The sequence below is a fragment of the Rutilus rutilus genome (assembly GCF_951802725.1).
Source record: "Rutilus rutilus genome assembly, chromosome: 22".
NCBI lineage: Eukaryota > Metazoa > Chordata > Actinopteri > Cypriniformes > Leuciscidae > Rutilus > Rutilus rutilus.
In genome coordinates, this window is record NC_140227.1 from 24900721 (window position 1) to 25044899 (window position 144179).

At 38.3% G+C, this 144179-nt stretch overlaps 1 protein-coding gene across 1 annotated transcript; it reads right to left on the reverse strand.

The window, feature by feature from the left end:
* Positions 1–2717: 2717 nt before the first annotated feature.
* Positions 2718–76232, reverse strand: pcdh17 (protocadherin 17). The gene is made up of 5 exons (XM_084394440.1): positions 75695–76232; positions 71834–74636; positions 44148–44206; positions 43847–44019; positions 2718–3564 (listed from the first exon to the last, which is right to left on the reverse strand). The coding sequence occupies exons 2-5, from the start codon at positions 74312–74314 to the stop codon at positions 2864–2866; spliced, it is 3414 nt and encodes a 1137-aa protein (XP_084250566.1). The 5' UTR covers positions 74315–74636; positions 75695–76232; the 3' UTR covers positions 2718–2863.
* Between the last annotated feature and the right edge of the window lie 67947 nt (positions 76233–144179).

The window sequence follows — 144179 nt, forward strand, 5'->3', positions numbered from 1 at the left end:
TTTTTTCCTGCTTCTTTTGTGATTGTGGCAGCTCATTTTAGTTACAATGCGGCAAAACTTTGAAAACATAACATATAACTGCAGTTTGTTTAAAAGGAGTGTTTTTTTTATTTTTTTTATTTAATTGCTGTGCCTGGGAATAGTTCAAATCCCAAAGGACACTGTGTGGGCAGGGCACCGTTCTAATAACATATAGACATATATGTATATATTCATATATTCATTGTTTATATTCTATGATATGAGGAGTGCACAAGGTCATTATGAGCATTATAAGCTAAATTGGAATGATAGCTTGAGCTACCAATACTGCTACAACTGAGATCCATTTTATGCGAGAAAGATGAAAACGACAGTTCTGTTCCCAAGAACCTAGTGAGCAAAGGTTGTTTCAAAAGTTAGGTTTATTTATGCTGTCTTTTAAGTTCCCTTCACTTTTGGCCATATATTCAAAGGCAGCAAATAAGAAAACTTTGCGGGATACATTGCAAAAAGCTCAGTGGATGACCAAGATGGTGGATGATATGATTTAAACTAAATTGATTCAATATTAAAATGTATGGACGTATGCTTTCAAAATAGCATGTTGTTTTCCCTATTGTGAGGTATATCCGAGTGAAACGGCTTCTCAAACAAGAAAAAAATAAAAAAATAACGTTGGGTGGTACTTGATTTTGGCAGGTATTGGTTGGATGGTTGGATCATTGTGGTTTGCTATTGGTTGATCTTGTGTGAGTGACAGGTTGTCCCGCCCTCAAGCCAAAAAAGTCATTGCAAGAGGAAGGGAAAGTTATTTTGGTTAAAGATTATGAGCGCACATGATGAGCATGGATAAATCATTTATAATAAATACTGTAATGGTCAATTTTCATTTCATGGTGACTTTAAAATCAACATAGAATTGAGGCAGTAAGCAAAAAAGGCAGCTTATTGGGTTGTGGAACAGCACAAAAGTCACAACAAATGTATTTTTTTTTTTTCAAAAGTGGCAGGCTTTATGCGTTGAGAGAAAGAATTCTGATTTGTTTCACTAGTTCCTCAGAGGGAACCACTTTTTGGTCCTTATTTTAAAACGAACAGCATGTTCTTCTGAATCCTTCCAAACCTCTGCAGTACAAATGACCTTAAAAAGACTAGACAGCATCACTAAACATTCACCAAGGACTTGTTTCTGCTCATCAAATCAAAATAGAGCAATAAGCTAAACAACACTTGCAAAGAACTTCTGACAATGGACATTTTTGTCAAATAGCTGCCCATAAAACAGTGCTGGTATTGTAAAAAAACTAGGCAAACTGTAGTTGTGTGTGGCTGTTTTTTAGTTTTGTTTCTTGTAGACAAAAACAAGTTACTCAGCAAGTAGTGAACATGTCATTTAAGCAGTCTTTTCCAACACGTGTTTAAAACAACATAACCTGTCCAAACGCACAGCAGCGAGGCGAAGCAGAAAGCGAGAGCGAAAAAGTGAACCAAGAATGAAACCGAATGGAAATTAAACTCATAGAGTTTGACGACTACTAAGGCATCAGTTGCCAAGTACAATATAAGCCCATGTATATTACAACACAACCATATATTAATTTAATAAAATACACAATATAGCTCTTGTACACGTAACAATTTGGCTCAAATGCACAGAAACTGCAGAAAAATCAATAAAAATATGTCGTTTTGATGTAAACACATTAAATTGGATACATTTTACACATTAAAATGATATTGTGTATAAGTGACAATGTGAAGGGACATTTCCTTTTTTAAAATCTTTTTTGTTGTTGTTGTTAATGTAGTTTTTCTGGAATCGAAAACAGTGTCCTTTGCAGTTTAATAAATATCTTCAACCGCATTTTCATCCTGTGCGCACCCTCAATTTTTTTTTTCTGAGATTAATGGTTTTTCCACCTTTTTTTTTTTTTTTTTTACAAAATGTATAAATATTTTCAGTGTTATCTGGACACTATACATAAGTTCATATATTTATATATATATTTATCTATATGCATATATAGATATATCTTTTCACAGTTGAGGAAAAATGTCCCTAATATACAAGAGAGTGACTGTTATAACTTAACATCGGACACGTGGAGAGTCACTTTAAAAGTAGTGAAAAGCTGAAGACAGATGATCACAGAGGACCAATAAAGTGAGAGTAACAGGTTCACCGTTCTGGAATGTTCCATATGTACGTATACATGGGAGGAGGACACAGTTTACACGTGACTAGAAATGACAGGTGAAGAATGGTTACATTTCATAATCAACCACCACCCCCCACCCCCCACCCCCTTAAAGATTTGAGGCCCCACACACAGAGTTTGCTGATATCATTTGCACTTCTTATGCTGATATTACAAAGCCAATAAAAGTTAAAGAGAGAGTCTCTGTCTTGGTGTGGCCCATCTGTTCTGGGGCGTCCGATGCACCCCGAACCCTTTTGATTTGCGATTGTCATAACAAACCACTTTCGTCTACCCGCTTCCCCTCCAAAAGTCCCTGGAGGAGAAGGGGAGGACGCTCCATCTTGCGGGTAAGTGACAGAAAGACGTCACTGTAAGAAAGAGTTTGAAGCTGGTGGGCACTTGAAGAAGAAGAAAAAGCTCACAAGAAGCCAGAAGCAGCAACTTCTGCAACTCCAAAGGAATTCCCTTGCCCCCCAAAACACAACACGGCGTCCAGACGAACAAAAGCGAACAGTTTTTTTTTGCTCCTTATGTTTTTTTTGTTTTGTTTTTTCAAGATCTTCAAGTACGCATATTTTTTGTTCTCAAAAAGCATCCCCATCTGCGCCGCACTCTCTCGGAGAGTGTCTCGACTCATGTAGTCTCCGATGTAGTTTCTTATGCTCGCTCAAAGTCCATTTTTACTTTCTGATGGGGGTCTTTTCGTTTCCCCGACAATCCTGCAGGAGTTTGTCGATGTCTCTGACCACCTGGTCTGCGTCCATGGTGCCACGGCCCATCTCTCCTCCGCCCTGCTCCAAGACGCAGTCCATTTCCACTGCCGTCTCCTGGCTGATCCGCGAACGCGCTTCAGCCAGGACTTTGGCCACGGGGTCAGAGGGAGGCAGCGTGGAGTAGCCCTGCTCTTTGTTCTGCTTGTTCGGGGAGATATACTGTCCGTCTGGGGGTCCGTAGTGGCTGGTGCTGGGCTTGGCCTCTGCTCCGTCACCCATGCCTTTGGCCGAAGAGCACGGGGAACCTGTACTACAGCCTTTGGTGGGACTACATGAGGCAGATGGGACTTCCTGCAAGAGAGGGCTGAGGGCACGTTTGGTCTTTAGGTAGGGTTTAACATTCGCCACCAGGATGGTGTGGTCCCGACGCTCCTTTCCAAATGTGCAGAAAGTTTTTTTGCCATTGGGGTTGCAAACTGTCTCGTAAGTCTCGGTCTCCACTGCGACCGCTTCCATGCCGGCAGGGACGAAGAGATTGGTGCGGTAGTCAGAGCCCTCGGCTTGGGGAGTTCCAGCTCCTCCGGCCCCGACGGGAAACTGGGGCATCCAACAACGGTCAGAGTGACCCAGCACTCGACACTCCTCTGTGCAGTTCACACAATCCTCCTCTAAAAAAAAAAAAAGAGAGAAAGAGAAAAAGATTGATTTTTCTGGAAAATCAACAACACGTTAAATAGCCATGCGGAAATTCCAACCCGATCTCACGGCAATTCATACAAATTTTACAAGGTGGCTAATTCGTACGAATTCATACGACCTCACTCATTCAAATTAATACGATTTTTGCTAAATCGTACATATTTTACGAGTTTCCCAATTCGTATGAATTCATACAAATTACCTAACCCTGACCCCGCCCCCGCCCATCACTGGGGTTTAGACAAATCATACGAATTCGTCACCTTTTACTCACTCGTACAAATTCGTATGAATTGGTCGTGAGATAGCATTGGAAATTCAGACTAATTTTGGACAATTAAGTGAAGTAAAAACATCACAAATGAAAGGAATTTCAAGTGAGAGATTATTTGTCACAAATGAACAAATCTGTCATCAGTGCAAAAACATCTTGAGATAACGTAACACTTGAGTCAATGTTTCCTGCACCACGTTTCAGCAGAGCTAAATCATCAGAGATATTTTACCTGAGTTGTGAATCTGAGTTTGCAGTCTAAATTGAATTTGGTGAGATAAAAAGCACAATCAACATTCATACAGAAAGCTAGTGTAATCTGATTCATGAACAAACGTCTCTTATGAGCTGGTGCTTTTATTGAATCATTCTAAAAGCCCTTTCTTCTGAATTATTATTAGTAATAATAATAATAATAATTATTATTATTATTAATATATACACTACATTGGGGTCAGTATAAGTAATTAGTACTTTTATCCAGCAAGGATGCATCAAATTGATCAAAAGTGATGGTAAAGACTTTTACATTGTTACAAAATATTTGTATTTAAAAATAAACTGCTGTTCTTTTAAAATTTGTATTCATCAAATAATCCTGAAATAAAATGGAATTCCATGGAAGCACCAAATCAGCATATTAGAATGATTTCTGAAGGATCATGTGACACTGAAGACTGAAGTAATGATGCTGAAAATACAGCTTTTCTATCATAGGAATAAATTGCATTTTAAACTATTTAAAAATAGAAGATAGATATTTAAATTGAAATAATATTTCACAATATCCCTATTTGTACCGTTTTTTTTTTGTTTGTTTTTTTAAATGCAGCCTCGGTGAGCATGATAGTAATACAAAATTACAGACCCCAAACTTCTGCATAGTATACCAAAGTCATGGATTATATAAAAGAAGGTTTTCAGAGGAAGAATGGAAACTATCTGGCTAAATAAGTGAGTTTTCCATAAACGTGATCAAAAAGATGGCAAATAATCTGCACGTTCCTCCTCACCATCATGCTTATGTTTTCTACAGTACACCCTCCCTCTCTCCTCAACCCTCCACTCAGTAGAACAACAACAGCTCAGTTTTGGCAAAAAGTGTGGTGCTGCTATCATAAATTTATGTCACTGGGCTTTGAAGCTATCCCAAGGCAGCCCTGCCATATCACAGAGCCAAGTGTCTAGCGCAGTACAAGCGTGTGTGTGTGTGTGTGTGTGTGTGTGTGCCTGCGCGTCTTCCCCCCTTTCATCTCAGCTCAGAAGAAACCACATTTTGGATTATTGTGGGCTGTTCTGATGGTGTGTCAAATGGGTCCAGGACTGTGAAGAGGATTAAAAAATAATGTATTTTAAAATGGGAAATGAAAGAAAGGGGGAAAAAAATAAGGGAACAAAAGGGAAAACATGAAAAATGAAAATTAAAAAGAGCGAAAAGGAAAGCACAGCTGTTGCCCTGAGAATATAAATGCTCAAAGAGCTCAGGTAAAGCTGAGACCCGGGTCGTGAACACACGCAGACCCGGGACCCGTGCCATCGGTTCTATGTGAGTTTGACAAGTCAAGTGCAGTGATTTGAGCAGAACAAACAAAAGTATTCCATTCATATTTAATAGTTTGATGATGTCTGTCTTTTGGGAGACAAAAACACGGAAACACAAACAACCTCATGAATTTACGAGACGAAATGTTTTCAATAATCTAGCAGTCATCACTCACCCATTTAAGTGTCTTGGAATAACAGATGAGATCGGAAAATGCCTAGTGCAAATGCTGGAGTAATCTTCATTCGTGTTATTGATTTCCCCAAAATATTAATCTCTTCTTCACCTCAAACAGTGCATGATCAGATTAGAAACTTTTATTTTTTTATGGAAATGCCATATTCATCTCACTTTACTCCTTTGTTTCGTGCTCTATTTCACGTCGCTTCTGTTTTCTTTCATGAAATGAATAATGGGACACAGGAATTCATAAAGCAAGTTAAAGTTTGAGAGCAGTGCGATTTGGAAACGGAGCCAGCTAGATTTACTCTTTCTCTGTGAAAAGAAATCACTGTCTCTTCACCTCATTCAGTGAAAGTGCACCAATTGTCACTGCTAAAGTGTTCATAGTTGAATTGATATCTGTGTTTACTTTCACAGAAGTGTAGTCAATTGGTTTTCTTTCTTCAAATGATGAGCGAGGCTCGGCGTGTATAAATGATGACCACTTGACCTTATTATCGTCATTAATCATATTTTAAATTGCTCTTTCAGATGTTTCTCTGCTAAAGGCCAAGCCATGTCATGAAAAATGATCCTCTGCAACTCGGCTCCTGAGTCCCTATTGTTCCCGATTTCACCGTGCGTGTGTCTGGCCAACAAAAGCCCATCCCTGGGGTTCCGTTCAGTTTGTTTTTGGTCTGTGGGGTTTCTGCTAACCTTGAAAAAGTTTTCAAACTCCCCAACGCATTCTCAATGGTAACGGTACACTGCACCTGCCTCTCCTGAGGTCAAAATATGTCTTTCCAACAGACACACAAACGGACATCTGCGGTGCATCTGTGGACCGAGCAGAGAGAAAGCCACCCGAGAAAGTTGAGTTCTGTAGCGGGCCAAAGACCGATACTAGGGGGACACCTAGGGTTTTGTGCCATGTATAAAATTTGTTTGTGCATTTGGAGGGGTCAGCAGGCTGGTACGTCCTCAGGGACGCTTTCTGCAAGAGTGTGAGAGGACAGGGTAAGTACCACATAAGAGGGGAGAAAGAGCTTGACATTTAGAATGTGGTGCTCTTCTGCTGTGCAAGAGGAAGACAAGGGCTAGTCCTGAGTGGCACAAACTAGCATGCATGACAAGGTGAGGAAGAACATGCTGTCCACTTTAAATAATGAGATCTCCCACGCACACGCACACACACAGAGAGAGACTTCAGATCCACATAGGCTTTGAATCTGAGCTGTTTTGCTAGATTTTGCAGCTATTTATCTTCCCTAAACATAAATTAACCTGGGTATGAATGCTAAACAGTGTATGTGCGTGTGCATATCTTTCTGCCTCACACTTTCATATTACCTTTAGATGCAAGACTACCAAAACAAACATTTACAGTCAGTTTGTTTTTCTTTTATTCAGCTATGATGCGTTAAATTGATCAGATTTAGATTTATTTATAATGTTACAATAGATTATTTCAAATAAATCCTGTTCTTTTAAATGTTTTATTCATCAGATAATCCTTATACACAAATATTAAACAACAAAAATCTTGATGATTTCTAAAGGATCATATGACACTATGGCTGCTGAAAATTATCACAGGAATATATAACATTTTAAATTTTAAATAATCAGTTTTTATATTGTAATAACGTTTCACAATATTACTCTTTTTACTGATTTTTAAAATTTTTTTTCAATTAAATAGTCTTTGTGAGCAGAAGAGACTATAAACAAATATTGCCCCCCAATATTTTGAATGGTATTTCAAGCTGAAAAGATAACAACGAAAATACGTTGCTAGTAACCAGCTACGCTAAGAAAGCAAATCAGACTTGCTTTTTCCAGGACCGACTGCTCGTTCAATGAGTGGAGGCACAATAAAGCATAAATAATCCATGCTGACACATCTCCATGCAGCCAGTCAGGAGGAACCAATCCTTCAATAGATTATTCATGCCTGGGCGGAACAAGTGACCTTGAGTCTTGGCAGGGTCGCCATGACTAACAATAAGACATGTGACACCGGCTGAGGCCACTAATTCGTCGCCAGATACAGAGCAGGAGGCATGGTGTGAATTATTGCCACCTCCAATCCCCATCACGTACAGTCAGCACACAAGGTTACAAGCTGTTTTGGGGACACTTCATTATAACTGTATTGTGTGACATGCCTGTGTTTTCTTGACAGTTCACGCTCAGATCTATATATTGAATGGCTCTTCGTGAGCTATGGGCGGCTCATCGGCCACTCTGCAGGAATGTCACATCAACTGCCCAATTATTATCACAAGCGGCACTCGCTCGGCTCTGTGCACCATTTACAGCGAATCACAGACTTCAGCTTCAGAGCACGAGACTTCTGCAAGCACAGCGCTTGTCCCACTCATCAAGCTAATGATGTGTGTATGACAAATCTCATTTTACTTTGCACACAAAGTCCCAAAGGCGAAGCAGCAACTCAAGAAAACGGCATATTTATATGACACTCCTAACAGAAGGTCACATCATAACACATTCAGTACTTTCTGGTTTGTTCCCTGCTGCATCTGAGTTGAGTTGTCTTATATTATGAACATAGTCACGTCTAAAAGGGTTGTAGGTAGTGCATGGCTTGCTTAACAATGGCCTTAAGGTCTGACTGTATTCACAATATTAGCACAACCTCTCACATCTTAATTATGTTTTAATTATAATCCTAATAAAAAAAATTAATTGTCTGAAATTAATGTTATGCTATTAGCAACAGTGATTAGAGGTGACTTTGTAAAATAAAATAACATTATATTTAAACAATATATTCCCAAAAATTATAAACAAATTACACATTATGTATGACATCATTTTAACGAAAACACATAACAAACTGAATTATGATGTCATACAATTATTTAAAAATATATCATTATTTATATTTTCGTAATATATTGTATGATGTCATAATAATTTGCCAGAGGTAGACCTTCCCTCTGAGCCTGGTGGGTGAAAGAAAGAGTAAAAATCTGGGCCACTTAAGAGTTTGAAGCCATTCAACAAACACCTCGCACTCTCAGTGAAGGAGGAAGCTTTCAAATGCCAGCGTTTCTCAGAAGAATTTGGGTGACTAGGTGCTTTATTTTATTCTCCAGCTGGGAAACAGAATGAAGGAGACTAACTCAGTGCATTAAGGCCTCCTGCCAAATCTTTTATTAGCAATTCGTTTTTCAGTCCCGTCGTTCCGTTTCTCTGTGCTCGTTCACCAGTGACCCCTCCCGATCTCAGCGCCGCACTACCAGCTTCCTGCTTTTCTTGGTCCACAGTGTGTCTCGCAGCCAACATCAATTTCAACTTCTCCCTCTGTCTCTCTCTCTCTCTCTCTCAATCTGCTGTATGCCACCAGTGGGCACAAACAGAGGTTGATAGTCTCAGACAACAGTTATAAATCTGCTCTGATGTCATTATAAGAACTATCATTAGGCCATGAGGTAAAAGGAAACAATCAATTAAAATCATAGAAAATAAACTACTAATAAATAAGAAGCACTAACTGCAGGCCGAGCTGTTTATGATATTTAATTGGTGATAAAAAGGCGATATTCTGTTGAATGTTACATCAAACATTAAATATGATGTTAGCAGCTAGTTCTGCATGTTAGCATTCAGGTGGACCGCCTTACATCTCAAAAGGTGTTACATTGGGAATGAAGTCGAGTGAGGGTACATGAGAGGGCACAGTCGCAGTGGGGTAGGGATCGTGAACACAGGCTTTGTGTAGAAAGTGTGATACGCCCGCTCAGCGTGAGCAGGGTAGCATCAGAGCGCTCGCACCTGTGCCCTGGCAGACTGGGGCGCAGTTGGTAGGGGGATGTATGTGTGTGTGTGTGTGTGTGTAGTCGGCCTTGTACCTTAAAGGCTCAGCGGACATCTGGAACCGGCCTAAAGGCCTTCATGAGAGGCTGGCGCCTCTCCTGTGTGCATGTTTGTGTGTTTGAACATTTCACCGTAGATCTCTCACTTCCTTTCGGGTCTAAATCGCCGCTACATATGTAAATATACAGTTAAAAATAAAGGTTCTTTACAGGCATCTATGCCATGTCTATGAAGAACCTTTAACATCCATGGAGCCTTTCAATCCCCCCTCCCAAAACATCCCCCACTTTAGGTATTTTAAAATGTTCTTCACACTAAAGGTGTGTTCATACTGGGCAGGTTTGGTTTGATTAAAACAAATGCTAGTGGTGCGGTTCATTTGAATAACTAAACAATTGGACTGCTTCTGCTTTAAAGCGAACTCTGGTGATATGAACACAACACATACCAAATAATTCTAAACGAACCAAAAAACAGGATGTGGTGTCACAATATGTGACCCTAAAAAGGACAGAATGTTCAAAGATACCTGAATCTTTTCATCATAGGAGCTGTGTTGCCCATTACAGTTCGGTGGTCACAACATCCCTGTCCAAAAATGTAGTCCTAACTCTATCCCTTCCCCAAAACCTAACCCTATCCCTTCCCCAAAACCTAACCCTACCCATAACTTGTCCCTAAAATCAGAGGAAAATAGTAGGTAAATAACACCGATGTTTTAAGCCTAAACTTGACATCAACTCTAAAGTTGTCCCTCAAATCTGATTGTTTGAATGGAAAGTTGTTCCAGGATCAACAAAGATGTTGATCCAGGATCATGTTGTACTTGGTGAAATCACATCAGTTCGGTACAGGCGTTGAAACTGCCATCTCCTTGCAGCAGATCTTTGTTTGTGTGCGCAACGGAAGAATTCCTAGTGCTGTTTTGACTCACACAGCTCTTTTTGAGTTCTCAACTGGTAAAAATACAACCATACACTGTCAGAATTATCCACAATGTGGATTTTAATACCTTAGAGTAGTAATATGCACACTTAAGGTCCTACAATGTACTTTTATGAGTAAATAAGGTACAAAATGGTCCCTTTAAAGGGTACTGCCCCAGTGCCAATCTATTGTACCCCAAAGGGTAGAAGTACAGTGCATTTAGCACACAACATTGTTTTGGATGTTCGGTGATTTTCGTCACAAAATATACCTCCTATAAAATTTGTACAATCAGGTTGAGACCTTATCCTTATGCCTTTTGGTTTGGTGTTAAAAATGACAGAGTGAACTCTATAAGCCAGGGTTACATGTATCATTTTCTTTTTCGGTCCAGACCGAAAGAACCAAGAGAACAGAAATACAAGTGTGAACACACCCTATGAAAAAAAAAAAAAGGTTATTTTATGAACTGTTCACTGAAAGGATTTTGGGGAAACAACAGTGGTTCTTCAATGGAACCATTCTTTTTTAAATGTGTACCTATATGCTGTTTTACCAAAGTCCTTTGTAGAGACCACTTTGATCCAGGATAAGTTGACAGGGGTGATAAGGAGGCAAATACCGATGGACTCTTGGGAGGCTCATTGACAAGCCACCCGAAAACAGCAAGGGAACGCAAAGATGCTTTAACTAAGCCAAGGACAAATGTCTTTCGATCAAACACTCCTTTTCATTATGCATTCTCAGCCGAGCAGCAGGCAGCTAATGCCTGGTTAAGTTGCTCTAAGCCGAGGCCTCAGGGTAGCCCGCCTCCGGAGTAGAAGGCGAAGGAGAGGACTCCAAACAAACAGAGAAAGACGAAATCAATGGCCATTCACACGCAGGACCTCCTTGAAGATGGAAGTTGGTGGAACGAGACACTAGTGGAAGGGAGAGAATGGGTGCGGTGTGGAGGAGAGAGGTTAGCGAGAGATGTTTTTCTCTTGGCGCAGCAGGGGCTCGAAAGCGGGGTTTACGGTCCTTAGCGCTCACCTGCGGGGAAGAGATCTGTTGGCCTTTCAAAGAGAATGTGCTAACCTTCACAACACACACATGAAAGGTACTATGGGGGTGGAGGGCCAGGGCTACCTTTATGGATCACTGGATGTCGCATTTCAACTGAGCGTACTCGTTTGTGCGAGTGTTCCTGTGTGGATTCGAATAGGGCGAAATTAGCTCATTCTGTGCTGTATAGGTTTGTGTGGTTTTGTGCCTCCCCTTGAGTGTGTTTACATGTTTGTCTGGCCAGCGACTAGTTTCTGAAAGCATCATTGGACACTTCAGCAGTGAAAGAGGACTTAGCATCTCAGCATCTTTGATCTCAGTGATCACAGTCCTCTAAATGTGTTTATACAAAGATTGAACTCACATTACAAATTACAAACCACTTCCTATATACAGGGCTTGACATTAACTTTTTTGCTCAACAGCCACTGTGGCTAGAAGCCACTCAGCATTTTCACTGGCCACAATTTTGACATTGATACCATGGGGAAAAACTCTCATATATATTTTTTTTACCTAATCTCATAATTTGGCAGCAGGTATATTAGGCTGCTGTCACTTTAAGACCTCACTCATGGATCCATTATACTGTTACACATGCGTTTTCTTTCTCAACAGTTTACGTTCACTTAAACCATTAAACCATTTTGACTTTATTTTGTGTGCATTTGACTGTTTAAGAGCTTTAAGAAGCAGAAAATAACTACATTTAGTACTGAGAGGTGGCTTTATGTTTCATATTTCTTTTCTTTTTTTAAAGCACACCAAAGTGGCTTGTAGGAGTGACTGCGTTAGACGCCACTGCTGAAATCCACCCGCATTTGGTGGGTTGGTGGATGTTAATGTCAAGTCCCATATATACAAATTTTACAATCCACAAAAAAAAAACTTTATCAGTAATGCAACAAAAACCTGTCTTTAAAATTATACATTGCACACCATTAATTTTGTACCACTGCACAAAGATGCTCAATCATCAAAAAGTACACTGTTCAATGTCCCGTCTCTCTCATTACAGTACTTCAGCTCCTCATTAACTGATCACATCATCTCTCTCTTTGTTATCTGATAGAAAGAAAACACATCCTGTCCTTTTAGCTATTTATCTGTATTGACATCCCATATACACCAGCTCATCAGGTGAAGCCTGTGCCTAATATGGCGAGTTCATAAAAATAATGCCTGCCTTTTAAAAATGCTTTAAAAGTTTTAAAGAGACCCTGTGTATTCAATATTTCTGTATAGGACTGAGGTTCAATGGCTGAAAGGAAACTAGAGAGGAAGAAAGGTGAACACAAAAGAACCATTGCACCACAGAGGTGAAACATGATTTCTAATGATGTGTACCTAAAAAGACCCCTGGAATAAAAAAAAAAAGGGAAGCAGGTAGAACAGGATGAGATTTCTATTCATTCACACACACACTCTGTTGTATGCCTTTTATGTGTGCTGTAAATATGCAAGAGCTGCTGTGACTGGTGGGACAAACAGGTGCAGATCTTCACCTGTGTGTGCATTCAGAAAAATTCAGCCCATTTCGAGGCCACGGGAAAGATGAGAAAAAGGTGGACAAGTCAAAATGAAGTCCTCTGTGTCGTTTACGCCTTTGTAATTAGGAAAAGGGGAAGTCGCGTTCATGCTGGGTGAAGTTTTTGTAATATCCTTCTAGTGAGCGTGCCAGTTCAAATTCAAGCTATCCTTAGTCTTTGTGCTGTGATCGCCTGCCGCGTCAGCCAAAGTTCATTCTTGGAAAAGCTTGAAAAACCACTGCGGGATTCCACAGGTGGGAAAGAAATGGATAGCAGGTGCACACAAACACACACACACATACTATGACTCAAGTCCCACTTGCTTCTATAATAACTACGACTAATTACGCCAACAAACACACAAAACGCCCTTTTCATTAATTGTATTTATCTGTTTTAATTTCCCCAAATGGCATTTGTGCAGTTTTTTTTCTTTTTACCTTTGCATTCTATTTTCTACAATAATAAACTGTTAATGTTAAGCCCGGAAAGCTATGACTCATCTAGTATTACAAAAGCATCCCACCAGTTTTTCAGTGACAAAAAAATCCCAGCGGGTGGAAAAAGAGGACTGCTCCTCATGACAACAACTAAATCATCTGGAAACATCATGTTAGTGTTGACGAAGGATGTCTATAATACCTGAATTTATAATATAAAGGTATCCATTAGCATAACATAGCTAACCGGGTAATGCTAACCAGGCAAGTATTTACATCTCTCAAAAACACACGTTGCCCTACATGGGTCTAAATAAAGGTGATTCGACTGGAATGGTGACTGGCATTAAGCAACTCTCTTTCTAAATCACTTCATGTAATGTAAATGTCACTCTCAGTCTGCGCTCCTTCCTTCTCCTGCTGTTTTCCCACAATTGAATTTAACACTTTTTCTACGTGTCATCACTTTGTCACTGCGACGGTTCCCCGGAGTCCCATGCGGAGGAAGAGGATTATACGTCCGTCAATTATCTCCTTTTCTCCGAGATGCAGGCGGATCGCGAGCTAACTAAACAGGCACACTCGATGATGTCCAGTCACTCATTACTAGACACAGCGGGTGTTATCTGTACTCGTGTGTATACAACTTCACAGTAATGGAGATGGCTTTCACCCCATTAAGTGGCGGAATAGGAGGGAAGGATGCAGGGAGGGGAAAAAAAAGAATCAGAAATCAACTTGAAGAGATAAGGTGTGACCTTTAAATGAAGACGAGTGAACAATAGACAGGAAGATGGAGGGGGGAGATAGAGAAAGGGAATAAGTGAAAAGACGAAATACAGACAAAAGGACCAATGGATTGACAGACCGAAAGCATCTTTAATCCATCTCTCTTATCTGAAAGAGAGAAACATTTAATTCTGTGAGGGGATTTGAGTTTCAATCAAGTATTTGATGAACGTAATCATTGGGGTAATTGATCCATTGAAGCCGGCCCTCTCAGTGTGAACATTGAGGGTTCATGGGGAGAAAGCTGTTGAATCTCATGAGTGGCTTTCAGTGGGACAGGAAGAGAGCGCAGCCAGATCCCTCTCTATTCACACAGCTTGACACACAGCTGTTCCAGTCCTTTAATTTTGCGTTGGCTTCCTTGCATCTCTCCTAATCCCTCTCCATTGCACCGTCCACTCGTTCCGTCCTCATTCTAATTCACAAATTGCTGAGATGATGCATTTAAACTGCGCCTGTCAATTCAGTTTAGTGTGATTAGTAAAAAAAAAAAAAAATACAATAAAAATGTTATGCTATTAATTATGCCTCCTGACCCTGTAAATGCTGTAATAAGGGATTTCCTACCATTTAAGCAATTTAAGCTTGAAGTGACACTTCATGTTTTTGCCAGTCCACAGTAAGCGATGAGCTGAAGAGTTGAATTACTTACGGCTTCTTAAAAAGTGAAAGATTAAGGAAATGAAGCACATACACTGACTTCTAAAGCCGCTATTTGTGATGTCAATTCAATGTTTTTCTAATGCAATGTGGGCTTTTCCCAGGAAATATTAATATGTAAAACAAATTGCTGCTATTTTGATGAATTACTGTTTGCCATATAATTAATTTAGATAACAATTTATTTAGCAAATCCATTAACAGCCCTAATTTACACATTACTGAAAAGAATAAATCAATAAATCAATGATCAAAGCAGTTGTGGACAGTGTTGCAATGCCCACCATCTCTTTAGCAACAGGGCGTTCCATTGACGGAAGTGCCAATCTCTGCAGCTGACACCAGGGGTCCACACACACACACACACACACACACACACGCACGCATGCGGATACACACACGAATATGTAGCTTGCGGGGACTCTCCATGGGCGTAAAGAATAATAATAATAATAATAATAATAATAATAATAATATTTTTAGAATGTTTTTAAGCCAATTGGTTTATGAGTACATAGGAAGTGTCCTAATGGGAAGTAATATCCATGTCATTATTCACATTTGTGTCCCCATAAATACAAGAACACACACATTTCTATTTATTGGGACAGTATATATAGATTATATATATATATATATATATATATATACACACACACACAATTGTATTGTTTTTTAAAGTATTCTGCTCACTGTTTATTTGATCTATTATTTAAATATTATTACAACTTTATCTATTTTCATTTATATTACATGCCATTTATTCCTGTGATGCAATGCTGAATTTTCAGCAGCCACTACTTCAGTCTTTGCTTCAGAAATAATTCCAATTTGTTGATTTGGACAATTCTCCTTATTATCAATGTTGAAATCATTGTGCAGCTTAATATATATTTCTTCTGGAAATGTGAAACTTTTTTCCAGGATTCTTTGACGAATAGAAAGTTCAAGAGAACAGCATTTATTTGAAATTGAAATCCTATGTAATATAATAAAAGTCCTTACAGTTGTTTTTGATCAGTTCAATTTAATGTAGAACTTAGTGCAACAATTTATGCTAGAATGGTTTACACGCACACACACACACACACACACACACACACTGAATGACAACAACCATAAAATGGAACAAACAAGAAAAGCGTGACTAAAGTGAGAGTGTTCTCTCGGTTTAAAGTATCATATGTCTGAATCCTGGTCCTAACTTGGTTAAAAAGCAAAGGAACACACTCCGACCACACGTCTGTCCTGCTCTTATCCTGCTTCCATATCCTGCCGCGCTACCAGGCTTAGCATGCTAGCAGATTTCCGTTTCACTTTATTACATTAGCATTGACCTTTCCTTCTCCGACAGGCACAGCACTGCGCCGTCTACAGCCCCAATGCTTCTGTAACTTTCGTATAAATACATATTTACTCTCTGCTTCATAAATTTGATCAAATTACAAAGAGATGCTTGACTGAAATGCAATAAGAGATGCTTAGCCTTTATGTTGTTAAGGGACACCCATTTGGAGGTCTCACTTCAATATCAGATTTCAGCTGTTTTTAGCTGCTAATTTATTTATTTTTCCACATTTGCAGGTTGGTAATTTATAATGCCGTTTATGAAGAATACAATTTTAAGCATTATAAACTCAAATGACTTTTTATTGACTCCTCTCCATGAAAATAAAAGGATATCAACGGATGATTTTCCTTTGTCCTTTTCCTCAGTGTTAAAGGGGTGGAAGAGACCAAAAAAAATAAATAATCTGTGTCATTTTAAGATTAAGGTCAAAGATTAGCGGGTTCACACAGGATAAGAAAGGGATTATATACGCTCAACAATGTTAAAACACAGATCTGAGATTTCATCAAAACACCTGGCTTGTAAACAACCTCATAATACATGTACATCTAACACTGACAACCAAACAACACATTACTGGAGCCACTAATTCGTATCTAAAAACACAGTTGCTGTAGTAACAGGAGAGGAAGTGACATGCTCTTGAAAGCACGTTCACAGCTGATGACAGACTGTGGTCATAGTAAAACCGGTTCACTGGGATTAGATATGCTCCACGGGCTTCTCTGTTCTGAATTACAGATTAGATTTATGAATGTCCTCGTGTTTTCTCTGGAATCAGAGTATAGCAGATCTGAGTTTCCTTGTAAAAAAAACAACATCACTTTTTAGCCATAAAAAATTGTGCATTCTCATCTGAAACTGAAAAAAAAAAAGTACTTTCTATTTCTATGTAAAGTCACCTGTGGGTGGTTGTCAGGTGATTAATTTCAGGTCCATGTCCAGAAATTATAATGTCTAATAAATACTATTAACTCTTTCACTGCCATTGATGGCAATTTTTGTCATTTATGAGACGCTTCCCCGTCTGATTAATAGAAATTTCCGGCTTTCAATGTTTTTACTGTTATACTGTAGGGGGCGCTATGACACATCTTCTGAAAGAGTACTGAATCTCCTGATCAAAACACATGCAAAAAAGAAGCAGAAACAAGTGATAGCATATATGTAAGCAGATGCATATGTAAAATAACGCGATCATCAACATTAAACAGCATATAAATCAAAGCTGCCTCCTGTCGACCCAGGACGAGCTATAAAACTGTGAAGCTTTAGGGGTGTTGATGGACTCAATCTATTCCATCTATGATTTGATCATCGTTCTGAATCCGATCAGGATGTAGTCTTTGACACAAATGCGATTTTCTCAGCTTTTGCTTTTTTAATGAAACTTACCCACATTCAAGTGTTGATAAAAAAGGGCAAATGTATGAAGCTAGAATAGAACAGTTTTTTTTTTTTATATATATTGCATATTCAGATATTTATACAACAAAATATTCTGGTGGCTGGCAGCTATTTTCAAAAAACGCTGGCAGGGAAAGAGTTAAAGAGATAGTTCACCCAAAAATGAAAATTCTGTCATCATTTACTCACCCTCATTTCGTTCCAAACCTAAACACAAAAGAAGATTTATTTTGAAGAAAGTTCAAATAGTTTGTGCCCATAAAATGAAAGTCAGTGGGGTCCAGAACAACACCAGAGCCCAATGACTTTCAGTGTATGGACAAGAAAGAAAGAAAATCTTCATAGAAGAAAATCATTCCAGTTTGGAGCAACATAAGGGTGAGTAAATGATGACAAAAGATACTAATGTTAGGAATTGATGAATACTGAGTGTTTTAAGGCGAGACACGGCAGGCAAAAACATCTGGGGTTTTTTACTGGTCAATTTTGAGATTTTGGGATATTTGTCTTCAATAGCATGTCTTCTTTTAGGCTTGTGGTGAAAAAAAGTCTGAAATACACATTTAGGTCTTTATTTTATTACACTTTGTCTGTTTGCGTCTGTAGATTTCTCATAAATTCAACAAAAGTTGGCGTTCTTAATCAACGTGCTGCTCCGCGATCGCTGCCGGCAGCCTGTCATCAGAAGCACCGTTAGGAAGCTCTCTCTCTCTCTCCTGTACAATCCTGTCGGATCCAAATATGGTCATTTCCTTTTTATCAGCAACCAATCGTGAAAGTAAAAGGGCTGAATGCGCAATCTCATTGGCTGAAGATAAATCTTTAAAGCTCGTTTTCTCAAAATGACTTTTCTCTGATCTCCACTTCAGTAGCACCTATATACACCAAACTTTCCAGTCTTGTACCTAGTTATATTATGAAGACATTTACAGAGGGATTTGTAAATATATTATTCCTAGCCTGATTTATATAACATTTTATTCCAAAAAACATGGCAGTATTTTCTGATTTACAGGATAACAAAAGTAGATATCCATAAATCCCTCTGTAATTTTTTCCCATCTAATATGTGAACACAATGAAACCTTTTTTTTTTAACCTGGCTTTATCCAATACTCAGATTTTGTTTTTTAAAATATATGCAAATTAGCGCATATTTAATTAGATATAGCCTAATTTGCATATTTTAACATTAAATTACAGAAAACTTGTAATACATTTTTTTCTCATCTTAATGTAGGTAATCAACTGGGAAAGTTTCATGGTGATATCTGCTAGCTAAAATTTTTACCCTATTCACCTGTAGTGTCTCGCCTTAAGACTGGGCTAGAATACAACCAAAAGAAAAAACAGTTAGTAATTGGTCTCACTTTCTCCTTTAAGCAATAAAACTAATCTTGGTCACAGTTTGAGAGAGGTCATAAATGTATTTGCACTTACTGAGCAGAAGCTAATTTAAAAGAATGTGTCCCTCTCCACCACTGGAGTGTGAGGTTTACAGTGAATTCAAATGAACGAGCAAAACGCAACTGATTTGAAGCTGGCCACAAGTTCTTTCAGAGTGACGAAGCCTGAGGTGAAATCACAATGAGGCGGTGTGTTTGAGCATGACTATCTCTCTTCTCTCAGTGCAGGCCCAGGTGTTCGCTCTTCAGAGCCCAACAGCAGAAAATATCCCCCGACGGCGGCCATTGCACTTCGATTACTGGTCAGTGAACAATGAAGAATGTTCTAGAAACACTTGTCATGTTGATGTAGCAGCTGCACGCAGATGTGCCTACGAGAGGCGATGGGGTGAGGCCATTGTGAACGGCTGGTGGGAAACCAAAGCTCGGAGGCAAATACTCAGATAGGCAGCTCACGATCTGTGCAAAAACGATTTTCCGAGACAGGGCCGTAATTGGTAGCGGTGATAACGAAGCATGAACTGAATGTTTGTTTCATTCTGATTTAACTGGTGGAAACCAGGTTACGGAACACGTGATTTCATAAACACAGTTGGTCAATAAAGCGGAACGCCACAAGTGGCCCATGTTACTGGGATTTTACCACCTATTTGGTTACACTTGATTTTGTATTTACCCAAGAAGGTACTGGTAAAACACGGTAACTGGCATCAGCAATATGGTAATAGATGATCAGTATATAAAACACAAATTTGAAGTAAACACATCTTATCTTACAGTTGTTCTTATCTAATAATGTGTAAGATTTCCACCTTGATTAAGAAGTGTACGTCTGAACTTTTTTTTTAACAGTAAGCAAATTATTTGGTAACACTTTACAATAAGGTTAATTAATTAACATCATTTGTTAATTCATTAACTAACATGAACTAGCAATGAGCAATACATGTGTTACAGTAATCTTTGTTAAATGTTGAAATTAATATTTACTAACTAATAAATGCTGAAGAAGGATTGTTCATTCTTAATTCATGTTAACTAATGAACCTTATTGTAAAGTGTTACCAATTATTTTTTGCACTGTTTGAAACAACAACAACAACAAAAAACAACAAAACACATAATGGCTTTCAAATGTGGTTAATCCAATCAGAGTTTAAATTTGGAACTTTCCATTTTACAAGTCCAAATATAATATGTGTTGCCTAGCTACAACAGCAGTGTTTTCTCCGTGTCTCGTCCCCACCCTCTTTAAAAACACCCTCATCTAAAGAAGCATCATCATAATCTCCAGATGAGATTATTGAAGGGGTCTTCTGTGGGCTCGGGAAGGAGAAGATCAGCGGGCCTGTGATCTCCAGATTTGCACTTTTTAATCAAGGCGGATTTTGAACACCTTCAGCCCAGATGGCCGGACAAATTTGTCACACTAGAGGAACAAGCCTTTCATGTGACTGTGGATCTATAGCTCCAAAACAACCGCATTACAAAACACATTCATAACCACAACCCAATATAGCCACAAATATAATGAGCACCAGGGGATGTAAATTTCAGAGATAGAGAATCTCAATAATTGATCCTCCATGCAGGACTCTGATGCTAAATTGCTCTCTTTCTCTCTCTCTCTCTCTCTTTCTCTTCCTGATCAGTGTTAATTGCTGATGGTATTTACAGTTTAAGCCCTGGCCAAGGAAGTTCATCACCTAACAGCATTGATCCCCTGAGCACACTCCTCAGATGCAAATAAAAAAAGAATAAAAAAGAAAAGCGAGAGGTACATTTTATGAAAAAATGAAAGGTGCTTATTGGTGCAAAATTCACTACCACATGAGCCCACCCCAACATCTATGTAATACTCTGGGTGCTGAAATATGATAACTAATGGCCTCTAGGACTCTACATGACTGGGGCGATTCACCATGTGGTTGCTAGGGTGTTCTCAGTGGTTGCTAGGGGTTCAAGGTGGTTTATCAGTGGATGCTTACTGCCGGAAGTGTACAAGAGTCTCTTTACTGAAATAAAATTGAAACTAGAAACTGGTAGAACATTTCAAATAATTACAACGAAACAGCAAGTAACACAATGTAATAAACAATATTTTAAAGGAAAAAGAAAGTTCTTGTAAAACATCCTCCATTTGCAACTTCTAGATATATATAAATATATATTTGCAGTGTATGATATGTTTCTAATTTGATACCTTTTTCTCCTTTCAAATGTACAACTATGGGATTTTTTCACAATCTTTTTGTTTATCCACTATAAAAAACACAATTGTGTCATTTTTATAAGTAAAAAAAAAAATGTTTCACTCAGAAATTCAAAAAATTAAGTTTTATGTAACAAAGTTTGGGAGGAGCACGTTCTCACGTTCGGGAGAAAACACTGCTGTTGTAGCTAGGCAACACATATTACATTTGGACTTGTAAAATGGAAAGTTCCAAATTTAAACTCTGATTGGATTAACCAAATTTGAAAGCCATTATGTTTTTTTTTCAAACAGTGCAAAAAATAATTGGTAACACTTTCAGGTAATCAACCAATCAGCACAACAATACAGCCTTCCCTCACCCATGACAGTTTCACAGCATCCCTCCACCACCCCATCACCTCATTCTTGGCTGGTTTTCTATCTCAGTCAAAAGTACTCTGGGTTCGGGCCAAATTCCGCGCTCGCAGCCCTCTCCCGGACAGCACGCCAAATACGCATAAATTACTACATCTGATTTCATGTACATGTGAACTCGTGAATAATTACAAAGAAAGTGAATTAAATGTGAATTTTTAAGACTAGTATTTTCTTGTAAAACTTTCCAATTATCTTTGTTTTATTGACAAAAGTACACGACGAGTTTCGTTTAGGTATAAGCAATAGTAACAGGAACACACACAAAAAAAAAAACATGTTGACAAGGTAACATAATTGAACACAGCATATATCAGGAACAGCATCCCTTCGCTCCTTGACTTCGTGTTGTATTATGTGATACTTCCCCCCTGTTCTCGGTTATGATAGTCACTGGATAAGATGAGTGTCTGTATTGAGACAATAGCTTCCCAATTAAAGCGGCTCTTTCACTGCGATTCCTCAAGGTGTTGCCATGTGACAGTTTAATTAACAAACCACTCTTATCTTAATTCAGCAGGAGAAAAGAAAAAAAGAAAAAATGCAACAAGCTGAGGTTATCGAGGGAAAACACACCCAACATTCACACAAATGATCACACACAGATTCAAATACTAGACTCTATACATCTTGTATAATCAGAAAGGCCTGTGCTGCAGCTTGCGTGTTTGAGTAACTGTCGCTCTCGTTAAAGACAAAAAATAATGAGAATAATGGAGAAATGTCAAATAGTAATTATGATCATGGGTGAGAAAAGAAGTCAATAATGCTTAATTAAAAAACTGGAAACCCATTTTAAGTCCGTATTGTGACATTTTCAAGTGAAACTGATATTCAGCGGCGAGTAAAATTATTATATAAAAATAATTTTGAATGATTATACAGTATATTATTATATTAAATAAGCATATTTTTAAATGTATACATTTATTTAGTTATTAAATGAATTTTTGTACCAATATAAATTTCATAAAAAAATATATCACAATATAAATATACAATTTTATAATAAATATATAATTAAATATAAACAGCAAAAGTGTATAGAAAGTAAGTGACCCCATTTTAATGTCATATGGACTTTAGGTCTTTAGACGCGTTCCTGGGTCAAGATATTTTGTTGATCCTGGAACAACATTAAAATGTAGTCCTATCCTTATACCTAACCAATCCATAACTTTACCCTACAATCAGAGGGAAATGATAGGTGAATAACACTGATGTAGAAGCATCAAACCCTGCTTGTAAGCCAAATCTTCACATACGTAATCTGTAATAAACTGAAATGATCCATCGAATTACCATAAAGCACACAGACTCAGTGACTCAACAGCTTGTCTTTTGATTATTATTTGAACTGTAGGTGGCTTATAGCCCTCAGGAAACAAGAGAACTGTATTTAAGCTCACCTCCTGAGGGGAGACAGCACGACTCCCCTTCCTCACTCAGCCTGTTCATCTCTGTCTATCCTCTAGGAAACAGGAAACGATACAGACGGACGGAGTGGGATGGGGATATGACCCTGAGTCAGACTCGAACCCTGGTCGCCCACACATAAAAGTCCATCTATGCAATACACTAGAGCATGTGCACAATTTTTAGTATCATCTGGTCTTTTTATGATTTTTATTTATATACAGTAGGAAATGATGGTGAGAAGTAGGGGAACTGGATCAAGCTGGATTCAAACTCACATCAGTGTTATTTTAGTATTGTAGTATTTATTCATTAGCTTCATTTTAATTTTAGTAATGTTGTTATGTGCTTTTGTCATTTTTATTAGGTTTTGATTTTTTATATTTCTTTAAATTGCTTTAAATTGTATATTTTTTTCAGTTGAAGTAATTTTTGTACTTTGTACAGATGTAATATTATTTTATTGCCCTTTTCACAGACAAGGCACATGTTTTGTCGCACGTTTATAAAAGCTACATGTCTTAATTTAACAAAGACCTAGTCCTGGCTTAGCCTAAGCCCTGTCTGTGAAACCAGGCCTATACATATTTATATTGTATTTCAGTTAACAGAATTATTTGTAATGGTCTTAGTTTTAGTTGACAATAACAACAGTGACTCACAGCACTGTGGAGCATTGTGACAAAATCCTAAGTGCCAGCCATGGCTCTGACCTGCTTTTTATTTTACGCTATTCTTGCTTTTTCCTTTTCTTATCTCAACAAACCCATGTTGTTTTTCTGAAAGCAGCCGGAGAGCCTCAATATGCACCATCAAAATAAAATGTTACCCAAAAAAAAAATAAAAAAAAAATGAAAAAGAGCAGGTAAAGGCAGAAATAAATATGGTTTTGAGCATTTTATACCCACTAAACTGAGACAAAATATTTCCCATTGGGGAAAAAAAAAACCTATACATACAAGCGCACTGCGATAAGCCCAACGAGTACAAACTGTTTTCATGTACGTCTCTCTCAAATCCCTAGGCTCGCTTAAACACAGCTTGAAGATGAAGGATAGGAGATGTCACTTAAAGAGCAGAACCTCTAGAATCTTCCAAAGCTGTCAGAACAGGAAGTCATCATTTATAGAACAGAATAGGCAGACAAGAGCAAGAGTGTTGAGCACCGCACTTTATATAACAATAAATATGCAAGATGACTGTGCATTAATTATGCAAATCTACTTGGTTTTGGTCTAGTTCCTTGTAGAATAGTTCACCCACAAATAAAAATTCTGTCAGCATTTGCTCATCCTCATGTCGTTCCTGTTGTCTCTGAACTATTCCATTAATACTAATATGTTGACTAATAAAATGATTTTTTTTTTTTTTTTTTTTTCTGGAACGCAACACATTATGTTTTCTTTTGCACTTCCTTCTAAAAATGGCACTACTACACGAGCGCACCCGAAACGCTCGCTGAAGACAGAGCACAGATGGGAAGGAGAGGCAGAGAGCCAGAAAGTGCGGATGCATCATCATAATCTCCTCCTGGGGCATCATTGCTATCGCGATGCTGGACAACATGTTTCCCCCGCAGAGTTTGAGAGGCGGACACACGCAAGTTTAAACTAACGCAGAGGTGCAGATTCATTCAAGCATGTACACATAATATACATGCTAAAGTAGATTAATGTGCCAAAGACGGGTCAGGAGGCCATCTGTAGGCCCGAAGGCTGCCTCGCTCCTCTGCCCTGGTCTGTCTTACCCACACAACACACTCCATCGCAGCACGATTCATCAAACTAATCGCTCACTACATGCCTCCTATATGAGACCAGGGTCACGTTAAACTTCCAGTAATGGCAAAACAATGGCCAACAAAAAGCTTATTGGCAACGGTTTCCTCTTTAAATGGCACAGAGCAGGAAATCTTAAAGGATTAGTTCACAAAAAAAAAAAAAAAAAGGTAAACCAATAGCCGCTTTCCGACCAAGTAGTTACAGGAACTTAGTTCTAGGAACTGTCAATCTTCTAAACAGTTCTAAGACCTACTCACCCCCAAACTCGGTTTTGCTGTTTGCGTTCGCACTGGCCAAGTGGCCATAGGAACTGGTAGGAGGGGTAAGGGAGTGACGCAAGCACGGTGACTTTTATTTTGACGGCGCGACGGACCTTTATTTTGGCGGCGCTGAGAACGCCAGAGCAAACAATGCTCGCATTCTCTGTGTTTATTAGTTAGCGATCTGTCTAACAGTACTGTTTAATATGTTATTAGATAGAACTGTTATAGAAAGTAGACAGTATATGAAATAAAGGTTATTAGCCTATGCCGTGTGGTTGATGTCCAGTGTTGCTAGCTGAGCAGAAATACATAATCATGACTCGGTCCTCTCAAAGTTGCGTTGGATTTTCTCTTCAGCATAAAGGTTTAGAGACCCATCTATCACTGTTTTCCATGTTTGCATAGTTAGTTTATGAAGTAAATATATAGGCTATAATCTGTGTGTTTACATTCTAGCTGTTTTAAAAATGGCGGGTGCTGGTGCTCCGCGTGCGTTCGGTCAATCAGCGTACACTAAAGTCACGGGTAGTTCCTATAGTGCTGGTTTAGACCCTACTCTGAAGTAGGACCTAAATTAGTTCCTCCAAATGGAGTTCCTAGAACTAAAATCGTTCCTAGTTCCTGCGGTGCGAACACGCCGACATCCGGGTACTTTAGCCAATAGTTCTAGGAACTGTGAAAAGGTTCATCCGGTCGGAAAGCGGCTAATGATGTTGGACGATTTTGAAGTTGGAGGAGAAAACGAGATGGAGTTTTTCGCCCTACCCTACCTTTTTGAACCGGAACATGCGCAACCTTTCAACGTAATGCGTGCCGCATCGCAGAGCTTGTGCAAGACGAGTTAAAAAGTATATATATTTGTATTTGTTTTAGAAAATGACCGATCGTTTCTCTTGATAAGACCATTATTCCTCGGCTGGGATCATGTAGAGCCCTTTGAAGTTGCATTGAAACTGCAGTTTGGACCTTCAAATCGTTGTACCCCATTGAAGTCTGAAGAAAAATCCTGGAATGTTTTCCTCAAAAACCTTCATTTCTTTTCGACTGAAGAAAGAAAGAAATGATCATCTTGGATGCGTGGGGGTGAGTGAATTATCAGGAAATTAATTCTGAAGTGAACTAATCCTGTCAGATTTTTACGCACAAACAGTATGTGTAACTAAGCTGTTTTGGGACTCTACTTTGGGAGTCTCATAGTTGAGCCAAACATGAACATTCTGTCACCATTCTGTCATCACTCACCTGTACTTACCTATGTGGATCCAAGCCACTACGCATTTCTTTAACACAAAAGAAAAACAATCAAGCTTTTAAGCTTAAAAAGGACACAAAAGCAACATGAGAATATCATAGTCAATGTGATTCCAAGTCATACAGCTCTGTGTAAAATCTGAAGTCATTATTCACTAAAAACCTTGATATGCACCTCTTTCCGAGCGTGTTCATGAGAGTTGCCTGCTTCATGAACAAATGATTCAGTGAATCAGTTTCCAATGAATCAGTTGATCAGATTCACAAAACCTGTCTGTATTATTTGCTCATGAGTAAATCAGTGAATCTTTCCTCCCACAAAACTATTGAGACTTTTATGGTATTTATTTTCTTTAGCTTAAAAATCTTCAATTCATTGAAACTGCATGGAAAAAAAGTGGCCAGAAATGTTTCCTCCTATGTTCGTAGGAATAACGCCAGTCATACAGGTCATGAGAGTGAGTAAATGATGTCATTTTCTTTTACAGTTGAACTATTACTAAATATCTGATGTTCAGCTTTACTCCTAACAGACCTTAAAGTGGTTAAGATTGCCTTGAGGAGATAGTTAAAATTAGTTCAAAGTGATTAGCATAAATGTTCTACAGTTCTTAATGATTCATAAAACATTCCCTGGTTCGCCGGTAAGACATTGCAATCTGAAATGGAGCCGTGCCTGAGGAAAGTGGACATGACCATGAATTATTTCTAACCTGCTCCCAATCTGACAAAGACATGGAACGGATTATATATATATATATGGGTAAGACTGGTTCCAGATGGAGGATGTCGCAGAGAACAAGGTTCTTGCGAATCACTGCGAGCATGCGGTCACATTTGGCACAAGCTGTTTATCGCAGAAGAAGCCAGCGTGGATAAAAGGGAAATAATGGATAATTCATTACAGCAGAGAGACGGATGGAGAGAGAGAGAGAAAGGACAGAAAAATTGAGATTGTGATTTTGATAGACTTGATGAGGAAGGGTGGCTGTATAGATGATTGGACACTTGAACCAAGGTCTCCAATTTGTGTCTTTGCAAAAGCCCATAAAAACCTCAGGAAACAAACAATAAGGCCCGATTATTTTTTGATAGGTCCAATCAATTTCTCCTCCTCAAATGGGGAGTTTTCCCAAGCGTTGAGAGTATGCTTAAGCTCTGTCTGTGAAAACAGATGGCACAGTCCAAGCTACTAGCTACTAGCGTGTTGCCATTTAATACCATTTAAGAGGCAATTTCAACTTAATCAAGTTGTTTGTACGAACTGCACTGCAGTTCAATAAGTTTCAACGCAACCTTTATAATCTTCCTTTCAGACAGTTTTTTTCTTAAGCCCATTAGATCCTGTCATATCTCATCACAGGTCTTAATAACTCACTAATTAAGCCAAGCGTAATTATACACCCAACAATGCCTTAAAGTAAAAGGTTAGAACTAAAACGTGTGCCGAATCGCCCAGGGACTAGACTCATTAATTAATCCAACATATGTGTGCTTATCAAAGTTAATAATCAGTTTAAGAAACATTAATGGAAGAGGGATGGAGAAAATGTGAAGAAAATGATCTACAGCTACTCTGAATCCCCAAAATAGATCAGGCTAATAGGCTAAACTGCGTATATATAACATTTACTTCCCTACAGTGACATTCTGAAATGGATGTTGCACGTTGAGATTTTTTCCATCTGCAATTGATTGGATTGTGAACAGGAATAATGTGCACTGATAAACACCACTGAATATGTGTATTAAAGAGATCATCCTATAACATATTATTTTTAGGAGACGTAGTTACACGTTAATACATAATAACAGTAAATGATGCATAATTACAAGTAATTAACCCTAAACCAAACCCTAACCCTGTAACTCTATAATAAGTACATGTAGTTATTTAATATGTACCAGTAACAATGTTATTAAAGTGTAACGGATCATTAATTTGGAAATTAAAAATCCAAAACATGTTGTTCCAAACCTGTATGACACACAAGGAGATATTCTGAAAGTCATCGGGGTTCGAACAACATTGGACCCCCTTGATTTTCATTGCGTGACATTTTATAAAACACATTATTTTGTCTTCCAAAGAAGAATGGGGAACAAATGACAACAGCATCTTTTAAATGTGAACTATCCCTTTAAGAAAGTAAATGGGGACAATTGAAACTGAAAGTGATGTACTTGACACTTGGCTGCTGACACCTATTATGTCTAATCTTTCTCTTAATTCTGTTTGCAACAGGAAATTACATTTGTTTTTGACCTACACACACAAAAGGCCACATGAAAAAGCAATAAATGTAAACCAGTCAGTGACCCTGAGCAAATGTTTGTCAGAAATGGCAGTGACATAAACAGAAAACGCCAGACACTACATAATGTACAACCTGACTGTTTAGTGAGAAAGACCACAAACCCCCCCCCCAAAAAACAATGGGGCATATAACATACATCATCAGACACGGTTTGGGCATTTCCATCTGTCCGTAACTGTGTAAACTACAAAAAATTACCACGGGTCACGTATGACAGAAAACAAAGAGGCTGATGTTTGCATTAATACTGCAGCCTACATCTGGAGCTGTCAGGCTTGTTTTATGAACTCATATGTGAAGATCTCTCAAGCACTGTTAAAGTATATTAATCTACTGCTGATTCTTGGGATATTGGATGTAATGGTTTACAGCCATTGAGCCCAGTTTAAATGCTGTCTGTACTCAAATTTGATTGCTTTCATAAAGCATTTTTCCATAGACAGTAATATAAGATTGTGGTCTAAGAAAATTAAAGAAGCAGCATTGTTGCCCAGGCTTATACCTTTTATCAATTTTCTAAAGGCTGCCTATGTTTGCCGAAAAACATTTTTTCCAACCTTTATGTCAAAGCGTTTGAACAAATGATAAGGTCAGATGCAAAAGATCATAAAGGACAAGCGTGCGAGTCGCACTGCGACTAGCCTCCAATTACCACCACTAAAGTTCCTCTTTGAAACGAGTCATTGTCCACTTCGCTTGTGAGGTATAAATTAGCCTTTTATGGATTAATATCTCCTAATTTCTTCATTGCAGTATGGGCTAGTGGGAGAAACACTCCGTATAGCATTTAGCACACGTCAAATAATGAGTTTTCATTTAAGGGGAGAGGGAGATGATGAGCGAGCGGCCAATGAGAGCAAAGGAAAATGAGTCTACGGCTCCGGCGGGTCCCTTCTTAATCATGATCACCCTGTACCGTGAAGAATAAGCCATTACTTATACAAACAGAGCATAATTAGTCACCACGGCGACAGGGGCGGCGGGCTAATGTCACAGATTTATGGTTTGCTCCCTTAGAAGGCAGAGGACACAGTGTCGTTATGACTCTCAAATATCATAACCGCGATACCCGGGGCTAATGAGGTTCCAGCTTAATTACATGAAACAGAGGTATGTGGGTATATGCACACACAGACACAAGGGCTGGGCATAGAAATAGAAAAAAAAGAATTATATCTAGTTAAATTAATCAATGTTTTCTACCAATCAGTTTTTTTTTACTAAATGAACAAGGCAATGTATTAATAGTAATTATTAATAGATTTTTCCCTTTTTTTGCATAATGCATAAATAAAGAGTTATTGTTTATCTATATATATTTTTACTAAAACTTCAAAAAAATAATAAAAAATAATATATATATATATATATATGGCTTGTGATATGTGATGGCTTCCAGGAAAATTTTGAGAGCTGCCACAAATGAAGCTTTTTCGAGTTTAAAAATATAGTTTCACAGAATTCTAGAATTCATATATAATTCACAGAAACTAGTCAAACTTTAGCAATACTAAAATCATTTTTGCTACAAAATTTTAAACTGCTATTAACCCTTTAAAGAATTATATAATATAATATAATTATAACATTATTTAAAAAAAAATATTATATATATATATAAGAAATAGAACCGTTTATTGATCCTTTACAAAACTTAAATCAATAAGTAAAAATCAAAAAAAAAAAAAGTTTGGCTGTATTTATTTAGTTATTAATTTTTTGAGTAGCATACTTGATAGATTTTACCGCTCATATGATAAAGTGAGAATAAGGAACTCTTATTGAACTCAAACTGAGCAAAAAATAGGCATTATTTTCCAATTCAGCGCAGTTGCTGATATTTATATGGCCAAAAAGTAAGATGAAATTCTGATTGCTTGTAATGTAAATCAATGAAATATTTTTATAACATACATATGAGTATCTGAATGTAGACAGAAGACATGTAGTAGACATGTCAGGTTTTTCAGAAAAGTTTTGTTCATGTTAATAATTTGCTTTACAAATTTGCATAGTAAATATCATATTAAATATTGTCGCTGTCAGGCGGAAACCTCGTATGTCCAAAACCACTACTTTTCAAAAAAATGTATTTCTAACTGTAAAATAATTAAACAAACTTCGGACATCCGTGTTTTGTCTGTCATTAGAACGACAGCATCTGAGGCAGTAAGCGCAACGCATTACGTTTTCATCAACTTACAGATTATAAAGTTCCTTGCAGCTATGTGAGCGCTCAGTTTTTTTCTGTCATTTGGCTGCAAAATCTAAAAGATGAACTGTGCTATTTAAGACAGTTTGAATACGACTCAACGACAAATGCTAGACTAAGACACTCTTCTCCGCTCCTCAAATGCATAAAACCTTAATATATATAGCCTTAATAGAGAGTTTCTTGAGTAAAAAAAAACTCGAAGACCAGTTCTTTATTTACCCTTGCATTGCAAACAAGCAGAGACGGTCCAAACTGCGGCACTTCATTCACATGGAATTATGAGGTTTTGCTGGGTTAAAGGATCTTGACGCTCTCATGCTCGTGAGTCATGAGACAAAAGTAGTCATCAGTCAACATAGGATGGTGGACACAAGATATATTTTCTTAACCTCATGTCTGCAATGCTTCTGTTACCACACAGATACACTCACAATGGAACAAAATGAAACGTTGTGTATTAAGAGTGAAAGCTAATCCCTTAAATCTCCTATAATAAAGGAAACAAAATCCTAAGCTCCTGATATTGCCCTTAAAAAAGATTTGCAGCCTTTCCGTAGGATTGCGCTAGCTTAGTGGACTAAATTGCTTTAAGTGTGTGCGTTTGAGCCCGGGGAGTGTGAACGAGTGAGGTGAGGACACAAAACAACAACAACAAGAGTGATACATGAATGATAAGACTCACGCTACTCCAGATTGCTCAGGCTTCTAATTTCCCTCTCCAAATGTTTCTTCTGACATGCACATGCATCAATTGGGTCGTGCTTATTCAGTTAGAGAACAAAGGCTGTTGCAGGAGAGGGACTATTAATGAGGACGGAAAAAAAACACATCGATTTCGGGGTGATGAAATAATTATCTGAAACATCAACAAAAGGCTGCCATCTGACACAAGAGTTTTACACTTCCAGTGCAAAAGAGCAGAGTTTTACAGAAATTAAGCTCCTTTCACTTCCTCACTCGATTCTATTGACACCACCGCTGAATTGAAACATTCCTGAGACATCATTTTTGATCAACAGAATTGAGATGCAAGCCATTAAACATCAATTAATCACATTTACCAGACAGATGTGATATAGAAATATGAACCAACAATCTCCCATATGGTACCTGTTTAGATCCTATGCGTACAAACACGTTAATTAGAGTTCTCCGCCGAGGCTAGCCGTACCAGCTGTTGTTCTTAACGACGATACAACGTTAATGTGAGTATTTCAAAGCGCGGGGCATTTTGTAATGTAATATAAGAAAAGTCTTTAAAAATAAGGCCTAATAAGAAAACTTAATATTTGTCACGTTTAAAGTCCAAAGATGATGAAGATGATGGCAGGTTAAGAGCTTCAAAATATTAACATCGTTTATTAACAAAAAGCAAACAACTCGAGTGCATATAGCAAATATCAAACAAAACTTAAATACTCAATGATAATTAACTCAATAATGATCAGCTGCAATATCCAAGGCAACAGATGACTGACGGGAAGAACATAGGAAACAGGCGATAAAACTAAAAGTCCATGAAAGTGAAATATATTCAGTAATATTATCGATTTTACTACTAACACTATCATATGACAACAAAACGTGAACATAACTGAGCTGGATGATAACACTATTGTCTTCTGAAGAGCTGCTTTCAAGCTTAATCAAATTTGTTTCGTAACTGACAAATTTTGCAGAACTGAATTGAATCAACTTTGAATAGACTTGAGCTGAATAATGACACCATTGTCTTGTTAGAGACACAGGCAAAAACATTGATTTTTCATGCAGTGGTCAGTTTTGAGATTTTGGGCTAGTTTACGCCTTCAATATGTGTTCTTTCAAGCTGCTATAAAGAAAATGTTGAAAATATACATTAATATGTTTATTTTATTACATTTTGTTTACTTGCGGCAGTAAGTTTCTCCCGAATTTACCAAGAAGTTACGCGACAATCCGAGTTCCGAGTGACCGGTATCGTTGTAAAGCTCTGAGTCTCCTGCACAACGCTATGTAACCCAAATATGGGCATTTCCTTTCTATCAGTAACCAATCGTGAATGTCCAAAGGGGGATTTAAAGCTAAGGACGAAATCTCATTTAGAGCTATTTAAATCTTTAACTGCCGTTTTCTCAAAATTAGTTTTTTTGTCATTCTCCAGTACAAACATCTCAGCCTATGTAGCACCTATGTACACAAAACTTTCCAGTTATACACTTGAAGATATTTTCAGAGGGATTTGTTAATAAATCATTCCTGGCCTGATTTATGTGACATTTTAATTAAAAAAAAAATGGCGAAAATCAATTTTTTAAGGCTATGGACAGTATATTTTGCTTTCCTAGATAATGAAAGAATATATCCTGAAATCCCTCTGATTTTTTTTTTTTTTTTCATCTTGTGTGTAAACAAAATGAAAAAAAGAATTTTGCACCTGGCTTTATCATATGTTCAGATCTATCTACCGAAAATATATGCAAAATCGTGCATATTTATTGAGATAATGCCTATTTTGCATAATTAAACATACAAATTTCTAAAACTTTTTTTTTATATATATATATATATATATATATATATATATATATATATATATATATATATATATACTTGTGTAAGTAATCAACTGAAGAAGTTTCATGGTGATACCTATTATGTTTAAATTTTACCCTATTCACCTGTAGTGTCTCGCCTTAAGTCAATTTAAGAGAATTTCTTATATTTGATGAAGTTTGCATCATTGATTCTGTTAATTTTCTGTGTATGAAGCTGCTTTGAAACAATCTGTATTGTATATTGAATTACTCATTGCATTGTTTTGTGTTTTAGAGTTAAAGGAAAATTATTCGTAAACATAACGAAAAACGTCCTGGCATAAAATTACCACTTACCAGATTTTTTGGGATAAGTCTCTTAATAGCATGAATATTACTTTGATGGCCCCTGAAAACAGCATTCAGTGGCCCCAGAAGCTCTGCAGAAGTGAATGAATATGGTGTCTTATTGCGTTTGAGAGAGCAGCAAATCTCCAGCTTTATCCTGCCATTGAACAATGCTGTCCGAGACCTGCTACCATTGTTTAAGTCGCCAGAGTCATTGCTTAGCCCCTGGTAATTGCATTGCTGGCGATTTGTAATCGTTATGAGGGAAAAGCCGTTGTTCCCCACGGGACCCGGCAGGTCAACTGCTTTCATGCTCACGCAGTCACAGGCCATATATCTGCTATACGGCCGACCTGGTGCTCGCGTGCCTGCGAGACGTTTTTTAACCCATATCTCTCACCCACACATATCTTTTGGAAACATGACTCATGAAAACAGATGATCTGTTTTGATGTATGTTCTGATCAAAATCCCATTTGCACAAAGTTCATTTACAAGTTTTAAAAAATACAGCAAAGAAAGTGATTAACTATTCAGCGATTTTGACTGATGAATCGCCGCACCACTGCTGAGAGGTATCAAAAAAATGACCAAAATAAATCAGAAGAGATTTGCTGACCCTTTAATTTGTCTACGTTTTTCTCTCGACTACAAATCAATTACATTATTGCGACACGTCTGTTGTTGTCGGAATTGATAGAGAACAAATTCGAGAGCTTATATGGCTAAATCAGATGTGTGGTGACAGCTCTACCTTAAAAAAAAAAGAAAAAAAGATACGAAACTTGTCAAACATGAAAAATAAACTGACGTCTAAAACTGTAAGATTTATGTGATATTAATGCATATTTGAGTCCCTTTAAAGCGAGACAATGACAGTGATTACTCTTACTGACAGTCGACTCACGAAAGCATTGATGACAGAGCTGAGTCTATTCCTGTGAAACTCAAATATAGCCCTGCTTCCAGAGTTTCTGCAATATAAACTTCAGTGAGATCAATTTTGGAGATTATGGAGTTGTGCAAGAGTGAAATTCATACAGAACTGCTTTACAGAAAGGAAAGGATCCATGAACATTCACAGTGATTTCACAAAGTAGGATGTGGATCAATTTTAAGGTTAGGGTTGAAGCTTGAGCAACATTATCAACCAAAATATTATCTGATATCAATATATTAGTTCCCTCTGATTTTAAGGGCACTTATGGTCAATGTTGTTTTTGCTAACTGAAACTAAAAGTGTTGAAAAACTAATTGAAATAAATCTAATATACAGTAGAGGACAAAAATAATGTTTTTTAATGACCCTACAAGATCGATTGAACCATCAAAATATGAGGAAAATATGTTTTATTTTTAACTCTGTCCATGATCATGATCACGTTATTGTACATATGCATATGATTATACACAAGATCGCTTGTTTCTGCTTCTTCTTCGTGTGTTTTGATCAGGCGATTCAGTACTCTTTCAGAAGATGTGTCATAGCGCCCCCTACCATATAACAGTGAAAACACGGAATGCCGAATCTTTCCACCAATGGCGTGGAAGCGTTTTCTCACAAAATTACAAAATTATTTGACAAAAAAAAAAAAAGGCAGACTACAGGTTTTATTTTACAATGTAAACAAACACATTGAACATTGACTAAAACATAATCAGTTATTAATATGTTGTTGGTTCTCTCTTGTTTTTGCATGTGTTTATAATTTTTTTTTTTTTTTTGTATGACAGCCTTTTTCAATCTGCTTTCTTATTTTATTTTAATTTTAGAATTAAAAGTAGTGAGTGAAGGTTAGCAACTGTAGTATTAATACAACCTTTAAAAGTTGCACATTTTCTCCACAAGCCAATGCTTTCGTGAGTAGACATATGAATCACCACAAACAGTGTGTGTGTGTGTGTGTGTGTGCGTGTGCGCGTGTGTGCACTGCAGCTCTACCGTCTTAAAAAAACAGCCTGATGTCTTGTGGCAGTCATTTACACACACCATTCTTTATCTGTATTACGCAGACCCGCTTTTCTTGGCAGAAAAGAAAGAATAAAACAGATGTGGAACTTAAGGAAAAGAGGTGAATGAAGAGTCCTGAAAAGAATTGACAAGAAGAAAGCCAAGAGTGCTTACATATTCCATTGAGAGTGTGTATGAATAGCCCTGGAGAAGTGTGGAGCCATTTCAAACACGGCATCGTCGTCTAAAAACATCTACATAATATGGGCATAAAAAAATGAATGACAGGAAATGACCTTTTTTTTTGGTGGAAAAAGGAGCAAAAAACATTCGAATCTGTCAATATAAATTCAAATAATGCCTGAGTGCCAGGATGTGGAGGTTACCTAGGCAACAAGTGGGAAAAGGGCATCTGTTAGAATGTCATTAATTAACTGATTTTGCTCTTTTGAAGTGGATGTGTTTAAGGATCACAAAGAGGGATATGCACACAGAAAAATATCTATCCCTTTAGGTACGTTTTCACAGTGCTACTCGTTTCTTGATTTATTTCCTAACTGAAGAAAATATCATCTCAGCTCCTTTATCGCACACCACACGAACTTGGCGTACCCATTTTTCTGTGCTTTCCGTTGAAGCGTTTGATGCTACGTAGTGCGAGAAACGAATGCACTGGTCTTATAGACAACATGACATTATATTCTAAATAAACGTCCTTGATCTTAATGTGCACGAATCATCAGTGCATATTCTGGAGGAAAATGTAATAACCTTCTCTGCTTTTGAAAAACTCTTTTCTGCTAATGCACACACAACCTGCGTAGGCAGGGAAAAATAATGTAAATTAATAATATCATAGCTTAATGAGTCTGATTCAACCAGATCCCAATGGATAACATTATGTCCACTGATTTTTTTCACTCATATTAAAACATTAGGCACACCAGGTTTGATGTCAATGAAGTTTTCAGTTAATAACATATTTTACAATGAACTATTCCAAGTTACATGCTTTATGAATGCCGATTGACGTTGTCTTTAAACACATGCGTTTTCGAGCACCTGTTTCATTAACGAAGGCCCTGCTGAATGAATCATGTATTGATGAATGAATCTTGTTTCTGGCAGGGAAGTTAAACAAGGCTTGTAGAATCAGGATCTCAATCAATATGTCTGATCAGACCTTTCGCCTGTGTGGTTTTCTGACGCATTTTGGATTCTTGTTGGAGCGTCTGTTGTTTCCCAGAGCTCTGCCTCCACCTGACTATTCAATTCAAAGCACTGCGGTGGCCACAGAGAATCAATCAGCCGTCACTCTCAGGTAGTCTCAAAACTATAATGTGTGTGTGACCAAGCATCACAGCGCTTTGTTCCAATAGATAAAGTGGGTAAAAGAGATCTTGATTACAACGAAAAAAAAAAAAAAAAAAAATAGAGTGGGAAATGGATGACTGGGTTTGTGTCTGGAGAAATCTATGCGTTAGCATTCTCATTCATCTTAATGGCAGGTGCTTGGCTTGCTAACGTTTTTATTTTGAACCAATGCCATGTGACTAATCACTCTGAAGCCTTACAAAAATAGGTGTGTTTGACTTGAAGCGCCGCTGCTCAGATCGATCGGTGTATGACATCAAAGTATCACAAGAGCGATTAAAAAGCCGCCTACTCTCTAATCGCTCTCTCGGGACTTTGATGTTATACACCGATCAATCTGCGCAGCACCGCTTCAACTCGAACACAACTAGTGATGTCACGAAGATGCTGATTGGCTAAAAGAAAACACTTCTAATCCTTCATTATCATGATGATTCTGTGCTGTGACGTCAAATGCAGAAGAAAAGGGAAAACAGAAACGCATTTCACGCTTTTAAGAGTACGCTCAAATCGATTAATCGCGATTAATCACATCTGACATAACAATCTGTGTTTATATAATATATGTGCATGTATGAATAAAATACTTGCAATATATGTTCCTTTTGCCACCCTAACGTTGTAGTTATAGCAGGGGTTAACTGGGTTATTATCGTTAACTAAAACTAAAAACATAAAAAGCATTACTTGTATAAAATAAAACTTTTTATACAAGTAAAAAAATACTAGCTAGTTGGAACATTTTTAATTTCTGTTTAGTTTTTACTTGAAGTACTAAAATAATAGAACATTTTATAGAAAAGTATATGCACATATCTTAAAAAAATAAATAAATAGAAATGACAAAAAAATACTTAAACTTTAACTAAAAGGAAAATGGAATATATATATATATATATAGTAACGGTGGTGAACCGATAATCAAAAATAAATAAATAAAAAATGTAAATGATTTAGTGTAAATTAAAGTTAATAAATTTGGGCACCAGACAGGAGTAACCCTGTCAATATTTGATGAAAAATAACCCAGATAGCATAAATACCACCAGTTAAATACATCAACTCAAATCCAAAATAAATAATCACAAAGGACATAGGATTCAGTTTAGAAATATTTTTTTGTATTTCGTACAAGAAAGAAACAAAAACCGCAACAATATGACAAATCTTGTCATAAAAAAGTACGGTCAAAGCTGCATAAATTTACATTTAAAAGACCACAGATTCGGGAGTTCCATAGTCCCATGAACAAGACCAGATTTTTGAAAAGGAAAAAAAAACAGAAATGTCCATTTTTGTTTTGGGGCATGGAAAAACAACTAACCGCTGATGACTACGTCACCGCCGCCCAGGTAAGTGAAAATATGTTCACCTTCCTTCTCCTGCAAACTACCAGCAGTTCTTTTTATTTGGGTGCTGAGTTGGCGTTCGGCTTGCATTGAGGCTTTTCGGTTCTCACCTCGTCGATGCCCAGTTATAACCACAATCTAAACGACTTTTCCAGCACTTTCTCTTTAAACCTTTAGTTTAAATTCCTCCTTTTATATGATTACCTCATTTCCGTTTTCCCCATTTGGCAACGGAAATGGGCGGAGATGACATTGATTTAATTTGTTCTTTGTCGTTTCAGATAAACTAATTAAAAATATTTCTAGAAACTAATACTAAAACAACCCTAACCCAAGCTAACCAGCTAGCAGACTGGAAGACACTGGTTCAATTATTTAAATAATTTCTTTTTCTATTTCAGTTTCTCCATCCTTCTCTCCCGTTTTGTTCCTTCAGATGGATAATCTGAAGCATTACAGTGGAAAAGAGGTGAGACAATTTGATTATCGCGCTCCAATCAAACACAATTAAGAGAGGTCATCTAGAACACTTGCACAGCAATCTAATGGGACCTTTTCACACACGCACACATTATCGCAAGGTACACATCTCGGCACTTGCGTATAATGGTCTGGTGTTCGTTACTCGTATACGTGCGTATCGGACCGTGTGATGGCCGCTGATGAACACATTCCAGGATTAGCCCATGCTGCAGGCAAAACTTTACATCAATTAATCACCAATTAATACGAAAAATACTTTTCTGCTAAATTAATACACAGCTCCCAATTTAGAGAGGCTAATTAATCAATTTCACGACTGCACACGTGCCGGGCGACAAAAAATATTGGAGGAAGGAAAAGAGGGGAGTGAAAGAAAACATACAGAAACAGAAAGAAAAATAGAGTGCGTATTAAATAAATAAAAAATAAAAATTATAGCACACGCCAATATTGAGGATAAGAGTTTATAAATCACATCAAAAATTAATTACCATCATGCATTCTGGGATTGCCTTATCCGCAAAGGATACTTAAATTTGGGCCAAAACAACATCTCAAATTGCAACCCATGTTTTTAGAACAGCATTCCCATTGGGAACATGATGCCTTAAAACACTGTCTATAGGCAGCTCACTAGGTTTTGGAACAGAGCTTGTGTTTGTTCTAAGAACAACTTGGTTCTGATCCAATTAAGAGCAGAGAGAACGAGAGAGCGAGAGGAACATGGCATATAAAACTAACTCTTCTCTACAGGGATCAAAACATGACACTAGATCCATGCGGGACTGCAGTTCTATTCACAATGCGTATGTCTTCCCTGTTATGATTTCTATGAATGTGTTTGCGCTAGAGGGTGAACATAATTAGAGTAGATGGCGAAAGAGAGAGAGATAGAGAGAGAGAGAGAGAGGAAAATGAGTATTGTCTTCTACTACCCTCTGTTGTTTGTGTCTGTGTGAACAGACTGGGTCTCTCTCTGCTCGACTGAAATATTACCTATGAAAAATCGCAAACACACACATACGGGCATTACATTCTCACAACCCTGAAAAGTAGCTAGGGTGCATGTCTGAAAGGAAGTAAAAAAACACGTATGTGTATGCATAATAAGAAAGACTCCGTCCAGCGATTAAGATCTCGTTCTGTTTCTTTTTTCATTCGCATCTATATTTAATTTTGCCCTTATGAATACACAATTTGCCATCAGCAATAACAGTTGTTGGTACAGCAGCTAGTTAATATTCCAAGCATGTATGCTTATCTAGAAACGCATCTAGAAATGGAATTCACAACATACCTGAGGGGGTACTTAAAGTCAACATCAAATAGCATTTTACTTCCGTAATGTGACGTATTTCACATTTAATGAGAAAAATAAAACATGCAGGATGGGACTTTTTTTAATCAGGAATTGACTGAAAGTGGGCATTCAATACTAGGATTGCACAGAACAAAAAAGCAATGATGATTTTGATTAAAGACTATGAAGCCAAATAATGGATGGATGGATCCTTTTAAAGAAAGAGTATATAATATTCATTAGCTCTTAAAGGGATAGTTCACCCAAAAATGGAAATTTTGTCATCAATTACTCACCCTCAAGTTGTTCCAAACCTGTATACATTTCTTTGTTCTGCTGAACACAAAGGAAGATATTTTGAAGAATGTTTGCAACCAAACAGTTATTGACATCATATTATAATTATTTATTTTTTTACATACTATGGAAGTCAATGGTTTGGTTATTCAATGGTTTGTAAACAAACAGTTAAACTGTATGGTTAAAAACATTCTTCATAAATATTTCTTTGTGTTCGGCAGAACAAAGAAATGTGTACAGGTTTGGAACAACTTGAGGGTGAGTAAATGAAAGCAAAAAGGCATTGCACAGAGGTTGATTTGTGCAGAAGATAGTTTGCTGCTCGTCTCACCCATACTTCTATCTATTCTTCACAACGTCAATTAGAATTGCACAATGAACTGTCAAAACCTGTGAAAGACAAACAAGCTCAAGTGTCTCATTAAAGGAATAGGAAGCTATACTTGGTAAGTCTTTTTCACCCACAGTATTGATTGTTTTGAAGTTTTAAAACAAAGAACTGTAATAATGGACACTTTAATAATTGAATGATAATTATAAATATTATATATAGTGTAATGTGAGTCAAAACCAATGATTGAGAGATTAGAGAGGGTGATAAAGTAGGGAAAAGCAGGCAGAAAAAGAGAAGTTCCCATTTCCTAAATAATGCATCAAACCCAAGCGGCTCCTCGTGTGCGCACACACATATTGATATCCACTGACCATAACCTGCTGCCATAAACAGCTATAATACTCCACTGTTAAAGACACCACTATAATACGCTGCATATGTAGTGAGACATAACGTTTACTACACAGCAATGTTGTTATAGCATACAGCAACTGTAAAATATCCATTTCAGAGGCTTTTAACACAGATTTAGAAGCTGGTGGTAGTGGAGGCGGTCTAATGTTGGATGTGATAATGCTTACAAGAGGACACAGGGGATCTCTAGGCTAGCCTGGGCTTTCTCTAGACTGTCATGTGTCATTTCTGTGAGAGAGAGAGTTTAAAGTGTGCCTGTCTGAGAGAAGATACACCCAGCCCTCTGGACATATCTGAAGATATATTGACAAAACAGACAGCCGTTCCCAATTAACTGTCTTGTGGCTTAATTATTGATTTCAATACTCAATAAAACAGAACAGAGGGAGGAAAGGAAGTAAAGTGAGTTTGGTCATCAAACGTGACCTGTTTGAGAGGATAACTAAATACACTATAAAACTAATCCGAGTAGACAACATATTTAACTTAACGCGAACACAAAGCAGTGAGTTTGATTGCGATTTCGTACTAACGCTGCTCAGTGTCTATGTTTCATTGACTACAGCCTACTGTACATCTTTCCACGCAGAAAAACACCACTTGACACCACTTTTATATAAGAGTTCAATAAACACAACGAAAATATTGAGGAACATGTTTTTCTTTCCAGGTTTTTCTCTGTCAGTGGAAATAATCCTAATCAGACAAAACGGAAACTGGTTGGCATCTCTGAATGAATCATAATTTTTTAATGAATCGATTTGGTTTGAGAAAATGAGCCGCTTCGTTCCTGAATGAATCAGTGTTTGTGAGCGAAATGATTCGGTTTGAGTAAATGATTCACTAGACAGTCAGTCGTTTAATTCCTGAATGAATCATAGTTTTTAAGCAAATTGTTTTTAGTTGAGTGAATAATTCAACGATTTACTTATAGAAGATAGTCAGTTGTCTTGTGTCTGAATAAACCAACGTTTTTTACCAAATTGGTTAAGTGAATGATTGACTCACTCAGACTTTCACTTGTCATCAGTTATTGCCGTAACATTGTAACATGCAGAAAGAGTCGACAACAACTACAAATAAGGATAAAACACATGCAGACTGTCACTTTTGACTGTCAGGTTTTCATTGTTCTTGGCTTAGGTAACTATAAAGCTTGTTGGACATGTGACTATTGTGGCTGCGGCTTTTGTCTTTTTGTATGTGTAAGTGAGTCACACTGTTAAACTAGCTAATTTCAGCCATTCTCCAACCCTTTCCCATGCACCATTAAATAACAACATTCTCAAAATATGAAACATATGGGCCCCTTTAATTGGCCAATTTCTCTTGCCAGTGCATTCAGTCTATTCCTGAATCCAAATGAAAACACACATACACACACAAGCCAAATCAAGGCAGACAGGCTTGGCGTACTCGTCCGCTGCCTCGGCTCAGATAGCGGCAGATTCCCCTCTGTTCTATTGATTAATTGTGCCATTATATTTGATGTATTGCTTTCTGTGGCCCATTTATTCTCTTTCTTTCTCTCATGTTTTTTTTTTTTTCAGGTTGTCTTTTGTGGAATACGGCCCCAGTGTAATAGTCTTCAACATGGCCCAACAGACCTGGGCATAGATGAATAAAACCATCTTTACATGCTTCTTTCGCAAACGAGTGCAATGGAAAGGGAGTATGGGACTGCTTTCTTATCTGAAGTTATTGTTCTAACATGTCACAAGTAATTTGTCCTACCAAGAGAGAGCCGGAATAATTATTCATATTTAATCAGGTTGAGAATGTGACATGGCCTGCTGGATGATAAGTCATTTTCCATGTTCCATTATCAAAATTTTAAGGAAGCGCCTACCAGCGCCTAACCAGCACTCACTAAATGGAACGGCTAGAGTGGTTTGGCTTATAAAATCATAATGGGCCTGCCTGCTTTGATAAACTGAGAACGTGGCTGGAATACAAGAGAGAGAGCAAGAAAGAGAGACAGAGAGAGAGAGGGGGGAGAGGGAGAAATTGAAAGATGGAGGAAAGAGGACAAGGAAAATAGGGAGTCTAAAGGATGGAAGATAGTTTGAAAAGCAAAAGAGAGCGAAAGAGTGGGAGCGAGAGATGAGCTGTTACGAAAATGAGAGCGTGACAGCATGAAGATTCAACTACGGTGAGGTCAGAAAACGAATAACCGTTTGAGACCTCTGACTGAAAGCTTTCGTTTCGATTGAGAAAGGGACATGCAGAGGAAAACAGCAAACAGAAAGATGACACTTTCCACAAATAAGAAAAATGAATGAATGAATTAACGAATTAAAGAATGAATTAATCGTTATGGCTAATATCAATTCAAGAGATTGTTAAAATTAGGATTTACTGTATATGTTATATATGATATTAATTGTTAGAAACAATCAAGAAGGCCTCCAAGGTGGAACATTCACCGTTGTATCTAAAATCGAATAGTTCCTATAAAACCATGGGACAAAAGTGTACTGCATCTGTGGAACGTGCCAGGAATATAAGGAACGTCCAATAACAATGAGTGAATTTCAAGAAGAAACACTATAAGAATGAGCACAAGAAGAGAGACAGACTCTAAACAACTCAATCTTTGGTTCTAAATTAAGTTCCTGATGTTGAAGGACTCACCCTGCTCAAGTGGTTGAGGCTTGAGGCCAGTGGCCTTCATCTTGAGCGCTTCCTTAGCGGACATGTCACAGCAGGAGCCTTTATTAGTGTCCTGATCACTGTCCGCTTGGTCGCTGTCCCCATGCCCGCTGTCTCTGAGACTGGCTCGCTCTGGATCTTTGAACGTGGAGCTGCTACAAGTCGAAAAAACAAGACGGGAATGATCAAACGGGCATGGGTTTTTAGTTCTAAACTAAAGAACATTCATGTGCAGAGGAGTTCAAGACAAATAAAGCTGAGAAAACTGTTAAATAGGCCTTACCTTTGAACAAACTGCTGCCTGTTACCCATGTAATTGGGCTCAGCAGGAAAATTGTCTGTCTGTGAAGGAAAAAGGAAAAGAGTTTACGTCTTGCACGACACTGAAATGTGTCCTGGTGTGCAACTGAATCTCCTGGTGAAAGAGATTGATTAATTATTCATAAAATGGGGTGGGAGAGAAGCAGAAAAAGAGGGGGGCTTTAATCCTTAGATTTGTGCATTTTAATTAGTCAAGGAAACATGCTAATTAAACATCCAAAACACTCAATTGCACATTTGTGAACTTAATGACCTGTTAGATACAAATAAGAGTGGAGGAGCAAGGCAGAAAATGGAATGAAGAGGAGGGAGTTTGTTGGGATGAGAAAATGAGAGGATGGGTTGTTAAAGGCTCTGCGCACTCACCCACACATGCTAAGCCTTCTTTATTCATCTGAGAACTTCCATTCACAACTACTGTTCTTAATAGAAGCTAATTGTATTTACTTTTTAGAGTGACTAAGTATAAAATAAAGAAGTAAACAGGATTGCAGTGATGTGATTTGATCTGCCAGCATCTTAATGCTCATTAATGTCTTGCTGAGAGTTTATTTTATTGCATCATGTTTTATTTTTGATCTTCTGTGTGTATTAATGCTTTGCTAATACATCATGGAAAACAATCGTGTATTTTTTTTTATAATTTTTTTTCTGTGTGAATGTCAATAAACGTGTGGGTCATATTTAATCCAAATATCCAAATCCCAAAAATAATATATATATATATATATATATATATATATATATATATATATATATATATATATATATATATATATATATATATATATCATTTATTATACATTTTTGTGTACAGCTTTCTGGAGATTCATACTTACTCATGCTTACTCTTACTTCAGCTGAGAAGATTTTGCATATCTATCATCATTATGTGAAAAAGGAGAACGTCTCAAAGTCTACCAATCAGTTCTGCCACACAAAGACAAAGCTGAGTAATAATAAGAGGTGCTTTATGGAGTAAACTTCACCAGTTTGTCATTCTTTACAGAGTTATATATAAAAAAACAATCCCTCTCTGATCTCTCTTCTATAGGTTTCAATTACTCAACTCAATGTTACATCAATGTTGCCACAACATGTTTGAGCAGTAACTCAGAGTCAATACGGAGTGGAACGGAAGAGAATCTGGACTCAGCTGTGGTCCAGACAATATTGACATGGCTAAACACGAGACTGAGAGAGACTAATGCACTGCCTTATTTCTCCTCTCCTCCCCCCCTCCCTCTCTCTCTTCACCATCATAAAACCTCTCAGACATCTTGATGGTACAGTAATGCAGTGCTGGAACATTCTTTATTACTAATATACGCTTTTATGCCTGACATTACCACATGTACTTGGTGTATAAAACTGTAATCGCACCTGTTGATTTCAAAGACATTTGAAAGATGCGACCAGGAAAAGATCCAAGCAAACAGATCTTAGACTTTTACATAAAAAAGACCTGCTATGTAATCAAAGTGCGATAGCAATGTTTATCTTTTCAATTTTCTTTTTTCGCTTCTGAAACCTTACGCCATAATACAATTTCTATTTGCTGGAGAGAGATATAATATTTTTCTTCAACGCACTGTTGGACTTCAAAAGGAGATATTTGAATGGTACGCGATGTCACTGACGGCTGAAACGATGAAACGAGACGGTAAAGCCACAGCAGGAGGGGATTATGGGATTGTGTGAAAGGTCACGTAGGCCTCTCTGTACCCTCGTGACCTTTATGGAGCTTTGTTGAGACTCTCTATCGCAGAACGGAGCGCGTCTTTCAACTCCAGCCATAGATAAAAAGCGCAGATGCACAAGCCGAACCAAAGGCTAAATCAGCGATCGGAATGCTTTACAGCTAAAGTTGTAATTGCCTTTTGAAAATTCAAAGCGAACTTTGGTTCATTGCGACTTTTTTTACTTTATTTCCCGAGGAAAAAAAGCACCTTTTTAGGGGTCAGGGGAAAAACCAACCTTTTGCACAGCGTTGATGCATAGCTGTGCTATTTCAAGGTAAAAGAAGAGTGAATTCAGTGCATTCAAATAGCTCTACAGCCATTTTCCCAGAATGCAAAAACCAGCAATTACAAAAGATAAGTTAAAAAGGCACTATCTATTAATTAAATATTCGCAGGGGTGCCAGAACGGAGGATGATGGCTCATTTTGATAGCAGCGCCAGTGTGCCCTTGGCAGCGACAGGAATCACAGCAATACGACCTACACACGTCTGCGTTTTAAAAGGTTGATAAGAGCACTTTCAGAGGAAGTGTTTTACAACATCCTGCCTGTGTGCAAACTGCCCCTGGAGAAAATCTCTGAGCGAGAGAACGAAGCGGATAGTGCCGGTCTCAGTCGAGATTCATGAGGCTTTTCCTGAGATTGCGCAAGCTGTGTCCGTTGGCCATGGCAGCTCTGGGTCATGCACGGCTCCATTGCGTCCTGCTTATTTAAATTTTCTTCCATTACCATGTGTCTTTCGCAAAAACTTCATCAGAAAATATACACAATCATGAAAAAAACTAAACACGATCTTGCAGGCTGGCAGCCAACGTCGCCTGTTCGTTCCAACAGTGTTGCTGTGAGCAGCTATAAATAAACGCTTCGTATCAACAACTAAAAGCTAATATAACGTACATTACAGTAGTACAGATCACACATTCTCCTGCCAATTAGCACATACTGATTTTTACAACTTCAGGTCCTGGCTTTAATGAGACACGGAGGTGTGTGGCATCAGGTAACTGCGTTTCTGCTATTTTCATATCCAGTCCAGCTGTTACATGCAACAGGCTAGCAGACAGCTAATGACTAACACTATGTATCACTGTTACTAAACTTACGCTTGTTTTAATTGAGTGTTTAACTCCCAAATGAGGGCACTAGACCATCATTTGCAGTAATGCAGTATTAACAACAGGATTAGCTTCCATCTGCATGTTTTCGACTGGAGCCATTAGCAAAATACTCTACACTTTCAATGACTGATTTCTAGATTTTTCTTTGTTTTGTAAGTGATTCAGCAGTTTTCTAACTTCTACCATTCTTTTATTTTTATCAGACTTTTCAAAGTTGCCAGATGCTTCTTTATTAAAAGACAAGCGCTAACGGCTAACTCCTAACGTCAAAATAAAATTTTCAAAGAAAACATCACTGCTTGTACATTAACTGAATATTTATACAAACTATCACCAATATTTGCACATTGGTGCTTGTGTACAGGAAAACCTAATACCTTAGTTATTTAATAAAACAATGATGTTAACACACACACACCTGATCGCTGATCATTCATGGCCTATAGAGGGCACAACAGGATAAGAAATCTTTGAAGTCCATTTTTTCGCTCCGTTTCAGTTAAAATGACAAACAAATGCACACTCAGAGAGCGCTCCACAATATGATTATACTATCTGGATGCTCAAAATTGATCGAGTGAATGCACATTTTACACAGCTTATTGTACAGATAAGTTAATCGTTGTTCTAAACTGCTGCTGCATGCGCGCACACACACACACACACACACATACTCAGGCAGCAGCGCGCATTTTACGTGAAGATCGCGCGCACACAGAATCATTCAGTAGCACAGAAATGTATTGTAAACTCTGCTCTTTGACTGATCAATAAAATAGCTTAGAAACTGAAAAGTTCTAGCATATATTTCTTAATAGTAACTAAAACCCACAGCTTCACTATTAGTAGAGAGACGCTGCCACGTGCACTTCACATGCAATCGCTCTCTCACGCATTCATATATATGTAATCTTTACTGTGCTACTTTATATCTGATTTAGAATGAGCAGAAATCTGTGAGAAATATAACTACCCAAAGTAAAAAAAAAACTGTTATGTAGAAGCGCTGTCATATGCCATAGCTGTGCACAAGGCAACTCGCGTTCGAGTCTCTGCTCAAGGTTCAGGCTTATTTGTTCATCAATGACGTCATCAGCGACTGGTCGACATCGACTTTCATCACATAAATGTCGACTTTAAAAAAGTCGCTCAACCCCTAGTGTATATATTAAATAATAATTTATAAATACTAATAAAAATGTATATGAATTGAATTGTGTGATCCCCAAATCTCCCCAAAGGAGGTTTTGTAAGACTTTTAAACATAAACTCCCCAATCAACAGGTAAGCAAACTTGTGCGAAGCAACAAAACGAGAGGAACTTTGTCTAAGGGAGTGTGTGGGAGAAAAACAGACTCTCTCAAGAGAGAGGCAGAAAATGGCTCATCTATTTCAAGGAATCCTCACTATACTCTCTTGAGTGTTTTCACGGTGACCAGCCAGATGCCTCCTTTCAATAGAGACAAATGAACAAAAGACAGGCAAATCTCTCTCTCTCTGTGTGTGTGTGTGTGTGTGTGTGTGCATAAGCGTGTTTACAAGACAAACAGAGAATGAAATATAGAGGCATTGTAAGCGATAGGTATGGAGGTGAGGGGGAAGATGTCATGAGGGAAAGGAAGGGATGCTTATGCAGCATATATGCCCATCTGCCTTTCAAACGTCATTGGAGCTCTCTGGCTTGTGAAATGCATCTGGGTATTTCGCCGTGCCAGATATGTGCCCTCTGCTGTCTGACAATACAAACACAACTCGGAGAAGAGCATGTGTGCATTACGTTTAATTCAGCCTTGTAAGTCTGCCAAGTGGACAAATATATTTTTTGGGATGGTGCCTATATTTAGCATACAGACAAACATTCAGTAGTGTACAATTACAATTTAATGTATACGTAAAAGTTTACACTGGACCATAGCAAATTAAAATTAAGGCTGTTTGCACTGTTTAAAACAGACTTTTTAGTTGTTTCTGTTTTTTCATCATCAATGTCACTGCCACAATAAGGATTAGTGACCATCATAGCGTTTTTTTTTTTTTTGTGCAACGTTGAAATAATTAATATATAAAATTATTAAATACGATAAAATGAAATAAAAAAGCTTTATTCTCAAAATAGTATTACTTTTATTTCGTAATGTTATGATTATTCGGTAACACTTTAGAATACTGTATCTTACTTACTGCATAACTAATAAGGAATTATTGAGGAACTAATAGATAATTATTTATTAACACTTAAGTCACTACTGTTAACTACTAAGGAAGATGTGTTAACTAATTAGTATGTAATAGAATTGTATGATTGTGTTAAATTTCAGTTAGTTAATCAATAACTAATGAATTATGTCATAACACTTGAAGAACTATTATTAATTATCTATTAATTAATGTGCAAGAAAAATAACTAAGAAGTAACTACTAATGAACAGTCTACAATAAACCGTTTTATTTTAGCAGTGGAGTGGTGGATGAAGTACACAAATCAAGTACTTGAGTAAAAGTACAGATAACCCAATAAAATATTACTCCAGTAAAATGATAAACTATTGGCCTATTCATTTTCAAAATTACCTTAGTAAATGTACAAAGGTAATTACTTGAAAAGTAAAAAGCACTGATCAATGTTTTTTAGTTTATTTTCTAGCCAGTTTTAGTCATTCTTCAGCACTAATAAGAAAGATAAGTGCAGACATTTACTAGGCTATATATTGATCTGCAAATAAGCAAACTTTTTATTTAATTAGCAAAATGTATCATAATGTATGATAACTTATCTATTTTACAAAGGTTTAGATAATACCGTTAATAATGTGTTTTTTACAGTAAGTTTGATTTGAGTCAGAAGTATGTGGTAATTCTGTATTAATTACTAATGAGTTCCCTATATTCTCACTTTAGAATACTGTTCAAGGTTCCAAGTAATTCCTGAAAAATTATCTAATAATTATTTGTTAATTACCAATTAATTTCCTTATATGTTCACTTTAGAATACTGTTTCAGGTTATAAGTAGCCTAATTCCTGGATAATTATTTGATAATTATTTATTAATTACTAATGAGTTCCCTATATTCTCACTTTAGAATACTGTTCCAGGTTCCAAGTAATTCCTGAAGAATTATCTAATAATTATTTGTTAATTACCAATTAATTTCCTTATATGTTCACTTTAGAATACTGTTTCAGGTTATAAGTAGCCTAATTCCTGGATAATTATTTGATAATTATTTATTAATTACTAATGAGTTCCCTATATTCTCACTTTAGAATACTGTTCCAGGTTCTAAGTAATTCCTGCAGAATTATTTGATAATTATTTATGAATTACAAATAAGTTCCCTATATTTTCAGTTTCCCTCAGTCATTGCCTCAAACATGAATTTACTCAATGGCATTCTATGCTGAGGAAAACAGACACACACAGTACTGTATATAAAATATAAAAAACTAATCTGAGGTTAGTTTTGTATGACTGTTCATTAGTAGTTACTTCTTAGTTATTTTTCTTGAACCTTAATTAGTAGATAATTAGTAGTAGTTCTTTAAGAGTTATGACAGAATTCATTATTTATTGATTAACTAACTGTTACTTAACACAATCATAAAAATATATTACATACTGATTAGTTAACACATCTTCCTTAGTAGTTAACAGTAGTGAAGAAGTAGTTAATGAATAATTACCTATTAGTTCTTCAATAATTACTTATTAGTTATGCAGTAAGTAAGATACAGTATTCTAAAGTGTTACCGATTATTCTTATTAGATTATTTTCTAAATATTATGGCTTTATTATCAATATATTAAATGTTTTATTTTAATTTGGCACTAAAATGCTCTCATACGTATTAAACAGGTGTCAGCGTCACTGATTTATTCATATTTTGTTGCACTGGATTTACCACCAAAACTTTGTGACAAGCAGCTATGTGAGATGCATTATACTATGGGAAATGTGACCAAAAATGAACGTCAAATATATGTAGCTCACATCCATAATTTAGATTTATTTATATCTCCACATTAACCGTACCCCAGAAGAAAACTTTCACAGCAACTAAACAAACCAAACTCTGACTGCAAACAGATTGGGGTCCAATAGCTCCCTAATTGAGTGTAAAACAGCCATCTGACATGATGGGCTATCGAGAATCAAAGGTTTCAAGGGCAAACAAGCCGTTTTTTGCGTCTGTTTGTTTGGCTGTTTGAACACCAAGCCCCTGGGTGGAATCGCATTTGCGAAATGTACACAATAAAGCTTCATAAACAAAGAGCGATCGATGTTTACAACTACATAACAAACAAGAGCAGGACAAGTTACCCCAGTGCGTGCCGAGCCGACTCAAATGAATAACAGAATAATCGGACTCTCAAGCGATGCATTCATTATAGGGGGCAGAGACAAAGAATGGCCTACTCAATGGCACGGGCATTGATTAGGTCATTTCTCTGGTGCATTACCAAGTGATCAAATTCAATTAGCCGGTCATGTTTTCCTGTGGTTACTGAGCCTATCTATCGTCTAGCCTTAACGAACCAAATGCCATTTCCTGCTTCTGGTCTCCCCAGTTAAAAGTTTTGAAAAATTAATTGCTTCCTTTGAAATTAACGCCACATGACTCTAGACGTTTGTGGTCAGAGTTATATTCATCGAGATTAATAACGGGGAGCTCAACAGACACCGCAGGTCATCCGTTTTTATCTAAGCTTGGATTTGACAGGAACCTTTTAAATATAATAGCCACGACACTCCGCTTTCTGTTGTTTAAGGGTTTAAATCGCCATTAATGCTAAGTCTAATCTGTGTCCCAAATGTCCACTTATGAGTGGATATCATTGTCCTAAAACGGTCCCAGACAGGTGCATAACAACCATTGTGACTATCCACTTTACTTTTTAAAATCTCTAAACTTTTTTTTTTTTCTCATGATTGGTTTGGTCACAATACAAAGACAAAAAATGCAGCCGGACACATAAAACAAAAATCTGTCATCAATTACTGACTCTCATTTCATTTTTAAACCTGTATGACTTTCATTCTTCTGTGGACCACAAAAGAAGATATTTTTATCCACATTATCTTCAAAAAATCCATACAATAAAAAACAATGGGTTCGAAAACAACACTGGACCCTACTTCCGTTAATTGTATGGATATCATCTTTTGGTTTCCACAAAAGACAGTAAGTCACACAGGTTTGAAACAACATAAGGGTGGGAGGGTTGTGTTGGGCAATTGTCATGTGACTTACTTGATATTCATAAGAAAAGCTAATAATTATTATATTATGTCTCCCCTCACACGGTTTTCTGATCCTACAGCCTTTTGGAATAAAACCTATTTTAATGCATGAACAAGAACACTGGGCAAATTAGGCTAAAATCTGCATTACATTTTTACATGTCTGTTCTTTTGTGTTTTTAATACATGAAATACTTTCTGAGAGCAATTACAGCGATTTTCAATTCCAGCGCTCGTCATAACTACAGAACAAGCGATCTGAGCCACAAAAGAAGTCCTTATACATATGTAAGCCAGAAAGTGTATCTCAGTGGCAATAACCACATCTAGTCACCATTTCTTTTCACAAATCCCGATTTCAAAAATGAAGAGAGGGAGATTACAGTAATCCCGGGTGGGATTATAAATGCTTCAGGGCAGACCTGCTTCTATCTCCCAACCGCCTGTGTCCGGCTGACATGGATGCAGCCAGTGGCAACTGTCATACAGACCAGATAAGACCCAATTTTCTCTCGGGAAATGCAGAACATAATCCCATAACTATGTTAACAGAAAAGATGGCAGCTGTCCTTTTCTAGTACGAGTATGAGTACACTGAAAAAAATAAATAATAATAATAAATTCACATTTCAAACCTTTCATTTTGCTTTATTGAAGCCTCTCAGGTTTGTTGAGTGAGAAACAAAAGGCTTTCTGACATTCAGCTCGTCCTTACAGCTCTGGTCGTTGTTCTTAAAAACAAGCGAAGTGGAAAATACATTTCTTAAGCTCATTATGAGATATAAAAAGGCTCTTGCAGTGTCATTTTTCATGCTCAGACTCTCTAGGAAATTTAGGATACAACGGTGAGACCTGAGGCAGACGTCAAGGATAGAGGGACAGAGTGAGAACGAGTGCTTGAGATAGAGAGAGAGGTGGCTTGGCTTTCTAGTTAAGCACATTAGAGGTGTGATACAAGGGATAACCTCTCTGAGTCGAAACATGGTGGATGGTTTAACGATTCTTAGGCTTTAGGGAGCAAGAGTGTTGGGGGTTATTGTAGGAAACAGGTGGCTTTTCCAATTAATAAAAATATCTATATGAACTATAACATTCCAATATACAGGGTGGGCCATTTATATGGATACACCGTAATAACATGTGAATGGTTGGTGATATTAAAGTCCTGTTTGTGGCACATTAGTATATGTGAGGGGGCAAACTCCTCAAGATGGGTGGTGACCATCACATATACTAATGTGCCACAAACAGGACTTTAATATCACCAACCATTCCCATGTTATTACGGTGTATCCATATAAATGGCCCACCCTGTATAATGTGTTTATAAACGGTTTTGTGACATCCCATTCTAAACAATATGAAAAAATAATATACAATACACATTTTAAAATAATAATTTTTTTTACTATATTTTCTTCTTTTTCATATTTATATTTGTACCATAAAATGTGTATATATAATATATATAATCCTGCTCAAAACTAATTTTTTACATTTTCTTCTAGTTCATATTCATATTTTTATAAAAAATAATGTGCATATATACTGGAGGATTAAAGGAAACTGAGGGAAAGAAGGCAATAGATGGAGAATCTAAATCTGATTCATTCTTTTCAAAGATATGAAATTGTGTGAGGGGGAGGGAGGGAAGGAGAGAGAGGGGGGGGGGGGGGATCCTGCTCAAAACGAATTTGTTCAAAGATGTGCACCTCTTGTTCCTGTATTATTCCCTTTCAAGTAGCGAGCCCTGCGGTTCGGCCGAAATGTGCCCAGCTTAACAACCTCACTTCCCACGTTGCACTGCATGTATTACTTGTGCAGAAATCTCCCACATAATTTTATTTCATTTGGATGAAGTGTGTGGGACTAATTAGAATTTCAAAAAGGTGTTACAGAAGAGAACCCCGGATGAGACGGTTAACATCAAACAGCGTGACAGTTAATCCTTATTTGAACCCTGTAGTTCAGAAGAAAAGCTGGTTTCTACAAACGCAAACATGATACTTGAGATAATGTAGGTTTATTCGAAATAGAGATGTCCACAAATGGACCGTGCACTAATTAAGAGTGGTTATGGGTTTATGACACCATTTCTTGATCGTGTTTCTTAAGCGGTAGGGTGTTAAAAGTTTCCGCTGGGGGCTTTGAGAGTCGAGGTACTGCTTTGGAAATGTCAAGCACACTTCTGCTTCAGTGAATGTGAAGACAAACAAACATGTGCAATCTACTCTCTCTATTATTGGATAAGGTCACCCGTTGGGTTCACGGCTGGAGCAGTGCCGTCAGGGGTTGGTCAGAGTGCAGGGTGTCTCGAATCGGCACGGCTTCATGCTGAGGTTACAGAGCTATGGCACATGTTCCTCTGTAACGAAATGCAGCGGCGTGTAATTGATTTGTTAATCGTCCGAGGTCGCTCCTGAAAGCTCAGAGCCTCACACAGCAGATTGTGGATTCCTCCTGATTCTCCACCACTGGTGGTCCAGACCTCCCCGAGGACACCTCGCAGAAGAGCAAAGAGCTTTTAGAGCACTTCAAAAACAAACATTCTCAGACACACGCTAAAGATCTGGTCCACTGCGGCCTCTCACATTCATAAACATAAACACTTGTTTTTTGGTTTTTTTTTTTTCAGTTATGAGCTGTATGTGAAGACAAATGATCCAACTGAACCTCACAGCTTTTTGTTGCTTTTTGCCATCAGAATAACATTTTGTATAAATGAGGAGAAGTTACTGCAAGCAATATTTTAAAATGAGGATCTCTGCAGAATCAGAAGACATCTTGGGGCATGCATCTTAAAATGAATCAAGATAGCAGTCCTAACATTTCACACGCAAAACCCAAAGATAATCATTAACATTACAAAACAATCATAACAAAACAAGTGTTACGTTCATGCATTCAAATTCAAATCATCCTTAAATGAATGCCCTGAATGCAATTTATCACTTGATGCATTTCCAGGGAATCAAACTCATGACTTTTGAACATGCTCTACTGTTTGAACAACTAGCTTGCTGAAGAGATGGACTCCATATGACATTTAACAAAAAAAAAAAAAAATCTAGTGTAGAAGAATTTAAACGATAAAGGTGCAGTAAGCGATATTTTGAAAAAAAGTTGTTGAAAAGTGGATCGGACCAAGCACCAAAACACACCTGTAGCCAATCAGCAGTAAGGGGCGTGTCCACTCACGATGGCGGAGGAGAGAGAACTCAGTGCACAAGACGGACATTAGCAGAACGACTATAGAAAGAGGGAGATGGCAGAGAAAATACAAAAGAGGAAAATGTCAGGGGAATATAACTTTAAAAAGAACGGTTATAATCAGGCAGGAGGTCCCGCCTTAATATCGGAATGAATTAGACATTCAACCTAAATTATCCAACCCGATCTCACTGCAATTTGTACGTATTTTCCGAGGTGGCTAATTCGTACAAATTCCTACGACCTCATTCAGAAAGCGTCATCACCACTAACCCCACCCCTAAACCTACCCATCACTGGGGTCAAAACATACGAGTGAGGTCGCCACCTTGTAAAATACGAACGAATTACTGAGAGATTGCGTTGGAATTATCATAGCTTTCACTTATTGAAGACATCATACGCTTGGGCGGCAGGCACAGCAGATTCCACAACAGTCGTTGCCTGTGTTACATAGCATGTACTGTACGTGAATGTGGGGGCAGAGGCATCGAGATATGGGTGTGATGCTTTTGGGTATAGGCGTGTTTGTTTTGGTGATCTCAAATATCAACAGCGTTTACCAGAAATCTCTTACTTTTAAGGAGCGTAAGATGGAGACAACAGATTTAGAACAGGAAAAATCAATACACTCAAATCTGCCCAAGCTTCTTAGCAGCTAGCTATATCAACCTGCTTCTTCCCAAATATATCTCCTCATTAAAGACAATGAGGCATGACACGAAAATGAGATTGAGAGACAAACTGTAACCTAAGCCCTATAAATGCTCAACTTGTGCATCAAACTTTTACAGCTTATGTTTGTGAGAAGTGCACGAAGCAATTCTCTGTGTTGCTGGAGCCTCCATTATTAGTTTTTCCATTTTACGTAACGGAGGCCTTTTGAAAACTTCAAGCCAAACCACAAAACACATCCAACTAGACGTCGGCCCTCGATGTCGACCCTATCTGCTCGCTGTTAAAAGGCTGGAGCTGGGAACTTAAATGGAGCTGTGGTCGGGTTCTCCGGCCTCGACGCAGAAGATCAAATTATCACTGGATAAGTATCTGAGAGGTTGAATGTGGGAGCGTGTTGGAAGTTGGATCCGGAGTTGAACTGAGGTAACAACACTTGGTCGTCTTTCAAACGCAAAACAGATAACGGGCACGCCAAGCTAAACCTATTTAAGCACGATAACCCCTCTGCCAATAGCCTTACAGCTCTCACCAATGGGGTTAACTCTGCTAAAGAAGGTGTTAAAACTAGTGTGCACCAGGTCAAAGACCTCTTAATCTTTCCTTAGAAAAGACATCCACTGAAAAACACCCCATGCAGTTTGCAGACGGTGAGCACAGCCCAGTCTTTGACCACCTGTTAGTGATTTGGGAGCTGAGGCTATCAACAGCTTTGCCTAAGCCACCCCCTGGTGTCATGCTGCGTTTGGCCTTTGCAACGTGGGTGTGTGTGCGTATGGAAGAAACTAGCAAAATTAGCGGTTCTCATCAGACATGCGATTATTTCACATTATTTCTGAAACACAACGATTCGCCTGGGTCTATTAATCCTTTGACAAAATCACACCGGATTATTTTGCTATCCTAGTAAATATGCATGATTATCTGAACAAATCAGAATGTGAAGGACCTGTTTAGAACCACTGACCTTAAAAGTGTTGTGTGTATTAAGAAACCTTATGCACGTATCGGGAAGTCTTATGTGAATGAATGAACGAACCTGATCTCTGCAGGAGAAATGATGGATTATTTATGTGCAACCCTCTCAGAGGTCCGAATGCTGAAAATACTAATGCATCAACCTGCAGTGATGAGTATATGAGCTGGCCTCTCATCTCTCATATAAGCATGCTTTTATGAGCACAGCTATTGTTAATGGAAGCTTTTTTTTTTTCTTTTTTTTCAAAGAAGAGGAGAAGTGTAAAATGGGATGCTGGCTATGTCACTGGACCGTTTGTGTTGGTATCACCAAACCTCATCAGTGACATGTTCAGCCTCGGGGAATGAAATATCGCTTTTCTTCTCCTCTTCTCCCTGAAATTCCTAACACAGCAGTTCACACGCTCTCTCAAAATAGAGGCTGTTTCACGCCAAACTGCTTCCCGCCGTCACGCAGGAACAATCTCCACAGACCCGTCAGGCCACTGTGTGAAATCAGTTAAAAAAATTATTAAATAACTAGGTGGCTTGAAAACAAAGTAATGGAGGATAAAACTAATTTCAGAGTATGTTATGTCCAACACAATTAATCTCTGATTGGCTCTTAAAGGCTCCAGACCTCAACCCTGTAATCCAAGTAACAGCAAAAGATTAATTAGTAGCAGTTTAGGAGATAGGAAAGAGAGACTGTGTGTAGCTGTTGACCTCGAAAACATTCATGTTTCACCCACTTTTTGTTTTACTTACGCTTTGTGATACGCTTACTCTTACGCTCTGCCACAAAGACTATATAGAACCTGTTTTTTTTTTGTTTTTTTTTACAAATTTGCAAAAGCTGCTGTCATGTTTCAAGTTGGTTGCTTGTGTGCTTTTGGGTGATTTTGAGGGGGTTGCTAGGGGTTGTAGTGTTTTAGTTGGCTGCTGAGGTGTTCTAGTTGGTTGCTATTGTGTTTTGGGGGGTTGATTGATAGTAGAGCTGCACGATTTTGGATAAATTGCTAATCATATTATTGAGTTTGAATGGATGATTCAATGACTCACTCATAAAAATGTACTCGCTTCATTACTGGATGAATCAGCGTTTTTGAACGAATCTCTTGAATGAATGATTCAATGACAAATAAATGTTTTAAGTCACTTGTTGCCACCTAGTGGCGTAACAATGTAACCGATATCATTATTTGAAGCACCAAGTTACTTTACAAAGATGAATTGCTCTATTTTGATCACTTCCATAGTGTTTATATCCGAAATATAAACTTTTATTCCAGTACTTCTGTGATCATTTTAATATTTGTAACACAGAAATAGCGAGTCTGTGTGGTTGACAAGACCTACTGCTTTCTCTAGGTTAACGGAAGCGCAAACGCGGATTTTAATATTCCTGTGTGATTTTGTCAAAGGTTTAATCAGCCTTGGCTCATTCGAAAAAGTACCTATGGCAATATTTTGCATTGTTGCAAATACGTTGCATTGTGCACATTTCGCGACAGTTTCAAAGTGAAATGTCCAGTGAGTGGTGCTAAAAGCGTGTTTAGTTTTTTTCCGGAACAGATGAACGTTTTATTACACCTGCGTTTGTAGGTATCACTGCAGTTCTGAAGTGAAATGTCCAGTGAGTGGCGCTAAAAGATTAATGCTCAATTACGTTTTAAAATAACGTACACCTACCCGATAGTGTTAACAAAAGCAAATGCATCATAAAAACGTAATCGTAACCATGGCATTTTAGCTTGATTTTGAACTTTGAGCTCTTTTAATGTGACTTGTCCTGCACAGGATTCGTACCCGAGCTCTTCACGTCACAAGTACATTTTTGTACCAACTGAGATACTGAGCAAGCTTAAGTCAGTAAAACTGAAGATATGGAGCTGCTTAAGTGATGCAAATTCAAAAATATACTCGTTTACAAATCATGCACTATGGTTAAAAGTGTTTTAAGGTCGTAACATAATTGTGCAAGGAGCCGCGTGAAAACAAGTATTTATTAATCCATAATTGTGTGTGAAAACGATTAAAAGTGCTTGTTGTTTTACTGCCTCTAGTGTTCATTTATTTTAGAATCTGCAGTGATATGTACATATTGGTACGTATTTCGCAAAAATTTTGCCACAGGAATTTTTTTTTTCCAATGAGCCTGTGACACAGGAATGAGATCGTGTAGGTGTTTGAATCGAGATCACGATTTTTTTAATGTGCAGCTCTAGTTGATAGGGTGTTCTAGTTAGTTGGTATGGGATTTTGAGGTGCTTCAAGGGTGTTCTAGGTGGCTGCTAAGCTGTTTTAGGGGGTCATGTCTATGCCGAGATGTAGTTCTCATGGTCTGTTCACATCCCTAAGCATGAATGATAGCATGAACCTTAGAGCAAGCACCACTAATTACTAAACAACAAACTAGCTACAGCTTTTTGCGATGCATAATGAAAGGAGGGTGGTTAAACATCTCCACTCTCAGAGCTTTCTGGAAGACGTGCTGAGCAAATGAGTTTCAGATCTCTTCCCAAATTCATTTACAGCATACCACTTTTTTTTTTTTTTTTTTTTTTTATCTATAGCAGACCACATAAAGTGGTTCCCATGAGCCAGGCACAGAATACAGAAACTGTGGGACCAGACTCCATTAGACTCCATTCATTAGTGCAGCAGCCTTCCTCTGCAATCCAACATGCTTTGATAAAGATTAAAATGTTGCCAAATGACTCAACAGAACAACAGAGCCTCCAATTTAGGTCATGGGGAGATGATAAACAATTCATAAGCAAAGAAGAAAATTAAATATATAATATGGTTCAATATAGTAATGAAAGAAAGCATTGTTAAGCCGCTAGACTGCTCTCCAAACAACTCCTCACACAAAAACGCACACGTTCGCACATAAAAGCCTGCACGCATTACTGTTATGGCAGCGCTCAGAACAATTGTCTTTCACTCCAAGGTGACTCTCTCTCTTTCCATTTCCATTTCTCTCAGGGTCAGCTACGTGCATCTCTCTTTATGTGTGTGTATAAATTGAGAAAAGCATGGTTTGCTTAATGCAATGCTGTCAGAACGTCCCGATGCAGCCCTGTCTGCTGTGCATTAGGAACCTGTCAGCCAGAGTATGGAATTAATCAGCAAACCCCTGAAGAAACAATTGCATAATCTAAAGCTATAAACTCGGCCGACCTTGCCTTCAAACGCGCTTAAATTTCCACCTTCAAACGGGAGATTGAGAGAGCTAAAGGAACTGAGTCAATAGATTTCTCTCTCCTTTCTGCCCTCCAATCTTTTCTTCCTATAAAGAGGAATGACTTCTCCACTCGCCTTTCCAACAGTTCTGAATAAAATTCCATATATGTTTTTTTTTCTTTTTCTTTTTGAATGTGACCTCCGCTTTGGCTTTGCTATACCTTTTGTTTGTTGTGAAAACACTGACTCCTTTGTTAGACTCATCATCATGACGGTTTCTCATCAGGATTCCAGCCTGAACAAATCTTTTTTTCTTCTTCTCAACTTGTCTTTACTGGTTTTCATGTCTGATCATTTTTGTCACTATTAAATCCGTTTAGGGCTGTAATTATGTTCTATAATTAAGACAAGATAGACTTTTGACTATCGGCATAAATTACAATATCATTATTGAAGCTTGTATAAATTATCGTTTAGCGTTATGTTCTACAGTCAACACCAGAGATATTAAACCTGTTCGCTTTTTTACGGTCTAATTTTCTATCTATCCAGACATAAAAATATAGAAATATAGATAAAAAGCCAGGACATTTGCAGTACTTGCAAACCTCTTTTATTGAGATATGAACTTTACAAACTTAAAATCCAACAATTATAGTTTATCCTTTTATCTTTAAATGATCTCATATACTCGCCCTCGTGTTGTTCCAAAAGAAGATATTTTGATGAATGTATCAACAGTACCAATACAATGAAAATCAAAGGGGTTGACTTTTATTGTATGGACGAAAACACACAAAGTATCTTCATTTGTGTTCAATAGAAGAAAGAAATGCGTACAGGTTTGGACTGACATGAGTAAAGGACAGAATTTTCATTTTTGGGAGAGCTATCCCTTTAAAAACAACCAGTCAGAAAGGCAGCTCTAAGCCCTGAATATTCACTGACCTTAGATCCGGCTCAGAATGGAGGCAACAGATTTTGAGAGCACCACTTCATTTATTAACAAAATCAATTGATGAAAAGGTGTGAAGTTTGCTGTGGTGACAAGATAATCTAATTGTCCGAAATTTGGATTTAGTTGTCAGTGACATGAGCCATTGCACTTCTGATGTGAAATGACAAAAGCATAGAGAGAGCATGTAAGAGAAAGCGAGGCTGTAATTATCAGCTCCGAGTGTGTTAGTGGTCTCTTAGAAAACAACTCTCCGACTGGATCGGCCCTTTATGAACCTCTCACTCTTTGGATCAATCAATCGTGCAGAGACTGTGGATTGATCTAACTTTAAAAGGGCGCCGATGATGCCTCTCTTAAAGACGGAAGATGGGGCGGCCTTCAAGACATTAATTTCGATATTTGCTTGTAACTTGAGCATGTTTTGATATACTGTTTTTGTAAATATAAGTGGATGGCTATACGGTTATCTTTGGTCTGGTGTTTAAGTGCTGTGATACAATACAGATACTTGAGTGCGGCATTGATTTACAGTCAACTTTCAGAAACTTTGCATTTGTCTACTATACTAAACTGATGAACAGTCATTAAAAGTTCAACATTATCTGCCTGAGTTCTATGTAAAAGTAAATGTTTCATAATATACCAGCATTTTGTACACTGATTCAAATAAAAGATGAATGCAAGAATCTACTGTTAAAATTATTTTGGGATGAATACAGTTGGGCGTATTCCTATTTTTGAGAAAGCAAAGCAAAAAGAAATGAAGCAAAGAAAATGCATGAGAGTACCTTAAAGGTACATACTGGTACCTAAATGGTACATTGGAACCTTTTTTTAAAAAGGGAACCATCCCAGTTCTGAGAGTGTACTTGAATGAGGAAAGACTAGAATCTCCAAAACTGTTTTTATATTATGTTATATTTTCAATAACATATTTTCGAATTAGCAAATCAAATCTGACAAATCACACTCTGGCTAAAAGTAAACTGGTGTTCTACAGCAAATAAAATAAAATAATAAAAAGGCAGAACTTCCATTCCTACAGCCTCCATAATGAGCGTTGACATCTCGCCCATTCATTTTCCTATTAGAATTCTGTCACCTGTCAACTTATAAATATTTCTTACTGTATGTCTCTGCTTGAAGGCTGCATTATTGAGCCCAAGCACACAGGTAAGGACATCACCCTCACAGACAGAGAAATAGAAAGAGAAAAAAACAGACCATAAACAGATAGAAGGTTTTTGTCAGTCAAGCATTTTCACATTGTATTTACTAGGATTAAGAAAAACAAACAGAAATAAGAGCCCCATATAAACCGCCAGCCATTTTCTTTAGATGCTGACAGCCCTCAGCCCATCAGTGCAGAGCTGCAGGTGAAAAGATGTAACTGTAGACAGATAAGACTGTGTACAAAACATGAGTGCTGACAAGCTCACTCATTAAACTTGACCGGGCCACAGATGCAGGGTTTATGTTTCCAGCCGGTCCTGTCACATGGCAATCCGATATCTCGAAAGAGAGCCATCATCTCTGTGCCCAACACCTCACTGGAAAGACAGGCCTAGAGCCAGGAGCTATCTTTAGGTATTTCACTAAAGCTAGTGGATAGCATGAGGAATAAGATATGAGAGGAGTACGAAGAACTTGTTCGAACATCACCCTGAGGCGGACGAGAGCTGCGCAAAATGATTGTTTATGCTACCGGGAATTCTTTAATTACCTATTTTCTCTGACAACATTTATGACATCAGGACAAGTGCGTTGGCAACCTGCAACATGTCCGTTGGAAATTTGCAAAGAGTTCCTCAAACTGTAAAACGACATGATGCGAGAAAAAGATGGAATGGATCAGAAAAAAAGGCCACAATTCCCACTGTGATAATGTACCTGAGAAAACATCTGTTGAAAGAAAAAAAGATCTGTTGATTGGACAACTGCCAACACTTAATAAAACATGTTCCCCATCGTTTGACTTTGAAACAGGATGCCGTTTTTATCGTTACCTTCTACAACATCTACATGTAAATTCCCAGATGTGTGCTCTGTGAAATATAATGCTAATGTAGGAACTTCGTCTTTTGATAAATAAACCAGGGGTAAAGAAGAAAATGAAAGAAGTAAATAAAAGAGAAGCAAACAAACATCCTTAAGTGGATACTGCCATTTAAACAGTTTAGCAGAAGTAGCCCCGTGGGAAGTATTCCAAGAACCCTTCGGGGTCTAGAGTGGCCCTGCAGGGGAACTGACGCAATCTGCACATAATAAAAGGAGAGATGGTGCTTGAAAGCACAGCTTGTGATTGAACAATGCTCCATGATTTCTGACACACAGAGAAAGGACGCAGCAGAGAGCTGTGAGGACTCGCTTCCCTGTGGCCAAACGCGCTGCAACAGACAGCTGTGTGTGTTTTTGCCGTGAAGACGAAGAGAAAACGATCTGTTTGCATTGATTGAGAGTAGAATTTAGAAGCAAGTTGCTGCTGTTTTCTTTGGCTACAAAGTCTGGATTTGACAACCACATTTACTAACAGGTGTGACTCGCGGTTTGCCTGTTCATTCAATTATCTTGCAGTAGTGGTTCGAATATTGGGTCTCAATCACTTTCGTAATTAAATTTCTTTTAAAATAAAGGAACAACTGAACTGAAACCAAATGGACGCAATAATCGCATGTCTTTAGAGAGTGTCATATGTTTGCTGAGAGTGAAGAAACTCTAAAAGATTTTATATGGGAACGGTTTGGATGTGATTTATGTAAATTACTAACCTTACATAGTTGCTCATTTAGAATTCATTAACACCAGAACTTAGGGAATTCAGGGAAACAATCATGTGTGTACGCATGTGTTGTGAATTAGGAGGAAATTTGGTAGCACTTTATTTTACAGTGCTTTCCCGCATGTACATACTATGTACTTATTATAGCAATTACAATAACTGGCTTATAGTTAGCCCTGAACCTACCCCTAAACCTTAACTTAACCCATGTTACATATAGTATATGTAACATATATAGATATATACATTTATATAGTTACATTATATTACCAGTACATTCTTGGGGAAGTACACTGTAAGTAAACTAAATACGGTAAAATAAAGTGTAACCTCAAATGGTTCTGTGCATATAGATACGAATAATCCACGCAAGTATTTGTGAATGAAACCTATTTTCTGTCTATATGTGAAGACCTGTAACCACAGCAATTGAAGTAAATATCAAATATGGCAACTTTTAATAATAATAATAATATAATAATAAACTTTATTTTATATAGCGCCTTTAAAAGTTGCATCTCAAAGCGCTTTACAAAGACATACAGAAAAGATACATCGAGGTAAAAAAATAAAAAAAAATAAAAAAATTAAAAAATAAATAGAATCAGACAATCAAAATCAATTTAAAAGACATTGGGGGAAAAAAATGTAACACCTGAATGTCTTTTCACTTCTTTCACACTTTCAGGTTTTTTTTTTTTTTTTTTTTTTTTTAAGTTAAATCATCTCTCTACTGCATGTTTATGTAGAAAAAGAAAAAGAGCACAACTCAAAGCAAAAGCACTAAAACAGATCTAATCTATTCTGTTACAATTTGAATGTAGTCTTTCACTTTCCACTCGTGTGAAGGATTTCATTTAATTCATTACATCCAGCACAAACTTAGGCCATGTGTTCAATTATTTGGTCCCCTGTCAGTGTTGGATTCTTTTATTAAGGACTTGTAATTTGATTTGACTTTGTGTTTAGCCGCCACATTGTTGCATCAACTATTTACAAGTTGCTCCAGCATTCAGAGTGAAGGAACAATGGCAAAGGTCAGCCATTTGACACATGTAACCTAGCAGACTGCTAGCTTAGCATCCGCATCATTTAAACATGCAGATGATGTTTTCGTTTCTAATTAAAGAGCACTTGTCTGATTGAGTGTCTCATCTCAAAATCTAAGCGCCACATGGCTAAAAAGGCTAGCTGGAAAATGGTGCCAGAAAAAGAGAGAGAGAGAGAGAGAGTGTACACACAACCATAAGCCATCTGAAATGTGGGCGTCACTCTGCCCGACATCACTGACACAGTCTAAACCATGTACATCAGGGTTAGATTATCCTACCATCCAAAACAAACAAGCACATAAGCAACCAAACCTTTGACAGCAACTCCAACGCCAATGCCTTGAAGCGTTAGCAAGGCTAGCTTTAGCCATTACTGCTACAAATATTGACAGTGAGTAACTAGGACTTGTTTCCCAAACACCCCATCGTGCAACATCCTTGTGGGCAAGGAAAGAGGAACATGGTGTTTACTGTGAAATCAATAGAGAGAAAGAACATTTTAATGCAGGTATAGTTCAAACAAACTCCAAAAAGTACACTGACTACATAATGCTCTATATATGATTTAAAAACTCGAACATAAAACAGTTTAGGATGTTCCACACCAATACAGTATGTACTTCAATGAGTTCCTTTCCATTGACCAAGCAAATTAGTTTAAGTGCCTCAATGTTTTCTGCCTCAAGGGTCAAATAACCCTTGGTCTTATAACATTTGCTGGATTATTTATCTTTTTCACATTTAACACTTTAGGTTTTGGCGCTTGCTTAAGTAATTAAATAACCTCTGCACTATGGGAGCATTACTTGCAACCCTTTGCAAAAATGACAAAACTAACATCTCAAACTACACTACTCTCCTAGATCAACACAGCTCTTGCCCCAGACTCAGACTTTCAATCTTAAAATATGAAATCCATCATTAAAAAATTAATTATTAAAAGCATAACATTATCTAAACAAAGTCTGAAATAATCATAAACCACTTCAATATTTATGAGAAAATTATTTATAAATGTTTCAAAAACTGTCCCACACTTGTGGCATCGTTTTCACACCAACAAATAAATCCTAACAAATGTTCTCAAAAGAAAATGTACTTGTTTAGGAGACAAAAGTGACAAAAAGTCACTTTCAATCAAGCTTCCATATTTATTTTTCAAATTATGCGAAAAAGTTTGATAACAATTTCATTTTATGTAGGATATATACAATTCTAGCTTTTAAGCATCCTAAAAATAAAGTGTTTAAGATATTTAAGTTTCTTTTCTGAATGTTCACAGGGCCTACAGTTTGACAAAATATGAAATATCAGCACACTTGGAACACTGTAAACTATAGCAGTGTCTCTAGCTCCAAATTCACTTAGATAAGATGTATTTGGTCACGAAAAAGAATAGGAAGAAATCCGACAACCTCTCATATCCGTTCATTTCTCAAAACCATATGTATCAGTCATTCATCCATTCATTCATTCGTCTGTGCATTTGAAGCCACGTCGTCAATCTAGCCCAACGACTCCGGCACAATGACTTTCTCATGATTAATTCCATCGTTCAAGCGGAACTGTACAAAGGCGGGGTGAAATTACGAATGCGTTTATGAGTTATTAATGGCCTCGGCCCGCTGGTTCCCAAACGGGTCTGGGATTCCAAATCCACACAGGGTGGACGGAGCTGGGTTATTAAGTATACAACTCAATAAATAATTCAACGGCATTACTTGGATTTCCAGAATTGCCATACATTATATATGCAGTTCAACAAATGTCTCTGCTATTATACACATATCTATACACTTCAGCTTTGCAGTAATTAATCACATAAATGAGTGCCAAAAAACTACAGAGATCTTTTCACCCTCCCTGCTACATTTTTCATGCCGAGGTTTTGACACACTCCAGCGCACCCAAAGAAACTCAGCGACCACGTGAAGGAGGAAGGGAGGGGAGGACAGACGGATGGATTTTTTTGTTGTTTCTGGCTTTGCAGGATTGATTTTCATCTCCCGAAGAACTGGGCTAATCTCAATCCTTCTTCTAATCTGTATATAAACCACTTGAAACCCAAGGCTTCTTCACAGATGAATACAAAAAAAAAAAACTTGTCAAATATGGTGTCTACTTGTGCAACATAGATGGTTGTGCGTCAGTCTATTTCAGAAGAAGTATTCTTATGAACAACATTTATCCAAAATATGAACACATTCTCTGAAATATGATTTTAAAAAGTGAGGTTTTGTGGCGACGCTCTCTGCTGTTAACATGAAGTAGTGAGGGAAATTTCAGACGTTTATCGTGGCATTCTGGTCTTGTCTTGTTCTGTTAAATCTGATGATTTATTAATGAGCCGGTAAATATAGCAGAGGATCGGATGAGTGTGGAATACACACGCGCGCAATAAACAGCCACACAAATCACGAAGTAAAGAAATAAAACCCCTGCAACTCTAGAAGGACTAAAGCTGGAGAAATCAAACAAACAAAGGCAGGATTTACTGTATAGGGTCTCATGTGCACCGTTTAAGCCTAGCAGACAAGTACTGTTTAGATTTCCCTCATATACTGCAGAACACATCGATCACGCGCGTATATCAAAACCGGCTATCAATAATTCAGCGCAAACATGCCATCTGAAAATATGAACAAGACACCAAGGGCAGAAGAAAGAACAAATTTAATACGCAAGAGCTAAAGAAGGACAAGCTGGGGCAGAAAAAGGAAGAAAAAACACCTCTTAAAACTGTTATGATTATCTTTCCTCTCTCTCTCTCCCTCTCTCTCTCAGTCTTTTGTCTTTAACTCAGAACCATAAACAAATGATCTATTTCTCAGGCTTAAAGGGGAGAAAATGCATCTTTACAATTACTTTTTTTCTATAGACTCGTTCCACTGAAGTATAGCAGAAATTGCAATTTAATGTTGTCAGTTGAAAATGTCTAAGCCTCAGTCCAAACTACAAGTGAGAAGAGAAGAGAAGAGAAGAGAAGAGAAGAGAAGAGAAGAGAAGAGAAGAGAAGAGAAGAGAAGAGAAGAGAAGAGAAGAGAAGAGAAGAGAAGAGAAGAGAAGAGAAGAGAAGAGAAGAGAACTTGAAGGACAAACAATGGGCTGTTACACTCATCAAGGGGAATTGTTATGACTCAATTTGCCAGCACACATACACACACACACTAATCCCCCCTCCCACACTGCACACACACACACACACAATGTATCGTATAATGCAGCATGGAAGGACAGAACCATTAGCATGCATGACTGTGCTCACACTCCTGCTGTCCCATTGCAAAACACACACACAGTGAGAGAGAGAGAGAGGGAGAGAGAGAGAGAGAGAGAGAGAGAGAGAGAGAGAGAGAGAGAGAGAGAGAGAAAGAGGGCACTAAACAGATTGTCAGACATTGACTCTCAGTCTCATGCCTTGCCATTTGACAGTATTTCGCTTCAGTTCCCAAAGCAATACATTTAGAGCTCGTGCAGCAATCTGATTACCTGACAGCTGCTTTTATCGCACAATTTTGCAAAAACAAGTTGACAGAAACCCAATCTCCATGAAACACTGCGACTTCACTGCACGACACAACAACATTATGCCACAAGCACAACTACAGCCCTCATATCAAGGCAGTTACTCAACAGCGTGATCTGTTGTCATCTATTTTCCACTCCTCTCTTTCTGCATTAAGTGCATTTAATGGAAAGAAACAACTCAGACGGACAATCCCTGGAGAGGCATCACTATTGTCCAGCTGCAAACTCCCTCCAACCACTGACCTTTACAACCGGAGTGTGTGCCCTCCCCCAGCGCTACATGAATTGCTACTCCTGCCTTACCGGTTTGACCTTAAGTGACTCATTTGACCTCTCTATTTAGGATAAACAAACGATTTTAAATTGCATGCAATTTTCACTTCATAAGCATCATTGCATTGACACGCATAGAGAAAAAATACATAAATTGGAAAGCGAACACTGCATGTGCATTCAAATCAAGCCTCATTCACTTTGCTATGTGCTCACAGTACTCTGAACTGAAGGCAGACTGTCGCCACCTTGGGGACACTTTTATAGCCTGGATCACCAATGCTGATGCTCACAGCAGCCTCTGGCTCATCCTCACACACATTTCCACTCTCTCAAACTAAGGTAAGTAACAGTAAAAACATTATCTTTACCTTAACAGCAAATTAAGCCCAAATAAAGCAAGGGAATTCATTTTCCCTTTCCCTGAGTGTGTTAAAAAAAAAAAAAAAAAGGATTTAACAAAAAGTCTGCAAATAAATCTTAGCTTTTTTTTTTTTCTGGCCTCAGATCTGAGGTTAAGTATATTTAAAACATGAGGACGAATATTAAATGCTCTCTAGGTGAAAAAAAAAAAAGGGAAAATCCCCTGATCTCGACCACTGAAGATTTTCTTAAACCTCTCTTCGCCATTAAGTAATAGATTTGGACGCCTGTGGTGCAATTAAACGTTATTACATCCGTTTATCCAGGAAACTTTTCTCGGCCAATCGAATTATACCCCTCATTCTGTTGTGCTTTCTGAGAGCAGACAGCCCTGGCGCTGTAATTGACCCTAAACCTCTTTTCATTTCAGACGTATTACTTCAACGGCCAGCTGTTCGCAACCTCTGGATCAGTTATTATAAAACACCATTACGGAGCCCCGGGTCTTACCCTCTTGTTGTCGCCGGGACTGATGGAAAGCATTTACAATTCCCTTGTGCAGCTGGGTGGCAAGCAGTGGGGACTGTGTGAGTTTGTATTTATATATTTGTTTATATATCCATTTATTTTCACCTTTCAGTCTATCTCTAGCTCTGATGACAGATGCAGATGACAGCCCCCGGACACATCGATCGACAGGGACTGGAAAGGGAGAGATTTCTAACATTTTTTATAACCTCTCAACTGGGATTCACATTTCTATGGCTCTCTTTTAATCCCACTCTCTCTCTCTCTTTCTCTGTTCCAGGCCAGAGGAGAGGAGAGCCAGATTGTTTTACGGGCTCAGTAACAGGATAGCAGATCTGCCTCCTGCCACACTTCTGCTGTAAATAATGGAGAGTATATCCTGTACTGTATGGATCTGTGTAAACACAGCATGCACTCTATGTATGTGTTTTGGGACTTGTTTGTTTTCAGTCACAGAGTGATGGTCGTGAGAGAGAAGAGCATGTATCTATGCTGTAGTGCCTGAGTCTGTGATTTGATGAAGCCTCTGCAGTTATTCTGCTTATTAATAAAGGGCCCAGAATAATGGGCCTCACTCTGACCTCTGACCTGCAGCTGGGACGCAATGAATAGCAATGAATAGCAACACACTCACTCACACAATCATGAACAGACACACGCAGAAGCAAACACACAGATCTAGAGAATGTTAATCACACAAGATACCCATTCAAAACATGCGTAATATAATTCAAGATGCTCTGTTGAGAATAACATGCTCTTTACTATCAATACTTGCTCTCACAAATTCATGCTTATCCACAAAAACACAATGCTTCAATTAGTCACAATGCTAATGTGCTCTGGGTGGTTGTTTACTTCATTTCTATAGCAACACTGTGGGATGAGTTTTGCGCCAAAGTTAAATACTTAATGTTGGAGGTTTGTTCAAATCACTAACCCTAAATATGAGCAAAAGCAACATGTGATAATATACACATTCAGCAGAGAGTTAACTACAAAAGACAATCCTAAGTAGAAATACTACAAAGAAATATGTATATAAAATAAAGCAAGAGAGAGAGAGCTAAATTAATTTTTTGCCAGCTGTAATCTCAGATGCTGCACACACACGCACACCTGATGTACAGAGTTTAAAGAGGTGACTTTAGCCTCATCTGACACGACAGATTTCAAATGACTTTAAACTGGCTTAGCAGCACAGACACACATAAGTTGTCACTGGCTTAACCAAATCGCTCCACACAAAGACGCATTAGCAAGGAATGAGGAAAATCTGGGAAAGCTCTTTCTTTCTTGTGGTGAAATGCGGTCTGAACGTCTTTAATAGAGAGAGGATTGTCACAACGTTCTTGAGTATGAAGGTGACAAACCTGCTGAATAAGTAAAATGTTAAGAGTGTTAGGTTTAGGCTGAAAATTGAAATGTTTGAGGTCAAGAAAAATGACATTACATTGTATGAAAACACATTTTCATGTATTGGAAAAAAATGAAAACATCAATTCTGTCATTGTAAGAGGCAAAGTGTAGGAACCTTACATTCAAAGCGCCACAGGAAACTACATATTGATTGAAGCTCTATTCATTCGCAATATAGTAGCTGGAAAGATATTCTAGGCAAGAGCAGCAAATCATCACAGTATGGCCGTTATGAAATAAACCTTCAGGGCTGAACCTGTCAGTGCATCAAATCTCTCCAGACCAGAGGTAACATCAAAACAATATCTCCAGAACAGAGTTATGTTCCATACTCAATTTCCTCTTAACGCATTACCTGAAACAATATGAGCAAAGCTAGATTTCAAAAAACGATAGCGAGGTGCTCTTTGGCATCTGGCAAGGAGTGGAGAGCGACTCGTGTTTCATATTATCACTGGTTGTGATCCCCTTCCTCCCCCCCCCCCGCATGATTCCCTCGCTGCTTCGTATGCACACACATCTACTCATCCATTCATGTATTGACCTAGTGAGACAGAGCAGGATGAGAGGGGGATGGAGGGTAATAAGAAAGAAGAATATAAGTTGTCCTTCCTACCTGTATTATTGACATCCTGTTCACTGGCGTCTCTGTGGTGTTCGTAACAGGTCCGGTGAAGCTGGTGTGACAGCCAACATGTCCTTGAGGAACGCTGAGGTTGTTGGCAGTGGGTTTGAGGTACATGACCTCTGACCTTGGAGAGCTGAGGGGCAGACGCGTTTGGTAGTCAAAGTACATGGGCGAGGTGGCCAGAGAGGGACTGCTGACAACGTTCATCACGTTCATGGTGTCCCGTTCCTCCACTTCGCTCTGCACCAGCATGATGTCATTCTTGTTGAGCTTCTTCTTCTTGCCTTTGCCGAGTTGTGGGTGAGTGTACTCAGCGATGCGACAGTTGTATGTGCGGATCTCCTTGTTCTCCCGTTTGCACTTGACTGCGATGGTGATCATAGCTGCAAGGAGCATGATCGAGATGATACTCAGGGTTACTATTAGCGGGAGCGACATGTCCCAGTTGTGGTGTTCCGCGTTGATGCGCGGTTCACCCTCCGGTAAGGGCCCTGAGTAGGCTTTGACGATAAGTTTGGCCATGGCGGAAAGTGACGGCTTGCCATGGTCAGTGACCTTAATGATGAGCTCCACAACAGGTGCCACCTCCTCCCAAAGTGGCTGGGCTGTCCGTACCTCGCCTGTCACTGAATCAATCTCGAACAGGTGTTCCTCATTCCCATCCGAGATCTCATAGGTGAGCCGACCGCTCTCACCAAAGTCGTTGTCCACCGCTCTCACGGTGGTGATAATATGTCCGACTCCCACATTCCGAGGTACATGGATCTCAGCAGTGTCATTCTGAAGTAATGGAAGGACAATTACAGGAATGTTATCATTAACATCCAGCACGCTCACACGGACAGTGGTGTTGCTTTCCAGGTGAGGGTTTCCAGAATCCTTCGCCTGGACTTTAAAGTCGAAATACTTGGTTTGTTCATAGTTAAAACTCCTCAGGGCATAAATTGCACCATCAGTCGGTTTGATGTTAACATATGTAGTGATAGATTCCTCGCTTACATTAGAGGGAAGGAGGGAATAGGACACAGTACCGTTTTGGCCTAAATCTGGGTCATGTGCCAGAACAGAACCCAGGTATTCCCCTGGGATGTTGTTTTCCGGCACCTGGAGAAGGTAGACCATTTTTGTGAAGCGGGGTGCATTGTCATTTTCATCTAAAATCTTAACAGTGAAAGACTTTGTTGAGTTCAGGGGAGGGTTGCCATTGTCTTTGGCCACAATAGAAATGTTATACTCATCTTTTACCTCCCGGTCCAGAGGTCTGTCAGTCACTACTGTGTAGAAGTTATCATAGTTCTCCTCCAGCTTGAAGGGAACATTTCCCAAAATCCTACACTGGAGCTGCCCGTTGCGGCCTGAGTCTTTGTCTGTGACTCTGACAAGCGCAATAACTGTCCCTGGAGTTGCTGCTTCACTAACCGCCCCCTGACGCACCGCAACGAAACCTATTGACGGCCAGTTGTCATTCCTGTCAAGCACTTTAACAGTGACTTTACAATGGCCAGGAATTGGGTTGGGGCCTTGATCCTTTGCCTGAATATCAATCTCTATAATTGGGTTCTCCTCAAAGTCGATTTTACCCTGAATCTTTATGACACCCGTTCGGGGGTCTATTGAAAACAACTCTTTGATCCTGTCTGGGACGTAACAGCTAAAAGAATAAGTAACCTGCCCATTAATGCCTTCATCGGTATCTGTAGCATTTAAATCTATCAATACTGTGCCTAGGGGTGCATTCTCAGGGATCTCTACTACATATGAGGGCTGATCAAACACAGGGCTGTTGTCATTGGAATCAGTGACTTTAACATTGATTTGCATTGTGCCTGATTTGGGATATTCCCCTCCATCTGTGGCAGTTATAATTAAAGTGTGATGGCTACGTTCCTCTCGATCTAAGGACCTCTGAACGACCAATTCAGGGAATTTAGTTCCGTCCCCTCTGGATTTGACATCCAAAGAGAATATACTGTAATCATCCCGCGTGATCTGATATGTTTTCAGGCCATTTTCCCTAGTGTCAGCGTCGTAGGCAGCAGCCAAGGGGAAACGTGTGCCTGGGGCTGCATTCTCAGATATGTCAATATCGATCTGATCAGAAGGAAAGCTTGGTGCATTGTCATTTATGTCCTGTATCTCAACTTTAATCATGCAGATCTCCTTATCATTGGCAAACACTTCCATAGAGAGCTGGCACTTGGAGTTTTGTCTGCACAGTGATTCCCTGTCGATCCGCTGTTTAGTGTATAATAGCCCACTTTCGGGATCCACATCAATAAGGTGTGGGGCGGAGTTCTCCAACACCCTGAAGTTGGATTTTTTCCCCTGCTCTCCCAGTTCCAGCTCCGCATCCTTGGCAATGTTTCCAATGACGCCCTGAATTTTCTCCTCAGGTATTGAGTAGTTCAAGTTTTTCAACGTCAGGGCTTGCGCCCATAAAAGTAGGAAAAGGAAAACAGAAAGATGCATCCCTTTCAGTGAGAGTGCCTTAGGTTTGTGATGCGTTTTACGCCTCCGACCTGTTGATCTTCCCAGAAATATCACAATTTATACTTTCAATTACTGAGCACACATGCTGCTGATTCATGATAAAAAATGTATAAAGTCATTATGTGGGCTTTTTTTAAAAGCTTAAATGCTCTTTTCTGAGCAGAGCTCCCTTTATCCTGAGTTTTTACAACAAACGGTGAGGCTGTACAGCTAATTTATATTCTGCTGAACGCCCAGGCGCATTGGAGGCATAATCACAATCCAGTTTCCACAAAGAAATAGCCTTTCCCAGCCTCTTCGCCTGTAATGAAAAAAGAAAAGAAAAAACATTTCTATTTCACATTATTGCATGTAATAGTACACTTAATCATGTAAATCCTGACATAATGATTTAAACAAACACCTCGTGTCTCAACATATGCGCTTTTTTTCTCTGTACTGTGACCGCGTAATTCTAATGCGTAATTCCTCATTCCCTGGCGAACGACGTGGATGGCATGTCAATCTAACCTTGAGATGCGTCGAGCTCTTTAACCACTAAACACAGGTGGATGTTTGTGTTATTCTGCTCTCAACATGTAGGCTAAGCAATGCGTCGAGGATGCGCCATGTGGCACGAAGAGCGTTAAGCCTGTTTTATACTTCTGCGTCGAACTGCCGCCGTAGCTACGTCGTAGGCTGTGTGTAGCGCGCGTACCCTACGGCGTACCCTGACGTGCACCTCTCCAAAAATGTAACAACGCGTCAATTCTACGCGGACACAAGCGCTGTGATTGGTCTGCCAGAACCCCTCCCTCGGGGTTTCACACGCTCCCTAGGTGCGCGTCAACGCGGACAACAACACAGAAGTATAAATTAAAACCAACACGTTGCCTACGGCGTATAGGCTCCGGCGTAGGTCCGACGCAGAAGTATAATGAGGCCTTTACGCGCATCAAACGCGCAATTATGGATAAAGGTGGTGAGCAAATAAAAACGGACAAATCTCTTTCAGTGTCCCTGCGTCCTGAAACAGCTGCTTAACTGATGCCATATCTATAGCCTACCTTGCTGTCTTAAGGCAATCCCTTGAATGCAAAAGCGTTGAAATAAGCCTCTTAACCGGCATAATCCTGCTGTTAAATACAATTTTTACATAGTCGCATAAAGCAGGGAAAATGAAACACAATCCTAGATGGTTATTTACACTGCGCTTATTGAATAAATACGAGTATAAGCTGTTGCATCCTCACTGACACTGTGCGCATCCAGCAGCTCAGGGAGCATATATGACATGTCGTCTCATATTTTCTTTCTTTTTTTCCTTCCAGGATGACACTTTGAAACAGAATGATGATGAGAAACATCACACAGACTTACCTGTAGCCTGCTATCCAGTCTAAGCACAACCATCACCAAAGACGAGTTACATCCTTAATGCACCTTTCCGATGAGTGGAAAAAACTCCAACTAGACTGTATGGAAAAATAAAGTGCTCCCCAAAAGTGCGCTTGTAATGTCAATGAGGCTGATTAGGATGCAGTGACTCTCCTGCGCTCGTGGACTCAGGCTGTAGACGCTTCAGGACAGATATCTTGTCCCAGGCGTAAAATGTACATCCACAACCGTTGATATCACCAGCGCGAACAGCCTCTTATACTGCAATGATGCGGGGTGAGACATCCCCGTGATAAATGCGTCCTGGCCCCTCGGGAGGCTATCCGTCTAGTCCCCAGTAGAAAATAACCGAAAAGAGGAAACACAAGAGAGTCCAAAGTTTAAATGTAGAAATCAACCGAAAGTGTTCAGTCCAATCCGACTGTCACTAAAAACCAGCTGTCAATAACGGTACGGGAATAAATGCACTGTGGCGTGCCGGTGTCCCTTCAGCCTCCTCTGTGCGTTTCTCTCTCTGACTGTCTCTCTCTGTCTCATAGTGCATTAAACATTGTTACTGATCCGCCGCCAACCAATGGATGAAGGAGGAGGGGGTAACGTAGCCAATCAGATTCTCGGAATTCAAATTATAGGCGGGGCTTTCAAAGAGGTCCTTTATGTGAGTGATGTGGACGCGATTCTGAGCGCAGACGGGAGTTTATAAAAGACTCTTGTACTTTGAGAGCTACAAGCGGGGTTGGAAATTGTTACGTTAAAGAAACTGTGCGACTCTCATGGCAGAATAGGCTATATTAGCAAATTGGTCAGTCTGTTTCCCACCCACACCATGGGGTGGGTTTTGTTTTGTTTTACTAGAATATAGTAGTGACTATTACTACTAGTGACTGTTATTAATACCAACAATAGGCTATTCATATTATTTATAACAATACTGAATGATATCCAGTATAATACAAGTTTAAAAGAAACATATTTCTGGTTTGGAGTTGATGAAGAGGTGTAGGTACTAAAAATGTTCAAAAAGACACACAGCTAGATGAATGAACAAGCAGAAACGTTAAATTTGTTTGCCTGTAGGCTACACAAGATCATAATTTGGTATTATTCACTGAGCTTTCTCGAACTAACTTGGCAGTTGCATGCCTGTCTTGTTTCTCCTTTATCTCAGAATGTTGGTGCTCTTTTGACTTTACATTTGACCTTTGGCTCTAAAGAAGGAGAGAAAAACAACAGAAATGGGTGTTTTTAGAACTGACAAAAAAAAAAAAAGAGTCACTATTAAGAGTTGTCCATTAGCTGAAGTAAATCTCAATTTCTGTAATGATTATATGGGAGAAAAAGTATGGCATGAGAGGTAGCATCTATGTGTTTCTATATGTTTATCAATTATGTCCGGTAGAAAGAGAGATTATAAAACAGTTTATAGAATGTCTCTTAAGACAGACAGCCACGTTTAAAATTATCTAGAATATTTTACATAGGATTGTATACTACAAAAACATGAAAATATTTAAGGTTTTCAGACTAGTCTACACTCAGGAACTAAGAAAATTTAGCTTTAAAATGTTATATAAATGCTTTATGAGTTGTGCCAAGCAGCTGAAGGATGAAAATGGAATAGAAAAACACAAGCTGCTTCCATCAGCTCATTAGGCCCTCTAGTGGACATCTTTGAACCTTCAACTAGAGTTCCCCTCGTTTTTCACTATGTGAAGTTCATGACGGCACATTACGTGCGTTGTGTGTGTGTACAAATTTATCGTACATAGCATACTTATAGTATATTTAATGTTGTATATTATATTGTTATTATTGCGTATATACTGTATTATATATTGTATTTTTATTGAATATTAAATATTTATTTGTGTACATATGAAATATCTTTATAAAATATTTATTTGTGTATTTCATTGAGATAATGACCTTATCCATATAAGAAAAAAACAAATAAATATTGATGCAGTGTGTGTGTGTGTGTGTGTGTGTGTGTGTGTGTGTGTATATATATATATATATATTAATAGCAAAATATTAATTATAACTTTTTTAAATTTATATAATTATAGTTTAATAGTATTTAATAATAATTCTATATTTAATACATTCATAATGTAGTGCAATTCTCTGAAACAAAAATAAAGATCTAGGTAGCAATCACCCCTTTCCACTGATCAAGCGTCAGTCATGTGCTGTAATCCTTTTTGATATGACACGTAACAAAAAACGGTTCTAGATCCGCTGCCTTTGTCTGACGCAAGTTTTCATTTGCTGATCGCATGGGCCTAGCTCATCATCAGCCGACATGGGGATTGGAGCCGCTGTCTGAATTCATTGTGAATACCAGCGCACGGCCCCTTAATATTCTAGAGATGCTTCTCCATTGTCATATCATTACAGGGCTGCCTCTGTAATGCAGGCTGTTTGAAGCCTCTCTGTCTCTAATGCCCTTTGATTATGCGCTGATAGAGCAGCGTTTGATAGTGCTTCAGCTGTAAATCTTCCCGTTCAGGCTCAATGTGGGCTGCCGTATCCTTGACCTTGAGCGTGACCTTTTCTCTTGACTTCGATGATGAGGTTTTTTCTGTTCTCTGGGAAGTGGCGCACATATGTCCTACTCATGAGATGTTAAAGGATGGGGGTATTTATCAATCTTTTTTGCATCGTCCCTCTTATGCCTCTTCTTGACATAGAAGATGCATATGGCGTTACTGGCAAACTGAAGCTCACATGTGAATTAATTCAGTGGATTTTGAGGGACTTTATAAGAGAAGCCATACGGCACATGTGTTTGCGTGTGTGCTGAGTCAAATCTCTTGTTGCTTGCAGAAGCCGAAAGCTCCCTTCTGGATTCCAACTGAATCTACTTCAAACTCTAGTGTGTCCTGAGGGTCCAGCCTTGATGGAAAACCACCAATGCCACACAATAGAAGCCATGTTATTAACAGCTGTCTCTATTAGTCCAATTAAATTGCCTAAAGACACGCGAAAGAAGACACATTTGGACGGATGGAAGCAAATAGCTATATTAAAACACAATTTGGCAGATTAAATTTCTATTTAATGGCACAGTTTTTCTTCAGGTATTAAGACTGTGCTAGGGCCTGGTCTGTTTGGACTGGCTGCCTGAAAAGCAGAGTCTCTGTCTCCTTCTCTCTTCCTTCTATGGAGATGAGGCTTTTATGTGCTACAAAATGAAATTTTTTTTTTAATGTCTGCCGAGGACAATTCTCAGAGGAGGCGGTTTGTTCAGTGTAGCTGCCCTTTCCAGTAACATTTTCATCTGCGTTTGCTCTCTTCTCCTCTTGTTCTGTTTTGCAATGGTAAGGGAATGGAGGGGTGTGTTAGATCAGAGCTTTTCTGTCCCTGCACTCGCAAAATGACAACAGAGAAAATTTCACACATCTATGGATGGATGGATGGACGGACGGACGGACGGACGGACGGACGGACGGACGGACGGACGGACGGACGGACGGACAGATAGATAGATAGATAGATAGATAGATAGATAGATAGATAGATAGATAATCTGTCTGTCTGTCTATCTACTGTATCTGTGTCTGTCTGTCTGTCTGTTTATCTATCATCTATCTGTCTAATTATCAGACCGTCTGTCTGTCCGTCCGTCCGTCCGTCCGTCCGTCCGTCCGTCTGTCTAGATAGATAGACAGACAGACACAGATAGATAGATAGATCCATCTATCTATCTATCTATCTATCTATCTATCTATCTATCTATCTATCTATCTATCTATCTATCTATCTATCTATCTATCTATCTATCTATCTATCATGACTTGTTTCACAGGCCATCCATCTATCTATCTATCTATCTATCTATCTATCTATCTATCTATCTATCTATCTATCTATCTATCTATCTATCTATCTATCTATCTATCTATCTATCTATCTATCTATCTATCTATCTATCTATCTATCTATCTATCATGACTTGTTTCACAGGCCACCCACACACCGAAAGGTCAATAAACTAGTGATAGAAGTACACAGCTGGTCTCACCCACCCACCCCTACTGGGCATTCAGTGTTGTGAACAGTTAAGCAGGCTTTCAGATCAGACACCACAACACCTCAAGAAAAAAAGCCCCAGTGTGAGGCTCCATCTCACCACGAGCCAAGCAATAAATGTCTGGGTCAGACCTGGAGCAGTTTGAGAGAAGAAGGTTTCCACTTTACCCTGCTAGCCACCCTCAATCCGCCTAACAGCAGGAGGGCCTTGGCTGAGCGGAGGAGGAGAGAGCGACAGGTCTGCTGGCTTCATTCGCTCTGTCTGTGTGGAGTCCCTGCCATGCTGCATTCAGAGGACTGGTAATGATGCTGAGGTGATGTCTGTCTGTGAGAACCTTGCCAAGCTGGATTCAGAGACATGACGCTGAGGTGTTTGTGTGCCATTCTGGATTCTAAGTAAAAGTGCAAGAAAGTGGATGTATGTTGTTTTGTAGAAGACCATGAACCTTTGTTACCTGAGTTGCTGGATGTATAGAGAGAGCTCACTAATTTACACTGAACAAACAGAATAAACTGAAAACAGATTTGGTTGGATCTATCAGTCAGGCCAGGCATAATGTTTGAATGAGTTAGAAAATGTTTGTATGTGCGCGCTTATTGTGATGAGGACAGATGTGGGTTAGAACTCAGAATTGGATATCACATGCCATTATCAACATCTTACATCCTTATATGTTCTTGCTTATGTAACAAAATGGCTAGCATCCAATTAGACTTTAGAGTTAAGTTTACATTTATTAATTTAGCAGGTGATGTTATACTAAGACACATTATCTGTCTGGGCATTAGTGGTGGGGTTTCTTCAGAGACTCTTTGTGCTAGATGCTGACTCATTCACTCAACCGATTCGTTGAATACACTGATTCATTCATGTATACAATTCATGTCCTTATGAATCAGTCACTGAATCATTCACTTAACCCATTCATTTAAAACAGCTGATGTCTGTTTTATGAGAGTCACTCAAGCATTCAGTAAAAATATTGACTTAAACTATCTATCCATCCATCCATCCATCCATCCATCCATGCTTGTAGAAGTAGTTCAGTTTAGGGTTGGGTTGGGTTGAACGCACCTTTGCATTCGACTGGTCTGCTTTTCACTAGAGTAGACAGACGTGTTTGACTGTTGTGCACACATCTTAAAAACACAGCGCTCAGGTAAAAAGGATTTCAATTTAAGCGCATCTATAAACCTTGCGATTTTTTTCTGCGTAAATGGCACCATATACTTGGTCAAATCAAAATCGCAATTTACCTTTATTTCTGATTTTGCATGCATTGATTCAATCTTAGTTAAACTCGCCCTGCCACTATAGAAATTGGGAGCACTTTGATGAACTTGAGGGTTCTCTCTCTCTTTTCTTCTTCCACCTGCTCCCACTGGAGCCAAACTTCTCTTTCTTTTTCTCTCTTTCACTTCTGTCCTGCAGGTGTGAGATAAGCTGACAAAGGCGAAATTCTAATTAATGTTTCGTCAGTCTGAAACACCCTGAGAACGTGAGATCAGTGGATGACAGTGATTTAAACTGCATGCACATACAAATATACCACTTTAATTGATGTTTAGAAGATTCAATTCAGAAATAAACAGCTGAACGTTTCTTGAGCTAATATTAAAAGCAGCCATTTTGGCCATATAAAAACACATTAAATTCCTTGCTTTCTTCCACATATATAATTGAATCGTTTTTTTCTTGAATTCGTTCTGCCTTATAGACATCACACAGACAAACCATTTAACTGTAATCACATGCAGGAGATGACAGGAAGTTACATATGACATCAATCATTAGTGACATCATTCCACTATAACTAAACCCAAGCTCAAGCAAATTTCCAGTATGCATCGTTTCTAATGAGTATGTATAAATGATACATTTATAGAAAATCTAAGATAAATAAATAAAAAAGCATGGCATGCAACATTTGCATAAATCAAGCTTTAAAAAATAAATACAAGAAGAGATAAGTGCATCACTGCGACAGATGCTGTCGATAGTTGATATACCATTAATCAATATTTTATTTGGGTTTGTTTATGGGTAGGATTCATCTGTTGATGGATACTACCACACTGTTAAAGCACCTTTAACACAACTCATGGTTGACCTAAAGTGCTGTACAATACACATAAAGTCAGACAAAATAGAAATACAATACAAACAATACAGTAAATAAGTTATACCTGGTTAAAAGCTATTGGAAATAAATGTTCTTAAAACTAGGTAACCGTTCTAACAGAAATTGGTAAGTTATTCCAGAGACTTTTATTTTTGTTAAAAGATTTGGTATACCCAATATGAATTATTTGGTACAAATGAATTATCTGGTGCTGTAAAATTGTCCAATTCATCCCAAATCATGCTCTTAAAAGTGTGTTCAGGTGAAATGCCTTGCCCCATAAACTTTTTATTTCACGTTCATTACTGTACATGATTTTTGCTTGATTTTATTAACTGAGACACAAGTTTTATGCCTCAGTTGCTGTATTTTACCTGGAACATTCCTTTAAAAGCTCTTTTCAGCCTAACTCAAATCACATCCCACACATAGACTGTACATCTACCCATCAGAATATTGTTTTTGCTTCTTTAAACTAAAACCCACTTGAACACAAACACCCACATTTTCCGCTCACTGTAATTGGTGTGTAATGCTGTTGTTCCGCATTCATCATATTGAGTTGCCCATTGTTTTAAGCCTCAACAGGGTTGGTGTATATATCTAAACAGGACACAGACTTGGCAGGAGAAACTAATGCTCTACATGTGATTATTGATCAGCCCTGAAGCAAAGCCAACTTTGAAGTGTCAACACTGCAAGCAAGCCACACGGAGAAACACTCCACTCCATACACGCTTCCTGGTTTTGTTGTGTCTTGCGCTCGAGGTGTTGACGGGCCGTTACGGTACGAGCCCATTGAGTGTGTTCATTGTAGATGTGGGATAGTTAACCAGTCTCCACAGCCCAACATCTCAGCACTTTTACATCCCTTTTCACTGCCTTCCTCTCTGTGTTTCTCTCATTTTCCAGCCCTATGGGCATGATCATTGTCTATATGAAAACAGCGCACAATCACTATACTCAAATCTATTTCTGTCCTAGTGGGAATTGCAATAAATTGGTTTGTGTGAGACAATGCTCTTTATAGAAGGCGGGGATGGCCTCCGCGCTCTCATTTGTTCATCTCAGCCGTAAGGACGGAATAGAAACTTGCACTACTTCACACTAAAATGGGTCAGAGGGATTTTTTTTTCTTTGTTCTGGGGAGTTGGGTCAGCACATGATTTCAGGCGAGGCACATGAGCCCTAAAGATGTAAAGAAATTGTTTTAAATCGTTAAAGTTTTTAATGAAGGCACCCTAATAGTTCACTGGGAAAAGTCTGAGATTGATCGATTTGCATGTAACAAAAAGCCACGATGCCGCCATCCTCGGAAACTATGAATGAAACTACACAAAGTAAAAGAAAATACATCGCAGACTGGAGTAAATATAGGTTGGCTTGCCAGGAGGTTAAACATGATTTGAGAATTTACTCTACTGAGAATATTCAGCAAAATTTAAAAACCTCAAACTGTAAAGATAAAGTAAAACTAGTCAATTTTCCTTTTTAGCTCATGCCACGTTAATATTTTTGCATACCGCAAAATACAACAGACCTATGCAATTCATGGTAATTATTCAATATATTATAACATTTAAATGTCTGATACCATTTGTATACTGAGCAAGAAAGAGATATCACATCAGAGCTATAGAAGAGTATGGGGAAAATCAGGACGAGAAGACATTCAGACCCATTTACACCTGAAATTTACATCTATTTCACAAACGGGCCGTGTGAAATGTTTGGCGAGCCGATAAGTCAAAACAGCATACATGCGACCACATCACACGTGCAGTGTGAACTGTAATCTATCCTGATGCATCCCTATAGCAATGGACCACCTACTCAGCTGTCAGTCAAACACTGTGATAAAACAAGAGCCTTAAATTGCAGGGTGGGACTTGATTTTGTCAATCAATTGGATTGTTGTGATGTCAAGTGAGTGACAGGTGGTCCTGAAACCGTGACAGTAAAAGAGATATTGCTGCAAGATGGAGGGAAAGTTATTTGTATTAAAGATTACAAGAGCACATGGATAAAGAATAATAATAATGTGTACTGTTAAATCATACATAAATAATATGTTAATATAACATACATTTATATATTATAATAAATAATAGTATATTTATATCATGGACAACAGCCACAAAATTGTAATATTGCCTTCATAATAAATTACTTGACTAAAATAACTAGCATTCAGCGGGACACACTGAGCAACAGTGGACAAACTTTGTGTCTTATCAACATGCAGATAAATACTGACAGATTAAGTGATGAAAGCAATCATGAGCCATTAAATAAACGAGGCTTTACCTGCACGTATAGATTTGATCAGTTTGTGTTTTCCCTGCAGGGAATCAAACCTTGGTGTTGCTATACTCTATCAGTTGAGCTACAAAAAGAATACCATGGAGAATGTTTAAAAAAGTCACTTTTATGCTCTTGGTTGCATATTTGTTGGTGAAGCATCCTATTCACAGTAAATAAATCCCCCACTCTCACATCTACAGTACTGTATGACAAGTGTGTATGTGTGTGTGTGTGTCTGCTGAGAGCTCACAGAAGTGTTTTCACATGATTGACAGCCTGACTCATGAATTAATAATGTGAATCAACACGAAATCTTCAATAAATCCATCGTCACGTTAATCAGAAACCAAAAATCTCTCTCAATATCGCTCCCAGAAAACACCATGATTCATCAATGTAACGTAGCAATTATTGGTGTCAAAAATCGGTTTGAATGAGGTTAAAATTATTCCGTTCCATATTCCGTCAGGTTACTCTACAGAACCAAACATTCACTCCTTTCTTCATTCCAACCAACAAAGTAATTATAACAAGGTCAAAGACTCTATCAAGGATGAAATTCTTTTCTTAGCTCTTAATTTAGTTTGTCCTTGACTAATTCACACAAGCTAGTTCACTTTTTGTCCTCTCAATTACACTTTATTTGAGTTTTTTTTGCTTGGAGTCTTTACAGTATATATATATCAAATGAGAGAACCATTTAAGGGTGACAGAGTCATGCATTTACAAAAATGTAATGTAATAATGCACTAAACAATGAAAGGTATATGCGTATACATGTTTTAGATGGATATTTGGAGACCGTGTCACAGAGCCAGGATGAGGCTGAATCGTGCCTGAGGAAGCTACTGTCAGGCGACTCTGTTCTCAAGCTGCAATTTAGCCCACAATTATTGTTATTATTCACCCGAAGAGAGAAACGAGGACAAGGGGTCATTTTGGAGGAAAGAGACCGAGCAGGAAGTGAAGAGGAGAACAATTCATTGGGTTTCTCCACTTATTTATCTTCGGTTACTTTGGAAGATTGGAAATCATATACAGTACATCATCTTTGTTTAAATTGTTTTTTTGTTTATAGCCCATTACAGACCTTTTTCATATAAAAGCTTTTAGGATCAATTTGGGACAATAGTCACAGTTCATCCCAATATGTCCAGATAACATTTTTCTTTTTCTTTTTTTAAAGACAATTAAGCAAATTTTTGGCCAAAATTATAATTACTAGACATTTTTTTTGTTTTATTCCAATTATTCTCAATGGTGACCTCATAGGTTCTCATTATAATAATCCTCATTTTGTTTACTATAGTACATGTTTTTCTTTTTTATTGAAATACCTTTTTATTTTAACACTACACTTATGTATACATAATCAGTGTTGGGGAGTAATGCATTACAAGTAGCGTGAGTAATCAGATTACTTTTTTCAAGTAACTAGTAAAGTACCTCAGGATACAGTGGTCAAATACTGAAACTTGAGTCATATCTTTTTAATGATGTATAGTTTGTCAAGGTAATAACATTAAATCTGATAGTAACTTTGAACTATTTAAACAAAAAAACGCTTCAGTGCGCCGGCGCTCTGGCAAAGGTTAACAGGTTAATTTACAACAAAATAATACAGTTGCCTTTTCATATACTGTAAGTGACAAAATTTACTTTTGTTTTCCCATTTATTGACTGACACCTCTCCTGTCCCCATGTTGAGAGAAATCGGGAGTAAATGCAGAGGCGTTGTGTGCGCTGTGTAAACATGATGATTATTGTAGTTCTACACTAACTGTGAGCATGCATTTACTCTTCTCACTTGGACAAAAATAGATTCAGTATTCCTCAAAATGAATAAAAACAGTTAAATGCAAACTCAGAATATTACGCAAACCTACAGTAAAATAATTAATACTATTTAATATCACTTTATTAACTAATGTCTTTGCTGCTGACCTTCGATGATTTCCAATTCAACCATACCAATAAGCAATTTTTTTGTTTGTATTGCTGAAGTAAGAGTGTTGAACTTTCTTCTTATTCTTCTGCAATCCAGAATGGCAGCACATCTGAAAGGTTTGTTTGAGCTGCGCCCTATACTGTACAGGCTTAAATTAGCATGTCCTTTGCCAAAAATTGAACTTTTTTTGTTATTAAAATACAAACAAGCAAGCCCAGCCCTGCACCGGGTCAGAAAAAGCCACTGTCTTTCAGATGAGACATTAAACCAAGGTCCTGACTCTATGACCTATATAATTCCTAAAAATTCTATATAAATGTTACCCTGGTAATCCAGAGTTCTCGCAAGAGCACAAGTTGAATTTGCTCAGCGAGTTACTCTGGTGTCGAATAATTATGCTCATTAAATATGTCCCTCGATCTGAGCTGCACCAATCACATCGGGTTATCTGATATAGGCGGGCCAGAGGCGAGATGACGACAGCGCTGCGACGTCGAAGTCATTAGTAAACATTGCAAGATGGCTATGGACGAACACCATTTGTTTGAAACGGCTTTGGCCGCCACAATGAAAGATTTAGACTTTTTCTCTAAAAGAGGAACAGAAGACGCCGCTCGAATCGTTCCTTTGCAAGAAGGGCGTTTTTGCTGTTTTGCCGACCGGATACGGTAAGAGTCTAATCTACCAGTTTGCTCCGATGGTAGCTAAGCGATAACTTGTTGTGATTGGTCGTAGTGTTATCCAATTGCGTGCAGTGAGATTTTCAAATGCATGCCCTTCGAGCTTGCCGATTTTCATTAGTCGACGCCAGACCATTAATCTTTTAGATTTAGGTCTGGATTTCCAGGCCATATAAATGTAACAAATTATTATAATTAATATTATTCAAAAAGTAACGCAAAAGTAACAATGCATTACTTTCCATGAAAAGTAACTAAGTAACCCAATTAGTTACTTTTTAGGGAGTAACGAAATATTGTAATGCATTACAGTAATATGAATTTGAAGAGAAACATAAAAAAAATACAGTAAATAAAATACAATGGAAAAATCTGTATTGTCCTAAATTAGGCTTAATTTCCTTTAAGCAAATTAAAATGTATTATTTACATATTTTGATTTTGGGAAGAAACCTGACCTTTTTGTCCCTTTTAATTATTTTTTTTAAAAACATTTTACTTAAAGCCTTTATGTACAGTGCATTATAAAGGTATTCATATATGTTTTAATGCATTATATATATATTTTTAAGGTGTTTTAAAGCACTATACTTTCTAAAGGTGTAACAATGAATAGATAATATAATGTATTACAACTGTTATATTAATACATTAAAATATCATAACTATTATAACATACAATGAATTATAAGGTGCATTTGAAGGGATAATTAACATATTAAAATACTTTTATAATGCATTAAAGGTCTTAAGTAAAGTGTTACCTTTTTTTGTGTGAATTTAGACCAATTTTTTTTTTTATTGAAAAGCTTGGATTCATATTATGCAGGGACAAATTGAGCATCAGCAAATTGCACACTGCTTTTCTGACTGAAGTGGCAGAAACCTACGAAAACCAGGCCATAATTCCATTGAGGCACTGCTGGATCACGTTACAAACCTGTCCAAAATACTTCTGAGGAAAAAGGGAGCTCTGAGAATAAGACAGTCAGTCACATCGAACTCGTCTTGACTCGTATTTTCGCCAGTGCGCTTCCGTTAAGAGCAGCCTCTTATGATCTCACAATGCCTTCTCGCACACTTTGATGTGGAAATAAGGGTTGACAGTGTTAGTTAACAGGGTGGGGTTAACCACTCAGCCCAGCGCACTCCGTGGCTTTCAACGGGAAGATACGACAGGATTCCCTGCAGAAATGTCATATTTGATAAATAAACCATTTTGCCACGCCTCATGTCATTCCAAACCTGTATGACTTTATTTTTATTTTTCTGTGGAACATAATAGAAGATATTTTAAACAGTCTCATTGTATTTTTGTCCATACAATGAAAGTCAATGGAGTCTAGTGTGGTTTCAACCCCATTGAGTTTCAATATGTATATCAATGCTACCAACAGATTTTGGAACTGACAGAAGAAGGATCGAAATCAGTCAACCGCTAACTATAAAACAGATAATTCCGGTTCTAGATGTTGATTGGACAAAATAGTATACCACACATGAAACATTTGGTTGAATCCAGCTGTTCGGAGGATTTCAAAGGCAAATTTGCCTGCGCCCAAACATATTGATCCATCTTTCTTGATGTATTTCCGCCCCCTAAAATAGCACCTATTTAAATAGCTGTCAGACGGATCTATGTCCCACTGATGCACCTGTGAAGAGACAATGATTAGAGATTGATGCTTCTCACCACTGAGATAAAACAAATCACTCTTACTCTCTCTGACTTTCTCTGCCTCCTCCTTCCTCTCTCCTCTTCTCATCCTCTCCCTAAATAGCTGTTAAGTGTTTGTTCTTTCTCGCTCTCCTTCTGCCTCTCTCTCTCTCCCTCGTTCTACGCGCCGGCTTGTGTTTCCGCGGTGTATAAATGGAAGCGTGCTTGTGCAGGTATCGAACCAGCAATTCACAGCTGGTTCCTGCTATTATCTTCAGCTACAAAGCCAAGTCAGGCATGTAACCCACTTCAAGTGTCGTGTCCCCTCATGCATGAGCTGTGTTCACTCTTTCTGCCTGCTCACATGTGCTCTCACTCTCCCCCTATCGCTCTGCACTCTTTAATGCCAGGCGGAATCAAGGAGGAGTGAAATAAACAGTATTCCTTACTTTCTTCCTGACACACCATTCCTCCATACCCAATCTGCTGTCTATAAAGAGCAAAACACTACCATCTCTATTATTTATGACTGTTGAGTGTCAGCTGTGTTATGTGGTTAAGGATGTTTAGCAGTGATTTTATTCTCTCGGGAAATACAGGGACGACCTAAATTCACCCATTACCTCACAGCGTGTTGTATCTCACTAAAGTAGCAACATGTCAGATTACTTGGGGTGAGTACATATGTATTTATGAGCGGTATGAACTAGCATAGATTTGAATAATACAGAGACAATTAGGCACAGGTTTAGTATTAAAGAGGACGCTTTTGTACATTTTCAACTTTCGTTAGTGTGTAATGTTGCTGTTTGTGCAGGAAAAAGGTCTGCAAAGTTACAAAGCACAAAGTCCACTACAAAGGGAGTTCTTTATATTAGTAAGCACTGTTTCTAAACTGAAATGCCTCCATTTTAGTCTTAAGTTTTTTCCGGTAAGGTACGTCACAATATTTCTCACTTAAAGGCAATAATTGATCTCCTCTTTGATCACAAAAATGACATATTTAAAAGTTTTTTTTTCTTCCTTAAAATAGCTTGAATGTAACTCTACACCCTTACCTCATTTAGTATACGCGGATTTATGAATATGCAAATGAGTCCCGCCTTTACTCACTCACACCAGCTCAGAGATCCACACGTTGACGTGATTGGTTACAAGGTAGTTTGTGACGTCATAAACACCGGCGATTTTAAACCACGGTTTTGAGACTGCTTTCGGTTCAATGCAGTTTTAAGGAGAAAATACTCAGCAATGGTGTTGACTTATGAATTTGTACATGGTTTGTCCTAAAGCATATTAAAAACACCACATAAGCATATAAACAACATTTAAAGCTTGATTTTCACCACAGGGGAACTTTAAATAATTCCTGCCCAAGGCAAAAGCAAAGAAAAAAAGAGGGGAGAGGGGGGAGTGGGTGTTGAGAGTTGTGTTAGTAGTGTGTTGAAACTCACAAGCTGTGTCCCAATTCAGGATCTTTTGAATCTAATGTATCTAATGATAAAAATGAAAGAAAAAAAATATGTATAATACAATAAAGGTTCAAATGTTGACTTATATGTGATTAGTCTGTGATTTTACATAGGCTAGTTTATACTATTTAGACTTTATTATGTACATAAATTGGTGTACATTTTTAAGTTTTACATTTTTACATCCAAATTTACTCTGGATTAAAGTATAAATTTGAATTACTTTAGGTTCAACTCCACTTCATCTCAGAGGCAAATATTGTACTTTTTATGAAAAACTGACTTTTTACACGTGGATATTAGATTTTGATATTAGATATTGTTTAAACAGTATATAATAGAAACACTAAAACTATGTCTTATAGATCAGGGATAGGCAACGTTCGGTCCTGGAGGGCTGCTGTCCTGCAGAGTTTAGCTCATAGAACGGTTTTGCATGTTACATTATTTTATGGTTTGATTTTTGAGAATGTGAGTTAACTTCTTTTTATGAGTTTATTCTTCCCTCTTTCTGAGAACATCTCAGTGACATGGCAGCCCACGCCTGAGTCAGCGCTACAAACCTGTTGGTAGACAGTGGAAATATGCACTCATCCCCGATGATGTCCCACCGGCAGAGGCTTTACCAGTGTCTCTATTGTGTGTGCAGCACCACCAGGATCTCCTGCTCAGCTCAATAAAAATCTACAGAAAAATGTTTTATTCCAATCTGTTTTATATATATACTGTTAATTTAAAGTTTTATTTTGTATTTCTTATCTTAAAGCTGCAGTCCGTAGCTAAAAATGATCCAAAATAAATCTTTGAGCAAGTACATAACCAGCCAGTGTTCAAAACTATCTGCTTGCCTTAGCTCGATTCATAACGGTAAGCTTGTAATAATGTTTTTAATTCCAGTGGTACTGGTGGATTTCCGCGGGAAATTCTAGCATGTCTTTGCGTCATTACGTCACATCTGTACACATAAAGAAGGTGTCTCGGCTAGTAGGCTATGTTGCGTGTGAGGATGTTGGAGGTGGAGATTTATAGCCTTTTCTCACAGCACTTGATATAATTAAACTTATCAATTTGATGGCGGATCCAGAAAGGTTCAAACGACAATCACCAGTGACAACTGGAGATTCACCCGTTGTAAAGCGCGAAACACTTCGGAGAAAAAAAGAGACTGCAACCGGGCCCATGCGAAAACAAGGATAAATATCGGGAGGGCATTAAATGTAGTCACGCAATGCTGATGTTGTTGAACAAAGTATAATTTGCACGGTTTGACGTGATATGATAAGCGATCGTTAGATTTAATCAGCGTGTTTTACTGCAATGCTTTTTTCCCTTTAGTTGGTCAGAACAAAAGTGGATGTTACTTACTTGTTCAGACGACATTTTCCGGTGAAAATTCTTATGTTGGTCATACTTCCAAAAAGTAGAATCTGTGATTGCGAATGACAGTATCCACACCGACGCGATAACTGACAGCCGCACATTCTCCTCAAAACATTGGATTCATCCGTGCTGTGCCATGCCGAGGCACAACCCACGTAAAGTTGATAATTCCGCGAATAACTGCAATTGCAGATTTCCAACAGAGGTGGCGACAAAGAGGAAAAACCAAACGTAACTTATCTTGTAAATAGTTGTAAAATGTACTGTGAGTAATGTACAAATGTACAAATTAATTGACATGACAAAAATCCATTTACAGAATAATTTCTTTATTACATTTACAAGTTATAACTTGCATTACAAAAATAAACAATGCACAGAAATTATTTCTTGTTTAATTTACAAATTATAACTTACCAAAAAAATTATGTATAAGACTGTTTGATTTACAAATTTTAATTCACATAACCAAAAGTTTATTTCTCTACCAATCTGTCAAGAAGAGAAAACAATCTGTCCATTCTCTCCCTGCTCTGTCTCTCTGAAACTTCATGTCCTCCCTAAATATATCAATCAGCTCCTCCTCTCGGTCTTGTTTCTCTTGGCTGGTGCTGGTTCCTCGTTCTATCCTTCGCGGCCCGGGGAAAAAAGAACGGTAGGGAGGGTTGCCAGGTCTGTGCAACAAAAGTAGCCCAAAAAGCCCATGGGCTCTTCTCTATCGGGCGGCCGATTTCTCCACCGGATTGTACGTCTGAGGGATGTTTTGGGGGTGTTGGAGCATCGAAATCAGCCAGCGTAAAATGTGTTTACCCGCGGCAACAACTTAAAAGTAGCCCAATTCCGCGGGGAAAACCTCGGACTTGGCAACATTGATGGTAGGCTGCATTAGAAGGATCCTTCAACTTGGGACAGCCTTCGTCGCGCCGCTGTGACGCAATCGGCCTTCAAATGCGTTCTTCGGAGGATGCAGCCCCTGAATTGGGACACAGCTACAGTTATGGTGAGGGGCGTGGTATTTCTTAAGTACACTTGAAGCGGTTGACCAATCACAACACACTGGTCCAGCTGACCAATCAGAGCACATTGTGCTTTTCGGAAAGAGGGGCTTCATAGAGACAGGAACTAAACAGAGCGTTACTGACAGACTGGGAAGAGAGGTGCTGCAACAATATTACATTTGTGAAAAAAAAGTCAAAAAGTTTTTTGAACATTCAAGCATGTATTCTATTAGTATTCTCTCTGTCTATATTACCATTTCAGTCGTATCCAACTCTTGGTCATTCTATGGCTATCTCTTGCCAAACGCGAGAGACTGTCCACAAATTTTCTTTGCAATGGGTTTTCTGAACCCGAAACCCCAACCCAAAAAACGTATCGAGTAGACCCCAAAAACAAAATCAAGACTTTGTAAAAGGACATAGGTCAAATGAAACCGGATATATATATATATATATATATATATAGTGGAACAGCATTTATCACATTTTAATTAAACATTACATAGCCAAACATTTACACTGATGCATTGATGAATCGCAAACTAGGACTTTTCTTTTTCTTTTCTTTTTTTTAAATGTATGTCTAAAAAAATATATGTTTTTAAAAATAGGATTTTGTGTTGAATTTAAATGTCAAGCCCATTTTGCCTAATTTCCATACTGGACCCAATATTTGCACTGCATACAAATTAACAGACATCTGGGCAAGCTATTCTTTTGCCCTACATCCTATCCACATTTAGGCTTAATTATTTCTAGTATAGCTCATTTTAAAAATCAATTTCAATGCTAATAGTCCTGGGACAGTGCATTTAATGATTTATGTTCAACATGAATCACTTCTCATGTGCTCTTTTACCCCACCTAGTGGTACCTCCAAAACTGCCTCAGCACAAATTGCACCTTATCTTAAGAGCTTCAGTATTTCAGGTAATCATATGTGTGAACTAATAAAATATTCAAAGCTTGTTCGCTCATTTTAAGCAGTCTGAGAGATGGTGGAAAAACAGATCAGTGTTTGAACAGAAGAGTTGTGGGGCAGCGCACTTGTTTTGCATAATTTAACACTTCCATTATTCTGTTCTATTTGAATATCTTTTTCACATATATGTTAATATTTTATTTTACTATGTGTGTACTGTTGTTGCTGTCTCTGCGTACTGGAAGCTTCTTCTGCCACCAAACCAAATTCCTTGTGTGTGCAAACATCCTTGGCAATAAAGCTCTTTCTGATTCTGATTCATTTTAGATTGACTTTACTGTCTTTGTTTAGGGTCTCAGAGACCGAGATGATCATTTCAAAATCAACATATTATGTTTGCTTTAAAACTTTAAACTTTAACTCTCTGTAGTATCTATAAGACTTGATCTTTTCAGAGATCTGGCTGTTATCCAATATTGTAAGAAAAACACATTGTAGAAAAATAGAATAGAACAAATCTAGGGAGAAATGCAACAGTTCAATCAGCATGTATAATTAAAAAATAAAATAAAATCATGGCATTTTGTCATGGTCAAACTTTAATGCTAAGTATAGGTTTGAGTTTTTTTTCTTTTCTTTTTTCTTACTAAGGCACTAAGGACAAAGACCAGGACATTGTGAAAGTGTCTGTGCATGAAGGACAGATTCAATCTCATCAGTAAGCATTAGGCAAATGAAGCCTGTAACACAATATTGTTGTTTATGTAGCATTGCAATGACTTCCTCTTTCATAAGATAAACAAGCCAGGTAGAAATTTAAAATGAGATTTTGGCTATGTTGGTGCTTGAGAGCTGTCCTCAAATGACAAGGCCTTCATTTTATTTATCTTCAATGAATGATGATTTATAACCTTTTGTCATTCACTGTCATTTATTTATTTTGCCCTCAACCTTGACACTGTCTTCTGTGCTTTCATATTCTTTTTATTTATAACTTTTAAACCGTGTCCTCTGCTGGTCCCCAACTTTCTGCTTTTTCATATGCACACACAAACACAAACAGAGTATGTGTGTGTGTGTGTGTGACCCATAAGGAGCAGGTATTAAACACAGTTATTTTGCGTGAATGTGGTTATCGTAATTGCTGTTATTTGCGTTGGCCTCCCGTGGAACGAGGTGTGAATTCATGTGTGAAAAAACAAGAAAAAAAGAAGAAAAAAAACCCAGGAATTACATAACTTGATTTGTATTCTAAATGTTCATCTACAGAACGTGGACAGCGGTACCAAGAAATGATTATAACTCTCATACCGGTGACATGAAAAATTGAGAATAATAATAATAATAATAAAGTAAACAAAAGGTTCATAGAAGTATGCTAATCACATCTCTAAGGATGTACTGCATACATGGCTGCTCAACTTACCCCTAACAAAATTCTTCTGGCATCCCTCCACCACGCCTTCTCCATAATTACATCCATAGAGCTCACTGGCCTCAAGCCCTTACATTGCATATAGTTAGTCGAATCTGTTTACATGTATTTCTGTCGCTCTCAAAGACCATATAAGCATCCTAACCAGGTGTGATTCTATAGGTTTCCAGTGACACCATGTAACACCATGCAATCACAGCCAATATGGACATACTTTATGTTTTAAAGGGATAGTACACCAAAAAATGAAAACTCTGTCATCATTTACTCACCCAGGGGCGATCCTAGGATTTCAATATTAGGGGGGCTCAGCCCCCAATGAGGGTATGATTTAAAAAAAAAACACCCCCGAAACACGATTTTAACATAGAGACTCGCAAGATCAAACGTGACTTGAGAAGAAAACCAAAATGGAGGACGATCGGTTGTCCTGGTGCAAGTTTTGTTTTACGGGAAGAAAGGCAAAGGAGTGATCCGGGTGATCTTCTTTTAAAATACTTTCGTGGCATGTTTGTGGCTGCCAAGTTTCAGCTATAGAAGCGTCCTAACATCCTGTTGGTGTAGCTTGCTCACTCTCATTGGCTGTCATGTGTCAAGAGTCCTAAATGTCAAACAGCCCGATCAAAAGTCATAAATGTCAAACATGTTTGATATTTACGATTTGGGACTGTGCGTGCAGCGACGCGATTGGGAGCAGTAAAATAATCGTAATGACACCACACAATTGAGGATTGTTTAGACAAAAATTTGGTTGCGAGAAGCCTCGAATCGACACACGTTACGTTTTAAAATAGACGCCTTAAAACTCAGAATATAGAATTTTTTTAAAGCTTATTTTTCCTTGAAAAAGTTGGATGCCTACAAGTGGCTAATGGGACTACAAAGGTTTTTGGGGACATTAAACATCAACATGTAGATTTTTCAACTTGTAGATTCCAACTAAATTTAGATTGCGTTCATATGTGAACAAAACGTGCACGGATCATAAACTTTGTTTGGACACAATATTCTAAAAGCCAATGGAAAAATCCTGTTGGCTTCTTGTCAATGGAATCAGGGTGATGCTAACTTCTGGGATGGCCTGCAAAAATACATCAGGCACGCACTCTCTAGAAACCAAGAAAAAGACTAAATGTCCTGTCGTATCTGGTTAGGGGAAAAAAATTCAGATTTACATGGACTTTATAGCTTTAAACGCTACTTGCTTATCAGATTAGACTGATTTAGTTCCATTTAAAGCAAGTCAGTTCACTTGGTGGCCATCTTGATCCCTGGCGGCTATTTCTGTGTTCGATTTTTGAAAAGCACGCAGTCTCTCCTATCTACTTATAGACTGAGATCTCCAGAACTGGTGGCTGAGCTTATGCTCCAATGACATTTTTCAAATCACCAATAACATCTGGGACAAATGTCATCATATTTGTGACTTTAACTAAAAACAAACTAAGTGAAAACATTTTATTTTCAGGTCGGCCCTGCTAATCTACCAATAAACTGATTGGCTCTTTTAACTGAAAGATGGGACTTTTTTTCCTTATCTTTTATCAAGTCCTCCTCATACTTTCTCCGTTTATGACTTTTATTCACTTTAAAACACGTGCTTCAGTGCGCTACACAGGTGAATAATAAAGCTTGCAGAGGTAGAGACGAGAGGTTAACGGTAAAGTTCACACCGATACAGATGCGAGGTTAACAGCGGTGTGCTAAGGCAGAGATGGGAGGTTAACCATAAAGTTTGATGAGGTAAAGCGGCCCCGCTACAATCTAACCTCTTAAAGAGAGGTCTCGGACCCGATGCGTGTGTTCTGATTGGAGGTTATCTCTCTTTTGAGGAGATGAAAATAAGGAGAGAAAGTGGTTTCATGTTCCTCCTGTTTCCACACCATCACTTTGACACACACCAGAAAGTACAATCTGAGCTCGACCAAGCAGTTCCTTAGCAACCAAACACACTCATCTCTCTGTTTCCCTCTCGCTCTCTCTCATCTCCTTTGCTCTCTCTGTTGTATCTTGGTATTTCCCCAGGTTGAAATTGATAGAATTATCAGTCCTCTTTGATGTGGGGATGTAACAGAGAGTAACAATTTGAAAGAGAGAGAGAAAGGAAGGGAGGGAGAGAGGAGGGGAAACAGCACATTGCAGCCTAACCTTTGACCCCCAGTCCATCAGCTAGGCCCGTGGAAGCACTTCATCATCTTTAGGCGTCTCACGGTCTCTCCCTGTCTTTTTGCAGCTAAGGGTCGTTTTAGAGGACCTGCGATACGGTGTGATCATGACACTGCTGTTTGGTGGCTGAATGATTCCATCCGTCTGCTGAGAGGACAGTCAGATCGACAGTGCTTAAAGATGTAGACCCGAATTTCTGCAGCAACAAACAGTATAACAAAAGTTTCATCAGATTTTCACCCCTAAACACTTACAATTTCTTTCAGACTATTCCAGAAATCAACTTTGCACTGTAGCACTTTAAAGACAACTTAAAATGGCTTTTAGTCCTGCCTGCAACGGCAAAGTTGTGCTCGTATAATTCATATTGTTCCACACTCAAAAAAAAAGAAAAAAGAAAAAAGGGTGTAAAAACTATTTCACTCAGAAATTGCTAGTAAATGTCAAAAATAATTACAAAGACAGACCAAGTAACACACTGAATTAAACATGATATTTAATTCAATTATTCTATTTATTTTGAAAAGTACTAAAGGGTATTATTACATTTGTTTTTTAAGCTTTTTAAGTTTAACCCTTCGATATATTGCGCCCCAACTTCTTATTTTAGCAAAAAAAAAAAAAAAAAACATCATCAGGAAAGAAAAATGGGAATGGAATATTAGCTTAATACTTTCTGATTACTACTGTTTTTATAACCAGTATTCGACACAGCAGGGGTTATTCCAAGATAAATTCTTCGAAGAGTAGTATGCTGCATTGTTGTCGCTTGAAGTCTTTAAGCTTGTGAATGGCTTTCAGAATTACTTCTGGGAAATAAAAACAGTGATATTAACAGAGAGACAGAGTTAAACATAGCAGCTGTAATTAAGTCAGATTCATTCATCACACTGGAAATGGAAGGTCAATGTACACTAACCTACTACTATATACTATACATAGTAAGAATATTTTGTTAGAATTTAAATTCCAAAATACAGCTATTGGTTGTGAAGGAGGACTGTTGAAGGTTACTTTAGTGTGTGTGTGTGTGTGTGTGTGAGACAGAGAGAATGTGTGTTGTGTCCTCACCTTCAGAAGAAAAATGACAGAATCCCAACAGAATAAGTGACATTTATAGAAAAAGAGAGCATGGAAACAGTGAGAGAAGGAAGAAAGTTCACCCTGTTGATCTTCTTTTGTGATAATGGCTTCTAAAAGACCATAAATTGCACTCTATTTGTTTTTCATTTTCTGATCCAGACAGACCCATGCATCCACAAATTTAGGCAGATCGCCAGGACTGAACTGGAAATCGGGAACACAGGGAAAAATCTCAGTGGCCTAGCAATTTGCCCCTTAGCCCATATATATAATTGTGTTACTTTTTATGTATGTTACTTTTTCGGACCTGGGCTGGGTCTGTTTGTTTGTTTTTTAATAACAAAAAAATAAAAAGTTCTAGTTTTTGCGATTGAAAAGGCCCTTTCACAACAAAAGTGAATAAGCCTCTGGCTGAAGGAAGTGCAACTTCACACCTGTACAGTAGAGGGCGCAGCTCAAACAAGCCTTTCAGCTGTGCTGACATTCTGGATTGCAGAAGAATAGGGCATGAGAAGAAAGTTCTCTTAATTCAACAGTAAAAAAAATATATAAAATAAAAAAAAGAGACTAAACTAAAGTCATGTTTTGCTAATTCCTATGGTTGAATTGGATCATCAAAGATCAGCAGTAAAGACATTGGCTAATAAAGTGAGATTAAATACATAAAGTATATTTGTGTTGTTTAACATATTTAATTATTGCAGGTTTGCATAATATTCTGAGTTTGCATGTCACTGTTTTTATTTATTTTGAGGAAAACTGAGTCTGTTTTTGTGCAAGTAAGATGAGTAAATGCATTCTCACATTTAACTAACCATCATGTTTACACAGTGCACATAACGCCTCTGCATTTATTCCCGATTTCTCTCAACATGGGGAGAGGAGAGGTGTCAATGAACAAAGCAACTTGTGGTACTTATTTGAAAAAGTCACTCAGATATTTTGTTGTAAATTTAAAGGTAATGCACTACTTTACTAGTTACTTGAAAAAGTAATCTGATTACATGCATTACTTGTAATGCGTTACCCCCAAACGCTGTCCATAAGTGACCACTAAAGACGGCGCTGATTTGTGAACATCTACAATTTGCACTCTTCTCTCTCCTGCCTTCCCTCAGTTGCAGTCCTTCTAACTTTATCACTGACTGAGACTCATTTTAACCCCTGTGTCAATCAAGAAGGCAGAGGGCAGCGCAGTTTGCAGAGAAACTCTACACTGGATTACATTCCAGGCCATAATTAAACTGAGACGAGACACCTCAATCTCACACAAACTCCCCCACAATCTCTCTCCCGTCACACCGCAGAGCCAAAGCTTTTAGCACTGGCTTCTGTCTGGGGCTACAACTCGCAAACAGGTCAGTGAGCACCAGCCAAGATGTGATGTGTGGGTTTCACATGATTCCAGAAAAGCGGGCAACAAACCAAGCGGAGTATTTTCTGCAGTTCCTAGTTTAGAACAGAGGTGACACATAAGGCTTATTAGCATTAGCTGAGACAAATAAGAGCAGAGAATGTTGTGACAAGCAGAAGTGTTTGGAAAGGCTGTGCTTGTTTTGCTAGTTGCACTGACGCTTGATAAGATGTAAACACTTGGCACACTCGGCACACACCCATGGCTCTTCCCAATGTACAGCAATGTTGAAATACATGGATTAATCATTGCAATCTCACCAGGTTTGTCAATTCGTTTCAAACAAAACATTTTTGTTTTGTCGCACATCAGAGCTGAATGTTATAAAGTTAAAGTGTTGCAAAGGGTGCAAAAAATGTCTGACTAGCAAACATTACAAACACATTATTCACATATTATTATTATTATTATTATTATTATTTAGTCATTTGTGCCCCCTGAAAAAATCGTATTATTTAACATCATAATTTATTTTGTGCATTTATTATTTACAAAATAAATTGTGAGCTTGACAAGTCCAGTAAATGTAAACATAACAGAAATGTTCTTCTGTTAAGCTGAAATACTACAAAAATTGGAAATGGTGCCAACTAACTGAAATAAAATATGCTTAAGTTGAAGTATGCTACTAAAATTTCTATAGCTGAAGTAAATTAAGGCTAAATAGAAATATAAAAAGCAACGAATGAAAAAGACACACACACATAGCAAAATGAGTAAAACTTAAATTAAAATGAAAACTGAAAATCTAAAAATAAAAGCTAATTCAAAATATAAATAAATACTATAATGGTAAATAAATCACACTAAAAAACACTGAATGCATGAAACACTTTAGAAAAAAAAATCTGCATAGACCACAAGCATGCTGTTTTAATGTAAGCTGTACATTATTATTTATGTATATGGCATTCTATATAACAAATGCAATGGTGATAAACAGGGACATTAGGGGAACATACATTTGGCAAATATAGATAAAAAACAAACATTTAAACAGATTTATTATTATTATTATTTTACATGTACATGTACTTATTATAGTAATTACAATAAATAGGTACTAACCCCGAACCTACCCCTAAACCTAAACTTAACCCATGCAGTTACCATATTAGCCAGTACTCTCTTAGTAGTACACATAAGTACAAGTACTGTAAAATAAAGTGCAACCGTTATGGTTATATTTTTATGCATTCTTTTGCAACACATGCTAAACAGTTGACTAAGTTCATAACTCTTATTTTATTGATAATTGTATACGTAGTAAGTCATTTGCACACAAATAAGTCAGCATTTGCTAAAAATGAATACACTAGAAGTTTTGATTGGTTTCTGCATTCAGAAAGGCTAGTGTTTCTCACAGTCTTCCTGTCTCTCCTTCTTGAGTGACAGGTACCCTGCTGATGCCACTCGCTAGAGACTGACTCAAGCCATTTCGCACACTCTTATTTTCTCCCTTGTTCCTTCTCTTCTTCATTTTCTTGTTATCGTCATTGAGAAGACTAGCCTATTCTCCCCTCTGAAAACTACACTAAGGAGCTGAACTAAGGAAACACTGCTGAATGAGAGAGAGAGAGAGAGAGAGAGAGAGAGAGAGAGAGAGAGAGAGAGAGAGAGAGAGAGAGAGAGAGAGAGAGAGAGATGGAATCCCTCTGCAAATGGGCTTTCCTGAATGAAATTAAATATCCAGATCAATGGACCGAGCCCTTGACCTGAAAGGAATTTCAGTCTGAACAGAGATGCACACACATAATATACACACATACACGCAAATGTTGATGGAATAAAAGAAATGACTGACTGAAATTTCAGCCTTCATTGCTGACAATACCAATAAACAAACAAAGCTCTGAAAACGAAAGACAAAGTGCACATTAGTCTTTGACTATCTTTTGTGACTGCCTCTCATAACTACACTATTTAGTCTGGGAGAGCCAGACTTTGGACTATTAGCTTATTCTGGCCAAGAACTTACAACGGATTGAATGACATTTAAAGCAGCAAATGACATTTTGTTTAGTTTTAAAAGTCCCATATTGTCAAAACTAAAATTTCCTGGCTTTTTTTTTCATGATAACAGAGGTCTAGGGGCTATGAACCTACCATATAAGTTTCAAAACAGTCAATCCACAGACAAATACACACTGCCAGCATAAAGTAGCTGTGCCTTTTCATGAGCCGTTGTGACTTCCGTATAAATGTGACGCCAGAACTACTCAGTCACCACCCCGAGCACTGCCCACCGTCAGGAAACTACATCATTACACAGGCTTCCGAACAACATTAATCTAAGAGAACAGTGGCTAGTGTTTATTTATTCAGAAACGCCACAGCAATTTCGTTCGACCTTAACCGTCTGTTCTGCACAGTTCACACGTGACTGCTTCGTCAATAAGGCAGAAGGTTTTTCAAAGAAGCTACTCCTAAAAGAGACTGCAGTCCCTACAGTTCATAGTTTTACAGGTTTACCTTGGGCGTCGATTTCGGCACATGTTCACTCGTTCTGTGGGCATCTTTGCACATTAAGTACACCTTTTGCAGAAAAAAGTAACATTGTAAAAGAAATTGTAGCATGTCAACTTACTGTATCAGTAGGAAAGCAATAGTTACATAGCTTGCTGCATTTGGTGTCTGTCTGCTAACGTTACATTATAAAGCAGTTAAGTGTTTCAAAATCAGTGTATAACTAGCTATTAACGTGCATATTTTGGAAATTTAAATCGAATTTGTTTAAATTAGCGTTAACGTTAAATCTGCGTGCAGCATTGATGTAATGCTAATTATAATACTCTATAATACCGAAAGTAAGGAGGTGGTTGTTTGTATCCCGTCATCACCGATTCGGGGTCTGAGTCCAGCTCGAACATATAAGGCCGGATAACATTTCCCTCAGCAATATCCATCATTACAGGTGTCTTATTTACCTTATTTGTGAGCATCACCAATCCACAGCAGGCTACAGCATACATGAACCTAGTTACCTGTGGTTGGCCTGGTCGTGCATCACTCAGAAAACAACAGGCCAATCAGAAGAGAGGCTCATGAATATTAATTAGACAGGCCAAAATCGACATGTTCTTAGCAGTGCTCCTGAGAAAGTTGTTGTAAAAATGTATTGGGATGGTTTTTGGTACTTATACCGCAAATATATATTCTTAAGGACATCAAAATCTAAAATAAAACTTCAGAAAGGTGTACAACATGGGACCTTTAAGACATTTAGGGGTGGGATTATCAAACAGGTGAAAAAATCATTCAAATGTGATTGCACAGCAGTCTCTGTCCACAAACAGCTGTACAGAAAACAAATAATAATACTTGTAAAGTTAAAATAAATTACTGTTATTCAGCAAAGAGATTAAAATGATAAAAAAAAAAAATGTTACAAAAGATTTCTATTTCAAATTAATGCTGTTATTTTAAACTTCATAGTATCTTAGGGGGACAAATTATCAAGGTTTCTACAAAAATATTAAGCAGCACAATTGTTTTCAAATATGAGAATAAGAAGAAATGTTTCTTGAGCACAAAAAAAAATCAGCATATTAGAATGATTTCTAAAGGATCATGTGACACTGAAGACTGGAGTAATTATGCTGAAAATTCAGCATTGTAGTCACAGGAATATAATATATTTTAAAATATACTAATATAAAAAATCTGTTATTTTAAATTGTTATAATATAAATAAAAACTGTACTTTACTGTACTTTCTTATAAATAAATGCAGCCTTGGTGAGCACGAAAAAACAACAACAACAACAACAAAAACATTTGAATTGTGACTCCTGCTAGTTTCACAAAGCCAGCCAATCAGTTTAGAGCTTGTCAAATTGAGAAAAATCTTGACATTTCTGTATGCAATATGCATCAGATGAATAAAGATGGCGAAACTGAACGGAACTATTTACCGTCTGCAAACCGTGCTTTCTCTATTGTGATCAGGGAACCTATTTTTGGCCTGGCATGTTGGGTTAGAGTGGCGAGTCTCCCAGTCCCATCCCATCTGTGTGGTAGACGCCAACCCACATCGTTTCCCATGGTTGCACCCCAGGGGTTAGTTTCCTAGCGAGGCATTAACATACGTCTCATTTCCACCTCTCTGGAGCTGGCTAAAGAGTGACTCATTTAGGAAGAAGACCCGATGCCACTGCAGCCTCTGTCTGGCCCTAAGCCAGTCAGGTGTGACGTCTAAGCACAGGCTAACAGGTCGGCTTGAGCCTGTCCTTCACAGTGCATTGTGTTTGCTGGCGGTTTCAGCAGCGGAACAGGTGGCAGATCTAAAATGATCTCTCCGATGGACCGGTCTGATGTGTCCGTTCTGCTCTGCTGAGGTCACTTGGGGGCAGCCAGATCGGAAGGCGGTCTGTTGAAAGTTTCTCTGCGGTCAGCAGGGCTGCGCCAAATTCAGGCCTGAAGAACTGGCTCCTTTTCAATTTACAAGAATGAATTTGAACTTAATTGGACACACCCCACACATCTATCTATCTATCTATCTATCTATCTATCTATCTATCTATCTATCTATCTATCTATCTATCTATCTATGTACATTTTCAAATTTTAAGGCTTTAAACTTTTCAAAACCTTCAAATAAGGCTTTGTGAAGTCAAAATTCTTTACTTTTCTTGTTAAAGGTGACATATTATGCCCATTTTCACAAGATGTAATATAAATCTATGGTGTCCCCAGAATATGTCTGTGAAATTTCAGCTTAAAATACCCCCCAGATCATTTATTATAGCGTGTCAAATTTGCCCCTTTTTGGGTGTGAACAAAAACACGCCATTTTTGTGTGTCCCTTTAAATGCAAATGAGCTGCTGCTCCCCGCCTCCGATACCTTTACACGAGCTTAGGATACTCCGAGATTGGTTTGTCTGCGGACTGCAAGAGAGGGGCGTAACAGGAAGTGGTCGTAAATTGAAGTTGTCCAAATCACACAGAACCACACGATATGTCAAACTCAAAGCGAGATGTTGTCGGCAAGATGCCAGCTCGTATAGAGACAACGGTAAGAATATTTTCCCGAGATAACCGTGCAAATCAAAGTGTATAAGTAATAAGTAATCATATTGCCGCTTTTTACATTGCAACAAAGCATTTTTGTCTCGCTGAGTGTCCCACAGATGCCAGCAGCACAACACAGTAGTAGATCGCCCTGGAGTGATCACTTGCCATTCTTAAAATGTAAATGCATGGGTAAGATGGCACCTAATAGATGTAAATGCATAATTTATTGTTTTCTATACCAGTTTATGTCTGTTTCCTCTTTATTTTTTTGTGCAGCGGTGGTGCTTTTGAGTGACGATTCCTCATTTGTCCTTTATCTGTCCATGTTTGGGTTCTTGAGCTAAAATAATTTTAATCATCATAATATAATAATTACTTCTACAGTAGACTAATGCTTTGTTTTAGACAATAAGTGTTTCTTTTAATTTGACATTTTCTTGCTGGTGGCACACCACTACTAAAATGAATACTGAGGAAACACTGCTACCAGAACATTTCGTATTAAAAAATAAAAATCTGAACATGTTTTACACATGAAACCGTCTCTTCTTTTGTCAACAGGTGTAGTAAACTGGAACACATTTTCAAAGGAGCATAGAAAGACCTACAGAACTCCGTATCTAATCTCCTGTTGCATTCAATGTAATTCTCTCTACAAAGACTGTGAAACCTACAGGGGATGTGGTCAGAGGGGACAACTACAAGGATTAGATTCTACTGCTTTTATGTGGCTGGGGGCACTTTCTGAGATCTGATTTTCTATTGGATGTAATTCTGCCGCAGTAGCCCAGAACAGACAATATTAGTGACAGAACATATTAGATTGGGTTTGCATAAACCCTCATTGTGTTGCCTTTCAATTAAAAGATTTTGTTACGGGTGTGCTTGTTGTTCATTTGTCTCAAAAGTATCATTAGCTGATCATTAGTGCTGTTGATATCAGTCAAAATTTTGAATCATCAGCAAATCAGGCATACAATAAGACATCAACAGATGTTTAAAATGATTTATCTAAATAAAAAAGATTAAAAAATAATAGAAATAAAGCCCAATTCCAAAAGGATATATTTACATTTACATTTATTCTTTTAGCTGACGCTTTTATCCAAAGCGACTTACAATTGCTATATATGTCAGAGGTCGCACGCCTCTGGAGCAACTATGGGGTTAAGTGTCTTGCTCAGGGACACATTGGTGTCTCACAGTGGATTCGAACCCGGGTCTCTCACACCAAAGGCATGTGTCTTATCCATTGCGCCACACCACCCCTTTATATTAGTGCTTGCTCCACACTCTAGTTGAGGTGGGACGAATAATTGATAAAACTGTCTGTTCTCTAAGCGCTCTCGTGGTACTTTGATGTCACACACCGACCGGTCTGTGCAGCGCTGCTTTAAGTCGAAATAAAAAACAGTGATCAACTTGAAGTGGGCGTAACCTGAAGTGGGTGTAAAAGACAGATTCTGCAATATTTTCAATTCAAATTCAACTCAAATTCAGGGAGTGAATTGGAATTTTAAAGGCATTCTAAATTAGATTTTCAATGGTGCACAAAATGGTGTTTAGGAATCAAAGGAGCCGCTTAGGAGCTTACATGGTGTCTAAGAACATAGGCACATGATGTACCTGCCTGAAGCATGCCAAGGTGCTCTTACTTGCTTATTCTACTGAGAATGCATATTAGATGGCTAAGCATGGCTGCTGGTCTTTGAACTATGCTTTGGAAAAAGGCCTTCTTAATTAGGCATCGTTCCATATGGGCCTCACAGGTTAAAGAGTCTGGCTTGCAGCAGCTTTACTGCAAAAACTACATTGCTGGTATGAGAGCTTTAAACCTTCTACAAGGTTACAAAGCTCAAAGTCCACTCCTAAGGGAGATCTTTTATTTAACAGAATCCACTTTCCAAGAACTGCAACGAATGGTTCGTTTGGACAACAGTGCGTATTTTTCAAGGCTTTGTGAAGTCATAAGGTTACTCATTTAAATAATCCCCGCCCACAGAATACACAAAAATGGGGACAAGGCCTGGTTGAGCTGCTGCTATGTCAGAGACGTTGTTTTTTCCACCCCTTTTCCAAAATTCATTTGTTTGACCTTCCTAAAGGCCTGTTCACACCGGGACGAATTTCGCGCGCGATATTCGCCGACGTTTAACGCCTCGTGACTAAACAAAGGGCGCCAATGTGAGTGTGCACACCGACGCGAAAAACGCCACGCGTAAAAGCGTCATTTTTAAAAAAACGCCTCGGGTTCGTTATTTTGGTTTGACGCGCCGCGTCAAAAACTATCCGACCAATGAGATTGGCGCTTTTGCTCACGTGTCTGGAGCTTCTGAAGTTACAGTAAAACACAACTTGGGGGCGCTCAAACACAAAACGGTCTTGCCGAGCACACATACAGGCGAAGAAGATAGCGTCTACACTGCTGGGAAGAAATAAGACGAGGAAGATGCAAGGCAAGATGAATGTAGAGCTGCTGGCCTCGTTGGTGTCGGAACATAAAGAACTAACGTTATATGACAAACGCGACTACAAAAATCTTGATAAAAGAGAACTGTTATGGAGTGGTATTGCAGAGTAAATGGGCCTTGATGGTGAGTTTCATTTTACTTCATTGTCTTTCATGTACATAGGCTTGTAACTTTTTCCCACGAACGTTTGACAATCGCGCCATCTAATGTCAGGGAATGAATTTACATGTTCACTCGGCTCATCGTCAGCGAAAATCGTTTGGGTGTGAACACAAAAAACGCGTTGAAAAACGCTGGCGAATAACGCGCGCCGATATTCGTCCCGGTGTGTACGGCCCTTAAGGCTGATGAGAGTGGTTAAAATTTATTCTAATTATACGTTTTATGTAGTTGCTATGATGCAAAGCTTTACCTCCGCTCTCCTGCTAACTAACATTACAGTATTGATGTAGTGTTTACTTTAGCTTTTGTAAGCTCTTGCTTTTGTAAGGCTGTTTAGGAAAATTAACCATGTTTTTGTGATTGATTAGTGTTTGTATTACCATAATTTTCTGACAAATATCATAATTAAATGGTGTATACCCATATAAAATGTATAAGGAAATGAAAAAGGAAAAAAAAAACATACCACTCTGAAACGTCCTGTGAAATTCGTGCTTGCAAAGTACGCGCATGAAATCCATTCTGGACGATCCTATTGTTTGTTAACATTCTTAAGTCTAAATCAGGCTTGAATTGGTTTGAAATTGACACCATCCTTCATATTTACACCTGAGCAGATGAAACTCACAGTTATGGAGGGGCGGGCGGTTTCCCAGAACACACGCTAAGTGGTGCCAATCACAACACACTGGGCCAGTTAACCAATCACAGTACATTTCGTATTTCAGAAGAAGGGGCTTCATCGAAACAGGAACTAAAAAGTTGTGGGAGTGACGGTAAAAATGACATCTTTCTCTAGTTCTGACTGCCGTTCTCAATCTCTCTCAATTTTTTTTTTTCCTATTTTTGAAAATAAATAAATAATGTAATCTCTCATTCACCGCTATAAAAGTTTACCCAACTATGACGACTTCTGCTTCTGAGAAACACGGGAATGTGAAAAGGGTCAATAGGACCCCTTTAAATTAATCACTCATGCACTTCCTGTGAAAGCGCATACACTGAAGTGCTTTCTTTCCAGACAATGTGCATGCAGAAGGTGGGTTTGCTCAAAATGCATTTGTGTGTGGGTACATGGCTCTGGGGAGGCTCTCTGTGTGTGTGTGTGTGTGTGTGTGTGTGTGTATGTGTGTGTGTGTGTGTGTGTGTGTGTGTGTGTGTGTATGTGTTTGAGTGAGTGAATGAGCAAACACAAGCGAGAACAACGCAATTAATTCAAGCTAACGGTAAACAGAATTCTCACAAAGCCACACAAACACACACGCACACACATTTCTATGTATACCCATTATTCAATTCTCATCTGAGCGCTGTCAGGAAATATCTGGACACTCCAAACATTTTCTTTGGAAATTAAGTGTTCAGGAACAAATCGAAAAATGAGCAGAACAAAGCAAGGAGACTTTTTTTCCAACAAATAAAACTCCATATTTGTAATTGAAACATGATGTGTTTGTTACTTTCATTCCTTCACTTGATGCATTCATTCATCAATGAAGCTATAATTGCTGTAAAAAAGACTAATAAAACAAAAAGAAAATAATATAGTGTAAAATTATTTTTCGAAACTGCAAATAAGAATAAAATAAGGTTATTTACAAGAAAGTACAATTTCTTTCTACTTCAAAATGTCATGTTTAATTCAATGGTACTTGGCATTTCTTTATTTGTGAAATTTACTAACAATTTTTGAGTGAATATTGTTTCTACTCAAAATTACTAATTTAAGTACAGCCGCCTGTTTATGTGCGTGTGTCTGTGTGTGTGTGGTGATAATCGCTAGCTATAGTGTCTTTCTATCTTTAGACATCATTACTCTCTGCTGTTTCAGGTATTTCAAACTACCATCCCAGTGAGTGGAGCATCTGCCAGCATCAAGGTGTGTGTGTGCACTGCTTTGAGCAAAGTCTGCTGCTTTCATTTTGTGCTCAGGCAGAATGGGATGTGTTAGGTTGTTGTGAACGATGTGCAACAGCAGTGTAACAGACAAGGAATTTCCACCTCATGATTTTGGTGATGGGGTAATGTTTGTTTTTCACGCTGGTTTAAGCACACCCTCACGCTCAGCACTGAAGTCAGGATTAGAAGCTTAGACCCAATCATCTCCTAATTGGATCATGGCAGCTCTGTAGAACACCTTAAGATGGGCCACTGGCCTCTCCCCCTTTCTTGTGTCTCATCCCTCCTCCTAACCCGAGCAGACTGATTGATGTGGACAGAGATAAACAATTCACTTTGTCTCCAAGTCATGTCAAACAGATAATGCATACAACACATCTTACTGGATCAAAGTCATTTTTCACCCCAAAATCACATGAAATAGAGGAGAAGCCTGTTTGACAGCTTCTATGACATTTACAGCTATGTCATTATGTATTACTCAGTTTGTAAAGCAGTCATGCAATAGGGAAAAACAAATTATCTTAATTTGAGACTGTAAAAATGCTATAAAAAATCTCTTCATTGGTTAACTGTAAGTTCCCTTACTTTGCGGTGAAAAATGATAATAGGTCTAATAATAATAATAATAATGTAATAGATGTAAAGAACCATTTCATGTAACGTGTAGAACGAGTCATCTTATAATACAGTGCACAATATTTAAATCTGCATGACATTTGATGTTTTTTAACTGAAATTGTATAGTTTTTTCCCTAATCAGTTCACTGTAAAAATAAAATAAAAATAAAAATCTGATCAATAAGTTATGTTTTTACAGTGCCTTAACTCATCAAAAAAAGTTAAGCAATTTTCAGCTTCTTTATGTTATAAGATTCAACTAATTTTTGAAGTCAGTTTAATGTAATTTCAGTTGAAATGACTTAAACATCCAAGTTGATTGTACTTAAAAACTTAAGGATTTTTAAAAAAATGTATACAGTGTTACATTTAATTGTGTTTTGGGGTATGTGGCCAGCTTTTTTTTTTTCTGCTTTTTTACAATCCTTCAGGTCTACATATAATGCAATTTGTCCTCTGGTTGACATCACTGAGTAAGCGCACTTCACATCATAAGCATCTGTTGATGTGTGAGATGTGTGAGAAATTACAGTGGTATCTGCCATGACATGGGTGCTAACATTACGCTTTTCCTCAGACCCTGCACAGTTTGTTTCCAACAACTTCCTCTCGTTCCTCTGATTAAAAGGTCCATCAGTCATCATAACAAACGACTTCTCAACCAGGGAGATAATGAGTAACGATAATAAGGCTACTCCTGGGGGAGATATCAACCGCCGTTTGACAAGGTCGCGGCGACAGAGAAATGCTGATTCGCGTGGTGTTTGATTGACAGGTCTCACCCCAGTGAGCTCGGGATCGCGCAAGTCCCAATAGACACTCGCGTTAAAATTCGCCAGTGTCAGTGTCTATGCATTATGCAGTATAATGTCCGTCTGAATCCGGCAGGTGTATTTGCATACCGAAACATGAGACTGCTGTCAATGCCATATGAAATAGGACAAAACCTTAAGTTTTAACTTGGATCTATATAATGCTATTTAAGGAACAGTTAAATTTGATTAGAATGATAAAAACGAGGAAATAAGTCACAGTAACATCAATGTGTCGGGACATGCTATGGTCTATGGCTGAGGATTGCAGCTTCTTTATTTTATATATATATATATATATATATATATATATATATTTTTTTTTTTTTGGCTCAAGCTTACTGGCAAACGCAATAGCCTTTAAAATGTCAACGCGATCAATTTCAAATTAAAGTCAGGAACAACAACGAGCCAGATGGGTCCGTTTGGGGAGCTTTAAGAAATAGCCATTTTCACTTCTTTATCTTTATTCTTTCCACACACACACACAAAAAAACTGTCTATAGTAGTATTGATGAGCATTTCACACAAGATGCCCCAGCATGTGTGTTAATTTCATTCTTTCTTCTGTCATCTTTTAACCCAGCGGGGGACCTGTCACAACGCTGCTGCACGCCGCCATACGCGCGCTCTCTGGCCGGTTTTGCGCGCTCAATGGGATCCGTCAAGTCACTCAAGGAGTGTGAAACGCGCATCCTTCGCGCGTCACCGTTTCAACGGACATCACTGCAGGACTTCTTGTGCGCGCCTCAGTTTGCTATGGTAACAGACGTGTTTTATCTAGGTGTCTGACATGAGCTAAACTTGCTTTTTACTCTTACATTCACTGGATAAAACCATAAAACTAACTTGTAAGTTCCATTTGCAGCCTCAGTATAAGGGGGCATTCACATAGGAAGTGTTCTTACAACAGCTATGCACAGAGTAGACCTTTGACAATTTTTCTGGTAAACTTTTAAAAAACATTCTCTAGTTTTGAGTGTCAACAAATGGAAAATTAAATGCTCTAATAATGTTTTTCTGACATTCTGCAGTGACCCAGATGCTTAAAAGCATTCATAGGCAATTTGTTTAATCAATTTCTCAAACTTTTCTTCCTGTTGACAGTGTTAATTTAGAAATAAAATAAATAAATTGTGTTGTTGACAACATTTCCATAAGTGCATTCTAAGTAACAACAGCACAGTCCTCAGAGGCTGAACTGCTAAATAGCCTGAAGCTTGTTAAAGCTGCATCAACACGTTATCTCCTTTCTGTGCAGTTAACAATGCTCATTTATAAATAAAATATCCTTTTGTTGAGAACATGGTGCTTAGTAAACATGTATTCAATATAGCACTATAGCCCTATCCTTAGAGGGCAAATAATAGACTGAATAATTTGTACATTTTAAATGGTCTCAAACCTATATTAATACACTGAAGTTATTGCTGTTGCAGTATCCATGCCCAAGATGGCTTTCAAAAATGATTTGGCATGTTTTGAATTCACTACTATTAAATTATTTAAAATAAAAAAATAATTAACGACGACACATTTAGATGAACTCTTTAAAATGTTTTAAGGTAAATTAATAATGTTGAAAGAAAAAGAAAACCATACATGTATTTTTTTTTAAATAATAGTTAAAATTTATTTATTTAAAGATTATTATAGCCTAATAGTTACTTTGTTTTGTTATTTGTCCACCGCGCAAGGACACTTAAAGGGGCAACATACAGTATGTAGAACTCAGAAACCCTTGTTATTAGCGTCACCGGTGGCCATTCAGTGAACTGCATCTGGCAACTTATTGCTCGTGCTCACACTCATGCACATTTAACGTACAAGAGACTGAACGTGATTCCCCGATATACCAGCGCTATCTCACAACCAATTCGTACGAATTCGTACAATTTGTCTCAACCCCAGTGATGGGTAGGTTTAGGGGCGGGGTCAGGGGTATGTCATTCGTACGAATTCATACGATTTGGGCAACTCGTAAAATATGTTCGATTAAGCAAAAATCGTACGAAATCGTACAGGTGAGGTTGTATGAATTCGTACGATTTAGCCACCTCGTAAAATACGTACGAATTGTCTTGATATCAGGTTGGATAATCTCGAGGCGAAGTTGGTTCGTGGCTTAGAAGTAAAAAGAAGTTGCATTGCAACAGTAGCCTATACTTTGAATGAACATCTCGACAACGTCCACGCTGCTGAGAACGACAATTAGATGAATATGTAAATATGTGCTGCTCGCTTTCCTCTCATTAACAAACAAACAAACAAACACACACACACACACACACACAACAATGTCAACAGTGAGAAAACAGCAATTAAGAAATCATCTGATCATAACAATGAGAATATGTTTGCACAAGCTCTGCAATTCACCGGCATCATGTCGACAGATGATGAGGTAGGCTAAATAAAATTACACTGTTGTGATAGTTTGATTCTAAAGTATATTTGAGACTAAAGATCTGGCTATGTTTAAATGAATCCCTTTTCTTTGCATGATAGCCCATTTAAACCCGGAAAATTAGTAAATAAAAATAAATGAATAAATACCCGTGAATGGGAAAAAGATTAAAACTATCATTCAATATTATTTAATAAAATGTTCATATTGGGACTGAAAAGACAGGGGACATATGAGACCATATGAGAATGATTCATCAAACAACAGTGAGCAGATTGTGGGTAAATCAGGCCTTATCTTGAATCAGATGGTATGTTGACTGTAGAATCGTACAGTATCTGAAACTATGGCTGAGGGGGATTAATCTAATTCATTTATGAACTATATTGATTCCGTTGTCAAGATTTCTATTTGTTGTAATTCCCATAGCTAATGCATTACACTTGTCAACTCATGTAAAATCAAACGTAATGAGATTCAAGCCAACGTTTTTTTTTCTCAGAACACGCATGCATACGGTACATGCACCTCCAGGACACGCATTCTCACCGCAGTTCATTTGAAAACACAGCGACAACTTTCCTGGAAAACAAAATTCCATCTCCATAAACAATGAGATTATTACAGCGAGATCAAAGCCATGGCAGACAGTGTCAGTGGATCAACAGCAAAGCATTTTCTCACACCGCCCTGTTATAGGCCCAATTCCGGCCAGGTGGGGGATAAAAACGCCTGTGGCAATCTCATCGCTCCAAGGTCAATTTGGAATTCTGCTCAGGCCGGTTGCATGCAAGTTGCATGGCTGTTGCCGTGGGAGCTTTAGAACAATCCGTAGCAACAGCATCCATCAACACCTTGCTGAAGTAAGCCACAGATCCCAGATTGGATCTCAGATTTGTGATTAGCGGACAATCTTGGCCTAGAACATTGAAAAAATGACTTAAAAACGTTATCCTGGATTATACCCTGTCTCACACACTCTCCAGGGAAAAGCCATGGTTGACAGCATCTTGAAAAAGTTGAAAAAAAATAGTCCAACAGGGATTTGAGATGGCATTCAAAAAGATAAATAATGAAATGAAATGTTCAGGGTTTAAAAATAAATCAACAATCAGTTGTTTATGACCCGTTTGACATTGAAATGAGTCATAATCAGCACAAATCTGATTGAACCTGACCGGATTTACAGTATATGCCGATGAAGGGATCATTAAATAATTATTCCAGTTCTTCTAATGAGATTTTTAATTAGTTAAAACATCAATGTGAGCATGATGGGATATTTGTGTTTGCACACAAAGCATGAGAAGTTTTGGTAATCACAAAACGAGCACCATCTGCCTACACCATGTCTCTTTGAAATGATAGAGAAACACTATTGCTATTATTTTACGTTTAAATATTACAATCATCCAACAATCAAAGTCTTTTTTTTGGCTACGAATGAATACAGAACGGATTGCCAATATGCTTCTGGAACTACTGGATTACTAAAGCGCTTTATTCTCAGTTTTAAAGCCATTGTGGAGATGAATAAAGTACTTCTTGTGCTTTAATGAGAGCAAAACATTAGCTTTTTTTGTGTCACCTGAATACTTATTATGATGCCGGTTGTGCCTTATTGCTAGCAGTGACCTCATTTTTTTACTGAATAGGAAGGTTATGACCTTTTGGCAACTAAGTACACTTCATGCGTTTTGAGCAGATTAGCGCCTCGCTAGCGTAACTCTTGACCCTAATGCTTGACCTTGAGTTGAACAAAACACATTTGTCCCTCTTCTGTACTGTATGTATGCATGCGTTCAGACACTTGTAAATACTCACACAGACAAAAAAAAAACAACAGCATGAAAAGAACAACAATATAAAAGAACTGACCGAAAGACCTCAACTGATCTGTATGAATTATGAGATGATGTTTACAAGATTCAACCTGTCATATTGACAATGGACATATGAATACAACTGTAAATTCTGTTATTACACTAAAAGTTACTCGATTAAACATAAGAGTATAAAAGGGATGTGGAGGGAACACAGGTTTGGTTTGCTACCTGTAATTTAGGAGTTTGAGTCAGAAAAATCTTCCAAAAAGATGACTATGGTACAGTCATGGTATCAGATGGTGATCCCACAGTTGATCCCAATCTGATATATAAAAAAAAAAATTATACTATATTATGTCCAAAAACATTAGCCTAGAAATCTAGACGCACCCTAGCGGCAGCAAACTTTATTTTGCAGCCGGTGTCTTCTAGCAACTCTCCGTTGGCTTGCGAGCTGGAAAAACCAAACTCTAGTCAGGCCAATCACATCGTGTATAGAGTCGGTGGGCGGGCTTAACATAATGACGGCAGAGTTGTGACGGTTTCGCGTGAATTCACTGCTACTTGAAAACAAAGAAGAGCTGCTGCTGCCAAATTGGCTTTGGCCGCGACTCTGGAAGACATGGAGTTAAACTTTTCTTTGAGAAAAGAACAAAGAACGGCACTGAAGTCATTCTTAAAAAAGGAAGATGTGTTCGGAGTTTTGCCGACCGGATACGGCAAAAATTAAATCTAAAACGCTCTGGTTGGTTGTAGCGCTATCCTATTGCGTGCAGAGGGAATTTGAAAGACAAGCATTTATCGGATTGAGCCCTGCCAATGGTGTGTTCCAGACCCAACATCTTGATGTGGGTTTGGCTTGTCAGGCTACAAAAACATGGTATTACCATATTATCATGTCAAATTGGGTAATTTTAGTTTTGTTTATATGCTTTTTAATATTTATTTCAATTTAGCAAATCTGGGCATTGTTTGGTGACATTGTTGAGATTTCTCCTGAAACTTTTTTTTTTTATTAGAATCTTTTCTCAGGAAACTAAACTTTAAAGCTAAACTAAAGCTTTTTATCCTCTTCTCTTATAGAACTGAAATATTATAAACATCTCATCTGTGATGAAGGAAAAATTCAGGTGAAGGTGAAAAACTGGGAGTGGGCAGATTGATCTGAAGTATTGATACTCAATTCTCACATAAATTATGGATTTTAAAGGGACAGACCATCATTTAAGATCATAATCATAATTAAAAATCACAATTTACTTAACAGCATGACAAAAATCAACATATCAAATATGATATAAGGTGAAAAATGACCTGTGTTAGTAACACTTGTGGAGTATTATCTAAAAAGGCCCAGAAATGCTGAACGTTTGTTCAAGAATAATTGAATTCAAAGCGTAAATGTGAATTATTATAATACAGTTAGATTGTTTGATGAAGCTTAAATGATCTTAATAAAGATATTGAAATTGAAGTAATTATTCTTAAATGATAAACAAAAACATAAGTCTGATAAATTACACTGCCTTTAAAAAAAGATGCCTTTCAAAGATAATATAAATGGCTGTAATTACTCATTTTGCTTTTAGATATATAAGAAAAAAGAAGTTTGATAGAGGTATGGCATTGATAGCAGCAGTAGAATACAACAGGAAAAGATTGTTAAATTGTTTGAACAAGCTCCACTCAATTTTGGTGAGAATGTATTAATTTATGCAGTGACCTAAAATGTCACAGGCGCCGACATTTTACACTCTCAGCATGACACAATGTTAATCAAAACAGCAGAAGACGAGACCTTTTCTTTGTTAAAATAAGTTATAAAATAATTAGAAAAAGCCAGTTGGGGGCAGGTTGGAGAGAGATTACAGATGATTTTATGGAAACACACACATACACTCACCGAGAAAAAGAGAGACCTTTAAATACCCTGTTTATCCTCCATCAGTAATTTGGAGGGGAGCTCTCTGTTCCTAATTGAATTGTTCTGTTTCACAGAAAAATGGCCACGCCTGGGCAAGCTTACACAGTGCTTTTCAGATTGTGTTTGTATATGCACGCCTGTGGGACTCAATAGTGGAGCTGACCATCTGGAAAAAGAAAAGCTCTTTCAGTGGCGATATGGCTAGAGTTTATGGACTGGCAGGCTGCAAATGAACATTATCTGTGAGCATATCCCCGTCCAGAGAAGGACTTCTAATAGACAATGTGTTTACCAACATCGTTCACTTCGAGCACTCATCTGAAACAAGGACACACACTCACACACTTCCACTGACCTTTTTTTGCACCGCTACTCCAATGGAGGTTGGTGGGATTTACAGCCGTTCACACACATTAAGCTGTTGCACTAAACAAATTAAGATTTAAATTTAAGGTAATGTGCAGTCACAAGTAAAATACACACTCGCACGCTTGCCGTCCTTCCTGCGCTTGTGTTTTAATGAGGTGATGTGATTAATGGATCCTGACTCTGTAACACACACACACACAAGCACACACAGCGGGCATCGGAGCATGGCTACCTCTGCATTCTTCCATGAGCTGAATCCCAATCTTTCTTCAAGTCTATTCTGAATAGACCTCTCGTTATTTATTCAAAATAATTATGACTGTGCATTTCAAGAAGCCGTAACCTGGCAACCGTTACTTCAAGAGGAAAAAAAACACCAGCACTGAGAACAAAAGAGAGAGAAAGATGGAGATTATTAGCGAGCAATGCTATACTGCTCATAGTTAAGGACAGGGATTTTAATAAATCTAAGTAATAAACTCATAACTCTACACTTTTTGTGTTTTGGACTTGATTAACACTTCAAATTGTGTGACATGTCCAGGAGAATTGTGCTGTTATTTTCAGAGTGATCAGATTTTTTTGCCTCATGTGTGGAACAGGAAGGGACCACAGACATGCTTTTTTGTTTTCACATATAAACATTGATCAGTGAACATAAACAGAAGCTCAACCGAACATGCTTGACGCACGAGAACAAACGTCTTTGGTTCTTGTGGAAGCTCGAACGTGCTGCGTAACATGAGAATGAACCTCATTGGTTCTCTCACATCAAGCGAACATGCTTGAGCTTCCATTTAGCACAACTGATGTGAGTTGATGAATGATTATATGTGAATAAAAGCCTAAATTCAATCTGTTCATGATGTAAAGTGATCGAGTCTCTTCAGAAAATTTGGACTAAACCACTCAATTCATGTGGATTAGTTTTACGATTTCTTTGTGAAGCCTCAAAGTGGTAGTTGCGTAGCTGTCAATGGAGGAGAAAGCTCTCAGATTTCATCAAAAAGATCTTCATTTGTTTTCTTTACCCAGGACACGCTAGCAACCGCGTAACAACATGCTTACAGCCATTAATCTGAATTTCTGATTGGCCAATTGGACGGTTGCTGTGTTTCAGTAGTTCATAGGAGACAAGTCAGTCACTTTCTTCCCAACAGACACCTCTCGTCCACTCTGACCGCATACACAGACTAAACCAGGACGACAGAGGCCTCGGGCCTTCTCACTATTTTTCCCTGACTGTTCTTCACTGTCCTTATACAGTAGTCACTGTTTCTCGTCACACTGTCCGTACATCCTTTAAACAACTCAAGTCTCCATATACACTCTTACTCTTTGCCCTTCTTTTGTCCCTCTGAAATAAACTTCCCCTTCCTCAGCTTCAAAATGTCATTTGTACATCTCCATGTCCCAGCAAGTCTATATATATATATATATATATATATATATATATAGGATTTTGTAGTTGTTGTTGTCATTGGCCACATTTTGCTATGGTATACCATTACCATTTCTATTCTACTATGTCTACCAGAGAACAAATGTTAGAGTTAATATGGGCATTAACATGATGACAACATTAACGACACAGATGATAACCAAATGTTTTTTTTTTCACAGCATTTTGATATTTGCCCATCATAATTATGGCCATTCGGTGCAAAGGGCCCCAGCATCTGGCTGTACTGTGAAAAGGGCAATGAGCTATTCCTTTACACTCGCTGCTGCATTATTACACATTAAAAACTCATGAAGCCAGGCCAATATGGCCAAGCACATAAATATATATCGCACAGATGCATTGCAAGTATTCATACACGGACACACACACATACACACAGAGCGTTCAATCGCCACCTGACGCAAACGGCTCCAGCCTCAACCGGAAAGCGATGGGAACGTTTAAAAGAGATTCAAGGGCCCACTTGGGCAGTAATGCCAGTGACATTATCGAGAAGTCATTTTAAGAGTCCAGCAAGAGCACAGGAACACAGTAAAATATGAGCAATAAGCCTATTGGGGTCATCTAGAAGTGATGTACACACATACATATTTTATGTGTATGTGTGTGTGCATGTTGTTTTGTATGTGCGAATAGTGCTGGGTATTGGCACAGAGAGTAATTTGTTGGCCAGTGCTAGTAGCTATACTCAAGGGAGTGGCAAAAGATACATGTATGTAGGACTGAAAATAATCCAAGATATTTGAAATGAACAAAGACATTTGCTTTACTGTTTTCCACCCCCTCTTTCCCCAATGACCATTTGGAGTTCCTAAAGGCACAGAGTAGGCCTGTAGGCCTCTCTCTGGTAACATTTTACATATATGCCGGGTACAATTAATGGTATAAGTTATTATCATCTCATACATCTATTTTGTAACAATTTTAAGTGTAACTATAACCATATATTGTCATTAAACCCTTTCAATTACAAATAATGTGCTAACTAGTTTTGATTTGCTATTGACTTATTGAAGTGCTACCTATTGCAATACAATATTGTCACTCTCTATAGCAACGCTCTCCCACATATTAAGCTCTTGTAACTGGGCTTATTTCCGTCGTTGGTATAAGTAGCAGTGGGTGGTAATAGACAAGAAATGTACAGTTTTCGACCATCTTGCTGACAACGTTTCTTTAGTCATTCGGCAGTCTTGCAGCCTGAACCCCTGCAGGAAATCCACCCTTACAGACGGTGCCGAAACCCGGGATCCCTTGCAGTGAGTTTTCTGAAATCTACTTTGATCGGTCATCAGAATGAGGACAGTTGATTTTGAGAATGGATTAAAACTGACCTTCTGACCATGGAATGGGTAAGTCTGTTTTCATTGTTTAATGGTATGATAGGAAAAGTCTCCATTTGCATGAATTGAATGAAACAGAATTTAGAAGGTTTTAAATAGCTTCAACAGTTCCATTACTGTAAAAACCATGAATATTCAGATCTCCTCAGGGATGGAAGGGAAAAATTCTGATAATAGTGACGTATTGTTTGCTTTTTGGAGCAAAAAAGTTGAGCCTACCTTGTGTAAACTCAAGAAAGATTACATTGGAATTAAATGTCCAGATGAGGATGCTCCAATGGTGGGACATAATTGGCAAACATCAAAAGAAATCAGAACATGGTGAAATAATTGAGGCTTTAAACTTCATAAGTTATACACAGCTACGTGAGTTAACTATGTGTCTAAATGTAGATGTAAAATGCTAAATGTAAAGAAGTGCAATCTAAAAATGCAGAGGCACAAAAGTCTGAGGCAAAGATTCAAGATATTCAAACACAGCTAGATAAATTACTAGCTGAGCAGTTAGCCCTGACTGAAAAGTGCAAAAATCACAAAGAGACCAATGCAGATCTCAAGGCTAAGCTGAATACTAAAAAGTCCATGTCTCCTAAAATGCTTAACAGCGATGGGACTAAAAAGCATGTTCACTTCTTAGAGGAGGTGACTTGCTCTAATGAATCTGAAACGTTTAGTTCAGAAAATGCATGTGCAACTGCTCAAGTGCCTATTTCAGTTCTTAAGGTGATGCAACACCGTAATAGCGCAGAGTCATGTACCAGAACGCATGGTGTACAAGCATTAGAGAGTCGTGAAAATCCTCAAACTCCAGGAGAATGTAGCAAAATGAAGTTTTATTAACTAAGTTCGGGAGGAGCATGTTCAGATAATTAACACGAGTGGATAGCACTCAGCAATCAATGATAAGAGGGTATATATAGACTCAGCAGTCTTTTTTTTTGTTTGCAGCATCCCCCCACCACCCTTTCTCCACACTTCTAGTTCTAAACACTTACATGCGGGGGGAGTACTCTGGGTTCGGGCTGAATTCCGAGCTCGGAGCCCTCCGTCCGGACAGCACGCCAAATACGCATTAAATCTTACTCCCTCAAAATTATATGTAAGTGTGAACTCGTGAACATCCCTATGGTAAAGAAAGCAGGTTTTGCAGTTCCTGTCAGAAAATAGGCCATAAAGAGGGGAAAAGCTGGTCACTGGGTAGGGGTAGACCTCCACCTTATATTCAGGAAAATACGAAACCACTTTCTAAAGGCAAAAATCATCGATCTGCACATACAGGTAAAACTCTTAGTGAGTTAACTGCTTTGTTCATGCAAGGCCTTCAGCTATTAATTTCACTTGCTAGTGGGTTAGTAGCCCAATAGCAACAAGTTTAATATCCAAATTGCAATGATCCTGTTTGTATTTTCAAATTTGTAATTGTGCGTAACACACTGTGCTCATAGAACACACTTCATAGTTGTTTGTGCTACTACATGTACACATAGGCTAATTAAGTTTTTTCTTTAAAACACATGATTGCTTTACTGTAAGTGTTGTATGAAAACACAGGTTAAAGGTTGTAGATGCTATGTATTCTAGGCCATGTATTTAGTGTAAACTGGAATAATTGTTGTACTGGAATTGCATAGCAATTTCAAGTTGCATGTGTGACCATGTTGAATTTGTTTGTCTCCTTAGTGGAAAACTCTGCTATTTTACATATAGCTGCAGTAAAACCATTTACAGGAGCATAGAATTGCCATGTGGCTACAATGTGATTCACAATTGCATTAACCATGAAAATGCTGTCCTTACAACAGGATTCAGTAACTCTGAACCATATCATGCCCCTTAACAAAAACATTGGTGGGGAAAGATTTTGAGCCAGATCACACCTCATACTCACAGAATGTGAGTATCATGAGAATCATGCTGGCTCCCTGTTACAACAACAGGATCAAATTTGCATCACAATTGTAAAACCCACTCACATTTGTTAGGGGCATGATTGAATTTTCACATAGCCACAGCTAAATGCAGCCACATAGATGACATCATTTGATCTTCACACAAAGTCAAATCTGCATCCTCAAAAAATGTAATGCATACAATTTTAATTAAGTCTCATCTAGACTGAATTATAACTGTGAATTTCATACAGTAGTTATTTGTTTTGGTTTTCTTTGGATTTACTTAATCACTTAAGTTATCATTTGTCTCACTAAGTTAAATATCAAAATGTATGTCAGTATTTATCATTTTTACCCAAGTACAAATATTTGTATTCTCATTAATGCTTTTGAAACATTTTTGAAACTTATTTGATTTCTGCTTATTTGTATTTTGTCGATTTGACTTGCAACAATGTTTTTGCACATTTATTCAATTGAATCTCCGTGTTTGGTTACACTGAATATTTTGCTGATACTCTTCATGAAATGGGGTTTTAAACCAGCAATTAGTTGTTTTGTTGTAATGCAATTTATTTCAATGTTTCCAGAAACAGTGTAAGAACTTGTAAGATCTTCTTTTATTCTCCCTTGACCATATTTTTAAGTACATCAATTTAAGGGCTTTTTGCCAGAGACTAATTTTAATCTGATCATATCAAACCTCTGACCAATAACAAATGCCATATGTATGCTTTTGCTGTTTGTTGTGCTATATGCTCTTTTAAATCACAGGATCCCTGCTACCTAAGTTCATATCCTGTGTCCTGTCTCAGAAAGAGACAGCTCCCAGATTGCTGTCCCACTGGTTTGCTCCCAGATTCAGTGTCTGTTCTTGTGGAGGTGTGAAGTATTCGATGGATGATTTGCATATCTATGAATGGTGCAACACATTTGTTGGAGTCTCCTCATGCAGGGCTGAAAGGAGAACAAAGACTGAAGACTGACCAACTGCTATTGCAACAAGCCTGGGTGAAAAGTCTGAAGATGACATCTACACACAACAGAAAGTATGTCTTTATGGACTGTGCCCCCTTTGGACTCCATGTGTGTGGCCAACGGTGCCAAGGGGGGAATTTGTAGGATAGAAAATACCATAACATACCATACCATACCATCTTCTTCCGCTTATCCGGGGCAGGGTCGCGGGGGCAGCAGTCTAAGCAGAGATGCCCAGACTTCCCTCTCCCTAGACACTTTCTCTAGCTCTTCCGGGGGGACACCGAGGCGTTCCCAGGCCAGCCGGGAGACATAGTCCCTCCAGCGTGTCCTAGGTCTTCCCCGGGGTCTCCTCCCAGTGGGACGCGCCCGGAACACCTTCCCGGGAAGGCGTCCAGGAGGCATCCGGAACAGATGCCCGAGCCACCTCAGCTGACCCCTCTCGATGTGGAGGAGCAGCGGCTCTACTCTGAGCTCCTCCCGAGTGACCGAGCTTCTCACCCTATCTCTAAGGGATCGCCCAGCCACCCTGCGGAGAAAGCTCATTTAGGCCGCCTGTATCCGGGATCTTGTCCTTTCGGTCATGACCCAAAGCTCATGACCACAGGTGAGAGTAGGAACGTAGATTGACTTCACCACGACAGACCGGTACATCGACCGCATTACTGCAGAAGCTGCACCGATCCGTCTGTCAATCTCCCGTTCCATCCTTCCCTCACTCGTGAACAAACCCCCAAGATACTTAAACTCCTCCACTTGAGGCAGGAACTCTCCACCAACCTGAAGTGGGCAAGCCACCCTTTTCCGACTGAGGACCATGGCCTTGGATTTGGAGGTGCTGATTCTCATCCCAGCCGCTTCACACTCGGCTGCAAACCGTCCCAGTGCATGCTGAAGTTCCTGGTCTGAAGGGGCCAACACGACAACATCATCCACAAAGAGCAGAGACAAAATCGTGTTGTCCCCAAACCCGACACCCTCCGGCCCCTGGCTGCACCTAGAAATTCTGTCCATAAAAATTATGAACAGAACCGGCGACAAAGGGCAGCCCTGCCGGAGTCCAACATGCACCGGGAAGAAGTCTGACTTACTGCCGGCAATGCGAACCAAGCTCCTGCTTCGGTCGTACAGGGACCGGACAGCCCTTGGCAAAGGACCCCGGACCCCATACTCCTGGAGCACCCTCCACAGGCCGCCGCGAGGGACACAGTCAAATGCCTTCTCCAAATCCACAAAGCACATGTGGCTTGGTTGGGCAAACTCCCATGAACCCTCCAGCACCCTGTAGAGGGTATAGAGCTGGTCCAGTGTTCCACGGCCTGGACGATAGCCGCACTGTTCCTCCTGAATCCGAGGTTCTACTATCGGCCGTATTCTCCTCTCCAGTACCCTGGCATAGACTTTCCCAGGGAGGCTGAGAAGTGTGATCCCCCTGTAGTTGGAACACACCCTCCGATCCCCCTTCTTAAAAAGAGGGACCACCACCCCGGTCTGCCATCCCAGAGGCACTGTCCCCGACCGCCACACGATGCTGCAGAGGCGTGTCAGCCAAGACAGCCCCACAACATCCAGAGACTTGAGGTACTCAGGGCGGATCTCATCCACCCCCGGTGCCTTGCCACCGAGGAGTTTCTTGACTACCCTCGGTGACTTCAGCCCGGGTGATGGACGAGTCCACCTCTGAGCCCTCAGCCTCTGCTTCCTCAATGGAAGATGTGATGGCGGGATTGAGGAGATCCTCGAAGTATTCCTTCCACCGTCCAACAACATCCCCAGTTGAGGTCAACAGCTGCCCACCTCCACTGTAGACAGCATTGGTAGGGCACTGCTTCCCTCTCCTGAGGTGCCGGACGGTTTGCCAGAATCTCTTTGAGGCCAGCCGATAGTCCTTCTCCATGGCCTCACCGAACTCCTCCAAGGCCCGAGTTTTTGCCTCCACAACCACCCGGGCTGCAGTCCGCTTGGCCTGCCGTTACCCGTCAGCTGCCTTAGGAGTCCCACAAGCCAGCCAGGCCCGATAGGACTCCTTCTTCAGTTTGACGGCATCCTTTACTTCCGGTGTCCACCACCGGGTTCGGGGATTGCCGCCTCGACAGGCACCGGAGACCTTACGGCCACAGCTCCTAGTGGCATCTTCGACAATGGAGGTGGAGAACATGGTCCACTTGGACTCAATATCTCCAGCCTCCCTCGGGATCCGGTCGAAGCTCCGCCGGAGGTGGGAGTTGAAGATCTCTCTGACAGGAGACTCGGCCAAACGTTCCCAGCAGACCCTTACAGTACGCTTGGGTCTGCCAAGTCTGTCCAGCTTCCTCCCCCGCCATCGGATCCAACTCACCACCAGGTGGTGATCAGTTGACAGCTCCGCCTCTCTCTTCACCTGAGTGTCCAAGACATACGGCCGTAGGTCAGATGAAACGACCACAAAGTCGATCATCGGCCTACGGCCTAGAGTGTCCTGGTGCCACGTGCACTGATGGACACCCTATGCATGGCCCCTTACGGTCCCTCCTGTAGGTGGTGAGCCCACGGGAAGGCGGCCCCACGTCGCTCCTTCGGGCTGAGCCCGGCCGGACCCCGTGGGGGGAGGCCCGGCCACCAGGCACTCGCATACGAGCTCCAGGGTGGGGCCCCGGCTGCGCCATACCGGGCGACGTCACGGTCCTCGATTTAATATTACTCTTTTTTTTTATTATAAATTTTTTTTTTTTATAATCCAAGATATTTGAAATGAACAAAGACATTTGCTTTACTGTTTTCCACCCCCTCTTTCCCCAATGACCATTTGGAGTTCCTAAAGGCACAGAGGGGCTGATAGTGATCAAGGCCTGTAGGCCAAGATGTGTGTACTTCGGGGGTCGATTAATTGTCACACCTTTAGTACAATGGGGGAAGTTGTAATTATCTGATTGGTCAGTTTGAATGTCTCACATTTGGGTTTTAGTCACATGGTCAGGGAAAGGATAAAAGAAGATTGTAACTGTTGCTTAGTCTCTTTTACGCTCTGGCTCTTCTGATTCTCTGGGTCCCTTTCTTGGGGCTCTCTCTCTTTGCCTCCTCTTTTCTTTGTCTCTTACTCTCTACACTCTCTCTCTCTCTCTGGTAAAATTTTACATATATGCTGGGTACAATTAATGGTATAAAATTATATCATCTCATACATCTATTTTGTAACTATTTTAAGTGTAACCATAACCATATATTGTCATTAAACCCTTGCAATTACAAATAATGTGCTAACTAGTTTTGATTTGCTATTGACTTTGAAGTGCTACCTATTGCAATACAATATTGTCACTCTCTATAGCAACGCTCTCCCACATATTAAGCTATTGTAACTGCGCTTATTTCCGTCGTTGGTATAAGTAGCAGTGGGTGGTAATAGACAAGAAATGTACAGTTTTCAACCATCTTGCTGACAACGTTTCTTTAGTCATTCGGCAGTCTTGCAGCCTGAACCCCTGCAGGAAATCCACCCTTACATGTACATGGTTAAATTACAGTAAACACACACACACACTGATGTTCATTTTTATATTTTTCATTAAGACATAGTATAGTACGTTTATTAAGCCGTTTGGGACATTTGGCCCCCACAACCTGCCCACACATGGCCACAATCATAGTCTGAACTTTAATGAAAGAACTATGTATGTGTTCAAATACATTTAACCATTAACATATTACTTGTGACATTTCATAAGAATTAATGTGCTTGACAGTGAGTCATTCAGTTCTTAATTTTCTCTCTCCTTATATTGCTGGATGACCAAATGTGTTTGGGTGACCTTTCATACGGTCCATTTACAAAGCAGGACCCCTTTCCATTTTCACATTATTCTTGTCCTTTGTGCGTCATCTGTTGTAATGTCAAGTCTTTTACCTCTTCTTTCCACTCTATCATTTATTTGACTAACAAAACTTTATCTATCTATCTATCTATCTATCTATCTATCTATCTATCTATCTATCTATCTATCTATCTATCTATCTATCTATCTATCTATCTATCTATCTATCTATCTATCTATCTATCTATGTTTCAAACTGTCTATCCATCTATTCATCTGTTAATCCAACTGTCCATTCATTCATCTATCCATCCATCCACCCATCGACTGAACTGTCTATCCTTCTTTCTACTCTAACAATCCATCCATCCATCCATCCATCCATCCATCCATCCATCCATCCATCCATCCATCCATCCATCCATCCATCCATCCATCCATCCATCCATCCATCCATCCATCCATCCATCCATCCATCCATCCATCCATCCATCCATCCACATTTTGATAGTTATTGCTTTCATTTAGTATAGATGAACATGTAATATGTGTACCATGGGCACTGTGATGCAAAGTGTTAGCATTTTCACCAACCATACCGACATGACATAGCAGACAGGAAGCCTGGCTGATACTGAAGCGATAACCAGTGTAGACTAGAGTGCTTTGCCCAGGCATCAGTGATAAACTTTACATAAGCTGCTTTCTCTTTTGACTTTGAAGTGATTATAGCGTCGTCGTGCCACTCCTGTGATGTAAACAAAGGCAGACGATTACAGCGCTAATGCTTTTATGAAGAAGCCAGGCTGTTGTTTTATTGTGTGATTTCCCACTCCACTCAGTTTAAACCTATGAAACCTGAAGAGATTAGGGAGGTAAAGACATATTAATACTTTGATCTTCTAAAAGATTTAATCAAAATCATTGCAATGATGGAGAGAAATAAAAAAAAAATTGAGGTAAGGATTGCTGGAGACCACAGATGCACAAGCCCAGGTTATGACTTCATTGCTGCTTTCTTAAAGGAACAGTTCACACCAAAATGAAAATTATCATTATTTACTCACTCAGTGAAAAATTTGCCTTGATTCTGATAAAACATGTTATCATAATCTTTCATCAGCTGTTACCTTAACATTTTTTTAATACCATTTCACGTCACAAGAGCATTTTTTGGCTTTTAGATCTGACAGTCCCATTTAGTATGAAAGCAATAATAAATATCAATGTTTACATTCGATTGAATGTGTGATCAGGTGTACAGGCGTGTTTCTGAGGGTACACAGGCTCTGATATCCAGAGTATTTCTGAATGTGTGCACAGCTGGCTTTAAGCCTTGGTTTGGGCTAATCGCACCCCTGTTGCGTTTGTCATTACTCCCCCAGATAAGACACTATTCAGCCCCAAACTCCTCACCCACTCTGCAAATTGTTTTTATTTACTGATTGCCTTCGAAACGTTCTTAATATTGTCTTCAAATTCAACCAGAACCTTCTTCTATCCCTAGACCCCCACGATCAAATCTGCACTGATCCTCCTTATTGCTCACTGATGGTGCCAAAATATCCAAAAGTTGTATTTAAATCCTAAAACGATTTAAATCCTGAGGCGATTTTCCAAAGATAATCCTGTCAGTTGTTTGAAACAGTTTGCAGCAATGGTGTTATATTTCATTAGGCAACGCTACACCTGTCCAGAATGGCACAAGCACAATCTGCCAGATGGCAAAAAGAAAGTCCATTGTTGCATTTTTAGAAACAAGAGTGAAAATGTAGTGAAAATGCTTTCATTTTTTAATAATTTGATTAAAACAAATTCCATTACAAATTATATAATCAGCATAACAATTTAAGTGAAAATCTGAATAACAAGAACAATATCTCAGAGTCCCTAGGACACGGTGAAGCAAAAAAAAAAAAAAAAAATGGGAGGAAAAATGATATGTCAATGCTTTTGCGTTCTCTCGCAAATATTTGAGTTCTTTGCAAGCACACGCAAAGTTTCTTTGGGGAACACAGGTTTTGCGAGCGAACGTAATAGCATTGAAATATGTTTTTTCCACCCATTTCATATTTTTACCATCACCATGTCCCTTTAAGGGCTCCCTAGATCTGCCTCAAATGTATTTATTTTATTTTATAAAAAAATTTGCATTAGTGTTCTAAAATAGAACAAAATCATACATATTTCTAAATTAACTTGTTTAAAATTATTCAACATAAATACAAAGTTCTGTCACTCTAGAGAGCGCAGGCTAATAGGTCCTTCACTCAACCTGCTTGAAACACACATTATTCTCTATAGGGCACAGCTCATTGGTTCCTGCTCAGCATTTGCAGCTGCTAGAGTTCTTACCAGATCAAGAAAATATGATAATTTAATACCAATTTTATCATCTCTACACTGGTTACCTATTAAGTTCTGTGTCGATTACAATGTATTTCTACTGACCTATAAGGCCCTAAATGGTTTAGCTCCTGTGTATTTATTTAACCGATCCTCTATCGCCCTACTATCCATCACGTTCTTTAAAGGAAGAGTTCACTTAAAAATGAAAATTCTGTCATCATTCACTCAGCCTCAAGATGTTTCAAAACTGTATGAATTTCTTTCTTCTGCTGAACACAAAGAAAGATATTTTGAAGAATGTCGGTAACCAGACAGTTGGACCCCATTGACTTCCATAGTAGGAAAAATCAACTGTTTGGTTACCGACATTCTTCAAAATATCTTCTTTTGTGTTCAGCAGAAGAACGAAATTCATACAGGTTTAAAACAACGTGAGGGTGAGTAAATGATAACAGAATTTTAAATTTTAAGTGAACTATTGTTTTAAGGTCACATTTTAAGGTCACAAAACTCTGGACTTTTTGTAGTAGCTAGGATATGTAATCCACTAAATGAGGAAAAGCATTTTCGCATTTGGCTCCTAAAGTCTGGAATAGACTTTCTGAATGTTCGGGGCTCAGACTCACTCTCCCAGTTTAAATCTAGATTAAGGACGCATCTCTTTAGCCAAGTATTCACATAATTGGCAGTGGCAAGTCCCGTACTTGCTCTGAAGCAGCAGCAGCGTAGCAGATCTATTAAGCCAAGACCAAATATATCAACATTGTCAACCATGCCAAACACTCAAAACAGTCATGACGGAAGTAAAACCATTTCAAGCTTTAAATTGGACTTTAAATCCCAGAATTTCCATGCAAACTTTATATGCATCAAATTGTGCTGTTAAATACATATATTGGTATTTAATTTATTGATGCACATTTTTAATTATTGATTGAAACTACAATAACGCACACTACAGAAGGTATAATAAGATAAGTGTACAAATTTCCAAAGGATTCCTCGCTCTGTGTTATTTTAGGTCAAGTCTAAAATCCTTGATTTCATTATAAAACGCCTAAAAGGCACAGAAAATAAATACTTTTAAAATGTTACTTGAACCTTGAGAGTTGCCTTGAACTTTCTCTTCCACAGCAGCAAACGGTTTGATTTTCCAAAAGCACAGAAGTATTTGTGTTTTATGGCTTCGGTTTGTAGAATTCGCTCTCAAAAGATCTTGATAAAGAGTCAAATGACAGTCCACGGTGGTCAACAGATAATCATTCATCCTCGTCTATATAAACTGCCCTCTGAATGAAATAAAAATACACAGTGCTTAACAACAGGTTTTTGAAGAAAATGATTTAAATATGATTGCAATAATTTGAGGCACGAGACAAATCCGGCTCCGGAGCACATGCTTCGTTTTACAGGAAACACAAATGGCTTTGTTTCATAACTCATTTGAAAAAGCAGTGAATGAGGCTCGATTGAAACATATTGCCTCAGGAGCTAATTAAAAGAGACGGGCGATGCTGTGTCTTGGTTATAGATGCCTGTTGACAGATGTGGTGGTTTTTCCGTATCACTCACTGCTCTTTCCATCTCTCTCTCTTTCTTTCTCAGTGTTATAAAGCACACAAATAGCACCTAAGGCAGCGGTTTCCAATTTGCTTACCAAACGAATCTCATTTGCGATAGGTGGAGTGTTGCCTAACATATTTGCAAGTGCCAGCGAGCTGAAGATGTTATATTAGCATAACAAATAGCCGACATCCCTCCAGATACGACGGCAGCCGATCAGAGCCGAGCGATGTGAACAAGAGCGACGGTTCGTTCATTAAACTCGTTCATTTGGCACCAAGCAATCCCTGAACGCGGGCAAAAGACTGGCGTGTCTGTTTTTAGATCCCTGACCTGCTTCTGAAGAAATAGAGCTGTAATCTGTCAGACAGGAGCTCGGTCTACCCGCAGATTAATTGAATTCTCTTAAATACATGGTAACCCAGTCAGGTCAATTAAATCATTCAGTGTAATCACAAAACTGTTGTTCACTAATAGGAAAAAGTGGGTGTATGTGTGTGAGAAGGATACACTGAGAGAGAGAGAGAGAGAAAGAGAGAGAAAGAGAGAACGTCCTTACATTTTCGCTTTCACATGTTGATAATTTCGGATCTGTGGTCACTACACTGTGACATCCAAAATGAGGCTGTTTATTATAAGTCGCTAAGTGCATTTACTTAATGAAGAGGATCTGGAAAGGGACACATCGATCCATTAGCATCAGCATATGAATCAGTCCTTCACTGGTCCTTGATGGAGTTCACCTGTGGAAGAAGCATGCAGAGGACACAAGACACGTGACATTTGGTGTCATGAACCTCCAACCTAATGCAACATGTCTAATGCCTACACAATATCAGCCCGATTTTGGCACAATCTGTCTGACGTATGCTGTCGTGGTGATTTGTAAACGACAATGGTTTTAGAATCAATCGTATCATCTCATACAGTGTGCCATAGTGAATGACAAACAATGGTGCGTCTGCAATGCTTCACAACGCCACGATAGAAAGACTTCGCAGTCTTCAGGCTCTTCGAGTGTCGGTAAAAAAAATCATTTCAATGAAATTAATGTACTATATTTTAGTTCGATAATGTTTTTTATTTAATATTTTGTATTTTTAGGGTAATACAATTATATTTACGCTGTATTTATTATCCATTTATTCACTTTTTGGACATAGAACTTAATATTGAATGCTTTAGGGCACAGACTTAAGTTTGATCTCTTTTCAAAGATGACACTAGGCAGATTATTGCTGAAGTGAAAAAAGTTGTAAAAAGTGAAAGTTTTTAAAGTAAAGTTACATAATTTTACGTTTATTGTTATGAAAAATGTGCAAAAAAACTATTTTCATTTTTTTTTATGAAATATATATTTCCAAAACATATTTTATTCTAAAACTGTGAGCAAATCAAAGCCATAAATATAAACAAGTTGTGTTCAAAATTTGAGCCATATATCTAAAAAAAATTAACTTTCAGTAAGATTTTGTTTGGCCGGCGTTTGTACCAAAAGTTTTCACTAGTTGAAATTTGTCTCCCATTCATTTCCAATGCGGTCATTTTTAGACCGCATTGAGCACAAGTGTGACTATTTTTTTCAGGACCATTTAACCTGTTCGAATCATGTCCATTATTTTTTGTGTGTGTGTGTGTGTGTTCGCATAGCAAGTGCCAAAACCTTTATAAAGTTTTGTACCATTCCGATGAAAAAAGAAAAAAAAAACCGGTCAAGATTGACCGAAGAGCACCAGAGGGTTAAAAAAAAATCAGTAGTCCGCAACAGGCTTCGTCACATCTGTGAAGTTGACCAATAGGAGCACAGAAGCTCTTCCGTACACAGCTTTCAAACATGGCGAAACAAAAGAGAGACAATAGGCGCGTTTCCATTACAGACGTGCGCAAAACTTTTGTGATTTTTTTCTAAATATCGATAAAAAACTATTGCGAAATGACAGCGTTTCCATTAACCGATGTTATGCGACTAAAACGAATTTTTTTCCTCTCGCGATAAGTCATTCCAAAAATCATGCCAACAGACGTTGGTAGGTTTATATATATACCACAACCACCGCACTAGACATTATTATTATTAATGGAAAGAGACGTAGGTGTGTTATCCAAGCATTAATTGCAAGGAAAGACCCTTATACTGTGTATGGGGTGTTTCTCACTCATTTCTGCTCCGAGGTCTGGATTGTGGCATTTCTTTGAGGTTTAGAATCCAGTATTCCTGTAATTCTTTTGTCTTTTATGAATTTAATAAAGAACTCTGTCTCGTATTCTGTCCAAACATACCGCGCCTTCTAAGTCAGGTGACTGTAAATACGCAAAAACTGTTTCCATTGCAGTTTTGCGAAATATTTCTTTTTCGAATTGCCTGAAAAACCACCTCATGCGAGCGTAAAAAACTTTTTTGCGATAAATGGGAGTTTTTGCGAAATTGACGTGTTTCTATTGAGCGTATTTTTAATTCGCAATTTTAATTTGCGCAATTTAAAGGGTAATAGAAACGCGGATAATGATATTGGTGCTGGTAGGTGGAATTATGCAATGGAGGAAAGGTTTTGTGGAACTATGGCAAGAATATTTCAGCCTTTATGATGTTTCCTCGATGGACGTATACCACGACAGAGTGAAAAAAGACAAATGCTGGCGAACGATAGCAGTGGCGCTTCACCATTAAGCTAACATGACGCTTCGGGTCGCTGTTTGTTTCCAGAAGTCGGTCGCTAGTTCCACCTTCTCGATGACGTCACACACGTCGTTAAAGGCGGCAAGCGATGATTGGTTGGGAAGCAAAGTGTAGTGTGACATGTTTCTTGTCCACGATACAACAACAATAATTTAGGAGTCAAAATCACATAATCTGACACAGTGACTATCAAAACAGACAAAAATATTGTGTAATCTGAACACGGCATAAAGGTGCCTAATTTGATTAGAAAACAACGATGGAGGAGAGGATTGTCCTTTTTAGAGCTTGACAGCTGTGGTCAGTATGGACAGATGTTATGCATGAAGATCCCTTTGTGTTTGACGGAGAAAAAAAATAACAGCATATGTTGTTATTGTTAACTAAAACTATATATATATATAAAAAAAACACACACATTTAAGTTAATTGAAATGAATTAAACTAAAGTTAAAATAAATCTAAATAGATATATATATATATTTTTTATATAAAAGCAAATAACAATTATTAAAACAAATTAAAATGACAAAAATCACAAGAGGGTTAGTAAATTAATTTAAATGAACAGATTTCTTTTTTTTTGGGGGGGGGGGGGGGGCTGTTTCTTAAAATAACCTTAAAAAGAGTCTTTCTTTCTTTCTTTCTTTCTTTCTTTCTTTCTTTCTTTCTTTCTTTCTTTCTTTCTTTCTTTCTTTCTCTTTCTGTTTTGCAGGGGTGTCCAAAAAACCTCCATAATTGGATTGCCAAATGTTACACTGGTTGACTAATGAAATAAATAAGATAAATAATTCACACCTATTAATTAAGCTGATAAAAATTAGACAAAAACAGGACCAAACAATATTAATTAAACATGTTTTTTTTAATTGCTGTGAAAACATTAATTTCTGCTTTTTAAATTATAATGCATAATGAAAAAACTTGAACTTTCTGACTTTTTGCAATAGACATTTTCTATTCAGTTATTTTGAATATACTTTCTCTGTAACAAATAATTAAAAACCAGAACAAAACATTAATAATACATAAATAGCCTTATAACATCCCAATAGAAATTAATAAATAAGTGATACTGCTTTAAAAGTGCAAAACAACAGGAAAAGTTAAGTCCTGTAATTTACTCGCCTTCATGTTGCTGTAAACCTGAAACACAAAGATGAGAGATCTCAATAATGTCACATGCCAAAATCGGCAAAGAAAGGTTGATATGATCTCAAACATTTCTTATCCAATACTTCCAGACCAGATTGTGCAATGTTATTTTATAGCTCGACAACAGACTGTATCACTGAGCATTTGTAAAGGTTAATAAAGGTTCTCTATTGGCATTTATGTTTCCATAAAGAACCTTTAACATACAAGGAACCGCTTTATTGCACAATAGGTTCTTTATAGTGGAAAAAGGTTCTTTAGAGTATTAAAATGTTCTCAACAATAAGAAAAATGGCTCTTTTAAGAACTGATCACTGAAAGGTTCTTTAGGGAACCCAGAATGGTTCCTCTCTGGCACCACTGTGAAAGCCCACTTTTGGAAGTTTTATTTTTAAGAGTGTAAGATACTTAATTTTAAAAAATAAAAAATAAATCTAAGCCCAAGTTGATACAGTACATGAAACATACATCTAAGAACTTATTCTCCTCAAAACCTCCTGAGCTTTGAAAGAACAGCAAAAATCTTCCGAACATCCAACAGAAGAATAAAAGTCACAGTGAAAAGAAGAAACTTGACTTTATTAAATGAGACTAAGCTTATATAGTATTCCAGGTATGGGTTGTCCTTTCCCTTTTCATAAATCCCCCTCAAAACGTCTCTCATTCTCCACCTTCGATTCCCTCTCTCCTGCCTCTGTTGTCCATTCCTGCAACGTTTTAATCCCTATTGCTCGGGCCTGTCGCACAGACAGTGCAGCATCTTGATACGGAGTGTCCTTCACTGTCACCTATCGTCTCCATTCAAGAGGGACTTCTTATATCACCTGGACCCTTCGGCTGCCAGATTTATTGCCTTGGAGTGGGTTTAGGTGCTTGCGCCTTTCACTGATGATGTATTCACACTGATACACTGACAATCCGGGCACCTGAGAGCAGAGATGAGCTCCGGCCATCAATAAAGCCCATGAGGATTGGCAGACGGGGGCGTTTGGAAATGCTTTTTTTGTTGTGAGGAGGAGCCTGGGGGGTAAATTATTATGGTGGGCCAAGCTGGGAAAAATGAGTGTTATTTAAGAGCGACCTTGAGCTTTTTTGGAGACGCTATAGGCCATGGAAAGCGCACAGAGGATGTGTGTTATAAATTATGGGGTGCGGCAGGAGGTTGTTGGCAGCGTTGCAGTGGGTTTACCGTAACGTACGGCCCATACAGGCATGCAAATGAACATATTGTGATGTAAAACCAATAGCGTACGAAATAAATAATGATAGGCCTGAATATTTATCGACAGATCAGAATCAAACAGCAGGCCCATGGGAGTGAAAGAGTGTGTGAGCATACATGCATGTCAATGGGTATATAAGCTGTGTGGTGTGTGTGTGCGTAATTATGGGCCAGCTGGTTGAGGGTATGGGGTCTGAATGATGACTGTCTATGACAGAACCTCCTTGAGGGACTGGGGCATAAATAAAGGGACTACACCTTAGACTGGCTTAAGTTTTTACGTTTTTTTTTTTTTTTTCACAACAGGGTGATTTAAGTGGCATTGTAGTCAACTTAAAAGCATCCCTAGTTGAAATACATTTGCAGTTAGAGCCACTGACGGTCTTAATCTCCCTGATGACTGCCTCAGAGGTTCAATGTGTATATTTTCAGGAGAAGAGAAAACTAGAATCGTCACGCCTGCCAAAATCGTACAGTCAGCTAGCAAGTCAAGCTGGCAAAGTTTGAAGGGATGGTCAACCATCTAAACCAGCTCAGTCAGTTTAGATCAACCACTTCAGGCAAGTTTCAGATATTCCCTTCTGCGAAATCCAGATTAAAGTGGTAGATAGTTTCTAATTCAAAAAGTCCTATTCATCCCCATCCCCCCATATTCCTATTGAGTTAATTTTCCAGCTAAAATATCTCAAAAGTCTAAAAAAAAAAATCATGAAATAATTCTGCCAATGCAGTAAGATAAAATACATTTATATCACTGGTTATACCCAGTAGATCACATTTATCAACTACCATGTTCTAAAAATCAGCTCGACCGCCTTATTATCAGGGTTTCCCTTCAGGGCTGAATTCACATAAAAGCTGCATAAATCATCCGTTATCTATAAAACCCGCTCATTTGTCTGCGTTATGGACGTAAAGCCTTGAATTAGGGAAATGATTGCACATCTCGATACATTGCCATATTCTTAGGGTGATGTGCTGTTTACTGCTGAAGAGACAGAAAGCAGTGTGTCAGCCTCTGCGCCTTTGCGATAATATCCCTCCATCATTGTGTTTGAGATGTTTGTCTTGGCACGGTTCATCTGTGTGCCCACATACTGTCTTGGTATGCTAAACACGTGCACATACACATTACGTTGTGTCTAATAAAGATTACGTTTTATAAATACCAAGCATGTCAAAACCTATGAAACATGATGCATGATAGAGGGAGATTAAACAAGTCAGGCAAGTGCTTCATACTTCTACATCTGTGCTCTTCCTTATCTTGCTAAATACGGAAAACATAAGTGGTTAGCTTTTAAGAAAATGGGGATTCAAGAATAAATTACAGTTGCTGATAACGCTTTTATTTGCATACACTGTCTGTATTGTTTAGCACACAATCCACTAAAGAAATTATGCAAATCGAGTAACGACACAAATGCTTTCACCATCATTTGATGAATTTCGGCTGCCAGTATGAATAGAAAACGTACATCTTTTCTTTTTCTTTTTTACTGGCATGAAACAACAACACCAACACCAACAATAAAAATCACCCTATAATCTAAATGCATGTTATTTAGCTTATTTTGAACAATTCATTAAAGCACGTTTTTTGGACCCTGTCATTTTTAATCAAAATGTCATAATCTTCCAGTCAAATGACAGACTTCTCTCTGCTAATGTATGGCGGACTACTTCAATCATTTAGTCCACTTTATAAAGCACAATAACTAGTGAGCCTCATTCACATAAGAATTTGCACTAAAATGAATGAAGATTTAACTTGAATAGAAATTCTCTTTATTTTCAGTGAACTTAGTTAAGGAATAAACCAAATTGTGAGTGGTTAGTAGGGCTGCACGATAAACCGAAATAAAAACTAAATTGCGATATGGCTTGAAGGTGCAATTATCGCAAAGGTTGAATTAAATAAACATATGTCCTGGATGTTTCAGAGTGAAGCGTGGCACTGTGTTCTTACACATGAGCAGCTCATTATTCACTGATGTTTGTCTATTATTATTGTTTTATAGCCATATTGACATATAATCACACATTTTTGGACAGATAGTGTAGCCGTACCTGGATTTTTTTTAAATGGCATTTTAAAATCCTAAAAAGTCTCTTTTTTAATCTTTTAATATTTTCCCAAAACATTCAGCCTATAGTCAAAAAGACGCAGGATTTGTGTGTGAAATACTGTAATAAAAAGTGTTACATTCTTTAGTGAATTCAGTCCACAGTGTACCACGGTTTTATCTTGTACTGGGTTTCCTAAACTGGGTGTCACCAGACCTCTCTTTGGGGTGACCTAGTCAACTTGATTTTAGGGAAAATAATTATTTCATGTATAACTGAAATCAAAAATCCTTCAACAGAGATATCTCCTCTCTGAGAGAAAATAACTAATAACTACTGTAATATTGTTCCATGCTCACTGGAGAGAGAAACCCCAGTCCAAGCAATCAGCGAGAGAGAACACTCTCAAAGCACATCTTCACCAATCAGATTAAAGGACCTGAATTGTTGAATAAAGGCTCATTCACACTGCACTGACAGACGCAGAACAACGCAACTTCTCAGACATTCCACAACCCGACAACCGTCCAATCACAGTGGAGGAGGGGCGGGACTAATACCACACCGACCAACCGCCACATTCTGCTTGTACAACGTCAACAGATGACAGCAACAAGCATAATAACGGAACAAAATCATTTAAAACAAGAGCTGAAGAAAATACGTTACATTGTTTTGACATTTTAATATAGAATCAACACAGAAACAAAATATGTGTAAAATGAGATATTAGTAACACTTTCGCGGATATTCCATATCATAACAAGGAAAGTGTCTCAACTGAAAAAAAAAAAAAAAACGCTGTGCTTGTGCGCTGCCAAAATGCTCTCAAGCGCTCATAGCTAGGCGTTTTCAGCAGGCTAAAAATGCTTTGGTGGACCAGCCCGATCTCACGGGAAAACGTACAAATTCTACGAGGTGGCTTATTCGTACGAATTCATACGAATTCATTTTTGCAAAATCGTACATATTTTATGAATTGGCCAATTCGTATGAATTCATACGAATGACCTACCCCTGACCCCGCCCCTAAACCTACCCATCACGTGGGTTTAGACAAATCGTACAAATTCGTACGAGTGAGGTCGTACGAATTAGTACGAATTAGCCAACTTTTTATCATTCGTACGAATTGGTCGTGAGATAGCGTTGGGTGGACACACGGCCTTAAAGGGTTTTCCTGAGAAAAAAGGCTGAGGAGCACTGCTCTTGAAGACGTGACCGAAATAATGGTTTTAAAGACTTCAGTACAATCTCAAACATGTCCGTGATGCCTCTGAAGTTTCTTTTGACTGAATTTCCCTTAAAAGCAGAACGCAACACTGAGCAGGACAGGCACAAAATGATCGATCAATGCCGAGGAGGAAACAATAATTGGCCATGGCACTCATTATTACAGTTTCTTTGTTCTCTTTCAAACCTCATTCCTCCCCTTTGTCATCTCCGTGTCTGTGTCTGTCTCTACCTACTTCCTCCCTCCTAAGTTGTCTTTTCTTGTCCATTCCTCTACGATAACTACATGTCCTTCCATTCTCTTGCTCTGGCTGTTGTGATCAATAGAGGTCATTGTAAGCAAATGTGTAAGTGTGATTGGAATGCCTGCTCATATCAATGTGTGGGTGGAACAGAAGTGTTGACCCACAACCTGCCCTCCCTCCCGTTTTCATAAAACTTTTTGTCAAAATGAGCCAATTTGTTCACATAGAGACATGATGAAAAAGGAATTGGTCCTGCCCCAGGGCCAAACTCTGAAAGCCAAACAAAGGCTGCACAGTTCAGTCATAAACCGTCTGATACTTGTGATCATCGCTTCTAGATTATTCATTTAGCTGCCCTCGCTTTTGATCGCAGAAGGACACAGTTTTTATTCAGCTGTATTCACCGAATGTAATAAAGTAACATACAACATGGTCATAGTCGTTGCGCTTTTTTGAGTGTGTTGGTGGAAGTGTGACAAGGATCCCCAGGGAAAACTTTTATTGCTCAGAAGTTGCTCTTTCATAGCTCGAGGGACTTAATGGAGTTCGCAGTCATTGTTCATTTGTGTATCAACTTTGTCGCAGATGGCTGTCTTAAAATAATTTAGGAGAAATGAGGAGAACATAGACAAAATGAATCAATTGTTCACATGCAGTAAGAGTATAAAATTAACATTCGAAAGCTTTGCTCAGATCATTTGGTCTTGGAAGAATTGTATGAGAAAATTGTATGAGAGTTCATTTTGAAAATTCTGACCTTTGATTCCAGACCTTGGATCTTGGCAAAGGTGATGTTGAGATCTTTTCTGGAACTATATAGAACACACTTGTGAGATTAATAGGAAAAACACTACACAAAAGTACAACACAAAAGAGTGAGTCACTAATCTGTGACTAAATCATTCAGTTTTGTGAACTGAATCATCTGTTTTATTGAAGTGTTGTTTTTGCTTACTAAAACATTAGTAATTGAAATAAAAATTAGATTGAAAACTCAAAATGTTGCCTTAGCAAGTAAATTAAATAAATAAATAAAGTAAAGCTGGATAGAATATTAGATTTAGATTTAGAATTTTTGATTTGTTCCTTAAAAATGATCATTTAGCTTCAAAACACTTTTATTATACTTTTATGGTATTTCTTTGTCATTTTGGAGATTGAAAGCCTTAGTCCTCAATCACTTTCATTACACTGAAATGATAAGGATAGGACAGGATATTCTTATAACATTTATCATTTGTGTTCTATGGAATAATTAAAGGTTTTAAACAACATGAGGGTGCGTAAAATACAACTTTATTTTTAGGGGTGAACTGTCAGTTTAAGCCAAATTTATAGTTGACTCTGTCCAGTCTCCATTTGATTTCATTACTGAGATATTAGAAAGATCTTCTTGTGATTTGTCATTCCTATGGGATATTGTGTCCTCTATAGATGAACATTTGACTAAAGTCATTTTCACGCTCGCTGTTGATGCAGCTATGTTGTGCCACTCTCTATAATAATTACGACATGATAAGCTTTAAGGAGTTTATGCTAATCTTCTTAATGTAATTATCTTTAGTAATGCTATTTACCGAGTTAAATCACAGTTTAACTTGACGTGTCCTAGAAAGGAACGTGTTTTGAGCATATCAAGGCTTCTGTCCACTGTTTGGCCATCTCAGATGAGTTCTTGTTTTTCCTCATGAATACTCGCAGCCGGATTGACGGCCATTCTGTGGTTCCATTTTGAACTGTGTGTGATATTTGATGGAGTGGATGTGACAGGTGGTGGGGAGCTCTGGATGACAGCTGCCGCTCTGAAGGGAGTCTCTTACACAGATCAGAGAGTGTGTGAGCATGTCCGAGAATCTGTGTGCTAGTCGGCGGGACACAATCAAAGGGCCTGGTCACCGTCCATGTGTTGTTTAACACACACACATACACACCTGCCGATCTGCTAAATGAATTTAAAATGCTAGTGGTACTTGCTCAATTGCACTTTAATGCTTAGGCACTTTAATCGGTCAATCTGCCACATGGGTTTTCAAATAACTCAATATGTGTAATTATGTATTTCAACAGAAAATCAAAATCGATCCTATTTACTTTTTAAATTTGTTTAATTATTGTGTAAAAATATTCATCAGAATGCACTTTCTCCCCCTCTGAAAACCTTTTTAGCTGACATTACATCAGTTAATGTTAACCATTAGCCAAAAAGCTATTTATGCATTGTTTCAGGCTGCTGTTGCAGGCAATGAAGGCCTTGTGAAATCTTGCAAGTAATTATCACAGCAATTTAATACTGGCTAATGTTCCTGTAATAAAGTTTAAAGCAAAAAGCATTACGGTTATGTTGTGGTCACAGGTCTAGCTCCTTTCTTGTTAAAAAAAAGAAAAGAAAAAAAGTCTCATTACAGAAGAAAAACATGCAGATTTATAGTCAAGCGAAATTAGATAATCAAATGTTCTCTTAAAATATCTACATTTGTTCTCTTGAAGCTTTGAATAATTGTAGTCAGTTGATTCATTTGGATGCTTCATTTAAAATAACTGGTTCAATAAATGTAGCATTTTGCATCTTTTGTAATATTTTATATGAAAAAAATACAAAATTCATGACAAATCTAAATTATTGTTGCTGTCGGGCGGAAACCTTGTATCTCCACAATTCGTCTTTTTTTCTTCTTCATAAATCGTTACTGTTGGTCAGCAGTTTTCTCCATGTACTTCAAAAATGTCAATCTGTGAAAATGGTGACGGCATGCACAGGAATATTACGCATTTAGTCAATAGACATGTGCGTTTGGATGCGTATGTGCGCAGGAGTGAATGACGTTCCCACAGTTTGGACCATCTCTGCTTGTTTGCAATGCAAGGGTTAATAAAGAACTGGTTCTTTGAATTAGTACAGCATATTCTTTAATCAGAAACAATATATAAAGGCTAATTCTTAATGTATTTGAGGAACGGAGAAGAGTCTAGCATTTGCCATTGAGTCATAGCAAATATATAGCCAGTACATACACTTGGTCTTTAATAACATGAGCTTTTGGCCAAATGATAGAAAAAAAAAACTGAACTGTAAGTTGATGAAAACATAATGTCGCTTACTTACAGTGTGCCTCAGAAGCGGCCGTTCAAATGAAGGACAAAACACATATGTCTGATATTCTCAGAAATTCGCTGGTCAAAAACCTCAACAACATCTGAGCTTAAATTTGGTAAAATGTTAATAATATAATGACACATGCAAGTGCCACATTATCAAATTTGACAATACGGTGTTTAATTATTTAAAACAAAAAAAATGCCACGGGTCTGGTTGCAGCAGAGATGAAACAGGATCTAAGTGCAGCAGTCTTTATTGCAAACAAAACTAAGAGAAATACTCAGGATTGTTCAGAAATTCAAAAACACAAACAAAACAACCAAGCATATGGTGACATCGACAGACAACTAGACAGGACTAAACACAGGGCTTAAATACACCACAAACAGAGAAACTGATGAGACTAATTAACAAGACACACCTGAACTAAGGACTCTAATCAAATCTGTAACCAAGGCACTAACAAACAGGCAGGGAACTGAGGGAGACTGAACTAATTAACACACAGACAGCAAAACACTAGAACAGGGGCCCGTTCTTCGTACGTCGCTAACTCACTTAGTTGGATTTGATTGTTGGCGATTTGGCATGATCTTGGATTGTTTGGTTCTTCGACGCTCATCCTGGACTTGCTGTCATAGCAACAGGTCCGTAAGCTTAAACCTGCTCGGGAGCAGGCTTATTTCATGTTAACAGGATTAGACTGCGGCTTCATGAGCGGAGCTGATACGGGAAGTCCAGCGCAGCGCGATAGTGCACTTTCTGAGATATATATTTTTTCTCGTGACTCGTGAGATTGTCGTTTACATTATTCATTTGTTGGAAACGCACATTTATTTTCAACTTGTCAGAGTCGGGCTTTAACTACAGCACAAACTGTTTGCATTGCCCTAAGATTATTTGCGAGTGGCTCTTTCCTTTACACTATTGGAGATGCGGAGAACTTGATGGAAAGTGCTGTCTGTCGTGTCATTCGGAGTTTACCTGGCGCTTTTTGGTTTAAAAAACAGTTTTCGGTTTTTTTTTTGTGCCATTTCCAAGCCACTTAAGACCCAATGTTGTAAAGCAGTTTTTTTTTTTTTTTTTTTTTAAGACTATCATAATTTATGAAGATCATGCAATCATGACCATGCCGATGTCACTCAGGCCTCACTAACGTGATTGGTACCATAGACTATAGGCTAGACCATAGACTGCCATCAAGGCCTCAATGAAGGGGATTATGTGAACAGAAAGGGGCTTCACAATGTAAATGTGCAGCGCAGATACTATTGTGATTCTTAATATTCCAGATTAGTAATATTATATCAAATAAAATAAAAAAAGGCAGTTGACTAAAATCTTCCATATCAGAAATGTGAAAGCAAAATGGCCAGGATCTGTGCATGAATTAAGAATTTTCAGAGATTCACATTTATGCACATTATTTGAAAGTGGTAAGGAAAGTTCCACAATTAAATATCAAGCTCACTGTATTACATACACTTATGCTGATCCTAACAAAACTGCATTTTTTCATAGGTGATTATGAAATGTTCCTGCCTGCAGACAGGTGTTTTAGGACCCCATTCCCTGACCCAAACCAGTTACAATGCAGCTCTAGCTAGGACAAGGGCACACAATGAAATGAACTTTGGCTAACTAAAGGGAAGATTTCAGTGTCTGAATAGTCTGAGGGTTGCACACCTGACAGGGCCTATGTGACATTGTTGCATGTGCCATATTACACAACATTGCCCAAAAAAAAAAAAAAAAAAAAAAAACCTTTTCATTAAATGTTTAATAAAAGACAAAATATGCTTAGTTCCTTGAGTTTTATTTCAATTGTTCTTTGTAAAGAAAAGCCAGTGGTCAAGTGCCTGCAACAAGAGATATTAGACACATGCCTCATGCAACAAATAAAAAGGAAAAGTTGGCTATCCCCTGCCCACCTGTAGGCCTATGTCTCCTCTGTCTGTGCAGACTCTTCTGTAGGCCTTTCTGTAGATGTGCAATCCTGCAACTTATATTGCAGCCATAAAGCATACAAGTATAAAAAAGTAAAGTTATTTATGCACTTGCAGGTATAGTTCCTCCATTTGACAGTTATCTGAGAGGGTTTATTCACTGTCCAGTGCAATGGAAACAAATGGACATTACAAAGTCTTATACTTTCTTTCCTTTGGAAAGTTAGAAAATGTCCACTTACTGCACATATTTCAGCCACCACTTTCTTGGGAACAGATATAAGTGTTGGTGTATTATGTAAAAGTGCACAAAAGAGGAAAA

Bases quoted from the DNA above. Each gene is read 5' to 3' on its own strand.
- pcdh17 (XM_084394440.1), bottom strand. From the start codon at position 74,314: ATGCATCTTTCTGTTTTCCTTTTCCTACTTTTATGGGCGCAAGCCCTG. The intron at 44,020-44,147 runs GTAAGGCCTATT...TTCGACTTGTAG, and splicing joins AGGCAGCAGTTTGTTCAAAG to CAGCTCCACGTTCAAAGATC. The intron at 3,565-43,846 runs GTGAGTCCTTCA...TTTTTTTTTTAG, and splicing joins GCCTCAACCACTTGAGCAGG to AGGAGGATTGTGTGAACTGC.